The sequence below is a fragment of the Trichomycterus rosablanca genome, chromosome 18 (assembly GCF_030014385.1).
Source record: "Trichomycterus rosablanca isolate fTriRos1 chromosome 18, fTriRos1.hap1, whole genome shotgun sequence".
NCBI classification, from domain to species: Eukaryota; Metazoa; Chordata; class Actinopteri; order Siluriformes; family Trichomycteridae; genus Trichomycterus; species Trichomycterus rosablanca.
In genome coordinates this window covers 4,961,157-5,105,335 of record NC_086005.1, presented here as the reverse complement: position 1 = coordinate 5,105,335, position 144,179 = coordinate 4,961,157, and the positions used below count along the sequence as shown (strand labels likewise).

Here is a 144,179-nt window from a genome sequence, read left to right as displayed (position 1 = left end):
TGTCTGTCTGTCTAGCTGAGAAAGGGGGACAAACTCTAAGCGAGGGCAGAACAATTGTCTTAAAATACACTGTAAAATCGTAAATAAACTGCATCTCCTACAATGCATGCCGATTTCGTGACCTGCAAAGTGACCGCATCCCGCCAATAGATGATGTTGAGAAATATTTACAAATAATCCCAAAGTGTACAAGAAGAGAAAATTGGGCAGGATATGTTACAATCGGCCCTTTGAGGGCCAGCATAATGCTGATGTGGCCCTCTGTGAAAATGAGTTTGACACCCATGGTATAGACATTTGAGACTGCCTATTCAGCCTTTAGATGTTTATCGTACCTACACATGTTTTCTATCTTACCATGGAGTAAGATTAGTAGTCTGTGAGCAGAGGATCAGGATTGAAATAGCTTGATTACAAGTCCATATTAATATCCATGGTTTTAAAATAGGATGTTCCTCAAGCTCATGGTCAGATGTCCATATCCATGTCACTTTAAGGAATATACTGTAGTGTGCTTTATCCACCAGGATCCATTGCAATTAAAAACGTACACATAAGACCAGCTAAGACATAAAGCTGGTCTTGGCTGGTCGGATATATTTAGAGTAAACAGGAATCCTGATAATCATTCCATCAGATGAAAAATAGCAATAATTAAATAGATGTTTAAATTACATAACAGTTTAATACCTTCAGACTCCTTTTAAATGTAGTAATGTAGTATCGTTTTAACTTTAGGGGACATATTTTCCATTTAACGCAGAGCACACTGTTCTTCCTGCCTGTAGACACCTGGTTCATCCTCTCGCTTACATACACACACCTCCAGCGTCCACCTCCATGCCGTCTCTGTCCTCAGCTCATGTTTCAGTTAAGAACTCCCTCTCTTATCTGTCTTGGCTTTTTATCTGTCTCCTCATCTCCTAATGTTCAGCTCACCGGCTATTTTCTCTCTTTCTGTCTTCCTTTTTTCCCCTCGCTCATCCATTTCTACACAGATAAAGATGAAGTGCACTCACTTGAGCATGAAGTGACAGCTGAATCTTCTGGACGAATGGGGTGATTTCTTTTCTAAACCCATCCCCTCATCCCCATCGCTGCCACACAGTACAGGAGGTCTGGAGTGTGGGTGTTTTTCTTCATCACCTGGACAGTAAATTCTCTATTCTACCATTTACAGCTTGAGTTATGAGGACAGTTTGATGATTTCTACTTAGCTCATTGGTAGCCCAGGGAACGCCGAGGCCCTGCCGATACCTCCTTATTTCGCCTCCCCCAAGGGAAGTGATGCGTCACCTGATAACCTTGAGTGCCTTTGGCTGTGTCAGCGCTGGGGAAGAGAGCACAGAATCATCAAATATTTATGTTAAGGTCTAATAAGAGTGAGGAGGTTCACAGAGCCTCCACTGAGTGCTCAGAAAAAAATGCAACTCAGCATGAATGCCACCAATTTTTTTCTTACCAAACGCTTTCAATCAGTCCATTCATCAATCATCACGACTTTAGGAGACCAGGGCCCAAATTCATACTTCAGTAAACTAACACAGCTAAGACCAGACATTAAATAATTTTAAGAACCACTCCAATAATTCAAAACCTTTACATATACCAAATTGAAGTTTACAAAACCACTTCTTCTGCCATGCAGAACTTGCTAGCTCCTCATAGCTAGCTCCTGACCTGCACAAGGCTCTATTTCTGATGTCTGAAAGGCACAAGTCAATTTTTTAGCCACCATTGGCTCAATCTCATCCTGAAGTAAAAAGCTTCTACCTCTACTATCCCAAGGACCTCAACCCATTTCTCGTGCCATTTCAATTACACTTTTAATGCCAAGAAGCCCCTGCTTCCTTCAACATGGAACACTTTAGATATCTCAAGGTGCACAGACTCCAGTTCTTGCAGTTCTGAGGCCCACATGCTCTCTTTCCAACATGAAGGTCATAAGGCCCTACAAACTTGAGTTTTTAGGCATTGAGGTTTTTTGGTGAATTTAGGCCATTACGCTTCTAGTCTCGAGATCCTTTGGCTCAGACATTTTTTTCCCTGCAATCCTGATAACCTCAAGCAACTAATCCACCATTTAGAGGCTAGTGAGATCCTTGTCTTGCTATTCTATGATTCACAAGCTGCCAGTGATGACCATTAACACTTACTTATCTCTTTAATGGGATGGGCTAACGCTGCTAAGCTTTGGCTCTTTCAAGCATTTCCTATTCAATTTCTTTACAAGTTATTCCTCACACCTTTTACTTACTCATGGTTTAGTTAAAATTATCAATAAATGTACATTTCATTACTTAATAAAATACTAAGTAGTTTGTGTATACACACAAAAAATGAAGTGTTTTCGGACTTTAAATGAAACTGAATCCCAGTCAGTGAAGAGTCTTTTTGCTCCTCTGCCGGTCTGTAGCTTTGTTGTACCCAGTTGCTGCTTGATTTTGTTCTAATAACCTGTCATCTTTAAAACTTTAACGGAAGCAACCTGACGCTCACTTACCCCTTTTCCACCAAAAAAACCATGGTTCGTGAACCGGTTCTGTTCAGGTTTCTCTGAACTTTGGTGTTCTGTAGAGAACCGACGCGCGTTTCCACCAGTTTTTGAGAACTAAGCAGCGTCATCAACGGTGGGCGTTACTTAACCAAAGTTAAGAGCAGTAATATCATGGCGGAGTGTGTAGATTATGTGTGAGCATTTGTGCTGCTGTTACAGGTGTTTGTTTTTATGTAAAAAGCATCGATCTAACAATCGGTGATAAGAAGACGTGACGTGTTTGTCTCAGTTGTTGTTTTATTTAGTTCATTAACGTGAGAAGCGTTTTGCGCTTCGCTTTCACTGCGACTCTCGGCGCAAATAACCGATTTGCTCGGCGCTCGGCTTGAGTGGTGAAACATCACTAAAGTTCCACAACACATCTACTCTAAAATACAACATGTATCTGTGTTTAACTGGATTTACTTCATGTGTGGTGTTTATGCAGCTCGGGGAGTATTTTTCACGTTAAGCGTGTTTCGTTCTGTCCGGGTCACGTTTACCACGTTATATCACACAGTTCATCTTTTTAAAGGCGCTTTGAAAATATCAGCGGCAAACTGGCTCAAAATGTAATCAGGTGAACTGTAAAAGATAAAAATGCAGCATTAAGCTCCATACGAGACCCCAGCAGACGCCATTGTTGCTTTCGCTATGCTGTACAACATGACACGCCCACCGATGGATGTCATGGTTCGGGCTGAAAAACCAAGAATTCTGTGGTGCCAGATTGGCCCTCTAGTTCTCTGTCTGGAACCTCTTTTTTCCGGTGGAAACACACGGAACCGGTTCAAAGTCAAGTTCGGGAACCGGAACGGGCTCCGTGCCGCGTCGGTGGAAAAGGGGTAACTGTCTCCATCTGCCCATAATGCCAGAACTGGGCTTTTCTTATCCTCACTTAAACTTTGTCCACTCTTTTATACTCTGATTCAGGTGATCATTTATTGAGTACCTTGTTAAACAGAATGAGGTGTACCAGTGTTGCAATTTAACTGGAGTAAAATGTCTACCACACATACAGTATATAGATGATGATTTAAGGAAAATACATGAAGTTTTTTCTGTTAGACGTTCAGAAATTTGTCACTGGGTCGGAGTTCCAGGCTTCTATTTGAAGCATTCAGAAAATCAATACAGCAGCATAACCATCAGTCAACCTGTCGATATACGACACACAGTTGTTTTTATAAAAAAGGAACAAAGAATCAGTTTGTTCTTTTTAGACTGTACATACTATTGGCCTTAAATATACATGTGGCCTTAAATATACGGCCTGATAAAAATCATCAAATCCTTTATATTATGAAATGTTATGCCCTGGTCATACTGTGCACAAAACATTAGTGTAAGTTTTCGTTTTTGTAATATTTTATTTTTATGCTAATTTATCACACATTTTACTACTTCAAACAAAAAGACACTATATGGACTAAAAGTATTGGGACACTGCTTCTAATTATTTAATTAATGTGTTTCAGCCACAACAATTGCTAACAGGTGTAATAAACCAATTATATGAAGAAAATTATACATATAAAATTATACTCTTTTCATTTTCATTTTTCAGTGTAGGGAACGTTCTTTCTTGTTCCAGCAAGAAAGCAAGCTCTATAAAGTAAAGACACACACACACAAAAACTCCAGTGAGCCCTGACCTCAGCCCCACTGAACAGCTTTGGAATGAACTGGAACATCAACTGATGTTTTTTGACTAACATCAGTGCTCAGCCATACAAAATCTCTTTTGACTGAATGGGCACAAATTCCTACAGACATGCTTTAAAGTCTTGTGAGAAGTCTTCTCAGAATAGAGACTGTTATTATAGATAAAATCATCACATAGAGGTCACTCTTTTTTAATACCATTTGTTTTTAATAGGGGATGTCTAACAAGCTCATGGTCAGGTGTCCAAATTCTTTTGGCCATATAGTGTATCACTTCCCTAAAACATGTATGAACACATAGGAGCTGAAAAGGTGCCTGAAGTTTTTATTTTTTTTATACATCTAGTCAGGAATCGGTGTGTTGATTCTCCACTTTAAATATCCTGCAGTGTTCATCCTGACAGTGTAAAAACCCCTTTAATCTTTTATGTTTCGCCCCCTTTGATTTGGCTCTTGCTGAATCTATAATTTAAACGTTTCAGTTTGTGCTAGTGCTTGCTCTTTCTTTTGGTTTAAAAATGCATGTTCAGAGGCGTGTCAGGGCATGTGTGCGGGGAAAGGGCTTGGTGTGAGACCTGTGTGTTTTGAGTAAATCCACAGGGTACATCAGCCAGATACACCATTTTCTACTCATTTAACATAGTCTTCCACTACTGGGGACTTTGATCGTGTCTGAGGAAGGGATATTTGCCTGACACATGCTCCCTCCAATGTGTGCGCAGTCCATTGACCCTCTTTTATTTGCCCATACTTTGTTGAATTCGCACATGAGGCCAGTCTCGCACATGGAGAGTCACTCGCTGATCTCTACATTCCTCCACTTCTGTACAGGCACCTCGGGCTACTAACCTGGGTTCTTACACAGCGTCGAAGACCCACCTACTTTTTAGTCCAGTCTTTTCCCACACAGCAGACTAGTGGCTAATTTAAAAAAATTTTTAAATCCAAAACATAAAATTTTGATGTTTTCCTGTTTGTCCAGGGCAATGGCTAGAGCTGTCGCCTCAAAGCAAACAGGTCCTGCGTTTGATTCCCTGTCCAAATGACCAGGATCCTTTCTGTGTGGAGTTTGCATGTTCTCCCTGTGTCTGTGTGGGTTTCCTGCAGGTGCTTCGGTTTCCTTCCACAAGTCCAAAGACATGCAGTCAGGCCAATTGGAGCTACTGAAAATTGCACTAAATGTGTGTGTGCGCTACCGTATGAGTTGTTGGTACCAAAGCAAAGAGGTGACACCCCATTCCACCTACCCTCCCTTGGACACAGCCAGTTGTATCTTCTCAGTGCATCACAAGGTGAGATGCACCAGTGAAGCTTAAACTTGGAGCTGGTGTGTTATTCTTTACCAAGGATCAAACCCAGGACGCTGTAGCATTGTCTTGGTAGCACCCTCAGTATCTGCTTTGGCACATGCTGCCCAGCAGCCCCAATGCTAATCCAGTTGTTAAAGTAAATATAGTCTTTAATCTAATGCAGATATGATCTCCTGTCTCTCACTCTCTCAGTCTCCCCCACAGTTGGAATATACATCCATTCCATTGCATTATTGTTTAACTACATTTGCGTGTGATCTGGGACCACTCTGCACTTCAGCTGTGAGCTGTGAGTCAAAACCAATCAATATGCATTAACATGAGCCATTATTTTGGTATTCTTAAAGCAGTGCTTTAAAAGGCTTCGCTTTAGGATGAGTGCAGCTAGCAGCTTCTGCCAACGCTGACACACGTCTGTGAGTGTATGAGATGCTGCTTGTGACGCTTCCTGTTGATTCATAATTAAGCACCATGCAGACAGACGGCCATATTTACTCTGCTGCTCGAATGTCTCGTAGTGAGTGAAGCTTTCTAAACCCTGCGGATATCCCTCTGTGTATGTGTGTGTAAAAAATATTAATGCTGTACAAACATGTGCATTCCAATTCCTGATTTAAAGCCTGGAACACATTTAAAAAGCTGGCACAGGGCAAAATTATACTTTAAACTTACTTAAAAAACTACTTTTGGCAAATTCTCACAGGTTAACAGGTGAATAGACCACAGGCGATGCTATAACAGGCCCACCTGCCGTGGAGCTCTCCTGAGAGCACGGTTACAGAATTATGTTCCCCTGCCTTGCCAAATATGGCCTGCTGAGGGGGCATGGAGGCTCAGGTGATTGGCATGTCAGTTCCATTTAACTGACAGGGTTTATTTTTAATTCTTGTGCATACAGGTGCCTCAGTAAAGAGGCACTATTCACCCTGGTACAGATACTATCATGATCGGGTATAAAACAAGCAATGTAGTCATTTACAAGCATGAATGGATCAAGGTTTGATACTTGGGACAGTCTAACAGATAAATAGAAAACTATTCAGAGAATCCAATGCAATTTTTGGGCTTGCTCAGTGCATTGTTGAAGCCATGACCAACAAGACCATTTTCTACAAGATAATGTGGACAGCCGGGCATGTGTGCACTGTTTACCTGCGACAGAGATGGCACCAGGATGTAGGATGATCTCCCTTGCAATGTCCTGAACTAAAGGACCTGCTAGTAATGTGCTGGTACCAGATACTACACAACACGTCCAGAGGCCTTGTGGAGTCCATTTCTTGGCAGGTCAGATGTTTTGACGGCATATTAGTTGGGTGGTCCTAATGTTTTGACTCATTAATATACGAGGGATCTTCAAGAAGTTTCCACACTTTTATATTTTGGTGAGGATGTGAGGAGGAGTAATCGGTCGTGTCTGAGAGACTGAGAGACGCTTATTGATTAAACTTTTTGATGAACCCTCGTATATAGAGATAAAATTGATGTAGACTGGCAGTTAAAGCTGCTGTTTTTAAACAGTCACACAATTAAAACAGTGTATAATACAAGGATGTTTAATCTGTAATTATAACTAATATGAGCAGTAAGCCGTGTATATTTAGGCAACCCAATAACTGTGATTAGCAGAGTACAGCCATGAGAGGCCATCACCCACACTTACACACTCACACACAAACAAAAGCTATAGTACACCCATGGCTTGCTGCTGGACTTGTAATGTGAACCAGCCTGCATTAACATTTCAGACCTTTGTTTACGTGTGTGTGTGTGTGTGCTGTGAGGAGTGAAGCATCCAGATGACAAATAATGTATACCGTCTTGATTTACCAGGATCTGCCTCCTCACTCTGCTCGAGTGTCCTCGATCTGATATTAGTTTACATGGTCAGAGCCAAAGGTCAGACAGGAGGATTTATAACTCTTGGGTTTTGGGATGGACGGCTGGGTCGATTCTAATACTTTAATAAAGTTTCTGCACAAGTGATACTCATGTCTGGCTCGGAGGTACACTCAAGTCTAAACACTATTTAACTGTTTACATCGTTTGGTGTCATGCATACTTGCTTTATTTAGTATTAAGGTGATGTTAGTACCAGACAAGTCAAAGATTTCTTCCTCTGAAATACATGTGTGATGCCCAAGAATGTATTACCATCCCATGGTGTATTCAAACCTTGTGCCCACCTTGTTCCCAGAGCTATAAATCCACCATAATCTGGTTACTAAATATAAACAAATGTATGAACAAAATCCTGGAAATAAACCACCTGATGGCATATCAGGTAGATGGAAATGAATTGCAGCAGACTTGGTGATAAATTAATAACAGATTTTAGGTGGCATGTTTGATCTTTTTTTTACCAGCCATGTTTGTTTATTTATCTGTTGCATTTGTTTACAAAAAATTTTAGGTCTCAGGAGTCAATCGGGTTTGATTCATGAGCTGAATCTAAAGTATATGGTATGGGCGCCCAGTTGGTGCAGCGGGATATTCCACTAGCGCCGAGATTCTGAACTTCTCAGCTGAAACTCGGCGTTGCCATCGGTCAGCTGGGCGCCATCCAGCGGGCATAATTGCCAGTGCCTGCAGCAGACACAGTTATGCTAGGGCGGGACGACCAGACTATAAGGGCGGGGTCTTCAAACGCTGTGTAAGGACCCTAACTGGCAGATAGAGGCGCCTGTGCAGAGTGTATGGGTGGAAAAGGGTTCCATTAAGGGCTGCACATGGGTCAGAGGAGGCGTGAGCAGCAATATATCCACCTTGACTGCAAACAGGGATCCCCAGCAGTGGAAGACAAATTGACTACGCTAAATTGGGAGAAAAAGGGAGAAAATGCATAAATAAAATAGAAAATAAATAAATAAATAAAGTATATGGTATATAGTTCTGAGTAAATCTTGTAATGACGTAAGGATGATTCCTAGTGAAAAATGTGTGAAATCTGTCTATATGTGGGGTATCTCAATTATTTTTCAATTATTTTAAATCTTGCAGATAGAATGCCTTTATTTGTTATATTTACTCATGTACAGTGCAATTCTTTTTTTCACATATCCCAGCTTGTTTGGAAGCAGGGCTCAGAGCATAGAGGTCAGCTGTTGTACGGCATTCCTGAAGCTGAAGGGTAAAGGGTCTTGCTCAAGGGCCCAAGCCTTACAAATCAAGCCTAACAAAAGCCTGTAACAATTCAAAGAAAACTTAGATACCTATCACAAAAACAAGATTTATATTTGTGACAGTCTATTCAAATTAAAATGTAATTTTCTAATGTTCATCTTCCCACCTAAAGCATCATGTTCCTAAAAATGCAGTCACTCACAGATTCTTCTTCTTTTGGATGCTCCTGTTAGGGGTCCTGTTAGGGGTTTGCAACTCCTCACGTCACTTCCGGTGGTACGCACGCTGAGACGCTAGCCTAGTAGTTTGTTTGTAGCCTTTAGCTAAATAACTTTTTATATACGTATGTTTTAAACATATAATTTATACGTTAATCTTCCGTGTGTTGTTGATTTAGTTTTATTTTGTTTATCGTAAAAAAGCGCTTGTGTTTACTAACGTAAATTCGTGCTGTGTTGGAAACTAGGAAACTTCTGCTACCGGCATCCGAACGAAGCCCGGTTTTGTTTGTTTTTGTACTTCAGCGCATAAACATCATAATTATCCAGAATTAAAACCGTTTTCGGTCCGCACGAAGCGCGTTTGTGTTTGGTTGTGTTCTGTATTTCAGCTCTTAAAACACCTCTGTTTTGTGAGGAGTTATAACCGTTTCTGTTCGTAGGAAGCGCGTTTATTTGTTTTGTACACCAGCGCATAACACCGTTTTCCTTTAGAATTACAGCCGCTTTTGTCCGAACGAAGCACGTTTGTGTTGGTTTGGTTGGTGGTTTTTGTATTCCAGCTCATCATCGCCTGTTTCATCCGGAATTAAAGCCGTTCTTCTGTGACTACCAGCAGAAGCGCCGGTGAATCCAACATAAACATCATCTCCAACTCATCTTGTAAAGCTAAGTATATTTCTTTGTTGTTATGGCCCCAGCAGGAGCGCTGTATCCATGTTCCGAGTGTAATATGTTCAGTTATTCCTTCTCCGTGTTTAGTGATAACTTTACATGTGATAAGTGTAGATTAGTGGTTAGTCTAACGGAGAAGATCTCAGTGTTAGAAGGGCGCATTCGGGCGTTAGAACAGACTACTACTAGTGAGGGCTTAGATTCAGCTGTAGCAGTCCCGAATGCCAGCAGTTCAGGTACAGAACCCCAGACTCCGGCATTAGAGCCCTCACAGCGGGGCGACTGGGTGACGTCTCGGCGACATAGTCGTAGGGAAAAGCACCGACCATCTCAGTTGCACGTGTCCAACAGGTTTTCCCCACTCAGTGAGCCACCCGCTGAGAAGCCTGTTAATGTAAGTGCTCTGGTTATAGGAGATTCTCAGCTCCGACACGTGCGTATTGCAACCCCCATAGAGACACCAGCAACCATAGTCACCTGTATTCCGGGGGCCAGGGCGCCTGACATCAGAGCAAACCTGAAAGTGCTGGCTAATGCTAATCGTAGATTTTCGAAGATTGTTATCCACGTCGGCACTAATGATGTTCGTTTACGGCAGTCTGAGGTTACTAAGAGTAATGTTAAAGAGGTGTGTGAGTTAGCTAGGTCGATGTCTGAGGCAGTAGTGTGCTCTGGCCCCTTACCGATTCGACCCAGTGGCGAAACCTACAGCAGGTTGTTGTCGCTGAACCGCTGGATGTCTAAATGGTGCTCAGAAAACTGCATCGATTTTGTAGATAACTGGTCCACCTTTGAGGGAAGGCCTGGTCTTTTGAAGCGGGATGGTGTCCACCCCACGTGGGAGGGTGCTGCTCGCATTTCTTGCAGCATAGGTGACAGGCTTTACCACCGCGTTAGTGTAGCGGCAGATAGTGTTAAATGACTATCCAGAGCCAAGACCAGGCAGCAGACTAACAGGCCTAACCGACTGTCTGCGAGTCGCCATCGGACGTCACCCGGAATCCTTAGGTCACAAACCATTGAGACTGTGTCTGTTTACCGTGGCAGGTGTAAGCCAAAACAAAATCAAAAAGTATGTCATAATAACTTAATTAAAATTAATCTAAATGAGCATCATGAAAACCCTAGTAAAGTTAAACTAAAGTTAGGACTTCTAAACATCAGGTCACTTGCATGCAAAACAGTAATTGTAAATGAAATAATTACAGATAATTGTCTTAGTGCCCTGTGTTTAACCGAGACCTGGGCTAGACCTGATGAGTATCTAGGTTTAAATGAAGCATCTCCTCCGGGTTACAGTTATGAACATAAGCCACGTCTTAGCGGTCGTGGTGGAGGAATAGCCGCAATTTATGATAAAGACATAGGTCTTACTGTAAAATCATCTCCCATAACAAACTCGTTTGAAGTTCTTATCTCTGACATAACCAATAAATGTTCATCTGATAAAAATAGTATGTTTAAACTGGTTACTGTTTATCGACCCCCTGGTCCTTACTCAGAATTTCTTAACGAATTTGCCGATTTTCTTTCTAAATTAGTCTTATCAACTAAGAAAGCTTTAATTGTTGGTGACTTTAATATTCATTATGAGGATAAGTGTAATCCACTCAAAATTGCGTTTGATTCTATTTTAGAATCCTTAGGCATCACCCAAAATGTAACAGGACCCACTCACCGCTGTAAACATACCTTAGATTTAATACTTACTTATGGTATAAACATAGACAACCTGGAAATTATACCACAGAATGACTTAATCTCTGATCACTCCCTACTAATATATGAAGTGTCCCTGTCCAATAATATACAGCAACCAAATCGTTTTAAATGTAAGCGCACTATTACATCTGCAACTGCAGCAGCGTTCATAAACTGCCTACCAGAATTACCAAATATATCAGCATCAGAACCTAAAGAACTAGATCAGGCAACTCAAAACCTAGAGACCGTACTGCGCACAACCTTAGATAACGTAGCCCCACTCAAAACTAAACTGATTAGGGAGAAAAAACTTGCTCCTTGGTACAATGACCACACATGCGCACTTAAACAAGCAGCACGGAAATTAGAACGTAAGTGGCGTCACACTACACTGGAGGTGTATAAGATTGCTTGGAAAGATGCTCTAACTGAGTATAAACATGCACTTATAAAAGCTAAATCTTTATATTATTCATCCCTAATAGAGAAAAATAAAAACAATCCTAGATTCCTTTTTGAGACAGTGTCCAAATTAACTAAAAACGTCAATGAAACTGAATCTAATATACCGCCCGACTGTACCAGTGATGATTTTTTAAAATTCTTTAATGACAAGATAGAAAAAATACGACTTCAGAGTCAGAGTGTGTCACTTGCCAATGTTAAGTATGGACTCACTCCGAGCAGCATTGGTGATAATAGTAACGAGTTAATCCAACTAAATTCCTTTAATCCAATCTCCCAAAATGAACTAACTGTGTTGATTAAATCATCGAAGTCATCATCGTGTATACTCGATCCTGTTCCAACTCGTTTACTTAAAGATTTACTCCCAGCTATTGTAGAGCCCCTGCTTACATTAATCAATGCATCCCTTAGCCTTGGGTATGTACCTAAATTGTTTAAAAGTGCTGTTATTAAACCCCTGATTAAAAAACCTAATCTTGATCCACATGTTTTATCTAATTATAGGCCAATTTCAAACCTTCCTTTTGTCTCAAAGATATTAGAAAAAGTCGTTTCCAAACAGCTATGTTCTTATTTGAATGAAAATTGTATTCATGAAAAATTTCAATCAGGATTTAGACCCAACCATAGTACCGAAACCGCATTAATTAGAGTAGTTAACGAGTTGTTAATGTCTTCTGATAATGGATGTGTCTCTTTTCTTGTTCTATTAGATCTTAGTGCAGCGTTTGATACGGTCGATCATAACATTTTACTGGAGAGGCTAGAAAATACAGTAGGTGTTAAAGGACTCGCACTCTCTTGGTTTCAATCATATTTGACTGACCGCTCTCAATTCGTTTATGTAAATAATAAATGCTCAGAAACTACAAAAGTAAAGTGTGGTGTTCCACAGGGGTCGGTACTTGGACCGCTATTATTTACACTCTATATGCTTCCACTAGGTGAAATTATTCATAAACATGGCATAAACTTTCACTGCTATGCAGATGACACACAGCTGTATATATCAGCCAAACCAAATGATACTGACACAATCAGTAAGATAGAAGATTGTGTAAACGACATAAAAAACTGGATGTCGTGTAATTTTCTTTTACTTAATTCAGATAAAACTGAGGTTTTACTTGTTGGCTCTAAAGCTGCAAGAGACAAGTTGTCTAACCTGGTGCTAAACTTAAACACGTTCTCTGTTACTCCCAGCCCAGATGTAAAAAACTTAGGTGTCACAATAGATTCAGATCTCTCCTTTGATACACACATTAATAATATTACTAGAGTTGCTTTCTATCATTTGCGTAATATCTCTAAAATAAGAAATATACTATCTGTTAATGACGCCGAAAAACTGATCCATGCGTTTATAACTTCTCGGTTAGATTATTGTAATGCTCTTCTAACTGGATGCTCTGGTAGATCCTTAAACAAACTCCAGTTAGTTCAAAATGCAGCAGCTCGAGTGCTAACTAGAACTAAAAAATTTGATCATATCACTCCTGTTCTATCATCTCTACACTGGCTGCCAGTTAAATTTCGCATTGATTACAAAATACTTTTACTAACCTATAAAGCGCTACATGGTCTGGCTCCACAGTATCTGAGTGAGCTTATTAATTACTACAACCCAGCACGTCCACTTCGTTCACAAGATGCAGGGTTACTTATAGTTCCTAAAATTAAAAAGACCAAAGCTGGTGGAAGAGCATTTTCTTACAAAGCTCCACAACTCTGGAATAATCTTCCTGCCTCTGTTCGGTATTCGGACACAGTCTCAATGTTTAAGTCTAAACTGAAAACATATTTATTTTCTCAGGCTTTTGATTAGTATAGACAAAGGCGCAGAGCTTGGGGGTTCTTGGTCATAGAAACTTGTGGTGATCAGGGATGTTGGGTCGCTGTCGTTCTGCCTCTCTTGTCCAATCACTCTGGTTTGGGTAGGAGAGGTGGGCGCTGATGTCCTGTGAAAGCCTTCATGACCTTGTTACCTGCTCGCTCTCCCTTTTAGTTATGCTGTAATAATTAGGGCTGCCGGAGTCTAAAACTCTCTGTAAAACTGTTTGTCAACTAGCATTGTACATTATTAACTACATTCTCTGTTGTTTTACCCCGAGGGCATTCTGATGGAAACCTGTTTACCCGCCGAGGTTAAGGATTAAAGTCGAGACTGCCGGGACAACGATGCTGCTCCTGTCAGATGTGACGGGTCTGGAGTAATTGCAACGACAAGAAATCACTACAGACTTTATTGAAGACTAGAGCGGATAACAACTCTATTATTATTTAATTGTTTATTTATCTATTTATTACCACTGTATGACTTTTAGATCATTCAATTCTGTGTTTGTATGATTTGTGTAAATCGTGTATTTATTTAAAGTATCCTCCAGACCACCCAAGAAGGATGGGCCCTGTTGAGTCTGGTTCCTCTCAAGGTTTCTTCCTGTAATTTTCAGGGAGTTTTTCCTTGCCACAGTCGCCCTCGGCTTGCTCAACAGGGGTTTTTGTATCTGTTGGTCCTGGATTTTGTAAAGTTGCTTTGAGACAATGTATATTGTAAAAAGCGCTATATAAATAAAGTTGACTTGACTTGACTTGACCACAGCAATAATTTGTCTCCATCTTGACATGTCCCGAACATCCTTCTCTGTCACACCAACCACATGCATGCCCTCCCTCACCTCATCCATAAACATCCTCTGTGCCCTCCTCCTCCTCCTCCTCCTTCTTCTCCTGCAGTAATATCAGCAGCTAAACTACCAGGCTTTTTATAGAAGAAAGATGTTTGTCTAAAAGTTTTAGGTATTAACCATTAACACATTTTCACAGCAAAAGAAAAAAAAAACAACAAATCATAATTGATGTTAATTATTGACCACTGGAACGACTATTTTTACCATGGCGTATTGTGTCTTTGCTAGTTATGGTGGATTTTGCACCGGGTTCTGACTGGGAATTCATAGTTGGGTAATGTAGCACAACCAAGAAGTGCGTCTGATTAAAAAATTGTGTTTGATTAATTGTGCATAAGGCAGGAAACATCCCAGACACAAGAAGAACATGCAAACTCCACACAGAAAAGACCCTGGCTTCATGATCAGGAAATCAAACCCAGGCACTTCTTGCTGTGCAGTGACAGCGCTACCCACTGCGCCACCTTGCCGCCTATTTCAGAGTTAATATCAATAAAAAGTACTCTGCATTATGACAGGTATTGACATATTAAACCTTTGCTTTGCAATATCACTGCACTCTTATTTGTCAATACAGCTGACCAAATTAAACTGACCGGGAGACAGACCGAGACACAGAGGCTCACCGTGGTCTCCTGTGTGTTCAGAATTCGCTGATATTGTCTGTCTGGATGGTGCCAATATTTGACCATCCTGCCTAGTTTGGATTTGTGCTCTGAGGGGATATCAACCACATATATGCTGCGACTCCCCTACACAACTGAGGTCAAGAGAAGGATGCTCTTAAGGGATAGCAATATAACTGACATATCAGAGAGACCGAAGTCAACAAAATACAGATGAAGTTGTGCAGCGCTCTGTGTTAATGATGCACCCACGGTTCTAGTAAAGACTGGTGCAAATGTGGGCCGGTTCTCTGAATAGCACCAAGTTTCTAAAAAGCCTGAACAGAACCAGTTCAAGATCCAGATTTATTTTGGTTAAAAGGACTAATTAAGATTTGTTCCTACAAGCTGGCATTCTGCAAAGATTACACCAAGAGCGAGTAAAAAAGAAAAGAGGGACTAACAGCAAGTTCTAAGTGTGCAGCTGAGGAGAAGAAGCTTACATAAGCAAGGTTTTTATTTAGCACTGTGCCTTGGCAAGAAGAAAAGACCTTGAGAATGTGGCTGAAGGTCACCGCCTGACACAACTGTCTAATGCCGTAATGAAGATGTATGTGAGGAGAGAATGAAAAAAAAAGTGTTAATGTTAAAATGTACATAAATGAAACATGGGATGGAGTGCAGAGGAAAAAAACACTGCATTCTGGGAAGGTAAAAATAGATGTATGTGTTAATATCATTCTTCTCTCTACCTCGCCCCCTCTGTCTGACTAAAGGTATTGTTGTGAAAGCATTGTTCCTCTGTTTAATCCCCCCACCTCTCTTTCTCTGTCTATACACCCAAGGCTTCTCTCTGCTCCAAGTGAGTCGATCAATACTCATATAGAACGAAGCAAAACTCTCTCATCGAATGAAGCCAGTAATATAAGGAGATGAAAACCAGGGCAGAACCCAGACAAACTGCAGCACAAGGTGAGAATGAGAATGAGGAGAAGGTGTGAGAGCGTCCAGGCATGAAGCTCAGGCGGGGCGAGCACGGTGAGGAATCTGCTGCACTGTTTTAACAGGCTGAATAATGAGCTGTGTGGGTCTTTAATTGGTGCTGCGTCTCCAGAGAGAGATGGAAGAAACAGCCAGACATTGTAATGTCATTTCATTGTCATATTTACCACCGCTAATCCTGGTCAGTGTCGCAGTGGGTACGATTTCCCTGGAATCACTGGACACAGTGCAACTGTGCAAGGGCCAACTCACAGACAAAGCGGCTGAAAGCACCGCTGGGGATTCCAACCCTTACCGTTGTGCCACCTGAGCACCCAACAACAAGACATAAAGGAATAGGAAAGAAAATAAGCTAAAAATAAATGATTAGCAAATGGAGATGAAAAGAGAAAGACTGAAAGCTACTGTGGTCAACTCCAACTGACCAGAGATGCCAAAGGAGGACCGTTGCGTGTACAGTCTAGCCTGGCTGAGTCGATTAAAGCCAAAATTTAAAATGAGAATACACACACAGGTGAATAATAGAAGAAAAGAACTAAAATAAGTGGAGAAACGTCAGTTTGGATAATTACAGACAGGAGTACTGCATGTTAAAATGATGTAGTTTTTAGGGACAGTTGTAGCCTAGTGGTTAAGGTACTGGACTAGTAATCAAAAGGTCGCAAGGTCCCTTGAGCAAGGCCCTTTACCCACAATTGCTTAGACAGTATACTGTCACAGTATTGTAAAGGCCTCCACATACTTTCTGCAGAACTAAGTTTGCGAGCGTTGCACGAAGCCGAACGTGCCTTCGCGAGCTTACAAGCTGCCATACTTCCAGCGTGTCTGCTCCACACCTGCAGGTGACACTGTGACATTTATGATGTTAAGTTCCATGACTACCGAAAAATGATGGCTGCGTCCCGAATCGCATACTGAAACAGTCCGTACTAAATTAGAAGTAGTGCACACTGCTCGACTGCTACAGAAGTAAGCTCTTACAGTACGCAAGTGTGCTGTGTTTGCATACACAAAAATGGCTGCCCAAGCAGTAGATTAACCGAGTACTTTTTGCATACTGTTTAATGAATACTACGTATTTGGACACACTACCCACTCCTGCGTACTGTTTAGTACAGAAGTATGATCACAGTTAAGACGCTCCTCAAAATCGTCCATGTTTGTTTTCATGGCATGCCTCATTTTTACCGACCAATCACAGGCGTTGTCACGGAGTGTCGTCGCCGTTTTTTGCCTTTTTTTTTTTTGAGTCCCTGGTGGTGGACTGACATGCTGGTGCTCTCTACAATCATCTCTCTGCCCTTCAGGCTGTGGGTTTTTGAGTTGATTTCTTTTGATACTTGTATTACTTTGATCTTATTTCTTTAGTATTGCTTTTGTTTGTGGCTCTTTAGCCATAGTACTGTTCTGCCTTGATTAGGCTTAATGCAACTGGGTTCATTTTCTAATTCTTACAGGTGCGGGGGTTCATGTAAGGGCAGGGCTGTTAATCCTCAGTTGTTCAGATTGTGTACTGTCACAGTTGTAAGTTGCAATTCAAAAAGGATTTGCTTATCGGCCGCTCAGGTGGAGCAGTGGTAAAAACACACGCTGGAACCAGAGCTTGGATCTCGAATACATCGTATCGAGTCTCAGCTCTGCCTGCCGTCTGGGCTGAGCAGCCACATGAACAACGATTGGCCTGCTTGTTCAGATAGGGGTGGGATATTAAAAAGCCGGATAGGGACTCTCTCATAACTGATGCAATTACGACCTCTGCTGGTTGATTGATGGTGACTGCACAGAGATGAGGGAAAAGTGCTGTCAGGGTGTGTCCCTCCGTACACAGTGCTAATCCACATGGATTTGCTTATCGTTGCTGTTTGATTTTATTTACATTTTTTACTATATTTTTGGAATTAGGTTTGTAGATAGTATCTTGTTGTATAGATTTCTATAGCTTCTAGCATTTGGGATGATTTTATTTAATATAATTTCATTTTCATCAACCGTAGAGGGTTGTAGCTGGTCCGGTTTCACTGGAAAACACTGGACACAGGGCAGGATTACCCTGAACAGAGCACCAATCCATCTCAGGGCTTAGCCTCCCCCTGCCCCCCAGACATAGCCAAACCTGGCTGGCCAAAAGCACAGCTGAGATTCAAACCCAGATCTCAGCAGTGGTGGGCTAAAATACTAGACTGCTGCGCCACCCAAGCACTCGCATTTGGGATTTTTCGGTATTAGCTGATAGTCTACAGACGTGGCTTCAGTCATTTGGGATACAGCGCCTGTCCTTTTTTTAAAGCAGTTTTATCCTGTTTACCTCCCACATAAACACAGAGGCACCCAAATATAAACTCCCAGATGGTGAAGTGCAATCACACCTACACAAGCTCGGCACTCTGCCTGGTCCAGCTTGCTGACCATCGTGTATTAGTGTGAATATACAGCAAACATTTGTCCATCACCAGCACACTCTGTCACAACACACAATTTACGACATGTGCAGATCTTAGAACAGGTGCAAGTTACAACATGTGCAGATCTGTGTGCAGAAAGTATGAACGTTAACTGTGTTTATTATTTATAAATTTATGTGATAAATGTGAAACATGATGCTTTAATACACTGGGTTTCATACATTATACTGGCATTAAACTTTAATAATCAGTTTATTGTGATCAGGGTTGTGGTGAGTCCAGCATTACCCTGGACCTGGATACAAATCAGGAATATACCCTGATCAGGGTGCCACTTCATTGCAAGGCACCACAAACTCATCCAATTTTCACTCTCTTTTAGGTTAATTTAGTCCACCAAATAAACTGTCTTTTTGCTTTTTAGAGATAGAAACCAAGAATAACTAAAAGAAACCCATAATGACTCAGAAAGAACATGCCAAACTCCTTACAGATAGTTACTGACCTGTAATAAAATGAGCGCAAGGCACACAGTAACACCCTGGATGGGGCACCAGTCCGTTGCAGGGCAGACACACACACAAACACACCCATTCACCTATAAGGCAATTTAGTGTCTCCAATTAACCTGACTGCATGTTTTTGAACTGTGGGAAGCACAGGGAGAACATGCAAACTCCGCACAGAAAGGACCCGGACCGACCCGCCTGGGGATCGAACCCAGGACCTTCTTGCTGTGAGGCGACAGTACCCACCGTGCCGCCCCAAAAGAGGTTCATTTTTACATAAATCAACAGGGGTCTGATAGACTGGATCCAACTGATCCAGATATAAACATTCAAATGTAAGTATTCAAACCCAGTGTGAAATTAACCTGAGTCTGCTGGAGAGGAAATCAAGTTCTGGTGCTTTTAATGGTTTGGACTGGACCTTAAGCTTCTACAAAGATGAATTTTGATGCAAGTGTACAATATCAGATGAGAAACTGTTCATGTTTCTACCTCAGTGCTGTAGAGAGCCACTGTGTGAGCGACACAGTATCTTATATATGAAGGTGTCGTTTATACTGTCTGTAAATCGCTGAGATTCCAACAGACGGAAATAAATTCCTTGTGTGTGTAAACATACTTGTTTACAGCAAGAGCTGATTCTGATTCTGAAAGTCATATTACAAAAAGAGCACAGATTTAAAGAGTAATTCTGGTATATATTATCATTCTTATATAAATCCTGTGGAGCGGCTGTGTTCCATTACCTGTTGTAAACAATGCCATCTGCTTTAAATCCTTCTTGTCTTTTGGCACCTTTCATAAAAGTGTTATAAATGGCTGTAAGCAGTGATTCTGGGTTGCTTTTGAGCTGGTTTCTCCCCAAACTTTTCTGGGTAAATATGTAAAACTTCAGCTGCAGTTAGGTCAAGAAGACTTTATACACAGGGAAATTAAAAATGCTTTACAAGTAGGGGAAGAAACTCTGGGTACCACTAGTTTACTAGACTCCAATCAATTTTGTAGTAACTATCAGCCCTAACAGTCCCTGCTCACCACGTCATCTGACCATCCCTGTATCACATCTTTTATTCCAGTTACTTCTTAGTATTTCCTAGATCTTGTCATTTTGATGTTTGCAGAGCTTGTTTTCTATGTTCTTTTGTTCAGAACCTGTAAAGCCTTAAGCTTGGTGAGTTAGCAGTTAGCATAGTATTTAGTCTTGAGTTTCATTTAACCTGTTTCTACTGTTCCTCCTTGTTACAGTTTTACATAACTGTTGAATGCATAGATTCGTTTTTCTACCACTAAAACTCAGATTTGTATCCATTATCCAGTGTGGCAGGATTTAGTATTTTATTCATGCTATACTAAGCCTTAGGTCTGACGTAGGCATTAACCCTTAGGCATCTTGTTTTGAGCATGTGTTTAACCTGTGACTTGGTTGGAACAATTCTGGGAGGAGAAGAACTGGTTTGATTTGTTGAGCTTCCTCAAAGATCACCGATAATCTCTTTAGATAAAGTTACTAAAGTGGAAAAAATGAACATGTATGATTGAGATAGCAAGAATCTGGTCATCTGAGATAGTAAATATAGATACATGGGTGTAATAGCACCTCCTTTAGCATTTTTATATCTCTTTTCTGCATTGTTATCATAAATCTAACCAGCTAGAAAAAGGTCAGGGTGTAACTTAACATACTTGTGTGTCAGAGATTCTCAGTTGGATGAACCAAACGTTATGAAAAATGTTTAATCAATATTTCTAAAACTTTGAATTCATGTTTGTTTTATATATAGGACCCTAACGTGAACAGGCTCTTTAAAACCCAGAAAACAAGAGATAAAATGTCTAATGCAACAAAATTCTACGATTATTATTTTTAGTGGCCCTTCTAACCAAAAACTGATCTGGAGGTTTGGAGGTTTGAACCCCTGGGTTGCTGTGTGGCTCTGACTCTACCAGCAGCACCACTGTGCAACCAGTAACTTACAGACAACAGCAATGTTTTAGAAGTAAATTACAATTCAAATTAATTTACACTTTCACTCACATATTAGTGAGTTCAGGTCTTTTAGATACAGCTCATGCTGTTATGAAGGTGAAGGTCCTTCTCTGCTCCAGCATGACTGGTCCCTGTAAACTAAACAAGGTCTTTAAAAGCCTTGTGTAATGATTTTGGAAAGAAACTACATTGAGTTTAGAGCCCTGACCTTAATCCCACTAAACACATTCGGAGTTCATTGGAATGGTGACTGCAAACCAGTCCCTCCTGCCCAACAGCAGTGCCTGACCTCGTTAATGCTCTTTTGACAGAATTTGTATACATTTCTTCTAATGTCTTCTAACATCTAATGAAAATCATCAGTAAAGATTAGAGGCTGTTATTGATGTAAGGTAAGGTTAACTCCATATAAATGGCCCTGGTTAAGGAAGAAAAAGGATGTGTAAAAATCTCACGGTCGGGTGTTCACATTTGGTTTTACAGTAGAAGGTTATCAAAATCCGGATATGCATGGAGACAAAGCAAAAAATTGTGGTGCTCTTCCATATTAATAAACAACACATTTTCTGCTGTTCCCTGGTCTGATAAATCACGTTTTCTTTTACATCACGTGGATGGCCGGGTGTGTGTGTGCGTTGATTACCTGGGAAACACATGGCACCAGGATGCACTATGGGAAGAAGGCAAGCCGGCGGAGGTAGTGTGATTGGGCAATGTTCTGCTGTGAAACCTTGGGTCCTGCCATCCATGTGGTTGTTACTTTGACATGTACCACCTACCTAAGCATTGTTGCAGACCATGTTCACCCTTTCATGGAAACGCTATTCCCTGATGGCTGTGGCCTCTTTCAGCAGGATGATGCGCCCACCCACACAGCAAAAATGCTTCAGGAACGGTTTGAGGAGCACAACAACGAGTTTGAGGTGTTGACTTGGCCTCCAAATTCCCCAGATCTCAATCCAATCGAGCATCTGTGGGATGTGCTGGACAAACAAGTCCGATCCATGGAGGCCCCACCTCACAACTTACAGGAGTTACAGGATCTGCTGCTAACATCTTGGTGCCAGATACCACAGCACACCTTCAGGGGTCCAGTGGAGTCCATGCCTCGATGGGTCAGGGCTGTTTTGGCAGCAAAGGGGGACCAACACAGTATTAGGAAGGTGGTCATAATGTTATGCCTGTGTTATAATTGGTATAGTGTTGAGTGTATGGTAAGTGTTGTGCTCTTAAAATTTAAATTTCATGGTGTTTCTACTGTGGTATTAATATATTATATATATATTATGTAATTATGTAATATATTATTATTAATATAAATCATTAGTAAAGATTGAAGGCTGTTATAGATGTAAGGTTAACTCTATATTAATGCCCCTGGTTATAGAAAAAGGACAAGGATGTGTAAAAATCTCATGGTCGGGTGTTTAAATTTTTTTTATAAGGCCATTAAAATCTGGATATGCATGAAAACAAACTAAAATTGTGGTGCTTCTCCATTATTAATAAACAACACATTTTCTTCTGTTTTCCTATTGACTGAACCCTTCACTGTCTGGAGACCGGACTCTCCCCTCAGCCAGACTTCCCGGAGAAAAAACTTTCCAACACTTAGCGTTCTGTCTCTGACCTCTGTCCTTGTTTGCATGGCTCGCACAGACTATAGTGCTTTTAGCAAATTAATCCCTGCACCAAGACACAAAGGAACCAGGGGTGTAACATTGCTCACTGCTAATTACTGTCAGACAGCGTCTGATAGCCGTCTCCTATTAAAACGAACTCAATACGGTCGTCTCGCAGCTGCATCTGAAGATCAGTTATGATACAATAGACTGTAATTATTCAGCAGATTGTTGATTTTTTTGGTGCGCGTTTTAAGACATGAATATCACGCTCAGTGTGTTTCCCGTGGAGCCTGCAGTGCTGTTATTACACCAGCCTTTGTTTCCATATAAAGTTCAGCACCCTGCGTAGTAAAGATGGACAGAGGAATAATAACCCAATGTCAGTGTAATGTCAATACTTAAGTTATGAATTCACATAAATTATACCCCTGCTCTCTTTGTTTTGGCAAGTGTGTCTATATTCCTGAAATTCAAACATTTCAGGTGGCTGAAAATGCTTCCGCATTGATCTTGAATTATTAATCTGCTGCTTTATTTCCCCAGGTTCACCACACTCAGCACAAACAAACAAGATGCAACATTAAAGCTTTTAAAGCACAGATCAGGAACTGTGCCAACGGGCAGGTCAGCTTTTAGCGCTGCTACGAACGGCGGAGGTTTTTAAATAACAATAACACAGCCTGTAAAATGTACAACTGCTGTGTTTAGCGTAGTCTGTGTTTGTAATCCGTCGCTTAGTCCTGGCACTGTGCCAGCTACAATTGTACTACGAATTTTTACAATGAAGTCAATCGTAACAAATACAGACTGTAAGAGTGTGAAAGTAAATGCTGCCCTGTCCGGGGTGTATTCCTGGCTCATGCCCAACATTTCTGGGTTGTGCCAGACCAGACTAGACCAGAGTACAGATACTTGCAGTCTGATTTACTGCTTCATAAAATTCTTGCTTCCATATCTGGAGCATCCACAAACCCAATTCCAAAATTCAGGAGAAAAAGGTAAAAATGACAATAAAAAGAGACGAATGTAATGTGGCAGCAGCTGCTGAATGAGTTCGGCAGTGAGCCACTTTAGGAGTCGTGTCCTTCTGTGTTGCCATTTTGGCTGGCAGAGGGGGCACAGAGGTGCAGAAGATTGATGTGACAGTCGCTCTTAGTCCATGATCACCTTCACCTTATGAGTGTTAATTCGCTCCAGGTGGAAGTTTTCCTATCACGGTTACTCACTCTCACTCTTGCCAGCTTCTGTGTTGGCAAATCTGTTCTTTTTTGAAATTATGATTTCAAAGCTGCTCGGTCTGGTCCAGTTTTCTTACCTACCTCTATCTGGGAACTCACCTGGGAGTTTTTAGGCTTCATGATGGAACCTGGGAGAGCAGATGTCCCGTTTCAGGAGACGATCCCATCCATAAATCCATGTTATGTTCGGCCAGTGCCTTTTATTTTTGTTTATTGTGTACTGTGTCGTTTGAGTGCATTTCTCATTTTATTTAATTTCATGCTGGTCATGGTGGGTCTAGTTTCCCTTAAATCACTGGGCGCAATGCAGTAAAATACCCCAGACATGATGCCAATCCACCACGGGGCATCGGCCACCCCTCCTTCAGATATAGCCAGTCATGTCTGTATGTAGATGCCCGACCGGCAGATAGCACTGCTGGGCATTTACAGCTTATAAAACGAATTTTTAAATGTACTTTAATTCAGATGGAGTTCTGCTTTCCACTAACGTATATACTATCATATCTACTAATAACAATCTACAGTCTTGAGGTTTAAATAGTATGACTTATAAAGGTAAACTTTAATATCATAAATGAATGTTATTTTTAACTCGGGAGCCTCACTGTTGCACGATATACAGCGGCACCAGCTTTCTGAGTGACTGTACAGAAGGCAAGCGTCGGGCTGCTCAGAGATGAGCGTGGGCTTTCAAATATGCAGTGACTCTACCTTTGAAGCTGTCTGATTTTTACCAAAAACACACCCTAAATAAGAGTCTTATTTGGAGAATTGTTTGAAACTTGCCACCGGTCATCACCGGGCATAATTGGCAGTGCCTGCAACAGACACGTCTCTGTTGGGGGGGATGACCGGACTATGTGAGTGGGGTCTTTAAACGCTGTGCAAGGACTTCCATCACTATCTGATTAGCAGATAGAGAGGCGCCTGTGCAGAGTGCATGAGTGAAAAAGGGTTCTGCTCAGGGCTGTGCGCAGGTCGGAGGAGGCGTGAGCAGCAATATACTGCCTCGACAAAAAGCCTTGACAGCAATCGGGGATCCCCCAGCTGTGGAAGACAAATTGACAACGCTAAACTGGGAGAAAATGCATATTTAAAATAGAAAAACTAGTCTGATTTGAAGCAGATGGAGGTTCATGTGCATTCTCACTCATTGTTTGCTTGTATGCACTACTCACTAATTCCTATAACTCATATTGCTGTGGTTTTCATGGTCACTACAGATAGGCAACGTAACTTCTTGTACATAACAATGTTTTACTTCCTGTGCACTGTTTTGCAGATCGAAAGCAGAAGTCTTCTGTTTCACACCAGTTTACTGGGAATTAAAAACCACACTGATCCAGTTTAGCCAATTTGTTCTTTTGCAGCTACAGTGAGAGTTCTGTTTATTCTCATGCACAAAAAATACTACTTACACTCCCTCTGACCTACACATTCTGATTACGGGCGGAGTTAGTCCTGAGCTTTACCTGCTAACACTAAACACAAGGCATCAGACTGGCAATCCATTGCAGCTCACAACTCACCCATTCAATTACTAAATGACACCCAGTAAAATATAAGAGTAGAAAATTCACCTACTGGGATGTATCTGGAATGCTGTATGTTGGGGGGTGTGTGGCTGAAACAGCCTAGCCATTGGAGGTTCATTTGTCAGGGCGCTCTCTGTGCCAGCCTCATGCCCAAGTGATAAATAAGACGATTGGATCAGGAAGGGCATCCAGTGTAAAACTGTGCCAATTCTGGTTTGCAGACCAGATCCACTGTGGTGACCCCTAAATATGGGAGCAGCCTAAAGAAAACAAACAAAAAATACATCTTACAGACACTGGGTCTGTCTGAAAACCTAATGAGCTGCCCTGCTGCCTACTTCCTACCTGGGCAGCTGCCTAAATAGAGAGGATTCTAATAAGACATCAAACTCATAAGACAGATTATTTAGACGCACTACTTAGACAGAGATTATGGTGATTACATTTTTACTGACAAGCCCAAACTTGCAAATAAATGACACTTTTATACACCTTTACACCTTTACACCTTTATACAAACCAATGAGGAATTTATTTACATTTGCAAATGTAACCGCACTGCATTTTCCTGCCACATTTGTAATTTTTCATATTGTGTTGTGTCGCACTGAATGCTGGGATTGCCTTCACTGCTAAGCAAACATCTGAATTAAGACTTTAGAGCTCCCTAGGTTTTCAGGCAGACCCAGTGACTGATTTCACTACCATGTGGTTCACACACTTTTCTTTTTTATTTTATATGTACAGTATATATAAACTGATCAGCCATAACATCCTTGTTTCTACACTCACTGTCCATTTTATCAGCATCACTTATCATATAGAAGCACTTTGTAGTTCTACAATTACTGACTGTAGTCCATCTGTTTCTCTACATACTTTTTTAACCTCCTTTTACTCTGTTCTTCAATGGTCAGGACCCCCACAGAGCAGGTATTATTTAGGTGGTGGATCATTCTCAGCACTGCAGTGACACTGACATGGTGGTGGTGTGTTAGTGTGTGTTGTGCTGGTATGAGTGGATCAGACACAGCAGCACTGGAGTTTTTAAATACAGTGTCCACTCACTGTCCACTCTATTAGACACTCCTACCTGGTTGGTCCACCTTGTAGATGTAAAGTCACGATTGCTGATCTATTGCTGCTGTTTGAGTTGGTCATCTTCTAGACCTTCATCAGTGGTCACAGGACACTGCCCACAGGGCGCTGTTGACTGGATGTTTTTTTGGTTGGTGGACTATTCTCAGTCCAGCAGTGACAGTGAGGTTCATCAGCGCTGCTGTATGTCTATGTGTAGGATTTTCTTTGCATGCCCTTATGGATTGTTCTCCAAATTGATCGGTAAGTGGCTACGTTGCTACTAGTTGTGACTGTATTTAATTTATTAATTAATGCAGTTTTTTTATTCATTTTTTAGTGGTAACACAATGTCTTTAATTTACTTGCTGGCATGTTTTTGAATATAAAACAGAGTAACTGTACAAACCCAAACCTTAAACATAAAGTAACCAAAAGCAGAAATTAAATCTGGGTCCTTGGAACTGAGAGACACCAACATGTAGCTGTTGAGTCCATGTGCTTCCTATGTCACTATACTGAATTACTGGCATCATATTGTTTTCACATAGGGGGTGAATCAGGGTCAAGTTCTTATTCATTTATCTTTAATTATCACATCATTCTGGTCAGGGTTGTGATAAGTGCTTTCATTCACTCTGTCCCGTCCAGCCATTCTCACCCTCTCACTAATCCCATCTCTCACTCTCTATATCTGGTTCAGACACTGTCGAGGTGTGTGTGTGTGTGTGTGTGTGTGTGTGTGTGTGTGTGTGTGTGTGTGTGTGTGTGTGTGTGTGTGTGTGTGTGTGTGTGTGTGTGTGTGTGTGTGTGTGAAAGCGAGTGTGTGTGAGAGGACGGCAGGAGGGTGAGTTGTGTCTTTTCTTATAGTGCATCCATGGATGTGAGTAGGAAGATTTCTGTGTCTATATGGAGGTTCCTTTGATGAGCAAAGCTTTGATTTCCATTGATTTCCCCTTCTTCACACACACACACACACACGGTTCTGACCTGGATATCAGAAGAACATGCACAAAGCTGGTGATTTTGCTGGCAGATTCAGATACTACAGTGCATGTTGATATGATGTCAAATCACTGGTACTGTCCACTATTAACTGCATATTACTGCTTCCTGTCTATGTTCACATCTTTGAAAGAAAAGAAAGAATGAAATTATGATGAAATACAAAGACAAAAGAAATCAACAGAAAAGGTCAGGACACCCCTTCTAATGACTGAATTCATGTGTTTTAACCACTGGAATTAATAATGTGTAATAAATCAATTATATATAGGAAATTATATGCTTTCAACTTTGTAGCAATAGTTTGGGGAAGCCTTTTACTGTTCCAGCATGACTGCGCTCCTGTGCACAAAGCAAGCTCACAAAGACACAAAGAAAAGCTCAGTTTAAAGAAACTCCTGTAGTGTCCTGTAGTGCACAGAACTTTGACCTCAGTCTCACCGAACAGCTCTGGAATGAACTGGAACATCAACCAACATCATAGCTGCCATACAAATATTCTTTTCTCTTTCTGAATGTGCACGAATTCCCACATAAATATCTTAAAGTCTTGTGAGAAGCCTTCCAAGGAGATTGGCTGTTGCTGTAGCTAAAAAAATCTCATATTGTCAGTGTATTTTAATAGCATTTCTTTTAGAAATGGGACATCCAACAAACTAATGGTCAGGTGTCCAAATGCTTTTGGCCATATAGTGTGTTCTATGAACAAATTGTAATTTAACTCATATTCTATGTAATAATAATAATTGTAGTCAAAAATTACCAACTGACCAGTAAGACCTCTTACCATAGTGGTGTTTACATTTTTTAATCCAAAGCTTCCAGTCCTCTGCATTGGCTGTTAACATCTGTCAGCATGCAGCACTCCAATGCTTGACCACATGGTGCAATTCAGACAGCTCATGCCTTGGTGATACTATTATATTAAGGCTGAAGATTGTCAGGTAAATAATAATAAACATTTAACCTTCATCTATCCAATACAAAATGTAAGCCTGCCAACAGAAATCCCAATAAATCACTTAAAGACAGTCTATAAATAGCTACAGAAAGGACACTTTCATGGACGTCATTTGTGTTATTGATTGGTGAGCCAGCAGCAATGACATATGGATAAATATGTAGGAAGTTCCCACATGGACCAGTCAGGTTGAAAGATTGCAATGACATTCTGGTACGGGCCAGTGGGGCTGGCAGTAAGATATGACAAAGTTAAATGTGTTTCCAGATGAATTTATTTCACCACCTAGTATACTTTATACTTTATACAGCACAGCTAGACTACTTTAAAATGGTTAATGCAGTCACACAAAACATTTCGCTGAAATGTTTTTAAGGAAATAAATCACTAACAACAGCTTAAAAGTCAAAGATTTATAGGTCTAGATTGGAAATAGTGAGCGTGAGCAGAAACCCTTGGTTTCTGGATTGGATCTTTCTTTCTTTTTAACCTCAGGGCCAAAACCTCATTTTAATCCCTAATTAGAACATCTCCCAGTGGTTTAACCGATCGATAGCATTTCATTTCCACCAATCGTATTATTGTACGTTTTTGAACTTCAATTTACTGAAAGCCCACGGCGTTTAACTTGGGTCAGTTCTTCTGATGATATGTTAATTGTATTTTGTAATTAATAATGGTCTTCAGTCCCACCAGGATGCATGCTTCGTGATTGTTGCAGTAAAAAATGCTCGATTTAGCTTCTGTTTGAAATTTAGCCACCCAAACATAGTTTTAAATTACAAATCTATTCAAATCTGAGTGAATGATTTTGAACTTGTTGATTGATGTAAAAGAAGTTACAGCTGAAAATGAACCAGAAACAAGGTGGGGTTTTTTTTCAGTCCTATGTTTCATTCTGTGTGTCACTCAGTTGGGCTGTTTTGTTCATGAATAGGGTTCTAGTTTTTCTTTAAAGTGACACATGGTTTTAAATGGATGTATATATTCAACAATTTCTCCCGGGCATTAACCTGCTCCTTTGATAAACGTATCCTGAATCTATAAGGACGCATTTACATGGGAAGTGGCAAAACCGCAAGCCTCGGCTCAAACCACCGCATTGCTCTACCTTTGGCTTGAGCGGTGTGGTAAAACGTCATCAAAGTGCGAATATGAGACGAATCTGCATGTGTGTGAAATAACCGTCAAATCCAGTCTGAAAACTCCACATGTATCTATCTGTGTTTGGCTGAATTTTCCTCACTGTTTCACTTTTAAACTTGTGTTACAGCTCAAGGTTCTGAGAAATTGTGAAAATCAGCTTTTAGATAGATTAGATAGATAATTTAATACTGCTCATAAGTTCTCTCTAGTAGTGAAACTCCTCGCTCATTGTTTTAATACAATAAGTCACATTAAGCTTTGCTCACATTATGTGTTGTTTGTACAGCCTGCGTCAAATTAAACAGTTTGTCTCATTGGAGGAGCTTTGAAAGGTCAGCAGCAAACTTGGTCAAGGTTCAATCAGGTGAACTTTGAGCACCGTGGTAAGCACAGCTGGCGCAAAAGCAGTTTTGCCGCTTCTCATGTGAATGCACCCTAAAGCTATCTGCTACTATGGAGTTAGTCAGTCTTTGGCAATAATGCAGGGTTTTGACATGGAATCAAGAGGGTTAGGGATCTTGCTCAAGTGCCTAACAGTGGCTGCACGACAGAGCTGGGATTTGAACCCACACCTTCTTTTTGATAGCCCAAAGCTGTTCCCCCAGCTACCTCTCTCACAGTTATGATATGTGGTCATGACTGGAGATCGCTTTGGATAAAAGCATCTGCTAAATGCCATTAAAGTCTTATCACCAGTGTACCTATTTCATACACTATTTATTACAATAATGTGGTGTTTAAGATGCAGCCCATTTCAATCACAACAAAGTGATCTTGCATTTATCAAACAAGAATTTAATCCCAGTAAAATCTGACATTTTTCCAGTTGCTGGGTTTTGTTACAAGATTATGTGTAGCCCCGCAGAACTAGATAATAGTACATGCAGTAATGGGTTAAACTGCTCATCAAAATGCTGCAGGAGGAAAAAAGAGACAAGCCACAAATCCTCTGCAGAATGAGGAAAGTGCGGTGCTTCAGAGGAAAAAGAGCCGGCTTCAGACCATCTGTAAAAGCGTTTGACTAAAATAAAGGACGCTGAATTTAATCTCGTAGATGCTTTGACCCTCCTATTAGTCAGACGAATCTATAGACCTGTCTCTGTCTGAGTGGCTGTATCTTTCTCACTGTGTTTTTCTCAGTGCTTCTCATTCTTTACCTCCATTAAAGCTTATATTTCCTCCTGTGTTTAGCTCTGTGTTGGTGGGAGTCTGTGTTTGTGATTGTTTATGCATTCTTCTGAATATTTCCCACTGAGTTTGTATCTATAAAGTCCCTGCTCCTACATCACTTCTCGGGATTTCAACCTAATGTGTGCTCTGTTTAGTACGTGCTCTGTTCTGTGTGTCCTCACACTGTTAACATTCTCCTAATGCTTGTGCATCTGTGTGATTGAATACAAGTCGACTAGAGGACCAGGTTATGTTCAAGTCATGCTGGTTGAACATGTGCATTAATATGTAGTCAGTCTCACTTAAGAACTGATATAAAGAGAGATATGACTCTATTTTCTTGGGTATTACGCACTTCTGAAAGGTACTTGGAACTTGACTGCATGGATTTAGCCACAAGAGTAATAATGAGCTTGGTTACACTCCAGTTCATTCCAAAGTAAAATAAAAGTATCTTGTAATGGCAGACAAGATAAGATAATATTCCTTTATTGATCCCCACTGATTAGAGTGTTATCACAGCAGTGAGTAAATACATATCATGATATAGTAAATAAAATAGGTAGAATTAAAATAAAAACAAGGACTATATAAGGGCAATTATTATTCTACAGTAGAAGGACAAATCCTAACTATATAATACCAGCAAGAAGATTGCAAAAGTGGCACCTCATCCACTAGTGATGTGTGTTAATCGGTGATTTAGTGCCAGATGTGGTAGCAGTAGGAATACTGCACCAGGTGGGTTCATACAGAGATCCGTATCGCGCATAGAGAGTCATTATCAGTGCAGGTGCCATTGACCAGCAATATATGGAGTCCCTTCAGCCTTCCCTCCCCCCGACAAGCTAGTTATGTCCGTGTGGATGCCCGATAGTAGAGCTGAGATTCGAACTTGCTACCAGAGCACCCCTAGCGTGTTTCACCGCTGTGTTCACAGAACGCTCCAAAGCATTGCTAATGTTCATCAAAACATGTTTGTTCCCACAGATCCCTGATGCACCGCACACAACATCATGTTTGTTCCTCTCTTTCTTTCTTCTCTCAGCACACGGCAGTCACATCAGCAGATTTTTTTCTTTCTGTTATGTTTATTCTTTATCCAGCTGTATTTATAGTTAGCTTATAATGCAGGCATTGACAGGGTATGTTTATAATAACATATGATCATGTGTACGTAAGTAATCTGTCCCTACCCTCACCCGCTTCATTCAGCATCTCTTTATATCCTAAAGCATATAGAGAGAAACGGGGTTGACAGAGAGAGGACATTAAAGGAAAGGATTGAAAGGGTTAAGAAAGGCATCAAGAAATAAAGATAAACTAATGGATCTATAGAAAGACGTAGAAAAGGACAGAAATACAAAAATCAAAGAAGATAGGACAAAAAAAACTAAGATAGAGAGAGACAGAAGGATGCAAAAAAGACAAAGAAGAGAGAGATGGAAAAACAGAAAGAAAACAGAAAGAAGTGCTCAGTGTTGCTGCTGTTGGGCCCTTGAGCAAGGCCCTTAACCCTCAATTGCTCTGACTGTATACTGTCACGGTACTGTAAGTCGCTTTGGATAAAAGCGTCTGCTAAATGCCGAAAATGTACATGTAATCTAAAATGTGCCAACCGAACGCCCCAGGTAGATCTCATGAATCAAAATGCAAAAAGTAACCAGACACAATTTTGCAGACCAGTCAAGTTCTCAAAACTTCATCATGAACTCAAAAGCTGCTTAAATAACTTAATACACTAAGTTTCTGAACTCCTCGGGTTAAAACTCGGTGTTGCCACCAGTCATCTGGCGGGCATAATTGGCAGTGCCTGCAGCAGATACTAATTGGCCACCGTATCTGCAGGGTGGGGGCCGGACTATGTGTGGGTGGGTGGGTCTTCACACGCTGTGTAAGGACCCTGATTGGTGGAAGAGACGCCTGTGCAGAGTGCAGGGGCGAGAAGAGGACAGGACAAAATCGTGGCATTTATCCAATGACCGGTGAGTTTCAAAGCAATGAAAAAAACCCTTCCATGCAGCCCCATAGAAGTGAATAGATGCTCAGCTTCTACCGGCAAATGCATTGACGATACGGGAATGTATGAGAAGTTCGAGTCACTCGATTTGTGATAAGTAGCTCTGAACGAACTCGTCTTCGAGATGAACGTGTTCTAACGCGTTTGTAGTCAATGAAATGTTAACACAACTGTACATATTTGACCATTTAATTTTTTACATTTTAGGGGAAGCTGAGCTTCCCTTGCAGTCTTAGAGAAATCGCCACTGCCTCGGATGCAATCTGGTATCTCTCAGCAGCGGAAGACAAAACTGAGTGAGCTAAATCAGGAGGAAAATGGGGAGAAAATGCTTAAAAAAACAATAAACAATAATAATTCTAATACACACACAACACATGTATGCAAATTATTCAAACTTTTTCTCAAGTTTGAATGTTATAGAAGGTTATAGAACTTTAGTTAGTCAAAGAAAATCAGACAGAGCTTTACAACTGGTCTCTCAAACAGCATGAAGTTATGAAGTCACGATGCACAGCACAGAGTGGTTAACCTGACTTAATGCTAAGAGTACTACTAAAGTCAAGCAGATTACAGTACAGCTAATAAAGGGCAGCTGTAGTCTAGTGGTTAAGGTCCTGGACGAGTAATCAGAAGGTTGCTGGTTGCCACTGTTGGGCACTTGAACAATGAAAAGCAGCTGCTAAATGCAGAAAATGTAAATCTGATGAGACTGAGTGGATGAATTGGATGTTAATGCAGAAGCCAAACCACTGCTGCATATCTTCAGTCTACAATTCACAGAAGCTCTGATGTAAAATTATCCTTTATCACTTTGTCAGGTTAATGGTGTGTCCGGTTTTCCTGGAATCACTGGACGCAATGCAGTAACACACACTGGACAGCTCCCCCCTTCCCCTCCAGACGTAGTCAATCAAGCCAGTATGTAAATGTCTGACTGGTTATTAGCACCTGTATTGGGATATAACAGACACTGGAATGGAATTGCTGCCAGAATAAAGGAAGTAAGATGAAGAAAGAAGGACACTGAAATAGAGAAAAAAAGACACATCACTATAAATTAGATAAAGGCTTTGAGAACAGGTTGAAATATTGAGAGAGGTAAAAAATCTCAGGAGAAAAAAGGGAACAGAATGAGGGAGCCACAGATGGGACATTTGACGATGGGAAATTTGACAAGATATGAGTATGATACAAATATTTGATGCAAAAAATAGGATTACAGAGCGTGACAAAAAGACAATAACAGTAAAATGGTAGAGAATAAGAAGGAGAAACCCGAACCAGAGAGAGAAAACAGAGACTAAATGTGAGTAAAAGAGAGAAAGCTGATGCAATGACACATCGTTCTATTAGTAGCTGTTAGAATCTTCACCAGCAGGTGTGAATTGAGATTCATCAAGTCTGTCTAACAATCACACGAGTCCACACCTCCACATATGGAGTTTCTCCACCTCCCTTTATTCCCTTTCTCTTCCTTACGCTTTAATATATCTGTGTTTTCTTTACTGCTCCTGCATTGCAGCTTTACTCTTATCGATACAAGTTAAAATCAAAAGGATCCATTTTTCACATTTATATGTTGGACACCACTAGTGTCTAATTAGGTGTATTGTTTGGTCCTCTTCTGTTTTCCCTTTGTTGTGATTCTTTTGGTGATGTAAAATCTTCGCAAGGCTTCTCTTATAACAGTTACACTAATGGCCATGAATCCGTTTTCTATTTTTAAAAGTTAACTTTTGGGGGCTGATTCTGATTATATATATTGGCGGTCAAACTGTTACAAAGGCTTATATGTGGCTTTCTATGGCAGTCCTGGAATTTCATAAAAGAAAACACAAACTAAATTAGCTGTAATTTATTTTGAGTATCTAAAAAAGGACACGGCTGAAACTCTTATAACTGACTTATAATATACACCGATCAGCCATAACATTAAAACCACCTCCTTGTTTCTACACTCACTGTCCATTTTATCAGCTCCACCTACCATATAGAAGCACTTTGTAGTTCTACAATTACTGACTGTAGTCCATCTGTTTCTCTACATACTTTGTTAGCCCCCTTTCACCCTGTTCTTCAATGATCAGGACCCCCACAGGACCACCACAGAGCAGGTATTATTTGGGTGGTGGATCATTCTCAGCACTGCAGTGACACTGACATGGTGGTGGTGTGTTAGTGTGTGTTGTGCTGGTATGAGTGAATAAGACACAGCAGCGCTGCTGGAGTTTTTAAACATCTCACTGTCACTGCTGGACTGAGAATAGTCCACCAACCAAAAATATCCAGCCAACAGTGTCCTGTGACCACTGATGAAGGTCTAGAAGATGACCAACTCAAACAGCAGCAATAGATGAGCGATCGTCTCTGACTTTACATCTACAAGGTGGACCAACTAGGTAGGAGTGTCTAATAGAGTGGACAGTGCGTGGACACGGTATTTAAAATTAACTCCAGCAGTGCTGCTGTGTCTGATCCACTTATACCAGCACAACACACACTAACACACCACCACCATGTCAGTGTCACTGCAGTGCTGAGAATCATCCACCACCTAAATAATACCTACTCTGTGGTGGTCCTGTGGGGGTCCTGACCACTGATGGACAGATGAACTACAGTCAGTAATTGTAGAACTACAAAGTGCTTCTATATGGTAAGTGAAGCTGATAAAATGGACAGTGAGTGTAGAAACAAGGAAGTGGTTTTAATGTTATGGCTGATCGGTGTATATATATATATATGACAAATTAAGGTGTTCTAATTGACTGTTTACTGATTCATCCACGCACAAGCAGAACCCCTACCTCACATACTGGTATAACAAGGAGGAAAAGGGAAAAGGGACGTCACATTGCTGCTGGGGCCATCTGCTCACCCAGAGCTTTTCCATATTGAGGCCCAAAACATCACAACACCAACGCCGCAAAGAAAATTTGAACCTGGATCTCAGTGGTTGTGGGTTAGCGTATTAGACCACTGTGCCACCCCTGTGCCCCAGTCTATAATGTCACAGTGGTAATTTGTTGGGTTGTGACTGTGAAAGCCAGAGCATATGATTTATAATAAACTATCCATTCACGTCTTGTGCTCAGGAGTATAGATGCATTATCATTCTGAAAGAAGTACATCAGGATAAATTATTTTATTGTATTGATCAAGTAATCAGACGGCATAACTTGTATCGACTTGCCAGCTAAATGCCTCCCTGTGGCATCAGCCGTCCTCATGATTCTTGGTTTTCTTTTTTTTTCTTTTTAATTCCCTCCTTTTGTAACTTGTCTTGTAGCGTGATGTAGGTCTTTAGGGTCAGGTTTGAATATTTATGCTCCATAAAGTATCTCAGAATGTCTTTTCTGTGTAGCAATCACTGATCACATATTGAACTAATCTCAGTTTTTAGTTTCATTATAGCTTCTGCCAGCATGCCAATTTTCAGTCTGATTAGAACGGTGCAGGCACGTCAGACTGTTTAATGATGATGATCATGGAATTACCCGTCATTGTTCCCAGCACAGACCTAAGCAGCTCAGACTATCCAGATAAAAATGATCGAAGTTCTGAGCTCATAATAAAACTAATCATTCAAAACCTAGAAAATTTAAACACAGTGTCTTCTGCAGTTAATAGTATGCTGGAAAATGCCTGTGATGGTGTTTGACATTGAACTGATGAATCAGGTATAACCTGTAATACCACATATCAGAATCAGTAGCGATACTGCTGTAGTACTTTATCATGTTTAGCGTGCCTTGGGAGGTTAATGAATAAGCTAGCATAGCCACCATTTGTCATGACTGTGAATGCTTACATTTTATTTCTCCCACCCACTGGCTGGATCCCCACCGCTACCAGTTTGGAAGGCTTAACACATGTTGTATGGATATCACCCATGAGCCAGCAGTACACTGATAGGACCACACTGTCTTAAATTCCACTGTGTCTTATTTCTCTGTTATAGACTTTCAAAAAAGGACTGAAAAACATCAATAAAGTGTGTTAAGCCATAAGAAAACAGAATGTTAGGGTGAATGGTAAGGTAGGTCGGATAGAAGCATGGCAGGGAATTGTGAGGATGGTATTGAGACATACATTTGCAGAGCAGCTAAATGATCCTAATGCCTAGTTCACACTACACGATTTTTGCCCTGATTTTCGCTCGCCGACTGGTCGGCACTTGCCGGCTAGGGAGCAACTTGGCGTTTGCTCGGCGATCGAAACTCGGCTCTCAATCGCTATGTGTGAACTACTCAATGACTCGATACAAGCGGAGATATCTAGCTTGTCAAATATCTGGATCTGAGTTGCACGACAGGCAATGAGTGCTATGTCGAACAGCCAATGAGATTTATTTAACCCTTGTATTATGTTACGGGTCAATTTGACCCATTTCAATTTTTGAGTTGACCAAAGTGCAGGTTATCCTTACTTTTTTTCCAAGATATTTTATGAGTTTTTCTCATCTAGGGTCATGAACTGCTGTGTAAAATCTGGACACTTTGATGTGTCGTGGAGTGTCTGCACAGAGTTTGTATACAAAGATGATGTTGTGGGTCATTTTGACCCAGACAAAAACAAGCTGTTTAAATCCAAAATAAACATGTCTCTTTGATATTTTTTATTTTGACTGCCTCTGAATAGCCATTCAGAACCAGGTGTGTGTGTGTGTGTGTGTGGAAGAGGGACTTAATCTCCTCTGTCATTGTCACTGTTTCCATGCCCTTTCTTTGAGAAATACACCAAAATGAGCTCCAAACAATTTACAGCTGAAGAAGTTTTATCGCAGCTTATGAACTGGGATAGTGATGTAGAGGAAGAGATTTCAGAGTCGGAGGATCCTTCAGAGCCAGAGGACAATGCTATTGATGATCCAGATTGTCAATTTTCCCACAATGAGGAAGATTCAGAGGACGAGTCTGCCGGTGTCCCTTCATCAGATGAAAACCAAGACACGCAACAATCGTCATCCACAGAGGGGACATGGACATCTAAAGATGGTAAAATAAAATGGTCAACATCACCACACCAAAGCCGAGGCAGATTGTCATCTTCTAATGTCATCAAAATGACGCCTGGTCCGACAAGATTTGCTGTCACAAGAATTGATGATATTGAATCAGCATTTCAGCTCTTCATATCCCCACCCATAGAAAAGATAATCCTTGACATGACCAACTTGGAGGGGAGGCGTGTCTTTCAAGAAAAATGGAAGCCACTGGATCCAACTGACTTGCATGCTTACATTGGAATTCTGGTATTAGCTGGAGTATACAGGTCAAAGGGTGAAGCAACTGCAAGTTTATGGAATGAAGAGAATGGAAGGCCAATATTCCGAGCAACAATGTCTTTGGAGATGTTTCACATGATCTCTCGTGTGATCCGATTTGACAATCGTGACACCAGAGCTGGTCGTCGCGAGAGAGACAAACTTGCAGCGATCAGAGATGTTTGGGATAAATGGGTCGAAATCCTGCCTTTATTGTATAATCCTGGCCCCCATGTTACTGTGGATGAGCGCCTCGTACCATTCAGAGGACGCTGTCCTTTCCGACAGTATATGCCAAACAAGCCTGCGAAAAATGGCATTAAAATATGGGCAGCCTGTGATGCAAAATCCAGTTATGCATGGAACCTGCAAGTATATACTGGAAAGTCACCTGGAGGAGCACCTGAAAAGAATCAGGGAATGTGTGTGGTATTGGAGATGACTGAAGGGCTGCAAGGTCATAACATCACATGTGACAACTTCTTTACATCCTACCGTCTTGGAGATGAACTTCAGGAAAGAAAGCTGACTATGTTGGGAACAGTCAGAAAAAATAAGCCAGAACTTCCCAGTGAGATTCTGAAGATGCAAGGAAGACCTCTGCATTCCTCAAAATTTGTTTTCACAGAGAAAACAACACTTGTTTCTTACTGCCCAAAGAGAAACAAGAATGTTCTTGTGATGAGCACAATGCACAAAGATGCATCTCTGAGCACGAGAGAGGACATGAAGCCACAAATGATCCTGGATTACAACTCCACCAAAGGAGGAGTTGACAATCTTGACAAAGTCATAGCAACATATAGCTGCCAGCGCAAGACTGCCCGTTGGCCCTTGGTGGTTTTCTACAACATTGTGGACGTGTCTGCTTACAATGCCTATGTGCTGTGGATTGAGATCAACCAGCAGTGGAATGCCAGCAAACTGTACCGACGTCGACTTTTCCTGGAAGAACTAGGCAAAGCACTCGTCACTCCCAAGATCCAGAACCGGGCCAGGCCAGCTCGATCCCCAGCAGCTGCAGCTGTCATCGCAAAAGTCCAGGGCAGGGCATCTGACCAACCAACAATGGATCCTTTGGATATAGGTGCAAAGAAACGCAAAAGATGTCAAGTCTGTCCCTCCCGAGATGACAGTAAAACAAGTACCTGCTGTGTGAGGTGTAAGAAATACATCTGCAGAAAGCACACAGTCACATTCTGTCCATCATGTGGGGAACACTGAAAATGTTGAACATTGAAAACCCAAAAAAAGGGTTCGTGAAGAGGGAAAAATTTAAATCAGTTCTTTTCAGTTTGTGTCTTCTTAAATTGAAATTGAGTTATTTAATATAGAGTTAAAATTATATATCTCTTCTTCTCGTTTCTTCTAAATGTTTGTATAATTTAAAATAAAGTTCTTATTGGTTTAACTTCATTTTTGACTGTGTTGAGTGGATTTACACAATACGGGTAAAAATGACCCGCAACATAATCAATGTATTTTTTTCTCACCATAATACAAGGGTTAAAAGAGGAAGAAAAATCATATCCCTTATCTATGCTCGCTAGGAGTCTTGACCTCAGATGACTGTAGTATCATTAGGGATCTTCACGGCAATCTAATAATGATAGTGTGAGTACTTTTTCATTTCATTTTCCATTCCATTTTTTCTGGGCAGGGTTGCAGTGAGGCTGGTTCAACCACCCAGAGACACTGGGCAGGAATACCCTTGAAGGGCCGCTAATTCATCAGACTTAGCCAATCTTGTCTGTGTAGATTCCCAGCCAGCCAACAGGACCTCTGAGATGACAGTGATGGTCTCGTAACCGGATTGCAGCAGTGGTGGGATAGCATATCGCCCCAGTAAATACTTTTTGTAACTAAAGTTGTTTGATTCTATTACTCTGGTCAATTCTTGTCTTTCATTCATAATCAAAACTGGTTATACATCATGCTTTTTCGGTGCTGACCAGTGCCAACGTGCCAACACAGAGCACAACCAACAGATGGGGTTCTTCCAAACTAAGTGTTTTGAGAGTGTAAACACTGTGGATAAAGACTGACAGAAAGCACATGGTTGGAGAGATGCATGGTTTAACCTCCAGAACTGTAAAAATCCTGTGGGCACTAAAGGTGATTGTGCTCTTCTGAGTCTTCCTCTAGCTCATTAATGGGGATGTGAATGTGTTGGGAATGCTGCAGAGATTCAGATGCGAGAGGCTCCTCGGTTTCTTAATTTAGCTCACACGCATTGGTACACATCGGTACTCGTACACATTCTCTCAGCCATGAGCAGCAGATTGAATTCAATTTCTTTTTTTCCTTTGCACAGATTTCTTAATGGGGCTAAAGAGGCGAAAGAGGAGAAGACAGAAAATGAAGGGTTGAAAATGAAGGTTTTACTAAACATCTGACGAAACGAACACAATCAGGCTGTAGTACTGAAGTAAACACAGACTGCACTGAGGTTTTGACATGGGTTTGTACATGTTCCTGTCTTTGTTAATGTGTGTTTGTGTAAGTGTATTTGCAAACACCCACACACACCTGGCCCTGGGTGCATTAGTATGAAAATGTACCTACAGCTTGATGTGTGTGTGTATTCATCCTTTTCAGTCCGTAGGGCAATCGTACATGACGTTTGAAAAGCAGTTGTAATTAACACATTGAAAAGTCATTTATTTAGAATAACATTTACACTTCCAGTTACAACATTTAGCAGACACTGTGTTCAAAGCAACTTACATAGAAGAGTATAGAATATGGAATGCCTTTATTTGTCATTAATACATATACACGTGTTTGGAAGCTGGGGTCAGAGCGCAGGGTCAGTCATTGTACGGCGCCCCGGAGCAGAAAGGGTTAAGGACCTTGCTCAAGGGCCCAAAAGTGGCTGCATGGCAGAGCTGGGATTCGAACTCTGGGATTCGACCTAGTTGAAAGTCCAAAGCTCTACCTACTAGGCTACCACTGTCCCTATCAGTGGTAGCCTAGTGATACCCAGGCTATCACTGTACATCTGTGAATGAATACAGTCCAAACAATTAAGGGTTAAAGGTCAAGCTTAAGGGACCAACAGTGGTGACCTGACAGTGTTGGTGCTTCAACCAGCAACTTTTCAATTACTAGTCCAGTACCTTAACCGCTAACTACCGCTGCCCTCTACTAGTGAATAAAACAGTTAGGACATTGTTAGCCTAGTGGGTAGAGCTTTGGGCTATCAACTGAAAGGTTTAGAGTTTGAATCCCAGCTCTGCCATGCAGCCACTGTTGGGCCCTTGAACAAGGCCCTTAACCCTCACTGCTCCAGGGGCACCGTACAATGACTGTCCCTGTGCTCTGACCCCAGATTCCAAAGAAGCTAGGATATGTAAAGAAAGAATTTTGGTGTACTGTACAGCTGTATATGTATAGATGACGAATAAAGGCATTCTATTCTATCTATTAAAAATAAATAAATGAATCAATATGAAATGTGCATAAATACAAACAACATACTAGTTCATTGCAGGGTAACACACAAGGACTGGAGCACCCAGAGGAAACCCCTGCAGTCAAAAGAAGGACATAAAACCAATTTTCACCAGTGTGAGTCACTGTAGATCATCATGGGAAAAAGTGGTTTTGGTGCATGTGAGTCAAACATGGGGGAAACCAAAACACAAGCATAACTTATTCAGTCTAAAACTGGACAAACTAATCACTTCTGGGCTTTGGCTAAGATCATGTGCAGTATCTATTCTTATCAGTTTAATATCTGATACGCCTGCATCTGAGGATTAGATATTAAATGGATTTTTAGGCCTAGGAGTCGGAAGAGGAGCTCGCTCAGTCCGCTGCATGCATCGACCTGGTATTGCATTACTTCAGGACGGTGGTAGCTTAGTGGGTGAAGCTTTGGGCTATCGATCAGAAGTTTGTGGTTTCAAATCCCGGCTCTGCTGAGCAGACATTGCTCCTAACCTTCTCTGCTCCAGGGGTGTGCTGTACAAACAGGGATATGCGAAAGAAACTTTTCTTTGTTCTGTACTCATGTACATGTAAAGAACAGATTTGGAATCTCAGTTCTGCTAACAGATGGGCCAGGCGTCTACGTGGACAATGGTTGGCTTGTCTACGGGAGGAAGGGCTGTATAATTCTTCATTACTTCTGCAATTACGGCCTCTGGTGGCTGGTTGATGGCGCCTGAAAAGAAGTGGTCGTCTAGGATGTTGGCTTCGACTCTTTTAGGTCAGGTGTGGAGGAATGCAGCAATAGAGGTTAAATATAAATCAGATAATTGGTTCTGACTAGATTGAGAGGAAAATTGGGGAGAAAATGCATAAATAAAAGACAGTTGTAGCTTTGCGGTTAAGGTACTGGACTAGTAATTGAAAGGTCACTGGTAAAAGCCACACCACTGCCAGGTTGCCACTGTTGGGCCCTTAAACAACTCCCTTAACACCCAATGGCTTAGACAACATACTATCACAGTATATATACAGTCACTTTGGATGAAAGCATCTACTAAATGCAGAAAATGTAAATGTAAAATGCATAAAAATAATAATAAAATAATAATAAAGTAATATTTTGTCACTGTAATAAATTTTGTGTGCAATAAGACCAGCAACACTGGTGCTCTACATAAATAACCTTGTTTTAATATTGCTGGTTCATGGGTCCTATACTACAGGCACTCAGGTTTGATTGCATATCCTCTTCCTCTCCAAATTATGTTTCCTGTAGTTTCCATTTTACAAACAGCCACCCCCCCCCCCCCCCAACCTCCCTGATTAACTTCTCATTTGTTAGGCCTCAGAAAATACCAACAGTGCTTAAACAGGAACAGCAGCATTCAGAGAAACTAGGAAATGAAAAACAGCACAAATAAGCAACATTAAAACCTGCAGAAAGTCACAAATCACAGGAGATTTATAGAATCGTCTCGATATCCAGAGCCTGAAGCACAAGAACGGATGATGTATGTGCAAACACGGTCCTCACATACATCACACATATGACGATGAGATGATTCAATAGTGTGATTTCTGTATTTAGAGACATATGCATTCATTCTTCAGACTGTTAGCAGAACAAATCTGCAAAGAAGTTAACACTGACCGACTGAAAGCTGATATGAATCATTGGTCATCAGTTCAGTAAGTTAGACCCATACTACATGCACAAAAAAATGCAGAATAGCTAAATAGATAAGATCAAAAATGAGGAAATAAATCTCCAAAAACAAAACAAAATGAGGAAGTACAGCATTAACTACACATGCGGGTAACTGTACACTGGGTGTTTCCAAAACGCCAACTGTCATGTAGTTCAGGACGAACACATTGTAATTATCACCCTTTCCCACATATACACTGAGTATTCACTGTCTAAGGTATACCTGCTCAATCCTTTATTATTAGATTAGCCACGCCTAGTATAAAGCTGCACTGTGTATGTATGTACTTATAAACTGTAGTCCTACAGTCATTGGCCACTGGCCACATGCTTTAAATTGAGGAGGTCATGTAACAGCATTAAAGCTGGTGACGTCTCTGTGTTCAGCTTGGTCAGCTAGATGTCCCTTCTTGGTAGTTATTCAGTTAAAAAGGTTAAAAAGGAAGAAAAACCAAATCACAGATTCTTGTTTTTATTGAATTTTTTTAACGAATGTCCCAAATTTTCCACAAACTGGGTTTATAATTTGCATATACACTTAAATAAAAATGTTTAGACACTATCAAATGAAATAACTTTACATAATAACCATTACATTTGAATTAGGCAGTTACTTCAGTTTCAGTTGTAATCCACAATTAGCTTATAGCAGAGTCTTATAACCCTGGATTAGAGAAAGCATGAGGTGGCTAAGTGGGTAGCACTGTCGCCTCACAGCAAGAAGGTCCTGGGTTCGATCCCCAGGTGGGGAGGTACGGGTCCTTTCTGTGTGGAGTTGGCATGTTCTCCCCGTGTCTGCGTGGATTTTTCTCCGGGTGCTCCGGTTTCCTCCCACAGTCCAAAGACGTGGAAGTGAGGTGAATTGGAGACACTAAATTGTCCAGGACTGTGTGTGAGCTGATGAACCTTGTGTAACGAGTAACTACCGTTCCTGTTGTGGAAGTAACAAAAGGGTATAAAACATGACGGTAAAAATCCAAACAAACAAACAAAAATATAAATGTTCAGAACAATGAAATTCTCTACTCACATATACCAGCTTCTTTGGAATCTGAGGTCAGAACGCAGGGGAAGCATGGCACACAATCTTCCAGTTGGTCCATAAAGCTACCAGCATCCTAGTTAAGCATTAAAGATACTGTATATGAAAAGGCAACAGCTTTCAAAGAGTCAGACAAGAAGTGTGATGTCAGCAGCTCATCACTGTCAATTTCAAAAGCACTGACAAAATTGTATCATCTAGTCTATTAGAACGTACCCAAACCAAATAACTCAGTATAGCCTTATAGCTCTATTGCTAAATAAGCAATTATCTGACTTGTCTTATCAAATAAAAGCTTTAACATTTTATTTTATTTTATTTACTGACCTACTCCCCATAGGAAACTGCAAAAGACGCTGTAAACTATTTGCATTACAACACTGTACATCCACACTCATGACTGTATACACTGATGTTGTATTAGATACTGAATAGAAATTGTTTCTGTCTAATTAAAATGCTAATGTGTGGTTCTAATGAGATTTTCTATATGGTATATTTCATATCTAGAGACAGATAGTGTGTCCTAGAGAGGGCTAATAAATTGAGCAGAGAGCAGCTAGCAGCGCTAGGACAGGATGATCTGATCTCTCTCACCTTGCTGTCATCCATTAACAACAACAGATGTTCATTACTGAGGTTTACACAGCTACAGGACCATATAGAAGGTAGATGACAGGTGTGTGTGTGTGTGTGTGTGTGTGTGTGTGTGTGTGTGTGTGTGTGTGCGTGTGCGTGTGCGTGTGCGTGTGTGTGTGTGTGACAGAAAGGTAGTGAAGGACACAGAATGGGGGAAGAACAGAAACGGCCTGTATGGCTCTGGCTCTGACTCACAGACAGATACACAAGTACACAGAACGGTGAAGCTCTTTTCCAAACATTTATTCTATCTTCTTCATTTCCGAACAGTAAACCCAACATTCATCCATCACGCTAAACCAACACGCCGTCCCAGATTCTACCACGCATTATCCCTACTGAAAACTGGCATTGTCCACACCCTCCATCTGCTCAAAGATGAGCGTCACCATCTTTCTTCTTATTTTCCCTCCTGTCGGAGACTAGCGAATGCCACCTCGTCTCTGTCACCACAGTACCTGACAGACCGGTGCGCTGCTACATGGTTGGCAGTGCCCGCTGAGTGTACCATGCTGACGGTGCCATCTGGTGAATGCCATCCCCTTCAGTGGGACAGCAGCCAGACGGCACTAACCCAAACCTCCCTCTGAGACCCGCTATACATACTGGCACAAAGGGTTGACAATGACACTGGTAATGTGACCCAGAATTCAAAGTCATCGAAGATGCACAGTACTACATATTATTACCAGAATATTGGTGGTTAGGAAAATACCTAAAAGTTTAAACTATCTGTGGATAAATTTATCAATTATGTGTAAAAAAAAAAGAGCATGGGGATGCACCAGTTGTGCACCAGGGGTGCCAACTAATGCTGTCCAATCACCCAGTTGAATCTTGCTTTCTCTACTGCTGCTCATACGGAGATTGGAAGGTCCTGGGTTTGATTCCCAGGTGGAGGGGTTCAGGTCCTGGGTTTGATTCCCAGGTGGACCGGTTCAGGTCCTTTCTGTTTGGAGTTTGCATGTTCTCCCCGTGTCTGTGTGGGTTTCCTCCGGGAGCTCTGGTTTCCTCCCACAGTCCAAAGACGTGCAAGTGAGGTGAATTGGAGATACAAAATTGTTCATGACTGTGTTTGACATAAAACTTGAACTGATGAATCTTGTGTAAACAGTAACTACCTGTCCTGTCATGAATGTAACCAAAGTGTGTTGCAAAACGTGACGTTCCTCATGAAAAATCCTAATAAATAAATAAACATATGGAGATCTGTATTATGCACAGTCACGCACCAATCTCTGTTATCCCCCATCACTGTTCAGGTGCCATCAACCAGCCAGCAGAGGTCATCACTGCAGCAGTTACGAGGAATCCGCTCCGGCATTCCGACCCAGTCGTTCATATAAACACCCGGCCTGCCGGTAGCAGAGCTAAGATTCGACCTTGCAAGTTTAAAATGTCAGCAAGCACTGAGACATGGATTTTCTGTGCCTGCTTTAGCCACTCATTGTCTTCTGGAGAACTAAGCTTAACTGCTTCAGCTTAAAGTCGTTGGTCGCCCTTCTCTACATCACTATCTATTGGCAAGAGACTATAATACAGTAACCTTGACAAAGCAGACTGCACAAAAGGTCAGGAGACCTGTGTATGCTGTCTCATTAAAGAGACAATGTTGGATCTTCAAGAAAGGACCGGAGTTTTAGTGTGAACACAGATTTGTTGTGCTGAATAGTGCTGCATTTATTCTACTCATAACCTACTAGGGTTAGAATTGTCCCTAAATTGTACACTGAGTGGTTTTAAATGAAAAGAAGAGTAAGTTAAAGTACCAGGGTGTAACATTAGACCCTCAACATTTTACCAATTGTGACAAAAGTATTCCAACTCGTCAGTTTATTTCCTGTCAATCATGTAAGTTTTACTGGAAAACTGTAAGTTTGATCCTCAGTGATATCTGGGAGTCCAAAGCACCGAGTTCCTCCTGCCTTCTGGAGGAGAAGAATGACATTTCTCTGTCCTTTATTGATCAAGGCACCACCCACCAATCTTGGGTGTAAATAAGCTAATGAAGTTAGAAACCTCCTCAGGCGTGTTACACTGCTGTGTGATGCTGTGTGGGCAGCAGCCTGGACATGCTGGCTGGGTTTATATTTCTTGAAGAAAGCGTATATTATCACTTATTCTTCCAGATTCGTAGGTGTTGTGCATCATATGTGCATCCGAATGATTACATTTAAAGCAGAGGTAGTTTTTATTGCTTAAGAGAGCATTAGAAGATCAATTTACCAAAACAGGAGCTGTTGTAGTTAATAGGACTGAGCAATATGATGATATAGACAATAGAAATGTGACAGAGTAAAGTGTGCGCACAGTCCAAGGGTCTGAATTCTTTTTGAATACCTGCACCAGGAGGAAACACATTCAGGATTATTAGATTCCTTGAAAGACTGAAGTCTGGGCACCAGGGGATGCCACCAGTAATGCTGTAAAGCCTCTGGATGTGGCATGGGCCTTTTGGACTGCTGCTGTCACTCACTGTCGCATTGCAGGTGGAATCTTTAATGGAACAACTGAGCTTCAGCGTCAAAGCTTACAGCCTGTAGGAGTTTATGTGAGAAACTGTAATACAGTAACCCTAACAAAGCACAATTTGTGCTAGATATAGGCAGGATCCAATGAGGAAACAACACTGGGTCTTCATTGTCACAAGGGTGACAACAGGGTGCACCAGAAAGGCCCCTGGGCTTTAACCCACTAAGACTGGTAGCTATTGTTTAAGATGAGAAGTATAAACAGGTGGGAACTGGTGTAACTGAAATAGTATTGATCTTCTCAAATATTCACTGCAGCATTTTTAATCTCTGGTAATTAAAATCTAATTAATCTAGTTTGCTCTATAAAACTACACTTTGCGTAGAAGAGCTCTTATTTTTTACTCACAGTTTTTAAACAACCAAAGGCTGTATAGGACCTCACACAGGGGTTCCCATTGGACAGCTGTCACTTCTCTCTACTCTTTTCTGTATTCATCTCTCTCCCTCAGGGGGTAGCAGCATGCTATGTCATGGTTACGCCAAAAAAGCTACTGTAAACTTACTGTATCAAAGACTTCACAATGTGATTATTGCTTCATAGTGTGATTACAATAGACATTGTATTAAATAAGAAGTGCATTATGGGGCCCCTGATGCTCATGGCTAAAGATTATACAGTATTTAGTATTTAGAGTAACATGATTGTTTGTTTGTTTTTCATTCTAAGTACTTCACACACAAAAACACACACATATCTAGATTGTCTGTAAGTGGACGTGATCGCAGCACACAGTAAATCATGTCATTGGTTAAAGAGCTTGTTTGTGTATTGCAGCTTGCTAACATATCAGTACCATCCCCCCTTCCTTAAGGATTCAAACCTTGGATACCACCGCTGTTCCACCCAAGCTCCACCATATCAATATAAAATACCCAATAATTATTAACAAACAATATGCAGTATGAATTAATGTCACACTGCCATTGTTTATTAATTCACTTTTACCAATTACACGATCCTGATGACTGTTGCACCCAGAACTGGGCGACAATCCTTTAATACATGCAAGTATGTGTATATCAGTACTTCTCACAGACTGTAATGAGATGTAGATAGATAGATAGATAGATAGATAGATAGATAGATAGATAGATAGATAGATAGATAGATAGATAGATAGATAGATAGATAGATAGATAGATAGATAGATAGATAGATAGATAGATAGATAGATACTGGAGCAGCCAGATGAAATCCTCACTGACACAGGGAGAACAGGCAAACTCTACACAGAGAGGACCCTGTTGTTCTAGATCAAAGGGTTTTCTGAAACAGCACAGTCAGGATGGGTGAATTTTCCCTTCTCACTGTTTACTGGCTACATTTTGTACTAGTATCCCTCAGAAAGGCTGTTTAAAGGCAACTCTCCTGGGGAGTATTGGATTGCAAGCTCTTTGTGATACCACTAAGACCAGCAGGATTTGGAGAAATGGTGAGAACGGGAGACACATCTGTGCTGGTTTTGTTCTGCAGGGTCTCAGGTGAAGAGAAGGACTGTGAGCCTCCAGGTCAGTAGAGACAGATGTTTACTGGGAAAGGTGACCTGAATGCTAAACACCCAGAATAAAGCGGGTTAGACTGGAACCTACAACATTCAGGTTTACCAGTTATAATTTCGTCAGCAGGTTTTAACCCAGTTTTAGTCTCAGTCCTTTGTTAAAAATACATAACAAATATAGTCTTATTTTTTTGTTTCAGTAGTTTTATACAATACATTAAAGACTGCAGCTTTTCATAGATTTAATGTTACTAGAGCAAGACAATTTTTTATAGTGCATAAATCTATTGAATAAATTATAATAAATGTCACTATTTTCATTCAAACTGAATAAATATTGCTAAGAATGTTTACTGTAGTGTACAAGGCATGAATAAAAATAATTGGCCTTTTTCTGATTGCCTGTCTCTGCATTTTGTCACACTAAATGATTTTAGCTCATTAAACAAAATATCACCAAAAGAACATTTTGTAATACATAATTGGATTTGTAGAAGAAATAATTTATTAAACATCCATCTAAAAGCATAATTGCCCCCTGGATTAAAACAATTGTTTTATTATCTTTATAGGCAACACTGCAAAGAGGCATTTTTTGGGACTCAGTTGATGCCATGTTATCAAACAAGCACACTGAGATCTGGGTTCGGATCTCAGCAGATTCACAGACATGATTGGTTCTGTCTTATGGAGGTTGCAGAAGTGCCATGATTGATTTTTCCTGCCTTGTGTCCAGTGTTTCCTGTTAAAACTGGACCTGCTGTGACCCTGGCCATGATAAATCAATTAAGTAAAATGAAATTATATCTTATTTTTTATGCCTACTCTTTTTTACAAAGATGCTTTAACTAACCACACACACACACACACACACACTCTGCTCCTTTTAGGTCTCACCACGGCATCTCTACTGTGGTCAATCAAGTAAGTTTAGTGTAGGCTTTTTTAAATTATGGAGTTCTTTTATTGTATTTAGATGTGAACTTCACTCACTCACTCACTTTCTAAACCGCTTATCCTAATCAAGGTGGGGGTGGGGGGGTGGCACCTATTCCAGCTCTCAATGGGCTCAAAGCACACAGAAACACCATCACAGGGCAGACATACACCCACACACATTTACACCTTAATACACACACCAAAGGGCAGTTTTTAGTTAAGTTAATTTAGTTAGGTTCAGGTTTTTTTTAATTAACCAAACTGCATGTCTTTGTACTGTGGGAGGAAACTGGAGCACCCAGAGGAAACCCATACCGACACTGCAAACTCTAGGACCCAGATCATTCCACCTGGGAATCAAACCCAGGACTTTTTTGCTGTGAGGGGACAGTGCTACCCACCGAGCCACTGTGCCACCTTAGATGTGAACTTGTTTTTAAATTTTGGATTATAATTCTGATATAAAGTGGAGGTCTTTAATATAACAGCAAGTCACCATGGTGTATTTTTGGCAGACATATACACCCATGTTAAAATAAAGTTCCTCGTAGAACATATAAAACTGGAGATAATACATGCAGGGGATTTTCTGAAAATTTCAAATGAGCATTAACATTTCTGAGTTGTTTCTCCAATTATTCTAGGAGTAATTTCCTTCTTGCTACTTTCTAATACAGCCAATTTTGCTAAGTCTGTTGTGTTGTGTTGTATTGTATAACTGTGGTACAGTGTCTATGCCATGTGTATAATATATTGTAGACAGACCCTTGTACTCAACTTTGATCTCAAATTATATTATGCAATTAAATCAAAGCAAGACCCAACATAAGACAATATACAGAAATTATACTAAAAATTTCATCATGCAGCAGTACAGATGGAAGAGTCTGATAACAGGAGGTGGAGTTAATCTAATCAGTGTATGCTGCTGTAGGTCAAGGCCCATTCATTCATGCATTTATGCAAAAACATGCTCCATATTATTAAATTATGTCACACATAATAGAGATAGCAACTGACTTATTAGTTCCTCCAGGGGGTGTTAACCTGACTGATAGAAATGGATCTGATTATTTGTTTAATTTTAAAGCAATCTGTGTGTGTGTGTGTGTGTGTGTGTGTGTGTGTGTGTGTGTGTGTGTGTGTGAAACAATGATAGATTGAGATGGATTTAACCTTGGAAGCAGACGCAGTGTTTTGGTTTCCTCCACCTCAGCACTTCCCACCAGTGAAACAGTTCACTGTTGTAGCATTTCGACAATGCCAGAGCTTGTGTGATGTTACTGGTATGTAGTTCTACAGGACTGACTGGCTTACTTACTTGCTCGATGGGTCTAAAGCATTCCAAACTTTGGAGTCATTCTTTAGAATCTGGAAAAATGTGTAGTAATAACAGGCATAAAATACGTACCTGTGGACCCCTGGTTTTCACTTAGACACCTGGCTTTTGGAATTGCTATTTTAAAAGAAAAACTAGTACAGTTTCTGTCATGATTTCTGGGAAATCCTAGGACTGCAACCCTAATCAGGATAAAGGAGGTCAAACATGAAAATGAAATAAAAAATACATAAAACTGTGTTGTCTTTTTTTCTTAACTTGTCTTTGTATAGAATCATGTTTTGTTTATTGATCTAAAATCATTAGTGTGACAAATATGCAACAACAGAGGCAAAGATCTATTACTTTTTTACCACACTGTATTAAGTTTAGCTGTGTGTTTCAGATTGATAGACAATGTGCCATGATTGGTGTTTAAGGTCTTTCTTATGCAGTTGCCAGGCCAAATAAAAAGCTAAATTGTACATAGGAAATATCTAAATAAATAAATATCAGTCTCGTTTTTTTCACAACTCAGTGTGAAGCTGCTTATTTAATTCTAAAGAGAGATGATAAGTAAATCTACACTGCAATTTAGATCACAGTAAATCTAATGTGTCTGTGAGTACTGCTTGAATATTGATAGCCAATTTAGCTAAGGTATTTTCCGCAAGACTGATAAGTTTATTTCAGGAAAAAAGATTTGCACATTACTAATCATCTTGTCTCAAACCATGTTAGCCATTTACAGCATTTGCCAGATGATTTATCCAAATCGACTTACAATTGTGACCAAATACAATGCAGGCAGTTGAGGGTTAAGGGCCTTGCTCAGTGGCCCAACAGTGACGACTCGGCAGTGGTGGGGATTGAACCAATTCTTAGGATTACTGATCCATAGCTTTAACCCTCATGTTCTGTTAGTAGGGCAGTTGTAGCTTAGTGGTTAAGGTACTGGACCAGTAATCAAAAGGTCACTGATTCAAGCCCGACCACTGCCAGGTTGCCACTGTTGGGCCCTTGAGCAAGGCCCTTAGGGTTCAATTGCTTAGACAATATACTGTTACAGTACTGTAAGTCACTTTGGATAAAAGTGTCTGCTAAATGCTGTAAATGTAATGTAAATGTTTGGGGTCCCTGAGACCCCAGAGCCTCTTTAACAGCTCACACAATATCCTGAACGTTTTTAATCATCTTGATACTTTGTGACGTCCTAATTTTATGAAAACAGCTAATAATCATTATTTTATATTGATATTGTGTTCCAAACACACCTCACACACTGCCGTTTATGGTCTCAGAGACTTTAGTTAAAATACATGATTCAAGACAATAGATTTTATATGTTTTAGTGGGCGGCACAGTGGCTAAGTGGGTAGCACTGTCGCCTCACAGCAAGAAGGTCCCGGGTTCGATCCCCAGGTGGGGTGGTCCGGGTCCTTTCTGTGTGGAGTTTGTATGTTTTCCTGTCTCCGGGTGCTCCGGTTTCTTCCCACAGTCCAAAAACGTGCAGGTGAGGTGAATTGGAGACACAAAATTATCCAAGACTGTGTTGGATATATTCTTGTGTGAACTGATGAATCTTGTGTAACGAGTAACTACTGTTCCTGCCACGGATGTAGCCAAAGTGTAAAACATGACGTTAAAATCCTAATAAACAAACAATATATGCGTTAGTAATCTTTTTAAATAACCTAAATGTTTGCTTTCTTTGTCAATAAACATATTAAAGTTATATTGTTTTACTGTGATAAGAACATTTAGCATATTGGTCAATGTTTTGATTTTGAGGAACACGGTAAGTCGCTAATTGCGCTGATCCTGCAATCGAGCAGGTGCGTCACATCAGCCAATCAGGTACGTCGGATACGAGCACGTGACCAGCACCGTGGTCGAAACCCAGGCAGCGGACAGAGCGCAGTAGACCGAGCTACAGAGAGGAGTTGGAGGATATAGCAGCACTCCGGCGTTTAAACTGCTCGTTTAAGGTAAATGTTGCTTTTTTCTTAATGTTATTTAGAGTCTGGACTGCTGGACAGAATAGATCCGGTGTGAGTTACCAGCGTGGCTTTGTTTAGGAATGATTTTTGGTGGGATAATCGGGTCGGTATCGCTGTGTGTGCTGGTGTGCTGGTGCTTGTGGTGCCAGTTATTAAAGAGCGTGTGGCTTATTCAGTAATAAAACACACACATTAGAACCATATTGCGGTAAATAAAAGCAGTTTTGTGCAGTGCAATTCCAGGAGATTTTAAATAAAGCGAAACAAACCAGCACAGCCTGACTTCAGTGATCGCTTTCTCCCTAATCTCCGGTTGTTGCACTGCAGAAGCCTGGAGTCCTCCTGAATTATTTATCACTGAGCTGCTGTGGCGTAATACAGGGACCAGTTCAAATCCACAATACAGACTGTTTAATACTAGAACAGAGTTCATTCTACTCATCACAGATCAGAAAGTTGTTGATTTATTAATGCACGTCCATGCACCCGAGACCTAAAATCTGCAATGGAGCTCTAGCCTAAAAACATTCACATTACATTCACATTTTCAGCAGATGCTTTTACCCAAAGTGACTTACAGTACTGGGACAGTAAACAGTCTAAGCTAATGAGGGTTAAGGTCCTTGCTCAAGGGTCCAACAGTGGGAACCTGGCAGTGGTGGGGCTTAAACCAGCGACCTTTTGATTACTAGTCCAGTATCTCATTCACTAGGCTACAACTGCCCCACAGCAACTGAATAAAAAATGACATAATACTTACATTTTTTTGTACATATATAAACTTACATTTATTGAGAATACTTTTCATTTCTACAAGCAGAGCCTGAATTGACCCGTGTTATTAAGAATCCCCAAGTGTACAACTGTGGTACAGTGTCTATGCCATGTGTATAATATATACAGACCCTTGTACTCAACTTTGATCCCAAATTATAATGCAATTAAATCAAAGCAAGACTCAACATAAGACAATATACAGAAATTATAATAAAAATGGAGGTGACCCTTCAGGGCCTCCTTAAGTTTACTATAGATTACTTACAAGATATGTAAACTGTGACCACGGATAACCCATTGCTCATTTTAAAACGAGATAACACGTGGTTTATTGTAAAAAAAATAAAAATAAAAAAAATAGCACAAATAATAGCTATGAGCCCTAAATACAGACATCAAGAAACTTTCAAGATCCCCTTCATTATGAGCAATGCTCACAAAAGATGTACACATGTAAGGTGTTTACCCATGTAACCCAGATGCCTTAACATTGCTGTACGCTAAATAAAAGAATGTAATAATGAAATACGTGGAAGATAGATGTAATACAAGGCTGAAAGTAATCATTAAGACTCATTTGTTCATTAATTAATTTATTATTGACTAACTGCTTCATCCTTGTTAGATGTAAACACTTGGCACAAGACTCGTTTACAACCATTTATGAGCAACCATTTATGACTGCCAGGAGTTTCAATCAACTTGACAGCAAATAATATAGTTTTAATAATATGCATATTTTATAAATACACTTAGTACTGTAGATAAGCAGACATGCACTGCAGTTTAATTTGTACAGCATGGGGCAGTTTTAGCTCAGTGGTAAAAGTACTGGACTGTTGACCAGGTTGCTGGTTAATGTCCCACTATTGGCAAGTTACCACAGGTTGGCCCTTAACCCTCAATTGTCTGAATTGTATTTGGTCACAACTGTATTAGTTTTGGATATAAGTGCCGTAAATTTGAACATTAATGCAAATAAAAGAAGGGCTGCTTGAGGATGCACATGTATGCTGTGATATTTAATCAGACTGGTTCACTTGATCTGTAATTCATCCATTTGGGATTTTTTTTATATCAGACATTAATCAGAGAAGAATAAATAACTCAGATGTGCTGTATTAGTCTATATAATTCATGGTATAATGTAAATGCCGTGTGGTGTGTTTGTTTTTCTTAAAATTGAGACCTAAAACGAGTCCTCACAGGGAGTCGGCTCCGAGTCGACTCGTTCACGAAGAGCACAACACTAACACGCTTGTGTTGCTTTTGCTTTCGTTAATGAGTCTGGTTCACTTATTTGACTCATATTTTCGGTAACACGGTTCTGTTGTCATACAGATGTGTTCCTGTCCTAATAAATCATGTACTGGCTTGTTAACATGTCGCGGTTGGTCGGTTGTTTTGTTAGCGTTCTTGCTCCTGGTCTCTGGCTGACTGAGACGGTTGAATTCAGGCGGATGATCCGGCAGGTGTCCGCTGCTCCACTTCCGTACTCTCACTTTGTAAACACTGAGTCGGTTAGGTGAACTTACTGTACTTTTGGAAAATAAAAAATGGAAATAAAAGCCAGTTTGTCTCGTGTGCTTGGTTTATGGGAGTTGGTTTGTGTATCTTGTGTTTGGGCTTCATCAGGCTTTTGTTCCAGCTCACTGTGCTGCTCTGTTTCTCCTGTCAGTCTCACAATGCTTGTGTTTCACCTCCAGAGTTTAATAGTGAATTACAGCAGGTCAGACTGTTTCATCTCAGAGTTCTCACTGTACTTCTCTCCCTTTCTTGTGTGTGTGTGTGTGTGTGTGTGTGTGTGTGTGTGTGTGTGTGTGTGTGTGTGTGTGTGTGTGTGTGTGTGTGTGTGTGTGTGTGTGTGTGTGTGTGTGTGTGTGTGTGTGTGTGTGTGTGAGAGATGCCTTTGTGCATGTAGCATTGCACCAAAACATGTTTTGATGGACCACAACATGTTTCTTTTGTTGCAATTGGTTACATTTACTTTTTTCGGCATTTAGCAGACGCTTTTATCCAATACGATTTACAGTCCTGTGACAGTACATATTGTCTAAGCAATTTGAAGGTTAAGGGCCTTGCTCAAGGGCCCAACAGTGGCAGCCTGGCAGTGGTGGGGCTTGAACCAGGTACCTTTTAATTACTAGTCCAGCACCTTAATCACTAGGCTACAACTGACCTACCAACAGACCTGGTTAAAAACAGTCGTGTAATATTGAACAGGAATGATTAACCAGTTCTCTTCACATGTATCAAGGAAATATAAGGCTTAAAGCAAGGCTGGCAATGGTTGGCAAAATACTTTAATTTTGTTTGTTTATTAGGATTTTAACATCATGTTTTACACTGTGGTTACATTCATGACAGGAACGGTAGTTACTCATTACACAAGGTTCATCAGTTCACAAGTTTATATCGAACACAGTCATGGACAATTTTGTATCTCCAATTCACCTCACTTGCATGTCTTTGGACTGTGGGAGGAAACTGGAGCACACAGAGTAAACCCACGCAGACACAGGGAGAACATGCTAACTCCACACAGAAAGGACCCGGACCGCCCCCACCTGGGGATCGAACCCAGGACCTTCTTGCTGTGAGGCGACAGTGCTACCCACTTAGCCACCGTGCCGCCCCCAAAATACTTTAATAAATACACACTATATATAAAAACATGTATACACACCTTATCTATCTGTGGACTTCTTAATCAAATTATGGAATTAAACTAATGTGAAGTACAATGTTAAAAGGTGACTAGGTGACATTAATCCCTTGAAATGTATAAATTTAGTTTTACAATTAATAATTTACAATTTCTGGCGTGTGTGTGTGTAGTGTGTGTGCGTACTTTGGAACAATAAGTTTCAATTGCTAATTACACAGTTCAGTTTCTCTTTCTATAGCCGGCGTTTGACATCTTTTGGAAGTTGTTTGGCATGTTTACTGGAAATACTTGCTTGTTGGATGTTTGAAGGTTTTATGGCATGTTTAGGAGGCTGTTGCTAAATGTTCCAGTTTATCCCTGCGATCTTAATTACTTTAAATACCTTCTTTGTGGGTAAACTACCAAGGTCAGATGGCAGTAGTAAAAGGTGGTACACAAACCCTGCTCTTTATTTAATTTATATTTATTCTTTTATGGTTCCCCTTTTCTCCCAGTTTGGAAACGTTTTACTGGTAGCTTTACCATGGAACAAAAAGGTGCTGATCAGACTTTGTTTTGTTTAATGAATGCTTCGATATAAATAATTTTAAATATTAAATAATTTTTATGTTTTCTTTTGGGATTTTTGGCACAATGAAATACACTGAAGCCTACTGTAGATTGTACTGGAGATTATGGTGATAAGTAGAACGTTGGAACTCCAGTTTATGAACAGAAGAGTATCACATACTGCAGAATGTGCTGGTGAAGTAAGGTCAAAAATGGAAACGGGCATGGTGTTGATGGTCAGATTGACATAGATATGGAAAAACAAGTTAACATCATCACCAAGCAACGACTGATTGAAGCTGTGGTCTGGCCAGTAGCCACATATGGATATGAAGCCTGGACACTAAAGAAAGACTTATTTTGGTTGTGTGATGAGGCACCCAGATGACAACATTGAAGGCAGTGTTATGACAGGACTTGTGAAAGGACTGAAAAGACAAGGTAGACCAAGAATAAGGTGGATTAACATCACAATGTGGGTTGAATTATCGGGGGCTGGTCTACTACAGGTAATATGAGATGGAGGGCATTGAAGAAAGCTGGACCCACCTGGGCAGCCAACCGTTGCACCACGATTATGCAAATTTTGTCAAATTCTTTTAACTGATAATCAGTTGCAGTTTCTGGAAAAACATCAATATATTAAAGCTGTAGACTTTGTTGGTATGTGTTTCAAGAATTTATTTCTTACCTCACCACCGGTGGCTAAACATCGTAATTGTTTCACATACGTTCATCAACACAAGCATATACACCGATCAGCCATAACATTAAAACCACCTCCTTGTTTCTACACTCACTGTCCATTTTATCAGCTCCACTTACCATATAGAAGTACTTTGTACACCACAGGTGTTGTTGGCTGGATATTTTTGGTTGGTGGACTATTCTCAGTCCAGCAGTGACAGTGAGGTGTTTAAAAACGTCTGCTGTGTCTGATCCACTCATACCAGCACAACACACACTAACACACCACCACCATGTCCGTGTCACTGCAGTGCTGAGAATGATCCACCACCTAAATAATACCTGCTCTGTAGTGGTCCTGTGGGGGTCCTGACCATTGAAGAACAGGATGAAAAGGGGCTAACAAAGTATGTAGAGAAACAGATGGACTACAGTCAGTAATTGTAGAACCACAAAGTGCTTCTGTATGGTAAGTGGAGCTGATAAAAAGGGCACTGTTAGCTTTTTTTTACCTGATGCTGACGTGAGATATCTGTAGTCCCAGCTCTGCTATGGGACCTGACAGATGTTAAAATGACCTGACAGCATTGATTAACTGATAATTTAAAAATAAATAACTGTTTAATTATTGACATCCTTATTTACAAGATGATGTAAGACCAAGCTGTCTCTCTGAACCAGCAAATCTGTTGATTATCTACAGTGTTCAGTTCATGTGTCATATATTAAAAATGGTATTCATTTGTAGCAGTTGCATAATAACTTCCAGCTATAACTTGTTTTTGCTGCTTTATTTTTAGTCGAGTAGCAGCACCTACTTTTGTTTTATTTTAAACTGAGAGGATCTGAAGAGGTCACTCTGTTTCCCAACTCTCGCTTCGTCTACCTTGTTTTTTTTTTTTTTTTTACTGGCACTCTGTAGCTCTCTCCCTGCTGATCAGAGCTATTCCCGGCCCTCTCCTGGAGCTCATGAGAAAAGAAAAGCAAAGCCAGACAGCAGCAGCAGAAATGAGCTTAAGTACAGCATTGTGCTGCAGAACCCACAACCCTTAATCACCAACACGGTGCTGAAGCTGGTCCTGATTCAGGAAACCAAAAGGACTTGGTTATTCCTTTTAGAATGAGCTTGCATTAAATAACCATTAACACAGTGTTTTTTTCTTTTTACCCAAATTTTCTCATTGTACGACCTCCACACTTGCTGAAAAGGCTGGCATCTACTTGGCACGTGTGAAGCTGCTGATTTTTTTCACCAGTCAGCAGCAGATTTCTGCAGAAAGCTTTAATATGTATGGATGAACAGGCTTTGACCTCTATTTTTCTGCTACAGCTCCCGCTGGCACATGACCAGAATGTAGGATCCACTGTTGCAGTGACAACATAGTACAAATATTCCATCAACCGTTCACTCCTATTTTGTTTATAGTTACAAAATACAGATTTGGCTTCAGGTATGAACACAATACGAACCAAAGGTATCTAACCAAACACAAGCACGTGATGTCACAAGATGCAACACTAAACGTACCACAAGAGAACAGGATGACTTAAAAGTATTTAATTATTATATAAGGTAAATGTGCAGCATTATTGTGGGGGGCACTGTGGTTCAGTGGGTAGCACTGTCGCCTCACAGCAAAAGGCTCCTGGGTTCGATTCCCAGGTGGAGCAATCCTGGTTCTTTCTGTTTGGAGTTTGCATGTTCTCCCCCTGTCCATGTGGGTTTCCTCCGGGTGCTCCGGTTTCCTCCCACAGTACAAAGACATGCAGTCAGGTTAATTTAAGATACAAAATCGCCCTGTGTGTGTGTGTGTGTGTGTGTGTGTTTGTCTGTCCTGTGATGACGTGGCGACCTGTCCAGGGTGTATCCTACTTTTCGCCAAGGGAATTGCACCCACTGTGACCCTGACCAGGATAAAGTGGTGATAAAACAGACAATGAATGAATGAATGAAAAATGTGTTGACTTCTTTATTCATTGATGGGTAGCACTGTCGCCTCACAGCAAGAAGGTCCTGATCTGGGTCTTTTCTGTGTGGAGTTTGCATGTTCTCCCCCTGTCTGTGAGGGTTTCCTCTAGGAGCTCCGGTTTCCTCCCACAGTACAAAGACGTGCAGTCAGGTTAATTTGAGATACAAAATTGGCCTGACTGTGACTGTGTGTGTGTGACTGTGTGTGTGTGACTGTGTGTGTGTGACTGTGTGTGTGACTGTGTGTGTGTGTGTGTGACTGTGTGTGTGTGACTGTGTGTGTGTGACTGTGTGTGTGTGACTGTGTGTGTGTGACTGTGTGTGTGTGTGTGTGTGTGACTGTGTGTGTGTGTGTGTGTGACTGTGTGTGTGTGTGTGACTGTGTGTGTGTGACCGTGTGTGTGTGTGACTGTGTGTGTGTGACTGTCTGTGTGTGTGTGTGTGTCCAACCTCTCCAGGGTGTATGCTGCATTCTTCTGACAACTGGCTCGCAAAATATACGACATGCGTGCATCCTACCCATATTTATTTATTTATTTTGGTTTTATTGTAAATTTGAGAGTATTAACACTAAGCAAACCAGTATAAACCAGTATAAAAATATAAACTTGACCTTAGAATACTTTAGACTCTTGAATTTAGGGCAGGGAAAAAAGGCCCATGTCAAAAATGGCCTGCAGGAAGCTGACTGGCGTTTAGCACCCAGCTAAAATGTTGTCTGTTAAACCAGCCACTGTGCTCATAAAGAAGCAGTGTTGTGCATTTATTCTGACTCAAACACACATCGACGCTGAAGTCACAGAGACGGGCTAAATATAAAGAACCCAGTTAAGTTGCTAATGGGAGAGAAACTGAGAAGCATCTGGACTGGTTTGAGCTAGATTCATTCGCTCTACCAACAAGAGCGGCTTTGTTCCTGAGAAGGAAAGACCCCGACTTGTTTAACAGCTCTGCAGTCGTGTTTGAATATACGGGGAATAGAGGAAACGACGGTGCAGGGTTCAAGCGCGTTCTCTTATCGGTGCGTGCGTGAGGGTTTGCTCAGAGGGCGAGTTGTTTGGGATTCTCGGAGGGTACGGCAGCAGAAACCTGCCCTGCACTTTATCAGCGCTGAGCTTGTGTGTGCATGTATAAAGCAGCTGACAGCGGAGTCAAAGCAGAGGAAACGGATCCAGAGATGAGAAACTAGATCTAGACAAGGCACGGGGCACAAATGGCCATGTAAGGTATCTGAGTTCTAAACGGGGCCGGAGCAGATCACCATACAGGCACAGAAATGCAGGCTGTACGGAAACGGTAGCAGGTCTAAACATGAGAAGCAGAACCGCCTGCCTCGTGCATGAAGGAAACGGACTGTACGTGCGCTCTCATGGACGGATGACGGATGTAATTGTGGGAAAAATTAGTCCTAAGTTTGAAATGGAATTTTATAATCTTCCAGTTTAGCTTTTACATTGACAGCATTTACCAGATTAACTTAATAAGACTAAAACATTTACACCGATCAGCCATAACATTAAAACCACGTCCTTGTTTCTACGCTCACTGTCCATTTTATCAGCTCCACTTACCATTTAGAAGCACTTTGTAGTTCTACAATTACTGACTGTAGTCCACCTGTTTCTCTGCATGCTTTGTTAACCCCCTTTCATGCTGTTCTTCAATAGTCAGGACAATAGAGTGGACAGTGAGTGGACACGGTATTTAAAAACTCCATCAGAGCTGCTGTGTCTGATCCACTCATACCAGCACAACACACACTAACACACCACCACCATGTCAGTGTCACTGCAGTGCTGAGAATGATCCACAACCTAAATAATACCTGCTCTGTGGTGGTCCTGTGGGGGTCCTGACCATTGAAGAACAGCATGAAAGGGGGTTAACAAAGTATGCAGAGAAACAGATGGACTACAGTCAGTAATTGTAGAACTACAAAGTGCTTCTATATGGTGTGTGTGTGTGTGTGTGTATATATATATATATATATATATATATATATATATATATATATATATATATATATACACACACATACAAGACCAATAAAACTTGCATAAAACACAGATTCTTGCTGTGAATAGCATAAATATGACAATATAGTGTTATAAAGACAAACATTTAGCAGATGCTTTTATCTAAAGCGACTTGAAGGCTCAAGGATCCAACACTGGCAGCTTGACCATTGTGGGGCTTAAATTGGCAACTTTCTGATCAGTAGTCCAGTATCTTAACCACGAAGCTACCACGGCTCAATTTGAACGGAAAATTTAAGACTTTTCACAATGAATGATTGCCATGTATAAATGTTTCCTGTTGGGTTTTTTGGGCACCTTTAGAACAGGGATGGGCGTATAACTACTTTGTTTAACAAATTTGATTTAAATATCCTCGTCGGAAAAAAGTTTCAATTGTCAAGAATCAGTGAGTGAAAACGTGCAGCTGGTGCAACTAGGTGATGGATTTATTCTTCAGACGCCAGTAATAATAGGTGTGTTTTATTTTGGGGTGGGTGATAGAAAATGATCACTTAATATGTAATTTATGGGTCTGTCTGAATACCTAGTGAGCTGCCTACTGCCTACATGATCAGCTGCCTCAGTAGAGAGGATTCTAAGAAGACAGGAAACTCATCATTCAGATTATTTAGACGCACTACTTACACAGAGATTACGGCGATTATGTCCTCAGTTTTCACGTACTGAGCTAACACAGTTAGTTTCAGGCCATTCAAACCGATGGGATGAGGTGGCACAACCAGCTAGCATGCCGGCTAACATCTCCATCCGTGTACCGTTGTCACTGACCAACCTGAATTTCAAAAGAACTCCATTGGTTGCTCAGCATTCGTTCTCCATATTTGTCATTTTAAGTGAGAAAAGTTGTGCCGCACTGAATGCTGGGATAGTCTTCATTGCTAAGGAAGCCTTTGATGATTCATTGTTATTCAGTCAGATTATCACTCAGAATTAAGGCGCCTCAGTAGGAGCATTTTAAGGCATCTTGGAATTTAGGCATGCCCTCTTCTCAGGTGAGTGTAGGATGATGTAAAATGCGTCTATGTAGAGAGACCACTAGGTTGTCAGACGGACCCTTTATTATATAGTTATTATCTATAGTTATTTCTGTGTGCTATTTAAAAACCTTATGTTAACTAATAAATATTGCTCCTTGCATCTAGTCTAACCATGGTTTACTTAAACCCTGAGCAGGACAACGTGCGTCCTGAATATATCTGAATAAATGAATTAAAAATATAATAATAATACATAATAATGTAACATGTAAAAGATGTTTAAAGAAGCTTCACTTTTGCTTCACTTTTTGAAGTACATTATATGGTCGAAAGTATACGGACGCTTATTCTTCTTGTTAAGTTAAATTTGTTCAGCCATATTGCTAACAGGTGTTTTACTACCACTTGTATGGAACACATTGTATGACGGTTTGTAAAAGAAGCTTGTTTGTATTTGCATGACTGCACGTCTGTTCACATGGTGAGGTCTGTAAAGACAAGTTCTGACTAGTTTGGTGTGAAGGAACCACAGTAACCGGTACAGATCACTGACCTCAACTTTTAACCCCAAACAGCTTCTTTCACAGAAGACTGGAGGCTGTTCTAGAGGGAATCTAACTCCTCATGAGTCAAGGGTCAGGAGAGGTTTATTGTCATTTCAGCTATATACAGGTACATATTGAAACGAAACAACGTTCCTCCAGGACCAGGGTGCAACATAGAACAAAAAGTGCGAGACAGTACAGTACAGTGCAGGTAGACAACATTACAATAATACGAGAATGCTTAAAATAAATAAAGGAAGACAAGACTAGAGACAAGTGTTGGTTAGTACATGGTACTGAGTAAATAATGTTGAGGTAGATTATACACAAGTTATGAGTATCAGTCAAGTTAAGTCAGACTCATTTATATAACGCTTCTTACTATGAACATTGTCTCACATCAACTTTACACCTGCAGAGCAAGCCTAGGGTGACAGTGGCAAGGAAAAACTCTCTTAAAATTACAGGAAGGAACTTTGAGAGGAACCAGACTCAGCAGGAACCCATCCTTCGTGGGTGGCCTGGAGGAGTTCTTTATTTTTAATCCAGTCTTTGAAGAAGACCTGGACATTATAAGTTCTGGACATTTTTATTGCAACATGCCAGATTCCCGTCCCATCTAATAGGGGCACGCCAGATTTTTTGTTGCGCCCTGCCAGGTTCCCGTCCCATCTAGTAGGGGTACTCCAGGTTCCCGTCGCATGTAGGAGCACACCAGGTTCCTGTCTCATCTAATAGGAGCAGCACCGTTGGCCCTGCAGTCTCGATCCGCAGTCATCAACCTCGGGAGGGTAAACAGGTTTCCATCAGAACCACTTAGCTTTAGATGAACGCTTGTGCCCTGCTGAACATGCTGGTGTTTTTTTCGTGTAAAATTTTTACTGCAGGTTTGCTGCTACAATAGAAGCCACACAACCATCAAGAGGCCCAGTTACGTCTTTATTAAGATTATACACCAACTGTGCTAAAACACACATGGATTAACCAACAGCCTTCCTAAAATGAACCACTGTTTTCTACGTCTTGTAGAAGTCGACTTTCCCATTGATTCAGTTTCTCAGAGGAGTTTTACTCCAGTGCTTTTCCTTTTGCATCCTTGTCACTGCTTTAAAATGAGCTCTGTTTATTCGGTTAGCACTGGGGGCTTTTTTAACAAGATTGCATTGTTATTAAAGAAAAAGCACAATCTATCTCTTTTACACACGTGGAGGCAGGAACCAGGATGTGAATGCTGTTTATGAAAACAATCACAGTTTGCATTGATGCTTATTCATATTTTTTCTAGGAATTAAATGTAGGTATTAAATACGTCACTGTAAAGCAATACAAATGCAGACATGATTCCAACTGTGTCGTATAGAATGATTTATTTAAAATTACTCACAAATTGTGTACCTACATACAGATTATTACCACGGGAGAAAATGTCTCTTTAGGGTTAGTGTGAAACATGAGGAGGTTGATTTGTTTATGTAAAATTGTGCACAGAACTGAGCTTACAGTATATTTACATTGATGAATGTTTGTGGCTTTAGATATTCAGTCTTAATATAGCACCATAACACATAATTATCTCCACAATTCTTCTAGTCTGCTGCTTGTTTAATGGCTGTTTATTCAAGTCATATTTTAACATTCATTCAATTATTCATTGTCTGTTTTACCACCACTTAATCCTGGTCATATATTGGGCAAAAGGCAGGAAACACCACAGACTGGTTGCCAGTCTATCTTTGGGGGCACACGCAGGGCAGTTTTTATTAGTTCCAATTAGCCTGACTGCAGCTCTTTCGACTGTGGGAGGAAACCGGTGCATCCGGAGGACCCTGGCCACCTGGTTGGGGAATCGAACCCAAGCCCTTCTTGCTGTGAGGTGACCCTGCTACCCACTGCACTTACATGTCATTAGCAGGGTTTTTATTGGCTGCTGCAGAAGGGGTCTGGTTTTCTGGTTGTATAATAAAAAATAAAAGTAAAATATTATAATAATTATTTTTGCTCCTTTCCTGTGTGCAAGTTTGTGCTTACAAGGTTTTTTCCCTCTTTGCCAGTTTACTGTAAATCTTTTGATTAAACATCTGAATTACAGTCGTTGATGATGAGCAGGGTTAACGGTGGCTCGTGGGTATCAGTCACCTCACATCAAGAAGGTTCTGGGTTCGATTCCCAGGTGGAACGGTTCTGGTCTGTGTGAAGCATGTTCTCCTCGTGTCTCTGAGGCTTTCCTCCCACAGTACAATGACCAAGTGCAAGTGAGGTGAATTGGAGATACAAAATCGGCCGTGACACTGTTTGACATTAAACTTGAACATGGGTAACCTGTAACTACGTGTCCTGTCATGAATGTAACCAAAGTGTGTAAAAGATCAAGTTTAATCCTATTAAATGAATAAATAAACAACCGTCACTGGTAAGAATTGGCTGTGTGTTTAAAGCCCTGCCGTTCTGGTCGTACCTGATAAGATCTAAACAGGGATGCTAAAGTGTTTCTGCTCTGACTCGTCAATAGTGCATTTATCTCGTGTGCCTGTGCCTCCCATCAATTCACTTACGTTGTGTGTAGCAATTAATCCCTATTTGCCATCCACATTAAAAGTCTTTGCAATTGCTAATATAGATAAAATATTCAATTAAAGCCTGTGAGACCAAGTGCATCCCTATCAGATTAAGTGGATAATGTAATAACGGAGGTTTCCAGCGCTGTGCCAGTACCAGAGCTGGTTTGTAAATGTAGCTTGTTGGGGGTGAGTGAACTAAAGTACAGAAGATAAAGAAAGACACAGGGTAGCATGTAACGCTTCGTTATGCTTTGCTGCTTGTCGCCTCTTTGCCTCTCGGGATAGATAATGAATCACAGCAGGTCTGGGCAGTTATGTGAGGAATCAAGATGAAAGGAGTGCTGGCTTTTACCCATACTTGAGGATTGATGAAGACAGATCAGGTGGACGCTGATGCCTTCATGATGCAGTGTGTGTCTGGACTGTGTTTTTTGGGGGTCCTGACATTGTAGAACATTCTTGCCATATCAACAGCTCATTTATTCGATTGTGAAAGCTGATACTTGTTTCTTGCTAGCAAATATCTGCTTTAGCAATGCTTTGACGATGTCAGGTGTGTTAGTCGTGATGTTTTCCTTTTATACCACCTCTTCAATCCTTGAATATATCCATTAAGTTTAGCCATTTCTCTGTGCCTGCCCCGAAACTATGGCTTGCCACTTTTTATTAAGGCTTCCTATACGATTAATCATTTTAAATCCAACTTAAAGACCTATTTACTCTCACAGGCTTTTGGCTTTATTCTGTGCCAACTGTTTTATTTACCATTGATTTTTATTTTGCTATATGTCTTTTACTGTATGTTATGTAATTGATTTGCTTTATTATTGTCCTGATTTTATTGTGCAGCGCTTTGGGTGACACTGGAGGTCTTTGAAGGTGCTTTATAAATAAACCTGACTTGACTTGACTCGATTACCTTTTGTAGGGGGCAAAACTCACCAAGCCGTCACTGAGCAGTCTGTATCCCTCACGTCTCATAACATCTATTCAGTTATTTACACTGTGTAGGAAGTGTAGCGGGGCGGCACGGTGGCTAAGTGGGTAACACTGTTGCCTCACAGCAAGAAGGTCCTGGGTTCGATCCCCCACTGGGGCGGTCCGGGTCCTTTCTGTGTGGAGTTTGCATGTTCTCCCCGTGTCTGTGTGGGTTTCCTCCGGGGGTCCAATTGTCCACGATTGAGTTTGATATAACCTTGTGAACTGATGAATCTTGTGTAATGAGTGACTGGTTACATTCATGACAGGAATGGTAAAGTGTAAAACATGACATTAAAATCCTAATAAACAAACAAACAAGAAGTGTAGCACACTGTATCTGCATACAGATTATTACCATGGAAGAAAACGTCTCTTTAGGGGGAGGTTAATTTGTTTAGGTAAAACATTCTCACCATATAAACAACTAACGTAAACACTGTTGGATGCTAGAATAATTCAAAGCTAGTGAGTGGAATGTGTTTATTTATAATTAGTGATGGGCCGATCCACAGTTTTTCAGTTCCGATCCGATTCCGATACACAACTGCTGATACCGATACTGATACCGATGCTGCATCATGGTGTTTTCCTGTCCCGCTAGCATGAACTCCTGGTACTCTTTTTAATGTGAAACTTCTGCAGGTGCTCGATTAAATTATTGTGTTATACGACGAAACCTTACTTCCACCCCTTGACACACTAGCTTTGCACACATTGCAAGTAGCTGTTTTGCTTTTCTGCATTTCCAGATTAAAATATTTCCATACAAAAGGACATTTTAGTAAAATAAGCAGCTAATGTTATTTTTCCCCGTTACTGACTGAAGTTGTCACGGGTTCATGGTAAGATGTGTAATGGAACTTGGATCGGTGACGTGCCTCATGTTACATTATGTTAAACAGGACAAGTTGTGTCTGTGTGGATGCCTGGCCAGGTCGGTGGCTCTGCTAAGTATCAAACTTGAGAGTTTAAACACTAGACTGCTCCACCACCCACACGCCCCATTCTTGGATGGATAAGCAATGTCCTTTAGCACTATGGTGAATTCAGCTAATTGCTTCAACATTCAACAAGTTACGGTGGGTTTATGGTCCAGTACAAGATGCGAACTGGAATTTGGATCGGTAAGTAGACCGGCCCGTCCGTCAGATATCTGATCTGTATATGACGTCAATATCGGACCCGGGACAGGATCAGGCCCATCTCTATTTATAATTTTTGCATCAGTGCAGTTGGGATACATTTTGAGCATATCTAAATATTAATGCCTATGTCCTACCTGGGCAGCTGCCCCAATAGAGAGGATTCTAATAAGGCATCAAACTCATAAGGCAGATTATTTAGACACACTACTTAGACAGAGATTACAGTGATTACCACAGTTTAGCCTGAGGCCATTCAAACCAACGGGCTGAGGCGGCACAACCCGCTAGCATGCCAGCTAACGTCTCCCTCCGTGTACCGAAAACGGTTAAACTGTCCCTAATGTCTGAATTTGCAAAAAATCACACTTGTGCACCTTTATATACATTAAAAATCAATAAGAATCTATTTACATTTAAAATAACTCTGTTGGTTGCTCTGCAATGAGTTGTCTGACATATTTGTAATTTTTTATGAGAAGTCGTGCTGCACTGAATGCTGGGATTGCCTTCAGCGCTAAGGAAGCTTTTTATGCTCCCCGTTATTCAGTCAGATTATTACTTAGAATTAAGGTGCCTCAATAAAAGCATTTTAAGGTATTTAAGAATTTAGACATGCCCTCTTCTCGAGAGTGTAGGATGACGTGATTATGGCCTTGCAGTAAATCTTTCCCCAGCAACGTGTGTGTGTGTGTGTGTGTGTGTGTAACACACCATATGTTATTGTCTACTTAACCGTTATCACTTCCACCATCCAGCTTTCCTAAAAGAAAAAAAACTAGGACCAGCATATTATCAGTCATTTAAACGTTATCCCTCAAACACCTCCTCTTTATCTGGTAAATTGCTTATGAACCTGCATGTCTGGAGTTGCTGAGGCTGAAGGTTGCTAATTAATCTGTTTTTTAATCTATCTGGTGTCACATTTCACAAATAGCTGTTTTAGACCTGGTGCAGACTAGAGTGGAACTAAACGCTCCTTCACTTGTGGTCAGCATGAGCATCATGTGTGTCCTTTTACCAGGGATGTAACGATGCACCACAAGACAGTTAATAACCGATTCAAAAATTCCACGATTCAAATGTAAAATGAATCGATATTCACTTTAAACAGCAGAGGGCGCTGGCGCTATACACCTCACCTGGTTGACGTCACTAGCGCTATACTTCTGGTTGCCAGATTCAGGGTTTGTTTTTTTTAAGCCAAATTGGGCTTAATTTAAAATTGTTTTGCATAGTTTGTACCTACCTCAGAAATAAAAGGGCATTTATTATTTAGATAAAGAAACTTTGTCATGATTTGTCTTCAATTTCAGCTCAAAAATCGTATGGTGAAGCCAGTATCGTGAATCGCATCACATCATGGGTAGAGTGTATCGTTACATCCCTACCTTTTACATTCTTTATTTATATCTGATTTTATTAATGTTGAAGCAATTAGCTGAATTCATCATAGTGCTAAAGGACATTGCTTATCCATCCAAGAATGGGGCGTGTGGGTGGTGGAGCAGTCTAGTGTTTAAACTCTCAAGTTTGATAATTAGCAGAGCCACCGACCTGGCCAGGCATCCACACAGACACAATTTGTCCTGTTTAAGAGAGAGAAGATTGGACGGTGTGTCTTCCTGCTGGGATAGAGATATGATGGTGCTCACATGGGTTCCACAACAATGCTGAGTACGATTACATTTACACGCTAATACATCTGCACATTACATTTTCCAGAAGTAGTGATGTTCTAATCTCTATCAGTTTCCAAACTGCACCACGGATCTCTGGCTCACCGATCACTATGTTAAGCTGTAAATATGCTGCAGAGCAGAAGTTTCTCTCCAGCTTTGTCCTCTGTGCTGCCATCGGTGTGTCCTCTGTGTCAGTCTAACCAGATCATACCAGATGGGCTGGGCGAGGGGGGTGTAAGGTCTCGACTCGTACTCATTTCCCAGGTGGATAGAGATACACGTGAACGAGAGAGAGAGAGAGAGAGGAGATAGAGGACGAGAGAAAAAACATGACTGGAAGATTGTAGAAAAATATTAGGGTCGAGTTTATTTAAGGGACAGCAGGGGTTGAATGTTTTGAAGTTAAAGAGGTGAGATAGTTTGAGCGTGTGCAGAGAAGAGATGCAAGTGGAGAGGATGAAAACGCCAGAGGAGGTTCATGGATGTGAGGGAGGACGTGTCGATGGTTGGGGCGACAGAGGAGGATGATCAGGACGGGACGAGATGGAAACAAATGCTTCAAGTTGAGTCAATTGTATTTGTATAGCGCTTTTTATAATACACATCGTCTCAAAGCAACTTTACAGAATCTAGGACCGACAGACCGAAAACCCCCTGTTGACCCAAGGGCGACAGTGACAAGATAAAACTCCTTCCTCCTTGGGTGGCCTGGAGAGTAATTTAAATGAATTAGACCAACACAAATCATACATACAACAATCAATTTAAACTAAAAGTTGTAATTAGCAAAAAGAATAAACAAGCAATTGGAGTTCTTCATTATTCAGTCCAGTCGGTGATAAAGGCTGCGTCTGAAATGGCATACTTCCATACTGAACAGTACATAAAAGCAGTACGTGAGAGCGGTTAGTATGTCCTTATACGTAGTATTCATTAAACAGTACGTGAATAGTACCCGGATGACCTACTGCCTGGGTAGCCATTTTTGACTATGCGAACAATGCACATTTACGGTCCAATAATCTATCCCATAATTTAACTGGAGCTGCAATAGCGTTTGTAGTGAAGAAGGAAGATGGTGGAAAGAGAAGTAAGACAAACATTAAACATGTTTTGATTAAGTACGACCCTGAATTCTTTCCGGATGCAGTCAGACTGCTAAATTGCTTCACCCCTCATATACTAACTATGCACCAATCACTTTAACCACCTGTGACCTGGTGCTGCCATTTTCTGCTGCTATACACTTTGAGCTGCTGCTATATTTTGAAATCATGCACTTTAGATCCACATAAAGCTGCTGTAGTTCTTGTGCAATAATTGTAAATGTAAATATTTAAAATACCTTATCTTAGTTATTTCTTCCAGTTTTTTAAGTCTTAAGTTTTATTTTATACTTAACATAGTTATTTATTATTTATATTTCATTATGTTGCACACACCGAGACCTAAGTAACTGCATTTTGTTCTAATCATGTACATGGTTTGAATGACAATAAAGCTGAGTCTGAGTCTGAATAACGTTATCAGTAGCTTTGTGGAGAACGACAGAATTCATTTTGCATCATGCATCACGCGATGTTGGTAAGATGGCGAACGTAGGTACGAGGTTGCGTGCATACTGCACACTTGCATACTGAAAGAGCTGAAACTGCTTTACCGACTGATCTACTATGTACTGTTTAAGTATGCGAAGTCTGTAGTGAGTTCTGGACATTTTCTTTTCTTTTTTGCATTTTCCCCCAATTTTTCTCCCAATCTAGTCATATCCAATTACCTGTCTACTGATGCAGATCTCCACTCTGACTGAGGAGAGCCGAGACTAACAAACTTGCATGTTTTACTGCTGCTCCACCTGAGCACCTTAGTTCTGGATATTTTCTTGGATGATCTACTGTGGCTACCTTTAACGGGAGCTGTACAAAGAGGAAGAAGGTGATTAGATAGAAGTGTTTGTGTGTCTTCAGTGTAATTCCTGTAGCCACATTTTTGTAGATCTTGAAGTCCAGCTATTCTCCTACCAGTATGACAGATGACAGATAATGACTATCAAACACAGTTTATCTCTTTCTGGTTTCACTTTCTGTTTTATTTGAATGTTTTCCAAATCTTTGCTTCTAGCTCCTGAAAAACACACCACTGATTTTTTTTTACTTGTTGCTTTGAAGTTTTACCATTTTCTACAAAAGCACAAAAGAAAGTCAGAGAACTCGGATGCACAAAAGCGCCTTCTGGATTCATCTGTGCTGATTCCGGTTCAGATTCTGCTTATCGATTCAAAAAGTTCAAATGTTTAGTTACCAAAAGTATCCCAAAGCAAATAGATGAAAAATAAAGGTTTAAATAAACTTCCCCTTTTTTTCCCCATCTGCAGCACTTTCCCTTTAATCGTTTAGAATTCACCCTCGCTCTCTAACAGCACTTTCAATGGGCAATTATTGCATAATTACTTTTGAGTCACAGAGATTAGAGCATATGTGGGAGTCAGAGACAGACAGGACAGAGTGAGTTGTTCAAGTGGACGTTATGTAAGCTATAAATTGACCTCATTAAAGACTTTTCTGACTTTGTGTTTGATGTTAATATTGTTTATTGAGTTAGTATTGTCGGTAGTTTACAGAAATTGGTCCCATTTAACCTTAGCATGGGATTGATCAACTTGTTAACCTATAACAGACAAAGACGTTGTTTTAGCTCATTTCCAGCAGCTGAAGCTCGATCTGAACCGGGACCGGAGCTTCAGACTGATGGAGACTTACCCTTACACCAAGCGTTGAAACCATATCGAGAAATCAAACTGCTGTTCCAATCCGAAAACTATTTAATGCATTTATGTTATTTAAATCATGAACCAGCTTAAATGGAACACAAACAATAAACTACACAAGATTCATCCCAGCATCAGAAATAAACCAAAAATACATTATAGAAACCGTACAGACCAAGTTATCTGCACTAGATGCAGAATAGGCCGTTCCAGATTGACACACCAACACTTAATACTAGGAGAGGAACCCAGACATTGCGAAGAATATCAGCAACCAATCACCATAAAACATTTCCTGAATGAACGCCCAAAGTACAACAGAGAAAGGCAAAGACTTCACACGCCCAATACATTAAATGAAACTCTCATACACGATTATATAGAAATAGTCATCACATTCCTGAATAATATAAGTCTGAAAACATATATACACTGACCAGGCATAACGTTATGACCACCTTCCTATTATTGTCTTGGTCCCCTCTTTTGCTGCCCCATACACAACAAACTGTGATGCACTGTGTATTCTGACACCTTTCTATCAGAACCAGCATTAACTTCAACAATTTGAGCTACAGTAGCTCGTCTGTTTGATCGGACCACACGGGCCAGCCTTCGCTCCCCACGTGCATCAATGCCGTGGCCACCCATGACCCTCTCGCCGGTTTACCACTGTTCCTTCCTTGGACCACTTTTGATAGATACTGACCACTGCAGACCAGGAACACCCCACAAGAGCTGCAGATTTGGAGATGCTCTGACCCAGTCGTCTAGCCATCACGATTTGGCCCTCATAATGGTCATAATGGCTGGTATATATACATAATATGTATATACATAACATGCCTGGTCAGTGTATATATAGATATATATAAAACACAAGACAATTATAACAAGCATAAAACACAGATTTCTGCTGTAAATATAAATGTGATAATATTGTGTTATAAATACAAACAAACCAACAAAATCATGATCAATGTGACTATCAGATATTAAAATCACAAACAGAAGCTGTTTAGTGTCAGTATGGAGTCTGACTGCATGGTAAAACTGATCATCTTATTTATGTGTGTTTGCTCTGCTTTATCATTTATTTCTGAATGAACTGCCTCTGGTGTGTTGAATTGTTCTGAACACCCGTCCGACTCGCCCAGGCCACGTCCTCCCCCTCCCTGCTCAAACATCCCAGAAATGCTGCCGTGCACCTTACTAACTAGTTCTGCCCTGCTACCTCCTAGATACTAGCTCTGCCCTACACCTCCCACGTACGCCTGCCGCCGCTCCTCTCACTTCTCTCGCTCCTCTCGCTCCTCTCCGTCCCCAGAGCAGGATATCGCTAAGCCCTCTGGTCACGGCATGTAATTAGAAATCTCCGCCGTAAAGCCCTCCCTTGAATATCACTCCCCTCATTTTACAGCTCTGGTAACTCTGGGGGGATTTCTCTGCGTACACACAGTTTGATTGGTGAGAGAAAAGTGTGATGTTTCTGGGCCAAGGTGAACCGTGGAGGATGGGGGGCTTTTACTAACTGTGTGTGCGTGTGTGTGTGTATGAATGTGTCTGTGTGTGTGTGTCTGTGTGTGTGTGTGTGTGTGTGTGTGTGTGTGCGTGTGTGTGTGCATGAATGTGTCTGTGTGTGTGTGCATGAATGTGTCTGTGTGTGTGTGTATGAATGTGTCTGTGTGTGTGTGTGTGTCTGTGTGTGTGTGCGTATGAATGTGTGTGTGTGTGTGTGTGTGTCTGTCTGTGTGTGTGTGTGTGTGTGTCTGTGTGTGTGTGTATGTGTCTGTGTGTGTGTGTATGTGTGTGTCTGTGTGTGTGCGTGTGTGTATGAATGTGTGTATGTGTCTGTGTGTGTGTGTCTGTGTGTGTGTCTGTCTGTGTGTGTCTGTCTGTGTGTATGTATGTGTGTGTGTGTGTCTGTGTGTGTGTCTGTGTGTGTGTGTGTGTGTGTGTGCGTCTGTGTGTGTGTGTATGAATGTGTGTATGTGTATGAGTGTCTGTGTGTGTCTGTGTGTGTCTGTGTGTGTGTCTGTCTGTGTGTCTGTGTGTCTGTGTGTGTGTGTGTGTGTGTGTGTGTGTGTGTGTGTGTGTTAAAGACCCTAAATGAAATAGAACTGTAGAAAGACTCTGATGCACAAAAGCGCCTTCCTGATTTATTTGTGCTGTTTATACTTAGCATTTCTCTTTAGTGCTGGCGTTAGTGCTGGATAAGGTTCGGTATCATTTGTATTTGATTGATTCCAAATCTGATTCCAGTTTTTACTGATTCCCCGTTTTGATTAAAATTAACTTAACATTTATGTCAACTTTAAGATTTGAGGAGCACAATGACGAGTTTGAGGTGTTGACTTGGCCTCCAAATTCCCCAGATCTCAATTTAATCGAGCATCTGTGGGATGTGCTGGACAAACAAATCCGATCCATGGAGGCCCCACCTCACAACTTACAGGAGTTACAGGATCTGCTGCTAACATCTTGGTGCCAGATACCACAGCACACCTTCAAGGGTCTAGTGGAGTCCATGCCTCGACGGGTCAGGGCTGTTTTGTGGAGGATCTATGCTCCTTCAACCCCGCTGTGGGTTCCAGGTCTTGATCTGAACCCAACACTGGACCAGTAAGCAAACCCTCTTTACAGAGACAGGTGAAACCAGAGCTGCTAGAGAACCGTTAGCTTCTCAGAACCTGCTATTAAAGGAGCTGCATTCATGTGACGTTAAAGGAATAATAACACATGATCATATTTATTTATTTATTTATTCTGCAGACTTATTTACATCAAGTGAGATCGACAGAAAGTGACCAGCAGTTGAAGGTTAAATGTTTCAGCTCTGAGCTTTCGAGTCGCTCGGGTGTAAACTTAGATTTACACCTTGCAAAAATGGCTGTAGAACAGAACGATTTACAGGATGTGGGTAGAATCTGTGAATGAAGTAACCAAATTAAAATAAAGCTTAAAATATACACTGTATAGACAAAAGTATTGGGACACTTCTTCTAATCAGTTCAGTGTTTCAGCCACAATAATGCTAACAGGTGTATTAAATCAATGATATAAAAGTACTTGTATACTTCCAGTTTATATATATATATATATATATATACAGTATATATAATTAAAAATAAGATGCAGTTGGTATATTAAAGCTTTTCTCTCAACATTATTGTCGTTATATAAGATGAGGGCAGCATGGGGGCTTGGTGGGCAGCACTGTCGCCTCACTGCAAGAAGTTCCTGGGTTTGATTTCCAGCTGGAGCGGTCTGGGTCCTTTCTGTGTTGAGTTTGCATGTTCTCCCTGTGTCTGTGTGGGTTTCCTCTGGGAGCTCCGGTTTCCTCCCACAGTACAAAGTGTACATTCAAGTGAGGTGAATTGGGGATACACAATTATCCAGGACTGTTTCTGACATTAAACTTGAACTGATGAATCTTGTGTAACGACCAAAGTGTGTAAAACATGACATTAAAATCCTAATAAATAGTCATATAGTACAATAACAAGTAATAAAGTATAAAATGATCATAAATTTCAAATGTGGATGTACACATCTGGAACATGTGCACCGAGGGTGGGACAGCGTGTGTTTCTAACCAGCGTTTGTACTGTGTATAGACTTCAACTGCACTCTCTGTTAGAATCTCAGCTGTTGGAACTTTTTATGGTTTTATGGTTATTTATTGATTAACTGGTTAATCACAGACATCACTACTCCGTAACAATTTAATACCACTGTGAACATTAAATTCAATAAATATGAGGGATCTTCAAAAAGTTTCTGCACTTTTATATTTTGGTTATAAGTGGTGAGGGTGGGAGGAGTAGTAATCGGTCGTGTCTGAGAGACGCTTATAGTCCGGATTTAGCTCCATCTGATTTCCACCTTTTTGGACGCTCAAAGAAGCTTTAAGGGGAAGAAGATTTTCATGTGATGATGATGTGAAAGCAGCGCTGCATCAGTGGCTACGAGCTCAAACAAAAACATTATTTGCTGATGGTATTTAAAAGTTGGTACGACGCTGGAAAAATGCATCAGAAGGCGACGATGTAGAAAAGTGATGTAGTAGAGTTAAAAAGAACCCTCGTATTATCAATAAAAGCAACTCTGGCTCGTAGTCTTCAAGTATTTGGGCAGTAAAGAGCAGATTCACCGTCAGAACCCGATCATGTCTGTAATCCTGTATTGAACGCTGCTGATCTCCTTCCAGGCAGCAGTGAATAAAAAGAGGAAGGAACGGGAGCTCGCAGTCTGTGTGAAAGTATGTGGGTCGTTTCCTTTAGCAGAGATGAGATGCACTGTGCTCTTGCCACTGTGCCGATACGACTGGCTGCCTCTCGGTGCCACTCTGGGAATTGGCTGACCCACTTAGCTTCCAGCTGGAGTTATTTTTGCATATTAGCACGACGACGAGGCTGCAAGTGGCCGTGTGTGCTCTCCTACTTCTCAGAGGCCTGTGTGTGTGTGTGTGTGTGTGTGTGTTAGGGGGGGGGTAAACGGAAGCTTCTGGTTCTGTTTGTAAGCTTGAGCGTTGATATTTGCATGTGTGGATTCAAAGCACAAGACAAACTCAGTAGAGCATCTCTGACTGGAATCTGTTGGTGAGAGCGGCTTTACAGAAGCACAGAGCGTGGACACGTACACGTACACCTTCGTTTTTTTTTTTTTTTTAGCCTCGCTCACACACGCAAACATACCGTCCATCTTTCACACTGAAAGATTGTACTGTACGGCTGTACGATTCATTGATTCATTGTATTTTTCTGAAGGTTGAGTTTTGCTTTCCCTTATTTCTTCAGAATAGTTGCTGTGATCATTGGCTCACATTTGATTCACTTACAGATTCAAAACATTAAATCATGAACTCATCATAAAAGAACTCACAGACGAAAAGTTTGATATTAGACTGGCCATTGCGGAATATCGGCAAATGAAAAGCTGACCAGTTGAGTTGACGAGAAGGAACTCTACAAAAAATAATTAACCTCAAACGTCCACCAACAGACATCAAACCCCTTATGTTTATAAGTACACGTTTATAACTACATTCAAAATAAATGGTAACTTGAATGGAACAAACAAACAAACAAAACTACTACATGAGACTTACCCAAACGTCAGGAACAAACCAAAAATACATTATGGAGAACGTACAGACCAAGTTATCTACATTAGATTGCCACACCAACACCTAAAATGAGTGGAAGACCCCACACTTTGCGAAGGATGAGACACCTATCACTATAAAACACATCCTGAATGTACAACAGAGAAAGATAAAGATTGCATAGGCCCAATACATTAACAAAAAACTCACATACAGATTATTTATACAGAAACAATCCTCAAATTTCTCAATAATATAAGACTGAAAACATATATATAAAACAAAACCAATAAAACACAGATTCCTGCCGTGAATATCACAAATGTGATGACATGGCGTTATAAAAAATCAAACAAACAAAATCATGAGCTCTGTGGGTTTCTGACCAGTCGCACTACATTCTGACACTTTTCTCTGTTTCCCCAACACTACAGATGCAAAGCGACCAACAAAATACATCACATATTTAATAATAATAATAATATACGAGGGTTCTTCAAAAAGTTTCTGCACTTTTTTAAAATTCTATTTATTAAGCATTTGAAAAACAAATGGCATTACTTTTCTACACTGTCACCTTCCGATGCACCTTCAGCGTAGCCACTGATGCAGCGCTGCTTTCACATCATCATCGCATGAAAATCTTCTTCCCCTTAAAGCTTCTTTAAGCGTCCAAAAAGGCGGAAATCAGATGGAGCTAAATCCGGACTATAAGCGTTTCTCAGACACGACAGATTACTCCTCCTCCCACCCTCACTGCTTATAACCAGAATATAAAAGTGCAGAAACGTTTTGAAGATCCCTTGTATAATACTAATTCGTGTGGACGTCAGTAGCAGAACATGATAAGTTCAATCTGGAATCCACTGATCAGACCCCAATAGCATCCAAGTACACAGCACCACACATTCCAATAAGAAGAAAAATAATTTATTCTTGACAAGTTGACACAAACAAAACATGTTCAGTTTAACTCAGCTCTATATTTATCACCCTCCCAAATGCACATATAGATTGTAACTGTGCTCTGTGTAGCAGAAAGAGTGTGGTTATAAATAAAGTCAGTGTGTGGTTTAAAGTAAACATGCTTGGCAAATAAATCTCTAAATCATTATATGTTGGCTACACGCCAGGTGGGTACATGTGGATTCAGCATATTAATAACCTTCCCAGAATCAACAAGGAGAACTTTGTCCTGATGAGTCTGTTTGGTCTCCTAAACTGCATTTTGTCACAAGAGAAGTGACACAAGAGAAGTGATGAGGGGTTTAGTGACACCACGTCCAAAAATGCTCGTCAGAACGAAGCAAGTGACCAAAGTGGAGAATGAAGTAGGAAAAACAAATGAATCTGGCTAAAGAAGTGAACTGGGCTATGCTGCCAGCACGGATTGTTCTGTAGTGAGTTAGAAGTCAAATATTTTTTGCAGAGCAGCGTTGGTATGATGGTTTGGTCACAATTACTGTAAAGCTTGTGTGTGCCGATGTATTCTGACAGAAACTATATTATGCCCCACACATTTACACTCCTTCCCCCAGGGTTTCCCATCTCTATCTTGCATTTACAACAATCACAACCTGATCGCAACACCATTCACACTACATGATCATGAGTCGCAGACTGGTCCAGATATTTAAGATGCTAGATATTTTTCTTCAGCGCTCGGTGAGCCGCTCGGTTCGAGTCGTTAAACAGTTCACACATAGCGATTGAGAGCCGATTTTTGATCCCCGAGCGAACGCCGAGTTGCTTCCGAGCTGCCACATCTAGCGGGCGAGCGTAAATCAGGGCAGTGTGAGTGTGAACTAGGCATAAGTGTAGGATACACAGTGCTATTTCTGAACAGTTTACAGCTCAGCTCTTCCTCAGGCCACCTCACTGACTGGCTCGTTATAAGCTCATAATTAAAAGCCTATTACAAGCCTGGGTATCTCTGTGCTCTTTGCTGCTTTGCTCTGTGTGTGTGTGCGTGTGTGTGTGTGCGTGCGTGCATGTGTGTGTTTCCCAAGCTCTCACACACTGCAGCACTTTACATGATGTCCTCTGCTCTCTGCGGCTTCAAATTTTTTAGTGACCGTGGCGACTGATTAGCTGTAGCTGAAAGTTTCCTCATGGGACCATCCAGGGAGCTCAGCTGCGCACACACACACACACACACACACACACACACACACACACACGCACACACACACACACCACCAACACATCGCTGCCATGCCACCATGTTTTCACTCTTACCATCCCCTTAAGACTCGTCTCCATGGTAACCACAGGAACAAGGGGGAAATGGGCACGTCCTGGATTGGGCTGCGAGCGCCGCTTTGGGGAGAAGAGGGCGGCTGTTTTCCCAACAGTCCGGTGATGCTGTTGAAAGCTGTGTGTATCACAGAGGACGATCAGGGCTGGGTGAGGATGAGGAGGAGACAGGATGCTGTACGCTGATGAATCACTCGCACGACTCCAAGCGGTCCTGTCCTACATTCAGGGATTAAAGTCTTTTAAGCTGTTTCAACCCAAATCAGGTCAAATGTTCCAGTTTAAGAATCACAATTATTATTATTAAAATTATTTAAAGCAGATGTTTATATAACTATTAATGCAAAATCATTTTATCCTAATTAAAAAAATTGTACTATATGATCTTATATTTTACTGAATGGTGTAATGGAACGTAGCACTAGTCATTTAGGAGTCTTCCACCCCCATTTTTGTAATTATTTAATAATTTAATTATTTATTTTTTGCATCCTGCATCCATTTGGTTTACGCTGCTTACAGCACAATACTTACATGCTTACAATGTTTACAATACTTAATCAGTAACCAGTACTCACACTTTTCTATTTTCCATTATTTACTTCTTTTTTTTTGTCGGGTGGCTTAGTGGGTAGCACTGTCGCCTCACAGCAAGAAGGTCCTGGGTTTGATTCTCAGGTGGAGCGGTTCGAGTCATTTCTGTGTGGAGTTTTTGTGTTCTCCCCGTGTCTGTGTGGGTTTCCTCTGGGAGCTCTGATTTCCTTCCACAGTCCAAAGACATGCAAGTGAGGAGAATTGGAGATAGAAAATTGTCCATGACTGTGTTTGACATTAAAAAAAGATTGTTTACATTCATGACAGGACAGGTAGTTACTAGCTACACAAAGTGTGTTGAACATTTACGTTAAAATTCTAATGAATAATAATAAATAGGTGGCGCAGCAGTAAAACACATGCTGAACACCAGAGCTGGGATCTCGAATACATTGTATCGAGTCTCAGCGATTGACCTGTTCAGATAGGGGTGGCATATTAAAGCCGGATGGGGTCTCTCTCTCTCATGACTGTAACTACGACCTCTTCTTGCTGATTGATGGCGCCTGCACAGAGATGAGCAAAGAGTGTGCTTATCAGGGTGTGTCTCTCCGTACACAGTGCTGATCCGCATTGCACTCGTCAAGTGTAGGTGACGATGCATACGGCTGCTGCCCACGTGTCGGAGGGGGTGTGGGTTAGCTTCGTTCTCCTCAATCAGAGCCGGGGTCAGCATTAGTGGAGAGGAACCATGACGCGATCGGGCAGTTGGACGCGCTAAAAGGGAGAAAGTGCATAAAGTAAATATATATAAATATGTAAATAAGTATATTGTCAGGAATCCCACAGTGAACCTATGAACAGACTGGCGGTGTTGGTGTTTACAGGAGACTAGCAGAAGACTCTGTGTAGGAACGCAGTCAGAACTTGCTCTCTGACCACTGTTATATCTTTATATAGCATTATCTATTAGCATTATTTGCATTATGTATGTTGAAACATGAGAAGTTGTGGAGACTATAGAATCTTTGTAGAATCAGACTGACGACACACTTCAGCTCTCTCACACATTAATCTCTTACATCTAAAACCTCACTTTACATGTGAACCAGTGAAACCAGGTAAACGTGCTGAAGTTTTACCCAACGCTCACAGACTAAATGCTTTTAGGCAGGTCCATTATAATCCTGTCATTTACTCCATCACTTACGTGAGTGAAAACACAACCGCTTTTGCCTTTTAAAGCTTGACAAAAGTTCTTATCCCAATCTAATGGTGTAAAAAGCTTTTCCCAAAATGTTCAGCAGCCCCCCGGTAACCTGAACGCTGCTGTTCTGTGATGGATACAGACTGTTCCTCTTTCTGATTAAGCTCTTGTACTTCTACACACTGTGTACAATTGAAGTCAGACTGTCAACCTTTCATAAAAGGTTGACAGAATTTTCCCTGTCTGATCGCCTCTTGAAGACGGATAGAAGCTAACCCTGCATTTACTAATATACAGTCGACCCTTGACTTACGAATGTAATTGGTTCCGAAGGGCTGTTCTTAAGTCAAAATGTTCGTAAGTTAAACCTATTTTTCCCATAAGAAATGATGTAAACAGAATTAATCCGTGCCAGACCTCCCAAACCCCCCCTTACCTAACCTTTCTAATGTCTTAAATAGTCTTTTCTCTTATAAATACAAGTACATTTTCCCTTAAATCTTAAATTATAGAATAGACATTACTGTAATAAACAATAGTAAACAACAATACATACAACTGTACATAAACACGCACGTGTGCAGTACTATACACCATAATAAATTTCTGTCTTTTTTTTTTTAATAAAATGTATCTACCAGAAACAACAATAACTCTCATGTTTCTCATGTTACTTTACTCAGCTGAATTCCTTCTCTCTCACTCACTGTCCCCTCTGTCTGATACACAGTGACACCTACTGGCAGGAGTAATTATACAGCACAACAACGCTTTCTCTGCAGCTTCTTTTTGGCCATTTTAAAATAGAAAACACCGAAAAAAAACACCATCTGCTGTCCGAATGTTCACTCACTGTATATATAGAGAGACAGTTGGAGTCAACTTGTTTGTGACGTCACGTGTTTCGAGAATTTCGTAATCCGAAATTTGTTTGTACGTTAAGTTGAAAAAGATCGTTTGTAACCCGAAATGTTTGTATGGTAAACTGTCCGTAACTCAAGGGTCTACTGTATTGTTTTTAAAAGGAAAAAAATCTGTTCTGACTATACTGTTGTTCTAACAGGGTTTCAGCAGATGTGTGTTCTTAGATCGTCATCTGTTTGTACCAGAGTAAAGAAATATTTACAGAGGAAGCTCTGGATATGAGTGTCTGTTAAATTCTCTATGTAAATATTTTATTTTGGTCACATAAGCAGCATCATTTGAGTTTGAGTCTAATATTCAGACTGTTTCTCATGAATGCCTCCGTCATGGCAGCTTTGTTTTCACACTCGTGTCCTCACCAGACAGTTTGACACAGACATTAGGAGGAAATAAGAGTATCGGCCTGTTTACTCAAATGACTTCCCAGCACAGAGACAGCCAGTCGATGCTCAGACCGAGTCGGGGTCAAAAGCCCCTGATAACCGTGATGAGACCTGAACACTCAAACTGTTCATTCAATAAAACTGATTGTGTGTGCAGCCTGAGACGGCGAGTGTGTCAGACGAGTGTTTGATGTTTTAAAGCGTCTGGATGTTTGATAGTGAGATGGCGTGTAATGAATAGCAAGGTAGCTAGAAATGAGCGGTTTGGATTGTGATCTCAGCTCTAACTGCCATGTTCACTGCATTAACCTGTTTTTTAATTTACTTTAAGCTTTACGAGTTGTTGATATGAAGCTTGGTGACGTGTTTTATATTTTATTGGAACGTTAATAGGTTATTTACACTGATCAGGCATAACGTTATGACCGCCTTCCTAATATTGTTTTGGTCCCCCTTTTGTTGCCAAAACAGCCCTGCAACTGTGAAGCTCTGTGTATTCTGAAACCTTTCTATCAGAATCAGCATTAACTTCTTCAGCAATTTTTAGCTACAGTAGCTCCTTTTTGGATCGGACCACACGGGCCAGCCTTTACTTCCCCACATGCATCATTGAGTCTTGGCCACCCATGACCCTCTCGCCGGTTTACCACTGTTCCTTCCTTGGACCACTTTTGATAGAAACTGACCACTGCAGACCGGGAACACCCCACAAGAGCTGCAGTTCTGGAGATGCTTCTATCCAGTCGTCCAGCCATCACAATTTGGCCCTTGTCAAACTCGCTCAAATCCTCATGCTTGCCCATTTTTCCTGCTTCTAACATCAACTTTGGTGCCGTGATGAAGTCAGTGGTCATAATGTTTTGCACAGGACCTAGACCTAGTCGATAATGTCCAAACATCACATCAAAATAGAACAATGGCACTGAAACATCCCTAATTCTTAATTATAATATTATGAACTGTAATAAAATCTTACGTACAGTATCTATAGGAATCATTTTGGTAATTGTATTGTACTGTTTTACAGAAGTAGCAGGACAGCCACTCAGGTGGCGCAGCGGTAAAAAACACTAGCACACCAGAGCTGGGATTTTAAATACATCATATCGAATCTCAGCTCTGCCATCCGGCTGGGCTGGGCGGCTACATGAACAACGTTTGGTTGTTCATCCAGGGAGGGAGATGGATAGGGACCTCATAACTGATTCTATTACGGTCTCTGCTGGCTGATTGATGGTGTCTGCACAGAGTTGAGAAATAATGCATTGATCAGGGTGTGACTCTCCATGCACAAGGTTGATCCGCATATGAACTCACCTCTTGCAGGTGAAAAGATGCAGTCAGCTACTGCTCACATGTCGGAGGGTGCGTGTGTCAGTTCGCTCTCCACAATCAGGGTGGAGGTCAGCACCAGTAGAGAGGAAACCTAATGCAATTGGGCAAAAATTGGACGCACAAAAAATTGGGAGAAAATGCATTAAAAAAAAAAAAGAAGTAGCAGGAGGAAACTGGTTATTGGTGTAAAGAAACAGGGCTTCAGTGCTCAGAGTGCTAATGGCTAAGCTGACCTTTGTACATGCTGATGGCTGAAAAGTGTCTCAAGCAGCAGATTTTATTCAAGCAGATTAAAATGATGAATAAATGATGCTGCAGTATCCAGCTGGACTGGTTTGCTGCTTCCTAGATGCTTGCACACTTACTCTGAACAATCTGTCAGACTGATTTCCTGACAGGTTTAAGTCAGTGTGAGTTTGTTTCTTTTTACAGCATCATTTTTGCATCATAAATCCAGCAGATTTTCCACCTTTTTACCTTCTTGTTGCTAAATGATCGTTTCATTGTTTTGATGTGAGGACGGGAGAAACGCCCACCTTGTCTAGACATCATCAGCGAAGAGATCAGATCTAATTCAGGTCATTATGAGCGGCGACTCGAAGTCCAGAAACGGCCGTTTGTTAGGCACGCAGTCTACTGTAAAGCTATTCTCAGCTGCATAATGAACCATCTTCCTCTGTTCACAGCAGAGAGCAGCGTGTGAGGGATCGTCTGAGAGCCGTAATTAAATTTCACTCTGGATGAGCTGCACACCTTCTTTTCTTTTTTTTTTTTTTACAGGACAATACTGCAGAGCTCAGAGCTTTCTAACTGGGGCGATGAGCTAGCTTTGTCTGCTAAACGAGTGGGACTTATTTCTTATTAATGACTTATCCGTGTATGACATTGTTCACGTGGTGAAATAACCTAATTTAAGTGTAATGATTTTAAAAGCAGCTTGCATAGCAGGTACAGCTGCAGAATCTGCTAATGTCTGCATTATGTAACTGATGTTTCTTAAAAAATTACAGTAGTTGAGATGTGCACACTACACTTCTAGGCTAAGATGAGGTGATGTACTAGTGTTTTGTTGGACAATAAAGGCATCCAGCAGCTAACGAAGGCCACTCCTTTTGGCCGAGGCCCAGGCATGAGCTTCTGGACAGTACGAACAGAGTGGCTAGTCTTCAGTACAAGGTCAGGAGGTCGTACGGCTGGCAGAGGTCACTAGAGTGAAATTGGGAGAATGCAAAAATGGGGAAATGAAAAATGAGTAAAAATGTTCCAACTCTTGAAGTCGGTGCAGCCCTGTTATTAGGTAACACAAACAGAGATGAAACTTCTTGTTCTGCATCTGTAAAAGCTAAGGCTACAGTCACATGACCCGCTTTGCCATGGCTGTGCCATTTTGTTTGCAAGAACGTTTTAGCATTTTTGCAGAGGCTTCTATTCAGTGACTTACAGTACTGTGCCAGTATATTGTCTAAGCAATTTAAGATTAAGGGCCCAACAGTGGCAACCTGGCAGTGATGGGGCTTGAACGAGCGACCTTTCGATTACTAGTCCAATAACTTAATCACTAGGTTACAACTGCCCACACTAGAGTGATGGAGTGCCTCTCATCCAGTCATGTCCCAGTTAATGTGGTTATATCTCTCCTCCACTGCTGCAGACCCCTTGCAGAAGCCTTACATAACACGTGCAGTTCCCAACCACTTCTTTTTACCTGCATTAGGCAGATCTACACAGGTATCAGTATAGCGCACAGAGAATCACAAACCGATCTCTATTGTTCCCAGTCTCTGTGTGGGCAGCAGCGGCCGTAATTGCAGCAGCGATAAGGAACCTCTACGGCCCTCCCACCTGACAGACGTTGGCCAATCACGTCTGTGTGTAGGCGCCCAGCCGGCCAGTAGCAGACCTGAGATTCGACCTTGCAATCTCAAGGTCTCGGCACTAATGGGCTAGTGTTTTACCGCTGTTTTACCTGAGCGCCCCCAGAAAAGGATCGTTTTAAGATTGTTTGCATGTGAAATTGGCTTTAAAATCGTTTGCTGTGCACTGAGAGTAAAACCATCCAACTTTTTTTGCAGCTGGATTGAATTGAAATGGACAACACGGTTAGAAGTTTGATTTGTGTTGTATAGAATAACTCTCATAAAAGCATAGATATTGATCAATGTACTATTTTATTGATCAGAGAGCAGATAATGGTGCTTTAGTGCTTAGGGATCAATGTATGGCTTGAGGACATGGAAGGTCAGCTCAATAGCGGGATGCTTTCACAGCATTATTTCAGTCTCGCGTGCGTTTTATTAATAATGTTTATGATATTTTGTATATCTAGATTTTCTTACCGTGCATGGCTTTGTTTCTTGGGATGTGCACAGGAGGCTAAATTTGTTGTTTTCTTTTTACCGTTAATTGAACGTCATTGGTTGACGGTTAACTGACAAGCTTAAAGCGTCCCATTGTAATATAAAACACATCAGTGAGTTTCAGATACACATGTGTTCATGCTTTATTTCATGTAATAAGCATGGCAGTGATGTAAAACATTAAGATTAACTTAAACACCATGAGTGGAGCCAGTTCAACCTTCACAATGTCAGTAGTGAACAGTTCATTATTGTTTGTTCTTTATTAGGATTTAACGTCATGTTTTACACACTGGTTACATTAATTACTACACAAGATTTATCAGTTCACAAGTTTAATGTTAAACACAGTCATGGACAATTTTGTATCTCCAATTCTCCTCACTTGCGTGTCTTTGGACTGTGGGAGGAAACCGGAGCTCCCGAAGGAAACCCACTCAGAAAAGACCCAGACCGCTCCACCTGGGAATCGAACCCAGGACCTTCTTGCTGTGAGGCGACAGTGCTACCCACCGAGCCACCATGCCACAGTTCATTTAAAATGTACTAACATGCTAAGTATAATTAAATAAAGATGCACGGGCAGCACAGTGGCTCACTGTCTCCTCACAGCAAGAAGGTCCTGGGTTCGATTCCCAGGTGTAGCGATCTGGGTCTTTTCTATGTGGAGTTTACATGCTCTCCCCGTGTCCGAGTGGGTTTCCTCCGGGAGCTCCGGTTTCCTCCCAAAGACGTGCAAGTGAGGTGAATTGGAGACACTAAATTGTCTGTCACTGTGTTTGACATTAAAACTTGAACTGATGAATCTTGTGTAATGAGTAACTACCGTTTCTGTCGTGAATGTAACCAAAGTGTAAAACATGACATTAAAATACTATTTTAATAAATAAATAAAATAAAAATGACATTAGTGTTGTTGAGATTATTATTGGGTGGGTTGAGGTATGTTTCAAATCGGCGCTCATTCTTTGTAGCAACGCTCTTAATTGAAATTAAGCTCCACCTGTTAAAAATGAACTTAAATGACATTTTTACTCTACAGCATTAATATATCAATGACTTCTATGTTATCTGTTAACCAGTTACTCATCGATATCTGTAGATGTGCATGTTAGAGCTTTATACATTATACAGAACTTTAGGCATAGGGTGTCTTAAGTTTTTCCTCACAATAAATTTCCATTTTCCATTTTGTTTATTACATTTTACAACTTAAGTTTAAAAGTATTTTTTTTTTCAGTTTTATGTGTTTAGTTATATAAGCTTCATCTTTCAATACTGTTTAAATGAAGCTCAAATGTCCATATGTTTAAATATGTTCAAAAAGACAAAGGTTCTAATGGGGTGTCCTAACTTTTTCACATGACTAAGTCAATCTAGTGCACATGCCTATTTTTATTGCTCGCCATGCTTTCTAAAAGTCACCAGGCTTAGATCTTCATTTTTGCTCTCTTTGTAATGCTCTCTTTCTCTGAGGATGAAACATGTCCTGTGCTGCATCGATGCAGGTGCTGCAGTGCTCATTAATTTTCATACCACAGAGATCAGAAACATACCGCTGCAGAAATCAATTCTCAGCTTTATTTATCATCGTATAATCATGTTGTGCTGTCACTAGCAGGGCAGTGGAATCTTTAATCTCTCTATTCTAGTCAATTCCACCAATTAAGTAAATAGACCAGAGAAATGAATGATTTAGTGGTTAAATCTGGTTAGTACTGTGTGTGTGTGAATGGTAATGCTGTTAGTTGTGACTGATCTGATCTACTGGTTTGGAATCTGCTGAAATATGTATCTGCTAATCACAGTTGTTCAGCTATGGCTTCAAACACCGCTAGTTATCTAATTAAGGTTTTTTTAACCTGTGAAGCATGGTTATGGTTATGGTTAGGGTATGATGATTGCATATAAAGGACAATCCACCAAGCTAAAACAGGTTATGGCTCACCACCTTGGACCAAACTTTTAGTGAATTGTCAGTTTAAAAAGAACATTTCTCAATGCAGGATTGCACATCATTTAGGCCTCTCACCATCTACCGTGTATAGTAGTGTGAAAAGGATTCAGGGAATCAGAAGGAATCTTAGTCCATGTAGGGCATTGCTGGGAACCACAATTAAATGTGCGTGACCTTTAAGCTCTCAGATTGCTTGAGGTACCACCATGCTAGTGTGAAAAATATGGTCACATGGTCTTGCAACAAAGAATGTCACACATTGTATTAAGGAGGAAAAAACCATCAGTATTTACAGCATGCTGGTGTGATGAGATGGTTTATTTCTATTTTAGTCATGTGTCTTTGTAGATTAATCCTTCATTATAAACACACATGTAAGTTTTCGTTTGAGGACAGTGGCCCTTTGGTACTCGAACAGCCTCTATTTCAAACAGTTTTGTTCTCAGCCATATTGTTTGAGAAAATGATCTTGGTTGGTTGAGAACTGGGGATACGGTCAACAAACCAACTTCACCGAATGGCGATTGGGTCAGTTCGCCCATGTCTGTTGGTCAGTGCACACCTCTACCAAAATTTGCAGAATTTTAATCATATGGAATCATATCGAATTTAAATTAAATAAGCCACCTGGGGCCAAAAAAAGGTGATTGCAGCTAAATAAAAAATGAATGAAATAATTTTCAGTTATTTAATGTCATGTATTTGTTGTTTAATTTTTTTATGATTTTCTGCATGGAAGTATTATTATACAGGTAAAAATACTTTATAATGAGTAATCTTTGGGGGTCTGGAACAGATCAATCTAATTTTAATGAACTCTTATCAGAATCTTTATTATTCACCAAGTACCAGATGTACAAGGAATTTCTTCTGGTGTAGGTGTCAACATATAAACTAATTAAATAATAGAAAAAGAAACACTATATATAAACACAGAATAAACAATACTATAAACAATACAGCAGTGACAAAAAACAGTACAGTATCAGACGAAGAGTAAAAAAAATAGATAGGTAAGTAGATAAGGTGCATGTGTGCATTGAGTGTATAAGGGAAAAATGTGGGAGGCATGTGTGATATGTAGCATGTATGATAAGATTCAGGTTTAGTCTGTTAAAGTGGAGGGATGTGGGAATAGTTCTTGTTTAGTATGGTGATGGCCCGGGGAAAGAAGCTGTGGAGGTGGCGGTTGGTCCGAGTCTTTAAGGCTCTCACTCTCGGTCTCCACTGGGATGAAAACCGCTGGAAAACGAGTGACCGGTGTGTAAGGAACACTTGATTTATGGGAATTGATGAATTGATGTAACAATTGATGTATAGGAACAATTGATTCGGTTTTTGACCAAATTTATTTATTTATTTTTTATTTTTTTTAATTTAGCACGTCCAATTTCGTCCCATCTATCATCCTCTCATTAGTGCGGATTCCTGCTCCTGATTGTCGGGCTGACGAGGCCGTTCCATGCCTCCTCCGAAACGTGCACAGCCAATCGACCATCTTATCACCCACACTTGACGAGTGCAGCGTGGCAGAGTACTGTGTACGGAGGATCACACACTCCGCCACACCCCCTCCCGTCTCCATACAGGCGCCACCAACCAGCCAGCAGAGGGCGCAACCGCCCCGTTCCTGAGAGAGCATCCCCTACGGTCTCAAGTCCCGCCCCCCCACCCGGACAACAGGCCAATCGTTGTCCATAGCCGCCCAGCCTCGACCGTGAAGGCAGAGCTGGATTCGAAACGACGCTCCTTCGAAATCCAGCCCTGGTTGCAGCGCGTGTCTTTTACCGCTGCGCCACCTGAGCGGCTGACCAAATTTGTTTTTGACCAGACGTGTAAAATGGATTAAGATAAAGAACAGGTTCTAGTGTAAGTGTAATTTTGTGTGTTTGTTACCTAAAGTTCTTTGGTAACAGACTTGTTGCTTGTCGATGTTTGAAACACTCAGGATCACATCCAGACTGTGTTTACTGGTTACCAGATTCCTTATACGATTCCTTCCTGATTCCTTGTAGTTTTGTGAAGCTGCGTCGTATCTTGTGTGGGCTTGTTTTCTAACTACCGTTATTGATCGTTGTGCAGCAGTAATTGCATTTTAACAGTCGGGTTGGTTTCTTTCCCGCTGCGGACCGCAGACGCTTTAATGCTCGGCTTTGTGGGCTGCAGGCTGTGAAAGGTCGGGAGAGTCTAACAGAGCACAAGAATTCCTCAGAAAGGAAGTGCACAAGAGATCTGTGGGTAAAACTCTAACTGTGGGACTGGTTCATGTGTACGAGCGTCTCTGAGCATCAGGGTTTAGGTGTTTTTAGGGCCGTGCTGTTGTAGATAAGGAATAAACAGCTGTTTGTGAGGCAGCAGGAGGTGACAGCGCATAAACCAGCATGTAGCTTATACACACTTATACACACTTAAACACACTCCAGTGAGTCTCAGTCAGTCTCCAGCCAACAGTGGAACATAAATGGTTCCAACGTCTTCACCCAGTCTGTGTCCTCACTGTCATTTACAAACATTTTAAAGTCAATGATTAAAGTACCAGTTTGTCACATTGATGAAACTGTTCACAGCAATTATGGTATCTTGTTAATTGGTCTATTGTGTATGTATTTGGGCATAAACTCACTGACAAGCAAGTGGAATAATTTTTCTTAAGGCTGACCTTTATTTATAATAATTATTATAGTTAATTATTATTTTTATTATTTCAGTGTCTTTAAAAGGGCTACACGGTGACTTGGTTGGTAGCACTGTCGCCTCACAGCAAGAAGGTCCTGGGTTCGATCCCCAGGCGGGGGTCCGGGTTCTCCCCGTGTCTGCATGGGTTTCCTCCGGGAGCTCCGGTTTCCTCCCACAGTCCAAAAAACATGCAGTCAGGTTAATTGGAGACACTGAATTGCCCTTTAAGTGAATGAGTGTGTGTGTGAGTGTGTGTGTGTGTGTGTGTGTGTGTGTGTGCCCTGCGATGGACTGACGCCCCGTCCAGAGTGTTACTGTGTGCCTTGCCGCCATTGAAAAGCTGGGATAGGCTTCAGCACCCCCCCAGCGGTTAAGAAAGTGAGTGAGGTGTCTTTAAAAACAGCGACTCTTCCTAAGTTTCTATTAATGACAGAATTAAAAGCACACATATACCCCCCGCCCCCTCTTCTGCCAATGATGCAGTTCAACTTTTAACCATCTCTGGTATGAAAATAACCTAAAAGTTGGCATGGTGTTAAACCCATATCATACCCAGATGTATTAAGAAAACATTCTGCTTTGTCCAACTATCAGCGTCACATTTCCCTCTGTTGAGAACATGAACATTAAAAATAACACAATTACATGTGCAGCATTAAGCAGGCGCTTTTATTATGATCAGTTATGACTAAATATACTTTGCAATGTATTGAGGGTAAAGGGCGTTGATCAGGGGGACAACAGTGGCAGGTAGTGGTGGGGCTTGAACTGGCAGCCTTCTGATTACGAGTCCAGTATCTGAAGCACTGAACTACCATTGCCCTGGGGTTAAACATGGGGCTAAAACAAATTTGCATATGAAGACACGACTTTATTCTGACGCGGCTGTGATTGTTAATGCCGTAACTGCTCATGACTAACGTCTCCATCATTCTTGTTTCTTTCAGGTCTGTAGCACATTGTGCTTCTCCAAAGAGCTGTGGGACCAGAAGATAAAGCCAGCAGCTGAAAGTGTAGGTGTGAGATCTCTTGTTTTCTCTGCTCTTTTTTGTTGACTGTTTGAATATCAGGCTACTCTGATGCAACCCTTCTATTTATTTGGGCTTGGGACTGGCAGTAATGGGGCACTAATGTGTCCCCCCCCAACAGCTAGGTTTGTGTAACGCACCATGACTTCTGTATTTATGAGCCGAGCCCAGGTTTGAACCACCAGAACTCGGGCACTGCTGCTACCACCTTGTGTGACTCTTAGCATTACGCCACACCAGCTCACTGTTATCTTAATGATGTAATAGCAGAAATGATCAGACAGTTCATTATTAGGGTGCTTTCACATGAGAAGCTGTGCTGTTGTTTCCCATGAAACTGTCCTTTGGCACATTTGCTGTGTTGGGCTCGCAAATTTTGTGCTTGCTGCGGCACTCAAAGTTCACCTGATTGAACTTTGACTCAGTTTGCCGCCGACCTTTTCAAAGCTCCTCCAATGAGACGAACTGTTTGATATGGCGCAGTAAAAGTGACTCGGTCAGTACATGAACACTTAACATGAACAAAACGTAACATGACTTATTGCACTAAAACAGCGAGTGAGGAATTTCATTAGTGGAAAGAACTTATGAGCAGTAATAATTAAGAGAGGTTTAGTGCTCCTATCTCGTTCTTTTAGTACATTAAACCACGTTAAGCTTTTTTTTATTATTATTAATGATCAGCATTTTAGACTCTCAGAAAAGCTGATGCTCACAATTTCTCAGAACCTCAAGCTGTAAGACAAGTTTAAAAGTGAAACAGTGAGGAAAATCTGGCTAAACACAGATACATGTGGACGCTTTCAAAGTGGATTTGGCGATTATTTCAGACAAATGCAGATTCGTCTCATATTCGCACTTTGATGATGTTTACTGCACCGCTCAAGCCGAGCGCTGAGCAAATCAGTGAATTGTGCCCTTAGTGTTTGATTATTTTAAGGACAAAAGATTAAGGGTCGTGATTTCAGCTTATGTTTGAAACCTGAAACCCCAGGACCCGTAGATTATACTGACACCACCTGCAGAGCTCAGTAATGACACTCGGTATCCTTTAATTTCCTCTCCAGACCTGAATCGGCGTGTATAATTTATCTCTGGTGGCTTAAAGTACAAGAAGGACGTGAACTAGAGAAGCTAGCATGTCCCTGCTGCAGCGTCCTCTTCTCAGTGATTTTCTGACAGGCTGCAACGTATAGAACCGAGCTCAGTGCGAGTGTGTGTTCAGGCTGCTAAGCAGGCTAGACGACTACACATCCTTCCATCCATCACACACACACACACACACACACACACACGCACACAATAGCATGCATCGGTGTGTTCCCACACGGCTTCTCATATTCCTCGCTGCTCGTTTCCCTCGCTGCTCGTTTCCCTCCCTGTCGAACACACACGTGCAGATCCAGACGCTCACCGCAGTGTCCTTGAAAAGCCCGGTGACTTTGAGTGGCAGTGGGTTTTTCTTTTCTTTCTTGCTCTCGGTTTGCTCCTTCCATACGTTCACGTGAAGAAATGATTGTTTAGCTTCAGTAAGCATTAATCATGCATGCTAGTTTACTGCAGACTGCTCACAGTTCTGGCTAATTGCAGATCTGTAAAATATTCATGTAGATGATCTCAGCTATAGTGATTCTAAGCGATTCATATAGCGTCCCTCTTACGGTCAGTATTCATTTTCCTATACTGCATTTCCATACATTACAGGGCTATTGTTTGCCTGCACTGTATATAAGTGGGGACGGGGAGTGTTTAGAATAAGACGATGCACCTTTTGGGACTTAAAGCCATTTTATCTCAATTTAAAATGTCATCAAATGCATTTTACCCTTTCTGTTATTGTCTTGTGTGTGTTATCTAAACACGCCACATCATGTGTGTGTATAGCTACCACCGGCCGCTATACATATATACACCGATGAGGCATAACATTAAAACCACCTCCTTGTTTCTACACTCACTGTCCATTTTATTAGCTCCACTTACCATATAGAAGCACTTTGTAGTTCTACAATTACTGACTGTAGTTCATCCAACAGAGCAGGTATTACTTGGGTGGTGGATCATTCTCAGCACTGCAGTGACACTGACATGGTGGTGGTGTGTTAGTGTGTGTTGTGCTGGTATGAGTGGATCAGACACAGCAGCACTGCTGGAGTTTTTAAATACCACTCAATGTCCACTCTATTAGACACTCCTACCTAGTTGGTCCACCTTGTAAAGTCAGAGACGATCGCTCATCTACTGCTGCTGTTTGAGTTGGTCATCTTCTAGACCTTCATCAGTGGTCACAGGACGCTGCCCACGGGGTGCTGTTGGCTGAATATTTTTGGTTGGTGGACTATTCTCAGTCCAGCAGTGACAGTGAGGTGTTTTAAAACTCCATCAGCGCTGCTGTGTCTGATCCACTCATACCAGCACAACACACACTAACACACCACCACCATGTCAGTGTCACTGCAGTGCTGAGAATGATCCAACACCCAAATAATACCTGCTCTGTGGTGGTCCTGTGGGGGTCCTGACCATTGAAGAACAGCATGAAAGGGGGCTAACAAAGCATGCATAGAAACAGATGGACTACAGTCAGTAATTGTAGAATTACAAAGTACTTCTATATGGTAAGTGGAGCTGATAAAATGGACAGTGAGTGTAGAAACAAGAGGATGGTTTTATTGTTATGGCTGATCGGTGTATATAAATATATAATGTACACTTTATGGGCAAATCTCACATTAATGCCATTTTACATTAAGCAATATGTGTGACGCTGCATTCAGATTCATTCGGTCTCCATCGTTTTTCAGCTTCACCTTTATTTGTCCTTGACTTGTCGTATTTCTTCCTGCATCCTGCTGAGGTTCTGGATGCTGCTGAAAGAATGTAGCCCTGATGAAAATTCTCACAGGCCAGCCAAACACATTCTGTCTGTTTTCTCTCTCCCTTCTGATTTTTACAGATGATCTTTTTTTTCTTTAAAATTATTCAATTTAAATGTTTTTCCCTGTTTTGTGTGGGATGTATAACACAGTTCTGCTCACAGGCAGGAGCTGACATGTTGACTTAATGCTGTTATTTCATCGTCCTGTAATTGTATTTAGCGTCTCACAAACAGAATTTTCAAAAACTGAACAAGAAAGACTGTGCTTTCACAGACCTTTTAAAGAAAAGTGACACATTTAGTCATTAAATAGTCATCATAAATTGAATGATAGAATAAATAGAAGCTACAATACACCACACAGCTACCTTAATACTTAGTTGAATGTAAAACTGGAACATTTAGCGACAGTGCGAGGCTCCGTCTCAAACACAAATTCTCATTCCTGTTTTGCCAGAATTGAATTGTTACCCGAGTTGTGTTTTTAGCTGCTTTACACTTCTTGGACATTTTGACAAATTTTTACGCACCTTGGACATTTTGACTAACCGATTGCTAACTGAATTGCCGTAGGATTGCTGGGATGCCTCATAGTGCAAATTAACCAGTAAACGTGAGGCACTTGAAGGCTACACACAAACCACTGAACACAGTCGCTGAACACAATCACTAAACACAAACCATTTTGAATTTCACAGCAAATTGCATATTTCATGGAAAGAGTAATAAGAGTAATACGTGCGTGTGAAAGTTACATGTGCAGTAAGAATTAAACGGCGATGGCAGTTCAACCTCAGTCAGAACGGAAATTTCACAAACCACCCAAAGCCCAGAGGTTCTAAACCATTTAATCAGCATTAATGGTCGAACAGGCTGCATACATGAATTAATCTTGTGTAAACATCAAGGCTGTAGCCATGTATTGAACTGCAAGGGGGGGGGGGGGGGGGGGTTCTTATATTCTAAAATATTCCTGTCATATCTACTTGTAGGAAGACTGACAGATCCTAACATTACACAAGGACAGTGAGTGGAATATGTATATGAATCATTTTATATTAGTATTATGTTGGGGGGGCTTTTGAGCATATCTGAATTTTGGTTGGGGTGGTCGTGTCCCCCACAATATATACTGTAAATATTTTATATTAAGAGCTTGATGAATATTACTGAAGTGTTGACCTCATGTTTGTGTCTCATTAGCCAAGTCGAAGCTTTTATCACAGTGTTTTATGTTATAGCTACATGTTTCACATGGACACAATAAAAATGATGCTTGGTCGACATTAGAAACACACTTAAACACGTGTCCTTTCTGTGTGGAGTTTGCATGTTCTCCCTGTATCTGTGTGGGTTTCCTCCGGGAGTTCCGGTTTCCTCCCACAGTACAAAGACGTGCAAGTGAGGTGAAGTGAAGATACTAAATCAGACGTACGTGTGTAACCAGTAACTACCTGTCCAGTCCTAAATGTGACCAAAGGTGTAAACCATAATTATTATATATAATTATCTAGATTAGTGTAATTATTATATAGAATAATTATAATACATGTCATGATTATTGTACCTAGGGACCACACACACTTGATTACAATTTAGATTTTACTATGTTTACTTGGTTTTTCTTCTTTTGTCCACTTCCTCTACATACACTCCCCCCCTCGTGCACACACACACACATGCGCACACACACACACACAGCGGCGGTGAGGCCGGTGAGAGGTCAGTGGGGAGCTCATTACGGATTCTCTCACTCTATGCGCAGACTTACTGTAATTCTTTCCAGAAAAACAGCCGTGACGAGCGGTGACATTCAGTTTATATTCGCCCACAGGATTTGATTCCCTGTTTCTTTCGCTTCCTCCTGCACACACACACACACACACACACACACACACACACACACACACACCTACACACACACACACACCTACACACACACACCTACACTCAGCACACTGTCCAATTTACACAGTGTCATGCTGCCTTAGAAGCATTTGGCACAAATGACAATGTAAGACAGCTGCCATCAAGCATGCGTCAGTGTTCACGGTGTATTTGCCTAGCTCTGTGTGTGTGTGTGTGCGTGTGCGTGTGCGTGTGCGTGTGGGTGTGGGTGTGGGTGTGGGTGTTGTCGCAGGTATGCAACACCTGCTTATCTGACCTCTGTAGTTGTGCAGTTCCACTTTACACTTTTTTTCGCTCTCATTTCCCCTGTGATTAGATCACAGACAGTCCTGAGATTAGACTGACCCCCCCCCCCCCCCCCCCAGGCACGGTGCATCATTAAGTGAGATGAAAGCAGGCGTATATCTAAAAATGAATTCCTAATTGGGCAAAATTCATTCATAAGCTATTTAATTAAAATGTTCTAAATATTTCTCCAAATTTTTTAACTGCCCCAACTTTGTTTTTAATAATTACTTTTTACACTGTCCTCTGTCCTCCTGAGAGGCACAGTGTCCATCTCACTACATGCCTGACATGTAAACAGTGACCGGACGCTTGTGCGTCAGTGTCACACGTAACATGCCGGGTTTTATCACACAATGCTTTTAAATTTTGCCCTAAAACTGACGCAACCAGCTCAGTACAGCCAGTCCTCAGTGCTGAAGGATGTACGGTGTACCACACTGGCTTTGTGTTATTAGAGTCAAACAGCGTTCTTCATTTCTCTCTGACCTTCACTGTCTGTTCTGCTCTCTCTCTCCGTCTCTCTCTCTCTCTCTTTCTTTCTCTCTTCTCTCTCTCTCTTTTTTTCAGGAAGCTTTATTGGCCTGGCAGTGAGACGTGTGTTGCCAAAGCAGTGCAGTTTATATTGTGTAATTATTACAGCTCTTCATGTAAATCAATAACAGTTGAGAAACAAACATTACAAAACTATTAAATAACAGTAAATAATAATAATATAATTATAATAGTAATAAAAAATAATAGAATACATTTCTGACTCTCACCTTTCTGTCTGCTTTTTTCTTTTATTCTATCTATCTCGCTCTCTATGAGTCTCTCTCTTGGTTGCTGTTTTGTATGTGTCTCGGTCTCTGTCTTGTATGCGTCTCTCTGCCTTGTATGTGTCTCTGTGTCTCATGTGTCTCTCTTGGTCACTGTCTTGTATGTGTCTTTCTTTTCTATGTGTCTTTCTGTCTCGTATGTGTAGCTCTTGGTCTCTCTCTCGTATGTGTCTCTTTTGGTCACTGTCTTTTATGTCTCTCTTTTCTATGTGTCTCTCTGTCTTGTATGTGTCTCTCTGTCTCGTATGTGTATCTGTCTTGTATGTGTATCTCTTGGTTTCTGTCTCGTATGTGTCTCTCTCTTGGTCTCTCTCTTGTATGTGTCTCTTTTGGTCACTGTCTTGTATGTGTCTCTCTTCTATGTGTCTCTCTGCTTTGTATGTCTCTCTGTTTTGCATGTGTCTCTTTGTCTCGTATGTGTATCTCTGTCTTGTATGTGTATCTCTGTCTTGTATGTGTATCTCTTGGTTTCTGTCTCGTATGTGTCTCTCTCTTGGTCTCTCTCTCATATGTGTCTCTTGATCACTGTCTCGTATTTGTCTCTCTGTCTTGTATTTGTCTCTCTGTCTTGTATGTGTCTCTCTCTTGGTCTCTGTCTCGTATGTGTCTCTCTTGGTCTCTGTCTCATATGTGTCTCTCTCTTGGTCACTGTCTCATATTTGTCTCTCTGTCTTGTATGTGTCTCTGTCTTGAATGTGTCTCTCTGTCTTGTATGTGTCTCTCTCTTGGTCTCTGTCTTGTATGTGTCTCTGTCTTGAATGTGTCTCTCTGTCTTGTATGTGTCTCTCTCTTGATCTCTGTCTTGTATGTGTCTCTATCTTCTTTGTGTGCCTCTCTTGGTCTGTCTCTCTCTTTCTCCTCACTCGGTTCCCTTTCTTCTGTCTGCATGTCTCGGTGTCTCATTTCTGTGAGCTTTTGTGTTTGCAGATTGTGTGTGTGTGTGTGTGTGTGTGTGTGTGATAGAGGCCCAGCACTTATTTTAGTCCCGAAATGTCTGTTTTTAACCACAGCATACATTGGCTTGTCTGTGTTTTATAGTGCGATAAGGGATCACAGTTCATTTCTGTCACCTGTGTGTGTGTGTGTGTGTGTGTGCGTGTGTGTGTGTGTGCATGCGAAGATCTATGGAGCTGAGAAATATAACAGATGGAAAACTGTAAAGCAGAGAACATGTTGTGAGAAGTGAATAACATGAGAGAGGAAGTGGATGAAAAGAAAGTGTGAGGAACTCATCAGTTTCTCTTTCACACAGACTGTAGGCGTGGCTCGCTCCTCTTTCCCAGCTTTTCTTTTATCTTTTTATCAATTCTCTCCTCTCTCACCCCAAAAGAGCTGATCTGTAGTTTTCTAGCCAGCAGCTTCTTCCATCTTAATTATCGACAACACGGTTAGACGCATATTGATGGTCGGGTTTTTCCCGGTCAGCGTTTCTCCGGAGCTCTGCAGGATCATCAGGATGCACGTTAAGCTGCACCTCAGCTATGAGCTGCAAACCTGCTTTACCTTAATAAGGTGAATCTGAGCAGTTCAGCTCATTCTAATTCTGACCATCGAGTGAAAAATAAAAAGCCAGGATTAGCATTCCTGAGCCGTTTTAAAATAGACTTTGCTTATAAGTAACGGCATTTCATAAATTATAGGTTAGAATATTTAAAAACGGACCAACCATGAAGATTATATTATAAATCATTCATGCTGAAGTGCTTTCAAATTTACATGGGTCGGGACTTTGCATTTTTGCTCGTAGCTGTTTTGATGTGAGATGTAAATGCATAAAACATTTAAGTGGGGGGGGGTGCTTACTAAGTAGAAGAATAGGGGATTTAAACCTTGTAGCCCTAAGTGTGACCTATTTTTTAACGATCATCACCAAATAACAGACAAGGACTGTTAATTAAACTGATAACCAAGAAAGAAGTTGTTGATTGACTTAACATTGGCCATTTATAGGAATTTTAATTGGCTAACTGTTAAAATTAAGAGTGACGCAGCGGTAAAACACACTAACACACCAGAGCTGATTTGAGTTCGAATCTCGCCTCTGCTGGCTGGGCGCCTGCATGAACAGCAAGTGGCTCGTCCGTTGGGTCGGATGTCATAGGGGAACTGATCCAATTATAAGAGCGATCCCCATTTGAACCAGTATTGTGCAGGTGAAAAGATGCAGTCGGCTGTTGCACACGTGTCGGAGGGGGGCGTGTGTTAGTCACGGCTCTCCTCAGTCAGGGTGGAGGTCCGCAGCAGTAGAGAGGAAGCGAAATGCAATCGGGTAATTGGATACAACTAGATTGAGAGGAAAATTGGGCAGGGTAATGCAAAACAAGAGTAAAGAGACTGTGTTGAAATTTCAACAGAACTCTACTGAACTTTGACCCCCTTAGCGTACATTTATGGGTTAACAACAGTTTCTTACCCACAACAGTCGAGCTATTACGAATTTTGCACCACTGCTATTCAGGAGAGCTTTCTATCAAACTTTTAGAGGACTTAGGACTAGCATGCACTTACATCAAACGTAAAGTAATAATATGTACTGACTCAAAGTTGTGCCTTAAAGCAATTGAAGCATGCAAAGCAGAACATCCAATTATTTACAATATACTAAAATATGGTCGGTGGGGCGGTCCGGGTCCTTTCTGTGTGAAGTTTGCATGTTCTCCCCATGTCTGTGTGGATTTCCCCTGGGAGCTCCAGTTTCCTCCCACAGTCCAAAGACGTGCAAACTTGTGAGGTGCATTGAAGATACCAAATTGTCCATGACTGTTCGATATTAAATTTGTGAAATGATTAATCTTGTGTAACCAGGAATTAATTTCTGTCATGAATGTAACCAAAGTGTAAAACATGACGTTAAAGCCCTAATAAATAAATAAATAAATAAATATACGAAGATATACTATACCATAGACTAACTGAGATGAATCACAACATAAAACTCTGCTGGGTTCCGTGACACAGTGGAATAAAGGGAAATGAAAGATGGATAAAAGATAATAATGCAAAATATAACAAACACAAAAATCCTTGCTACAGATATCAATATATAACTACATTAAGGAAAAATTACAAACTGAATGGGACACGCAGACAACAAACAAACTCCATGAGATACATCCAAATATTAGCAATAAGCCAAGAATGCACCAAGGAAGACGAGTGGACCAAGTTATACACACAAGATGTAGAATAGGTCATACAAAAAGCCCTTAGGTTAACAGATTATCTGTGGCCCGTTACACCACTAGCCAGCAGCCACTGTATTCTCAGTAAGTACACATGTGGGGAACACCAAGGCTCAGTGCTATGGTATTAAAATTATAACCACAATAACTAATAGATCGTAGTCTTTCCATCTAAACACCTGAATGAGATTTTGACTGATGTGTAAAAATCCTGTAATGCAGACCAGTCACTTGTAGGATTGATGACGAGGAGCTGTAGCGCTTAGAGTCGAGTTTGCGATTCATTCATCACCCGTCTGCACCTTAAAACACAGTGAAGTCACGTTTCACTTCTAACTTCCATCTTTACTACCACGTATGCCAGGGTTGATAAACAGCAGTGAGCAGCTGGCGCCTGTCTGTAATAGCTGGTGGCTTTATGCTTAATGCAGCGTAGCATAAGGATGAGGAGACGCACAAACAAGGTGCTTATTTACATCCCAAGGAAAAGTGACACGCACCGTTTCTCCTGTGGGGCTTTGCTCTTTCTCCTAAATGTCTTTTAAACCTCTCTCAGTATCTCTCTCTTATTTAAACACACAGACACACACACACAGCCATGAATTGGGTTTGATTTAAGAGGAGTCACCGCATGCTACAATGACAACACAGAGGGATAAATGCAGGGTTTGCTTTCTTCACGCCCCCCTCGCCCTCCTCTTTAGATCGTCTCTTTCTCTCTGCTTTGTGCTTGTCGAGCACTTGGACGTGTTTTATTTGACTGTTGTAGCTGTTCCTGCCCTGGTCCTGGTCTTGTCCTGGTCTTGTCCTGGTCTTGTCCTAGCCCTGTTCTGGTCCTGTCCTGGTCCTGTATTGGTTCTGTCCTGGTTTTGTCCTTGTTATGGTTCTAACCTTGTCCTGGCTGGGTCCTGGTCCTGTATCTGCCCTGTCCTGGCCCTGGTCCTGTCCTGGCCCTCTCCTGGCCCTGTATTGGTCCTGTCCTGGCCCTCTCCTGGCCCTGTCCTGTTTTGATTCTGTCCTGGTCCTGGTCCTGTCCTGGCCCTCTCCTGGCCCTGTCCTGTTTTGATTCTATCCTGGATTCTAACCTTGTCCTGGCCCTGTCCTGGCCCTGTCCTGACCCTGTTCTGGTCCTGTTCTGGCCCTGTATTGGTCCTGTTCTGGCCCTGTATTGGTCCGGTCCTGGCCCTGTCCTGTTTTGGTTCTGTCCTGGTTCTGTCCTTGTCCTGGTTCTCTAACCTTGTCCTGGCCCTGTCCTGGTCCTGTATCGGTCCTGTCCTTGTCCTGGTCCCGTCCTGTTTCAGAGCAGCTGCTGAGTACTCTGAGGAAGATTTATTCATGTAGGACTGGCAACCAACACTTGATGCAGAAGCAAAACAAAAACAAGAAGTTACTGGCACCAAAGCTCTTAAGAAAATACACACTTATTTCCTGTTCTAATTATACATTAGTGTTTGTTTACTCTGTAAAAAAATCCTGAGTGTAGGACTGTGTTTGCCTGAGAAATGAAGTCTAGAGCAACAGACTCGTTTCTGGAGGACTCACAGAGTCACTGTGTCCAGCACTGATGACAGTAGATTACGGGATCTTAATGTCTTTTGGCTCGGGGCCCCATTTAAAGGGCTAAAATGTTAATGAGCCTCTGCCATAACCCTGTTTTTTAATAGCTAATGAATGAATAATTACTTCTGTTTGCTCTTGTTAGGGTTGCTACAGCAGATCATTCATATGCATGTTTTATTCTGGACAGTTTTTACAATGGATGCCATCCTGATGCAACCATCCTATTTGTCTGGGCTTGAGACCAGCACTGGGGGTGCACTGATGTGTGTCCCCCAATTCCAGGTTACGTGTCCTACAAAAAATAAATGTGTGTGTGTATACACCGATAAGCTATAACATTAAAACCACCTCCTTGTTTGTACACTCTGACTGTAGTCCATCTGTTTCTCTGCATGCTTTGTTACCCCCCCCCCCCCCCCCCAGGACCACTACAGAGCAGGTGTTATTTGGGTGGTGGATCATTCTCAGCACAGTAGTGGCACTGACATGGTGGTGGTGTGTTAGTGTGTGTTGTGCTGGTATGAGTGAGAACTACAAAGTGCTCCTATATGGTGAGTGGAGTTGATAAATGAACAGGGAGTGTAGAAACAAGGAGGTGGTTTTAATGTTATGGCTGGTCGGTATATATATGTACAGTATGTGTGTGTGTGTATATATATATATATATATATATATATATATATATATATATATATATATATATATATATATACAGTGTATCACAAAAGTGAGTACACCCCTCACATTTCTGCAGATATTTAAGTATATCTTTTCATGGAACAACACTGACAAAATGACACTTTGACACAATGAAAAGTAGTCTGTGTGCAGCTTATATAACAGTGTAAATTTATTCTTCCCTCAAAATAACTCAATATACAGCCATTAATGTCAAAACCACCGGCAACAAAAGTGAGTACACCCTCTTAGTGAAAGTTCCTGAAGTGTCAATATTTTGTGTGGCCACCATTATTTCCCAGAACTGCCTTAACTCTCCTGGGCATGGAGTTTACCAGAGCTTCACAGGTTGCCACTGGAATGCTTTTCCACTCCTCCATGACGACATCACGGAGCTGGTGGATATTCGAGACTTTGCGCTCCTCCACCTTCCGCTTGAGGATGCCCCAAAGATGTTCTATTGGGTTTAGGTCTGGAGACATGCTTGGTCAGTCCATCACCTTTACCCTCAGCCTCTTCAATAAAGCAGTGGTCGTCTTAGAGGTGTGTTTGGGGTCATTATCATGCTGGAACACTGCCCTGCGACCCAGTTTCCGGAGGGAGGGGATCATGCTCTGCTTCAGTATTTCACAGTACATATTGGAGTTCATGTGTCCCTCAATGAAATGTAACTCCCCAACACCTGCTGCACTCATGCAGCCCCAGACCATGGCATTCCCACCACCATGCTTGACTGTAGGCATGACACACTTATCTTTGTACTCCTCACCTGATTGCCGCCACACATGTTTGAGACCATCTGAACCAAACAAATTAATCTTGGTCTCATCAGACCATAGGACATGGTTCCAGTAATCCATGTCCTTTGTTGACATGTCTTCAGCAAACTGTTTGCGGGCTTTCTTGTGTAGAGACTTCAGAAGAGGCTTCCTTCTGGGGTGACAGCCATGCAGACCAATTTGATGTAGTGTGCGGCGTATGGTCTGAGCACTGACAGGCTGACCCCCCACCTTTTCAATCTCTGCAGCAATGCTGACAGCACTCCTGCGCCTATCTTTCAAAGACAGCAGTTGGATGTGACGCTGAGCACGTGCACTCAGCTTCTTTGGACGACCAACGCGAGGTCTGTTCTGAGTGGACCCTGCTCTTTTAAAACGCTGGATGATCTTGGCCACTGTGCTGCAGCTCAGTTTCAGGGTGTTGGCAATCTTCTTGTAGCCTTGGCCATCTTCATGTAGCGCAACAATTCATCTTTTAAGATCCTCAGAGAGTTCTTTGCCATGAGGTGCCATGTTTCAGTGACCAGTATGAGAGAGTGTGAGAGCTGTACTACTAAATTGAACACACCTGCTCCCTATGCACACCTGAGACCTAGTAACACTAACGAGTCACATGACATTTTGGAGGGAAAATGACAAGCAGTGCTCAATTTGGACATTTAGGGGTGTAGTCTCTTAGGGGTGTACTCACTTTTGTTGCCGGTGGTTTAGACATTAATGGCTGTATATTGAGTTATTTTGAGGGAAGAATAAATTTACACTGTTATATAAGCTGCACACAGACTACTTTTCATTGTGTCAAAGTGTCATTTTGTCAGTGTTGTCCCATGAAAAGATATACTTAAATATCTGCAGAAATGTGAGGGATGTACTCACTTTTGTGATACACTGTATATATATATATATACTGTGTGTGTGTATATATATATATATATATATATATATATATATATATATATACTGTATATATATATATATATATATATATACAGTGTATCACAAAAGTGAGTACACCCCTCACATTTCTGCAAATATTTCATTATATCTTTTCATGGGACAACACTATAGACATGAAACTTGGATATAACTTAGAGTAGTCAGTGTACAACTTGTATAGCAGTGTAGATTTACTGTCTTCTGAAAATAACTCAACACACAGCCATTAATGTCTAAATGGCTGGCAACATAAGTGAGTACACCCCACAGTGAACATGTCCAAATTGTGCCCAAAGTGTCAATATTTTGTGTTACCACCATTATTATCCAGCACTGCCTTAACCCTCCTGGGCATGGAATTCACCAGAGCTGCACAGGTTGCTACTGGAATCCTCTTCCACTCCTCCATGATGACATCACGGAGCTGGTGGATGTTAGACACCTTGAACTCCTCCACCTTTCACTTGAGGATGCGCCACAGGTGCTCAATTGGGTTTAGTCCATCACCTTTACCTTCAGCTTCCTCAGCAAGGCAGTTGTCATCTTAGAGGTTGTGTTTGGGGTCGTTATCCTGTTGGAAAACTGCCATGAGGCCCAGTTTTCGAAGGGAGGGGATCATGCTCTGTTTCAGAATGTCACAGTACATGTTGGAATTCATGTTTCCCTCAATGAACTGCAGCTCCCCAGTGCCAGCAACACTCATGCAGCCCAAGACCATGATGCTACCACCACCATGTTTGACTGTAGGCAAGATACAGTTGTCTTGGTACTTCTCACCAGGGCACCGCCACACATGCTGGACACCATCTGAGCCAAACGAGTTTATCTTGGTCTCGTCAGACCACAGGGCATTCCAGTAATCCATGTTCTTGGACTGCTTGTCTTCAGCAAACTGTTTGCTGGCTTTCTTGTGCGTCAGCTTCCTTCTGGGATGACGACCATGCAGACCGAGTTGATGCAGTGTGCGGCGTATGGTCTGAGCACTGACAGGCTGACCTCCCACGTCTTCAACCTCTGCAGCAATGCTGGCAGCACTCATGTGTCTATTTTTTAAAGCCAACCTCTGGATATGACGCCGAACACGTGGACTCAACTTCTTTGGTCGACCCTGGCGAAGCCTGTTCCGAGTGGAACCTGTCCTGGAAAACCACTGTATGACCTTGGCCACCATGCTAAAGCTCAGTTTCAGGGTGTTAGCAATCTTCTTATAGCCCAGGCCATCTTTGTGGAGAGCAACAATTCTATTTCTCACATCCTCAGAGAGTTCTTTGCCATGAGGTGCCATGTTGAATATCCAGTGGCCAGTATGAGAGAATTGTACCCAAAACACCAAATTTAAAAGCCCTGCTCCCCATTTACACCTGGGACCTTGACACATGACACCAGGGAGGGACAACGACACATTTGGGCACAATTTGGACATGTTCACTGTGGGGTGTACTCACTTATGTTGCAGCTATTTAGACATTAATGGCTGTGTGTTGAGTTATTTTCAGAAGACAGTAAATCTACACTGCTATACAAGTTGTACACTGACTACTCTAAGTTATATCCAAGTTTCATGTCTATAGTGTTGTCCCATGAAAAGATATAATGAAATATTTGCAGAAATGTGAGGGGTGTACTCACTTTTGTGATACACTGTATATTACACACACACATTATATATATATATATAGCATCCAACTGTACTAATTACAGCCATACAAATGCTCTTTTAACCAAATAGGCACAAATTCTCACAGACATATTTTCAAATCTTGTGAGAAGCCTTCACAGAAGAGCAGGTGTTGATGTAGCTGAAAGGATCACAGAGGTCACTCTATTTTAACATCACTTGTTTTTGGAACGGGGTGTCAAACAAGCTCATAGTCAGGTGTCCAGATACTTTTGGCTGTATAGTGTTTTATTATAAATCTTGACTTGCCTTTATCTAGAGGAAGAATATGAAATGACTGCTACTGTTGTGTTTACTCCGTACAATCGTCAGAGATGGCTGGTTGGCAGCAGTTTTCTTTAAAGAGAAAAGTCCTTAGACGTTGTTTTTGGATGGACACAGACGAGCTGTGTTTGAGTGTTACTGTGTTACTGTGTGAACGTCTCTTCAGGTTAGAAGCAGCGGTCAGCCTCAGTGTTTTGCTGAGGGGAGGTCGAGCTGTAATTGTTAGCCGGTCAGCGGTGTCGCCTCAGGCTCTGTTAAGCAGAACTGCATCACTCGAGTGTTAGAACCTCAATTAAACCCCCCCGGTGTCTGACACACACACACACAGACGTATTGTTTCTTAGCGGTAAGTCCATCTGTAAAAAAAAAAAACTCAATGCCTGTAAATGGGATTTTCTGCTGGTTGCTCTATTAAAGCGCTTTAAAATTTGCTGTGGTTTGTTGTTTTAAGGTGTCAAATTGTAAAAACTCTATTAGAATGAATGATCCAAACATTTATATTTGCATAATCTGATGTTTAGTTGAAGTCCTCTGTGTATGAATGAAATCCTGCGTCATCATTCCTCTCACGTTATATAAAGCAGTAAAGTGAACATAAGCAGTGCGGTCTTGTAAAACAGCACAGCGCAGCATCATGATCTATACCGCATCATAAACACAAGAGCTGAATCTGTACGGTGAGGCACATTTCTGTCATCAGACTTTATAATTCAGACCTAAAGTACACGAGACGCAACGAGACAAACAGGATCTGTGGGGACCCAAAATATACAAAGTTAAAATTGGTTAAAATTTGTATTAACCGTGATGGAGATGGACATAATGATGGTGTCAGTGGTGCTATTAGCCGGTCGAACGTCTGCACAGACACGATTGGCTAATGCCCGAGGGGAGTGGGGATGGTTGAAACAGCCTGGCTGTTAGGAGGCGGGCTTGTCCGTGCGCTCTTAGTGCTGGTACCAAGCCGGGATAGAAATAGGAGGGTTGCATCAGGAAGGGCATCTGATGTAAAACCATGCCAGGTATGGTGTTTGGAACAGATCTACTTTGGTCACTCCTGAAAATGGGAGCATTAGAAGGAAGGAAGGACAGGAAGGAAGGACAGGAAAGAAGGAAAGACAAGAGAGAAAGAGGAGAGATAGAAAGATAAATCAGAAGGTTGCTGGTTCAAGCCCCACATTTGCCAGGTTGCCACTGTTGGGCCCTTAACCCTGTCTGCTATAATAGCTGACCCTGCACTCTGACCTCAGCTTCCAAATAAGCTCAGATATGCTGGACAAAAGCACTGAATGTACCTTACATGTGTGAATGTATATATGACAAATAAAGGCATTCTGTTCACTCTGTCATGACATAATTATAGAAAATAATTCTACAATAATTCTCATCTCATCTTTCTCCCTCTGTCCTAGGTCTCGGTTTAGGGTGCACCGGGGGGGCAAAGAGGCAGGCGCATGAGGAGGGGGTGTCTGGAGACCCCTGTCCCTACATAAAGCGCTTGCACGCGCACACGCACTGGACATTGCTAAAGGAAGAGGCACCCAGGAACCCGCCCGCAGCCATGGTAAGTTATGGTGGTGTTCTTCTTAATTGAAAAGTACTTGGTCTGTCTAGGGTAATAGGTCCGTACACATGTCATTATCCACCTGTCATTATCATGTCATTATAAAGGAGTTTAATGCAAAGGTTAATAAACAGAGAACTGATCAAACTATTAATGTGCAGCATGTGCACTATGTGGCCCAAAGTATTTGGATACCTTTTTATTACCGTGTTGGACACCCTATATCAAAAATAAAGTGACCTCTATTATGTCTGTGGGAATTTGTGCCCATTCAGTCAAAAAAAGCATTTCTATGGCTGGGCACTGATGTTCAGCTAGAACACCAGACACTCGTCTTCTATTATAGTTTTAATTTATGTGTTTCAGCCACAACAGTTGCTAACAGGTGTAATAAATCTATTATATAAAGGAAATTATATGCTCTCAACTTGCAGCAACAGTTTAAGGAAGGCCCTTTCCTGTTTCAGCATGACTGTGTCCCTGTGAAAAAGCAAGCTCTATAAAAACATGACACAGAGCCCCACTGAACAGCTTTGGAATGAACTGGAACATCAACTGAGGCTTTCTTGACCAACATCACTGCCCAGCCATACAAATGCTCTTTTGACTGTATGGGCACCCACCGACAAACTGCAAAGTCTAACTGCTGTTATAGCTGTGAAGATCACATAGAGGTCACTCTATTTTAATAGCATTTGTTTTTTAAATGGGACGTCCGACAAGCTCATGGTCAGGTGTCATGGTCCTCCTCAGGTGTACAGTTACTGGGTTACAGTTCTAGTTACTGATTGACTGGCTGCAAACAAGATCTGCTTAAAAACTTAATTAGGATCGGTCCGAGTCCTTTCTTTATGGAGTTTGCATGTTCTCCCTCTGTCTGTGTGGGTTTCCTCCGGGAGCTCCGGTTTCCTCCCACAGTCCAAAGACATGCAAGTGAGGTGAATTAGAGATACAAAGTTGTCCATGACTGTGTTTGACATTAAAAACTTGAACTTGAACATAAAAACTTAATTGCCAGGGCGGTGCAGTTTGAATTATTAATGCTCCTATGTTCTGTGAGAAGGCCGCATAAATAAACCAGAGCAATCAGCACGCTGCGAGTACCTGTGCTAATCCAGAAATGCTTCAGCACAGGTGACCTTGGGATCATCTGCATCCCGTATCAGCCCCCTCCCTCAGTCTTCCTCCTTCATCTCGCATCCACTTCTTTATCAATTTATTGCTGAGAGAAGGCTGCGACCTTACTGGCTTTACTATCACACACACAAACACACACGGTTTTGGCTTGGCTTCAACCTTTATTCATTTGCATAGACGTTAAACATAAAAATACTACAGCAGGAATTGTAAGGATGTGATTTTACATAGAACAGTGCATGCTGGCTATTGTAGGAATGCCTGCTCGCTGTGCCACGCTGGCAGGCGCTCTGGATCTGAACGTTTGTGTTGCGTGTGTATTGTGGGCTCACAGTGTGTTGACAGTGTCAGACCTTGGATACTCTGAATTGCAGGCATATCTGTCTCTGTGTGTTCGTGTGTGTGTGTGTGTGTGTGTGTGTGTGTGTGTGTGTGTGTGTGTGTGTGTGTGTGTGTGTGTGTGTGTTCGTGTGTGTGTGTGTGTGTGTGTTCGTGTGTGTGTGTGTGTGTGTGTGTGTGTGTGTGTGTGTGTGTGTGTGTGTGTGTGTGTTCGTGTGTGAATGATTGATGCAGTGTCCGACACACTTGGTCACTTGACTACTCAGCCCCATACACAGAGGGATTTGGTGCGCTGTGTGTTGTGACACCCTCACCTCATCACCAGTGTTAATATTAGTAGCTCTTCTGTTATCTGAAGCCCTGTGGACTGGAACCCTGTACCTGCTGGGTATTCTTTCTGTTTATTTAATATTTAAGTATTGTACAATTACCCATTACCCTTTACTCTCCCTTTAACAAATAAAACAACGTTTGCAAACTCCACTGTTCAACTTGTCTTTAAATATCTCTGATTCCAGTTCACTTACACCGATCAGCCATAACATTAAAACCACCTCCTTGTTTCTACACTCACTGTCCATTTTATCAGCTCCACTTACCATATGGAGGCACTTTGTAGTTCTACAATAACTGACTGTAGTCCATCTGTTTCTCTGCATACTTTGTTAGCCCCCTTTCATGCTTTTCCTCAATGGTCAGGACCCCCACAGGACCACCACAGAGCAGGTATTATTTAGGTGGTGGATCATTCTCAGCACTGCAGTGACACTGACATATTGGTGGTGTGTTAGTGTGTGTTGTGCTGGTATGAGTGGATCAGACACAGCAGCGCTGCTGGAGTTTTTAAATACCGTGTCCACGCACTGTCCACTCTATTAGACACTCCTACCTAGTTGGTCCACCTTGTAGATGTAAAGTCAGAGACGATCGCTCATCTATTGCTGCTGTTTGAGTTGGTCATCTTCTAGACCTTCATCAGTGGTCACAGGACGCTGCCCATGGGGTGCTGTTGGCTGGATATTTTTGGTTGGTGGACTATTCTCAGTCCAGCAATGACAGTAAAGGTGTTTAAAAACTCCAGCAGCGCTGCTGTTATCTGATCCACTTATACCAGCACAACACACACTAACACACCACCACCATGTCCGTGTCACTGCAGTGCTGAGAATGATCCAACACCCAAATAATACCTGCTCTGTGGTGGTCCTGTCTTAGAAACCCTTTTTATTTCTGGTAATGATAAACAGAATGTGTGAAGAGTCGCTGTTGAAACACGTCTCTTGTCTTCCTCTCTCTCAGAGGTCCATCCGCTCGTTCGGAAACGATGATCGGCACGTCATGGCGAAACACTCCACCATCTACCCGTCTTCCGAGGAGCTAGAAGCCGTACAGAGCCTCGTCTCCACCGTGGAGTGCGCCCTGAAACAGGTCTCCGATTGGATGGATCATCCTCAAGGTGTTGAGCCGAATCCCGCCAACAGTCCAGAGGAGGAGGCTGAAGCCAGTGCTGAAGAATCGGCAGAAGACGCGACCAAGTGAGTGGCTCTGTACAGTAATGTTCTACACACATTTTTAGCATTAGATTAGCTATATATATATTTGTATATGTTGTCCACCCAACACTGATTAACTAATAACTGATATTTTGATCATTATGGCAACAAGTCATAGCTGTAACATAGCATTTATTACACTGTGTGTCCTTCCTGTATTGTCTAACAATCACTGCTTTTAAAAACACCTACAGGGGGTGTAATATCTTCTACACACACAGGAGTTTTTAATTACGTTTATATTTCATTTATTTCATTTCAGTTTTATGTTCATACCACTGCTTTATCTCCATCAGTGTCGCTGTGGGTCCAGCTTTCCAGAAATAGCTGGATGCAGTGCAGTAAAACACCCCAGACAGGATGCCAATCCATCATGAGGCCTTTGCCATGCCAACCCCCTCCCAGACAAAATCATGTCTGTATGTACAACAGACCCTTAGCACCGCTGGGGATTTAACACTGCATCCCGGGGGTAGTAGGCTAGCGTAATTTACTGCTGAGCCATCTGAGCGCCTCTACCATTATGTTAACTAAAGTAAAAACCAGCTTAAGTGTTACATGACCAATGGACTACTGAAGATAAAGACGAGTACAGACAACTGAAACGTAATTTATAAATGTATATGAGTTAAAATCTCTCTCTCTCTCTCTCTCTCTCTCTCTCTCCCTCTCTCGCTCTCTCTCTCTCTCAGTGAGGGCGGCAGCAGCAGCAGCAGCAGCAGTAGTGGTGGTGGTGATGCAAGTAACGGGAAGGTGCTGTGCGGCGTGTTTCGCATCGGCCTGGTGGCTAAAGGGCTCCTCATTAAAGGCGACATGGATCTGGAGCTGGTGCTCATGTGTCGAGAGAAACCCACACACACACTGCTGAGCACTGTCTGTGACAACCTGCCAGTGCAGATACAGGTACACCCACCCACACACACACACACACACACACACACACACACACACACACACACACACACACACACACACACACACACACACCGCTGCACACTGTCTGTGATAACCTGCCACTGCAGATGCAGGTACACACACACACACTCACTGCTGAGCACTGTCTGCGACAACCTGCCACTGCAGATGCAGGTACACACACACACACTCACTGCTGAGCACTGTCTGCGACAACCTGCCACTGCAGATACAGGTACACACACACACACACATACCCACACACTCTCACTCACACACTGCTGAGCACTGTCTGTGACAACCTGCAACTGCAGATACAGGTACACTCACACACACACACACACTTACTCTCTCTCTCACACACACACACTTACTCTCTCTCTCTCACACACACACTTACTCTCTCTCTCTCTCACACACACACTCTCACTCTCACACTGCTGAGCACTGTCTGCGACAACCTGCCACTGCAGATACAGGTACACACACACTCACACACACACACACACACACACTTACTCTCTCTCTCACACACACACACACACTTACTCTCTCTCTCTCACACACACACCCACACTCACACACTGCTGAGCACTGTCTGCGACAACCTGCCACTGCAGATACAGGAACACACACACACACACACACACACTGCTGTGCACTCTCTGTGACAACCTGCCACTGCAGTTACAGGTACACACACACACACACCCTTACACTGATGATACAGAGACCATCGTCTCACATTCTACAGATTAAAAAATCAGAAATCCAACAGAATAACCATCTAGTCACCCCGATCTCACAGACTGGTCTGATAATTCACCAAATGGGGACATATTTTTTACACAGTTAATAGCACATAGCAGTTCTTGTTTATTAGATGTACTGTAGGATTAATAGTCACATGACAAGCCTATGGCAACACAACAACAAACATCACTGAGTTCTGTGTCAGCAGGGCTTTGTTTAATCAAGTAAAAAACACAAAAGTGGCTGCAGCAGTAACATAGAACAGCATATACATGATCTCAAAAGGCTTATTTTAAACAAATAAAGTTGCTGCTTTAATATGTACATTCATTTTTCACCCAGAAACACAGGGTGCAGGACAGGAACACCCCTGTCAGGTTACCGAACCATCGCAGGGCTTTGGCCTTTCCCACCTCAAACATAGCCGTAGTTTGTGTGTGTGTATGTGAGAGAGAGTGTTCGAGTATGTCTGTGTGTGTGTGTGAGAGAGAGAAAGAGAGAGAATAAATACTGGCACTAACAAGCAGAGTCTGTTTTTATTAATGATGTGTAATTAATCTAAATCTGCCTGTCAAAACCTTCTTAATGAGACAACAGTGAGGCTGGAGGGTGCAGTCACTGTTCACCCAGTCAGTGCCAACTACACACACATCTGCACCCACACACCACACACACACACTCCAGACAGAGATCCCATTAAACGTGAGCCTGCAGTTGCTGGTCAGGTCTCGATGTAATAGATCAGCTTTTAATCCAATAGCAGCCTTCTCTTTACAGCTCTGAGTGTCTGGTGTTCAGTTCCTCTGATTCTCCGTCTGCCCGCCTGCCTGCCTGTCTGTCTGTCTGCCCACCTGCCTGTCTGTCTGGCTCTCCTCACTGCCAGTCAGTGATTGAAAGGGATATATATCTCCTGCCCATGAGACATGAGCTGTTGTGTGTCTTTTCAGTTGCACACACACACACTTGATTAAGGAATGACAGACATCAAAAGAACAATGTAAATAAAGATGTACATGACTGGAATTTATTGGGGTGGCTCGGTGGGTAGCACTAGCCTCACAGCGAGAAGGTTCGATTTCCAGGTGAAGCAGTCTAGGTCTTTTGTGTGCAGAGTTTTACATGTTCTCCCCATGTTTCCTCCTACAGTACAGAGACGTTTAAGTAAGGTGACATTTAACTTGAACTGAAAAATGATAAATAAACAAAGAAATAAAATAAAGTATGCATCTCTAATCTGGTGAGCTTGTATGGCTAATAGTAAAAGCCACCACCAGTGTGGTATCAGTGCTTGAGCTCTAGGGTTCGAATCCCGGGCCGGGCTCACAAATACAGAAGGTGCATGGTGATACATGAACCTTGCTTTTTGGGGGAAAGGCACATATCGGTGCACCCTTAGTGCTGGTCCCAGGCCCAGATCAAGAGGAGGGTTGCTTTAGGAAGGGCATTTGGCATAAAAACTATGTGGACGAATGATCCACTGTGGTGATGCCTAACAGCAGCAGACAAAAGAAAGCATCATCATGCTTATTCGTCGCTTATCTGTTATAATCTTTATAAGTAATTCATATTTTATAGATAATAATAATTCAGCTGAAGTCTTTGTGCTTCCTAAAAATCACTGATCAGAGTTTATTACAGGACCCACTGTAAACCAGACTAGGTCATAAATTTTAAACAATCAAAATCATCAGTGAGGTATTTTATAATCACTGAAAATAATCAACTATAATGTGCTTAAACCTTTGCCTGCCTCTTACAATGTTGTTTTCTAGGGTGGTGCTGAGATCTTGTGCTTTCAAGTTTAAGTCTCAGCTGAACTCTATACGTTTTGTGCTCTGTATAAAAAGTTAAATATCTATATGTAGCTAAACACTTTCCTCATCTTCTTTACCCTTTATTATTTCATTAAGCTGCAGTATTTACAAGTGTTTATATTTCTGTGTCTGCTCTAACAGAAGCTCACAGAGGAGAAGTATGAAGTGGTGTGCTCTGTCCCTGACGCTGCCATTCTGATTAGCAACACAACGGAGCCCAAACTAAGATTGAAGGTCACACTCACATCCCCAAAGGTCAAAGACGACAGCGAAACTGAGGAACAAGGTGCCCGTGTGTGTGTGTGTGTGTGTGTGTGTGTGTGTGTGTGTGTGTGTGTGTGTGTGTGTGTGTGTGTGTGTGTGTGTGTGTGGATGGTGATCAGTAAAATAAGAAGATGGACTGAAGCAGAGGTGTTGGGTGTGCACGTGTTCAGCTTTATGTTCTATAAGTATACTTAAATTCCACTTCGGGGAAGCACAAACGTATACATATAGTATACACACAGGTATACACTTATTGCATATACTTCATAAAACACTTGCATTTTCAGTAACACACACACACACTCACACACCCTCCAAGGAACGTGAGAGAGAAGAAACATGGGAGGAAAGGAGGACGGAGAGAAAGAGTAAACGCTTTATTTTTGACGTGCGCTCTCTTTATTAACACGTGTAACTCATTTGTGTTCTAACTCAGTCTAATTGATAGCATGATGTTTGGCTTCCTTCATTAATGAAATCTAATTAGCTTTAATATTTATTAGATTAGCTTGGTTTATAATCACTGGTGCAGTAAATCCTCTGATCCCTCAGATGTTCGTATGCATTTCTAATATTTATATTTATTTAGCAGACACTTCTCTCTAAAGTAATTGAGGGTTATGAGCTTTTTGCTCAAAGGTCCAGCAGTTGCAGTCTGGCAGTAGTGAGACTTGAACCAGTGATCTTCCGATTACTAGCCCAGTACCTTCACTGCTGACCTAATGGTTTTTATTTGAATGTGTTTTAGCCTCAGTTCCTGTGACCAAGGATTAATTTATTTATTCATTTATTGTCTGTTTTACCATTGGATCATCCTGATTAGGGTCACGATGAGTCTGATTCATCACAGGGCACACACACATTTAGGGCAGTTTCTAGTAGCTTCAGTTGGTCTGACTAAATGTCTTTGGACTGTGGGAGGAAACTCACACAGAACCAGGGAGAACATGCAAACTCCATACAAAAAGTACCCTGCCTGCCTGGTCAGGGAATTGAATCCAGGCCCTTCTTGCTGTGGATACATTTTTTATTCAAATATTTTACCTGGTTGTTATACATGCTAATAATAAGCAGGATAGGGATCTCATAACTGATGCAATTACGACCTCTGCTCTCGAGGAATAATGTGGACAGGGTGTGGCTCTCCATACACAAAGCTGAACCGCATATGAACTCGCCTCGTGCAGGTGAAAGGGGGGGCCACGTGTCAGTCTCGCTCTCCTTAATCGGCAGTGGGGATCAGCATCAGTAGAGAGGAAGCGTAATGCAATCGGGTAATTGGATACGACTAGATTGGGAGGAAAACTGGGGGAAAAAAATTAAATGAGCTCGAAAAACCTAATTAACTCTAAGTTCAGTATTAATCGACATAATTGTGATTATTATTTTGTACATAATTTGTAGTATTGTGCAGCCCGACTGTCTCCTCCTCTCTCGTCTCTGTCTCTGGTTCGAGGTTTGAGATCATGTTGGAGGTTAGAGAAGGTGAAACGGGGCGTATCCATGTTTTAAGATTAATGGGTGTGTTCGAATACCTAGGAAGCTGCCTTTCTGTCTTACTGTCTACATAGGCAGCTGACTTAGTAGAGAGGATTCTAATAAGTTAGTGACTTAAAAGGCAGGTTATTCGAACGCACTACTTAGATAGCGATTCCATCGGGTTTAGCATTTCGCGTTTAGCATTTAGCATCTCGCCATTAAAACCAATAAACTGAGGTAGCACAGCACGCTAACGTCAATAACATCTCCCTTCATGTACCGATAACGGTTAAATTTCCTGACAAGCCCGAACTTGCAAATGCTTGAGCTGTACATTGAGCTGTTTCTCATAAAACACACAGACACACACACACACACACACTTCTCTCCCTATCTCCCTACCCTGAGCTATATTCACTCACACTGCGGATATTTTATATCCCACCTGCTGTCCACAAATCCATAATCCCTGTCCTAAATCTGCCTGCTAACAGGATGTCAGGGTGGAATTGATTTTGACGGCCATGTTTGTAAAAAGCCAAGAAAAATGAAAAACATCATCCAGATAATTGAAAACATTTTGTGATCTGTTTGCTGTCGGAGTGTCATCAGTTTTTTATTTTTAATCAAAGCTTAAAGCTTTTTTCCGGCAGGGAGGCCACATGCAGGCCATGGACAGATTTCATCTGGTCTATGACTTGTTTTACAGGAAAGATTTACACGATTTTTCCTCATTTTACACTTCATTTTAAGGTCGCAACAGTTCTGCAGTCCCCCAAGACAGGACACTGATCCATCACCCTCTCCCTCCCCATTTTCTAGACATAGCCAATCATGTTTGTATGTAGTTATCCGAATGGTCGATAGGCACTGCTGGAGGTTCAAACCCTGGACCCCAGTTGTAGTGGCTAGTGTAATTTACCACTGCTCCAAGATTGACACTTCTTCCCTTTATTTTTCATTTTCATGTTTTACCACCAGTTTATTCTGGTCAGTGTAGCGACTGGTCTTTGGTTTTTAACCAACCTAAACACTGCCACATCACCCCACTTCTGTGTTCTCTTCACTGGCTTCCTGTAGCTGCACACATTTAGTTTAAAACACTGATGCTCGCCTACAAAGCCAAAAATGGACCAGCCCCAAGCTACCTTCGAGGTCTAATCAAACCCCGCTCTGTACCACGCAACCTCCGAGCCACCAGTCTCACTCTATTTGATCCTACACCCAGAAATGGAGGAAGACGAGCATCAAGGCTCTTCTCTGTACTGGCACCCAAGTGGTGGAATGAGCTTCCTCTGTCTGTCCGAACATCTGAGTCTCTCGCCGTCTTCAAAAGATGTTTAAAAACCTTCATCACCTCAATCACATTCAGTGGGCAGATAAATCGATTGGAGCCTAGTGTGGCTCTCCATACATGATACGGGTTTTTTGTGGGACTTCAAAACTGGCAGGTGATAAGAAGCGGTCACAGATTGGTCAGAGGGGATGTGTGGTGATCCGACTCTCTGTGCTCAGATTGGAGATTGTGCAACCAGCAGTGGATTCACAATCAGAAATCAAATAACTAGATTAAAAAAATGCAGGAAAATTGCGATAACCTGATTTGAAATCAGTCATCAAAGTAAGTGTACTGAGACTTTAAAAAAGGACCTGAAAAGATGTAGTCTAGACATCTAAATGTTTACATTATAAATTTCATAACATTGAATATAAATGTGCTCCTATATGAGGTGTGAAACCTAATACAGATTGAACAGACAATGCATTTTTTTTGCATACCGATAGTTTCATGGGCCAGTTAATTTCAGGCCACACAAGCTTAATAACGATCATTCATAAACAGTCTGTGTTTATAGGAAACTGATTTAAAAAATATCTTCTGAAGGAATTTTCTCATTCAGATAACGTGATGTGGATTAAAGAGAGAGACAGACCTTAGCTGAAGTTTACAGAGGTTTCATTAAAGCCGGTCTCAGCTGTGCTGGTCTGATTAAAACCCATCAGGAAAAGCAAAACAAAGACTAACATTCTCATTATCAGCGCATGATCTCCATATAAGCCGCTGTGATTAATCTCCCGCGCTCCTTTCCTCCCTCTCCACCATTTCCTTGGAGCTTTAGCTCTTTTCTATTATTTCGTTGCATTCGTTACGCATGCAATGCACAAACGAGCGGCGTCCGTCCAGGCTGCCAAGGAAGAAACGAAACGATGCAAATATTCAAATTTTGTTTGGTGGGAGAAAAGAAGTTTATTTTTTTGTTTGCTTGAAAGTATAAAGGCGATGTGTATGTAAAAATCTATGTGTTGTGAAAAAGTGATCGCCCCCCTTTGTTTGCTGCTGTTAATTAATATTTATTAGGGATGTAACGATGCACCACAAGACAGTTAAAAATCGATTCACATGTGTAACGATTCAAATCGACTTACATGTATAATGAATCGATATTCACTTTAAACAGCAGAGGGCGCTGGCACTATTCACCTCGCCTGGTTGATGTCACTACAGGGTTGCCAGGTTCAGAATTTTCCAGCCAAGTTTATTTATGTGAGAATACTTTTTTTATTTGTATTCATTTATTTATTTGATGTGGGATTTATTTAATTTCAGGGGTTTTTTTTACACAAAAAGGGAAATGTGCAGCATTGTTTTGCATAGTTTGTACCTACCTCAAATATAAAAGGGCATTCATTATTTAGATAAATAAAAGATAAGCACAAATACAGTATTTTATTTATATATTTTAGAGAGAGATAATAAAAGGAAATAATTTGTCTTCAATTTCCTTTTGTTTAAAAGTACCGTGAACCCAGTATCGTGAATCATATCGCATTGTTGGTATAGTGTATCGCTACATCCCTAATATATTTATATTTATTTATTAGATCAATAAACAGTCCAGATTACACAAGGATAAACTTAAAATGTTTTATCTCTCAGGGTTTCTTTGTGTAATACCATGTCATGTTTAATAAGCATGTGCAGTAACATTGGCATGGATGAAGGGGGGCACTTACTTTTTAACACCACTGTATTTGTGTGTTTACTGTCTCTTTCCCTTACATGGACGTATCTGTTCTAACCGTGCCCACCGCATGTGAACATTTACTCCACTTTAGATACGAGCTGCGACTTGCTGAAGGTCTTAGAATGTGCGGATCTCTTCAGCTCTGAGCCCGATCCAGTCGTGCTCCTCACACCGCTTAGTCATAGCCAGTTTCATAGCGAAACTCAGCATGTGCATGTTAAGACCTTTCAGCAAATCCTGCCCACTTTCTCTGGCTCAGTTTCCAGCCGCTCGACGAGATGCCGCCAGGTCCGCATTTCGTCCGGATGCGCTGGACTCCGGCCGCTCGGCACTGCCCCTCACTGCCAAACCTTAACAGATCCTTCCTGGTTCATCATATGTGTGTGTGCGCGTATGTGTGTGTGTGATTTGATTTCTTGTCCCGTTCTTCTTGCCGATAGAGAGCGCTGAGGCGAGTGAGCCGGTAGACCTGCTGGATAGACAGAGGTGCCTGGTGGCGCTGGCCTCTCTGCGACATGCTAAATGGTTCCAGGTTGGCGCTCTCTTTCTCTCATTGTTATTGTAGCCTTATGACGCTCACTGAAAAACAAAGCAGAACCCGCGTTCTTGATAAACAAAGTCCCGACATTGTCATATTGTAAGGCTACAAAAGCAATTGTTACACTTTTTTGCCTTGGTTGATTTCTTTTTTTTTTTTGTAACCTGCTTGTTTGTCATTAAAAATAGTCAAGTGCTTTCCTGAACTCTCCTTCCACCCCTTCTCCCTCCCCACCCAATTCGGGTCCATGGCTTTATCACAGTAATGTGCTGATAAAAACAAAACAAAACACAGGTTGTCACACACTCTTCCGCAGACAGAACGCAGGCTCATGCAGAAGTTGTGTGTTGTGTTTTGAACGTGGCCGGCTCACGCTTAGATGCCTGTATTTCCTCAGGCGAGAGTAATCGGCCTAAAATCGGGAGTGATCGTTTTACGGATTCTAAGGGACATGTGCAAGCGAGTACCAGCCTGGGAGCCTCTCAGCGGATGGGTAAGTGTGCGGTTGATGCTTTTATGAGCTGCTAGCAAGGGATTGATTACCGCTGCTAAATGGGCTGAGCTAAACTTAGCTGATTGGTTTGTGTTGGCTATTTATAATCACTGAATAGATCACATTCCATGTAAATGATTTAACATTGATCGTTTATCCTTGAGAAAAACAACCAGAGTGGTATAATATATAAGATGAGATCTTAAATCACCTATAATTTAAACATGCTGGAAGATTCAGGGGGTTCAGTGACCGGACTGGCGCACACAGTAGGCTATAATCCACCCAGTCATTGTTGTACAGCGCTAGCTTTTCTCTTTTCTTCACACGTCTGTCTCTGTAATAACTGCTGTTTTTCTGTCGGTAGCCGCTGGAGCTGATCTGTGAGAAGGCAATCGCGACATGTAACCGGCCGCAGGGAGCTGGAGAGGCACTGCGCAGGGTCATGGAGTGCCTGGCTTCAGGGATCCTGCTCCCAGGTAAACAGAACTTCATAGTGAACAGGGACGTGCTAGAGCAGTGAAACAAAACAGCAGTGGGTCAGAGATCTGAGTACTGCAAATCCCTCCCGAGAGGTGTCCCCATGTCCACTATTAAACCCCTGCAATGAATTCAAGTCTGGTTTTCAATCCAAACACTGCCACATCACCCCAGTGCTGCCACTTCATCACCCCAGTGCTGCCACTTCATCACCCCAGTGCTGCCACATCATCACCCCACTGCTGTGTTTTCTTTAATGGCTTCCTGTAGATGCCCACATTCAGTTTAAAACTGTGATGCTCGCCTACAAGGCCAAAAACCAGCTCCGATCTACCTTAAAGAACTCAAACCCAATTATGTACCACGCTACCTCCAAGCCACTAGTCTTGCTCGTCTTTACTATGTACTTAGTGATCTTTTACACTATTGTGGTTGAAAAACCCTTAATGAAATAACCCAGAGTAAAGGATCACACCGACAGAGTCTCACACAGAGGCTCAGTGAATGCAATACAGAGGAAAGAAAAAAAAAATCATCCTTTATGCTCCTTTTAGTGACGATGTAGGACAGTAGAAGAGAGAGAATTCTGGATAATTCTTAGCTGGAACATAGAAACTGGTAGACCTCGAACCAGCTAGTTCAGCTAGAACTGGGTTTTGGAGGTCATACAATGTTACATCCAGTAACATTCCATTGTAGCAGTATTCTTAGAATATTGGAATATATTCCGCTAGCACACCAGCGCAGAGATTCTGAACTCCTCGGTTCGACACTCGGCGTTGCCACCGGTCGGCTGGGCACCATCTAGCGGGCATAATTGGCAGTGCCTGCAGCAGACACGTTGCTGCTAGGGCGGGATGACCGGACTATGTGGGTGTGGTCTTTAAACGCTGTGTAATCTATCTGATTGGCAGATAGAGAGGCGCCAGTGCAGAGTGCATAGGTGAAAAAGGGTTCCGCTAAGGGCTGTGCACGGGTTGGAGGAGGCGTGAGAAGCAGTATACCCACCACGACTGCAATCAGGGATCAGCCAGCAGTGGAATACATATTAACTACACTAAATTGATAAAAATGGGAGAAAATACATAAATAAATATGAAAAAATGACTACTGGCAATTATGCCCTAGGCATATCTTCATGTTCTAAGTGTCAATAATACTTCTAGTGTAAATCAACTGTTTTCTTCCACACTATTTATTTTAAGAAAAAACTATTCTTTGGTTCTAAAAGGGTTTCAGCAGATGTTAGTTCTTAGATTGCTGTCTGCTGGCACTAGAGTCGCTCTGGATAAGAGCATCTGCTAAATGCTCTGAATCTAAATGTAAATTTGAGAAAGCTATAAGAAGACTGTGAGCTGCAGGCAGACTTCAGCATGTTGTGCTGGCTGGCACGTGCTACATTTCACTGCTCCCATTTACGGTTCTGTAATGGTCCAAAGCTGCAATGTTCACGGTTACTTACCCCTGACAAACTGCCCAATAAAACCGGCTGCATGTCCATATAGATACTGAAATAAAAATGGCACTTATTAATGATTTCTGTAAGTCTTAATGTGAAGGAGAAAATTACCCCAACCCAGCTCCATCTACAGTGCAGAAGCCCATGCCATACTTGTGGCACTAAAATATGCAGAAGAAGAACAAAAACACAACATGCACTCTCACTCATGCACATCAGACCACCCTATAATTAACAATGTACAAAGGACAATCAACAAGCTAACAGAACTGGAATATGACAAAGCTAAGCTGGGTACCAGGACGCAGCAGAATAGAAGGGAACGAAAAAGCAGATCAGCTAAAGAAAAAACAAACCAAAATACGACAAACATCAAAATCCCATCAACATTTACATTTACATGACATTATGTATGTACATTTACATCAACAGACATAAAACCACTAATACAATCCTACATCAAGGAAAAATGGCAAAATGAATGGAACGCTCAGACCACCAACAAACTCCGAGAAATACAACCAAACATCAATGCTAAACCAAGAACTCACTAGGAACGACGCATAGACCAAGCCATATACACAAGCCATATACACAAGCCATATACACAAGATGCAGAATTGGCCACACTAGAATAACCCACCAATACCTGGTGAAAGGAGAAAACCCACCAACCTGTGAAACCTGCCAAACACTTATAACAATAAAACACATTTTGATAGAATGCCTTAAATACACAAAGGAAAGACAACAAGTGCACATGCCTGAAACCATAAAAGAAATCCTTACACAAGACAACATAAGAACAGTACTAACCTTTCTCGCAGCCATAAAAATAACATAAAAATATAAAATAGACCAAAGGATAAAGACAAGATAAAAAAGACAGATATATAATACCCAGTTCTGCCATTAAATGGCACACGTGTTTAACATGGCGTAAAAACCCAAATAAATAAATAATGTGAAGAAGACGGGCAACATGTGGGGAATAAATACATCTCTGAATAAAGTTTATCTAATAGTTTTAAATCCTGCTCTGCATTTCATTAATGTGACCTGATTTTTCAGTCCCAGACATGATAAAGATCTGGACTGTTGACTCTTTCTGCAGTGTTTTATATGATCATTATTAATTAACAGCAGTATTGAGGTTAATATTTAATTAGTAAGTGTGTGCTGCTATTGCAACACAGCAAATGAAGCACAGCTTACTGGAGTTAAGCGTAGGCAGCAGGATCAAACCGGCCGAGTCTAGACGCAGCTCAGTAAAGCAGGTCATGCACTTAATGATGCTTCATGTAAAGGATGGTGGTGCGTGTGGTCACATTCTCGCCTGCTTATGTGGTTAATTACACGTGACCCTACGATCAAATTTAATTGTCAATATTGACTAAAATATAAAGGCACTGATTTTTTTTATAGTGAATTTTTTTTAGATAGATATCCTTTATTTGTTATATATACATATACAGTTGTACAGTACAACGAAATTCTTTCTTCACATATCCCAGCTTGTTTGGTCGGAGCGCAGGGTCAGCCATTGTACGCCACCCTGGAGCAGATGGGGTTAAGGGCCTTGCTCAAGGACCCAACAGTGTCTGCATAGCAGAGCCTGGATTTGAACCGCCAATCTTCCGGTTGATAGCCCAGGTCACCACAGCAGATGTCACCACAGGGGTCACCACAGCAGATGTGGTCCACCTACCAGACTTGGTCCAGTTTTTACACCAGATGCCCGTCCTGCTGCATCCCTCCTTGTTGTTGTTCCCAGGCTTGAGACCAGCACTGAGAGTGCACTGACAAGCGCACCTCCCAAAGGCTAGACTGTTTGACCCCCCCAACAGACACTAGCCATTCATGTCTGCGCTGACACCCAACCGACCGATAGCACCGCTGAGATTTAAACCCCAGAACTCGGCTATAGTGAGATTGCGTACTTACTGTTTGGCATTGCATGCGAATATGGGGTCTAAACCCTGATCGTTAATTGTGTTCATCTCTGGTAACCATTACTGGGGCATCAGTAAGATGGTTCTGGGTTTGATTCCCAGGTGGAGTGGAAGAAATCTTTGGTAACCACAAATAATTGTGCCAGCCCTACTTCTGACACTGAACGATTAATGATGTGAATGATTTAGGCCTAACGACATTTTAATCTGAAGCTTTTTAATTTAACCTTTGTCTCATCATAACCATGGCGACCCAAGTGTGTCACAATTAATAGGACGGCGTGTTGTCGCTCATTTACGTTTTATGTCATGAATTATTAGCGTCATCTAATTGACCTTGAATTGTTTTTGTAAGATGGATTTTCTTTTGTCCTCAGGCGGACCGGGGCTGCATGACCCGTGTGAAAAAGAGCCCAAGGACACGCTGGCGGGCATGACGGACGAGCAGGCGGAGGCCGTTACTTACAGCGTGCAGGTGAGGCCGCGTTTTGCTGCTTGGGTGTACGGGCGGGGCTGGAGATTGATGAGGGTGGTGGGGGAGAATAAGAGGTGTCGGGTAAATGAGAGCTCTCTTCAGGCTTGTCACACACGCACACATATGCGCACACACACGCGCATGCGTGTGTGTGTACGTGTGTGTGTGTGTGAGCAGCATCATTAAGTGCATCTCTAGAGATGTTCCTATAGTAGGAAGGTGCTACGATGCTGGAATTATTAATCGCATTGCAGAGGTTTGGGAGCTCAGTGTATTTATTTATTTATTCTCTAGCTTTGATTCTGTTCGACCTAGAAACCTCCGGAACTCAAGCCCTCTTTTAGAGTCTATTTTTAAAACTTCTGTCCCTATTTTTACCGCCTTACCCCCTACACCAGGTCCAAACTACATCCCGTGGTCCATTTGCATCCCGTCTTCTTTCCCCCCCGACTCAAAACATTAACGTTCCCCAGTTTTTAGATAAACGCGGCGGCTCCACAGAGCAGGTATTATTTAGGTTGTGGATCATTCTCAGCACTGCAGTGACACTGACATGGTGGTGGTGTGTTAGTGTGTGTTGTGCTGGTATGAGTGGATAAGACAGCAATGCTGATGGAGTTTCTAAACACCTCACTGTCACTGCTGGACTGAGAATAGTCCACCAACCAAGAATATCCAGCCAACAGCGTCCCGTGTGCAGCGTCCTGTGACCACTGATGAAGGTCTAGAAGATGACCAACTCAAACATCTTTACATCTACAAGGTGGGCCAACTAGGTAGGAGTGCCTGATAGAGTGGACAGTGAGTGGACACGGTATTTAAAAACTCCAGCAGCGCTGCTGTGTCTGATCCACTCATACCAGCACAACACACACTAACACACCACCACCATGTCAGTGTCACTGCAGTGCCTGAGAATCATCCACCACCTAAATAATACCTGCTCTGTAGTGGTCTTGTGGGGGTCCTGACCATTGAAGAACAGAGTAAAAGCAGGTTTAAAAAGCATGTAGAGAAACGGATGGACTACAGTCAGTAATTGTAGAACTACAGTGTGCATACCATCAGTTGCTGTTTGGTTTCCCTGATGTACAGTACCTGGCAATCCCCCCTATCGAACAGCGTACACTACATTACTCTGTCTGTGTTGGGGGACCTGGTCCCTGAGGTGAACTCTTTTCTGGTGTAGTGTATTTTGAGGTTTGAAATTAATAACCGCCGTCATAAACGCTAATCAGCTTTAATTACTGTAGAAGGTTTTTAAAACAAAAATGTCTTTTATGAGAAAATGAACCACTCATTCAGAAAGTCTGAGGTTATTAAACCTAATGTAGCCGAGGCTCGTTTTAGTGTTGAATAATTTCTTATTGACTTCTTCTGAGGGTCAGTGAAAATCCTCTAATATGTCTTCTATTGCCTTTTAATTGCAATCTCTGATTGTGTTCATGGTTAATCCTGTTAGAATGAATTGTCTCTCACATTGAGCTTCATTTCTCAGTTCTGTATCATTTATTTAATTAAAAATGTCTGATTTTGCTCTAGTGATCTATCAACATGATGATATAAACTATAAAACCACGTCTCTACTGGTAGACTATATACACTCACCAAGCACTTTATTAGGTACACCTATCTGCTACATACATTCAATGATTATTTTATAAGCCATACCTACCACACAGATAAACATTCTGGGTATACGATTACTGACTGTAGCCTAGCTGTTGCCCTGTTTGCTTTGCCATCCCCATATACCCAATTTTAAAATCAGAACAGGCCGCTATAGGCACTGACCAGATTATGTTTGGGTGATGTACCATTGTCGGCATTGTAAGACATTAAAATAGTAATAACACGGTACTGTGTGTTGTTCTGGTATGAGTGTATCAGGTGCAGCAGTGTTGTTAGGATTTTTATATTGTTTAAGTTTATTGGCTGCTGGAGGTATAAACTTAGAGACCAGGACTATTTTTTTTCATGCGAAATTCCTTAAACGTCCCTTAGTCTTTTATTATAAATACTCTCTGATCACAGAACCTGACCCTGCTGGCTTTTTATTTTTGGTTGGAGCTTTAAAAATGTATTTAAAAATCCCAACAACACTGCTGCACCTGATACGCTGATTATAACACACAGTACCATGTTATTATTATCCTAGTGATGGTGCAGTGCTGAAAATGGTTCACCACCCAAAAAACATCTGGCCAGTGGTGGTCATATGGGGTTCATTTTTAATAGATAAATGGGCAGCAGTCCGTTATTGTATACCCACGAAGTTGCTCTACATAGTGGGTTTAACTTATAAAATAATCAGTGAGTGTATGTACCTGACAGGTGTATCTAATAAAGGGCTTGATGTGTTCAGTCACCTTACTTTACCCCCTTATGAACATCAGAATTCATGTTTCAGCTACAACAGTTGCTAACAGGTGTAATCAATAATTATATAAAGGAAATTATGTGCTTCTAACTTTGCATCAGCAGTTTAGGGAAGGTCCTTTCCTGTTCCTGTATGACTTTGCCCTTGATAAGGCCCTTATTGTGCAATGCTACATCTTACTTTTTCTGAATCTGATTAAGAAATGAGCATTGGAAGGAACAGAACCATACTCCTCACTAACAGTGGCACAGCGGTAAAATACGCTAGCACACCAGAGCTGGGATTTCGAATACATCGTATCGAACCTTAGCTCTGCCATCTGGCTGGGCTGTGTGGCTATATGAACAATGTTTGGCTGCTGTTCCTCTAGGGAGGGAGCCGGATAGGGGCAATTGTAACCTCTGCTGACTGATTGATGGCATCTGCACAGAGTTAAGGAGTAATGCTGATCAGGGTGTGGCTCTCCGTGCAAAAGGCTGATCCGCATATGAACTCGCCTCAAGCAGGTGAAAAGATTCAGTCGGCTACTTCACATGTGTCAGAGGGGGCGTGTGTCAGTTCGCTCTCCTCAATCTGGGGCGGGGGTCAGCACCAGTAGAGAGGAAGCATAACGCAGTTGGGTTAAAATTGGACGTGCTAAAAATCGGGAGAACAAGGGAGAAAATGCGTAAAAAACTAATAGTATCTCAGAAACAAAGACGTAACCTATAGAGAAACACCTGAATGTATACGCCTGCCCAATAAACACTGAATAAAACGAGCCAGATATAAACTTTTCCTCATAAATCATGACCTGCAATGCAAAAAAAGTGGCTGCTTGAGGACTGAAAGGAAAATCCTGCTAATAGGCACCATGCAGCGCATTGGTCTGGGGGGTGCGGGGTTTGGTGGCTGTGTCATTTCTCCTTTCTGAAAGGACTTGAACCCCCTGCCTTTGCTGTTAATGGGACTATTTGGCGGCAGTCCATCAAAGCTGTGTTTGATTTTTCCATAACCGCGGTGAACTGTGCGTCTCCAGACAAACACTGCTGCAGTCGGTGTGACCTCGGGGCCGTGGTTCAGCACTTAGCATTTCATCCAGGTGAAAGATAATGTGTGTTAGAGAAAGTGTCTGCTCAGACGGTTTTACAGTCTATCAGCTTCATCTGTAACCTCAATCATGTTAGACTAACAGTGTGTGTGTGTGTTTGTTACAGCATGCACTTCGACTTATGGCGTTTGGGCAAATCTACAAGGTCTTAGAGATGGATCCACTGCCCTCAAACAAACCCCTACAGAAGTATCCCTGGTCAGACAAAGAAGGTGAGCACTAGAAGGAGGGTGTGTTAGTGTGCATGCATGTTTTTATAAGGTGTGATTAAGATTTTACATACACTCGGAAGAGCTGTATATCATGGCATGATTTCTGTGGTAGTTCTTCCTCTGTGTTATTTGAACACAAGTTTTACAACAAGAAAAATATACATTATATTAACGATTTTATATAAAGCGGTTATATTATTTGGGTTATGTAGAAAGACATTAGATTCCCCTCCATAAGTGCCCACATAAGAGTTAGTTCTTCAGCCTTTATTTAAGTAGCACTGATACAGGCTGCATGGTCGCTCGGTGGGTAGCACTGTCGCCTCACAGCAAGATGGTCCTGGGCTCGATTCCTAGGTGGAAGGTCTGAGTCCTTTCTGTGTGTTTCCAAGTTTGCATGTTCTCCTTGTGTCTGTGTGGGTTCCTCCAAAGTACAAAGACTGTGTTCGATATAACCTTGTAATCTGATGAATCTTGTGTAACCAGTAACTACCGTTCCTGTCATTATTGTAACCAAAGTGTAAAACATGACGTTAAAATCCTAATAAAATAATTTATTTTATATTGAGAGATTAGATTATCATTTTGGTCGTGTAGGAAGGCATTTGATGGCACCCCTGTAAGTGCCCACCTAAGAGTTAGTTCTTCAGCCCCCATTAAAGGAGCACTAATCACTATTTAATTGTTCTTATTGTTGCGAGTAATGTGCAAATATTAAATAAACACATAACAGAATTGTAATAACAACCTAATCAAAGCCACAATAGTCGACGTCTGAAAACACAGAGCTAGATTGGTTTGATTATGTACGTCCTGCTAGTCACAGAGAAATGACAGAAGCTTCTTTTCTAAATTGCCTTAGTCAATTTGCAGCTCACCTGAAAGTGACACCGGTGCTGAAATTCATGGTGGCTTTGTCTTTTTATAGTAGTTTATGGGCTTTTGGACACTTTTCTTTTTGACTTCTGACAATTTGGATGCATTTTTCTGAACTTTGTAAAGTGACCACCATTACCAGCTGTAGATAATAATTATTTCCAGGATTAAATGATATTATATTATGATATTAAATGATATTATAGGTTTTTATACCATTAAATTGTTAATATAAGTTGTGTTGTATGTATATACATCCCAATTGAGTGGGTTTCATTTTCAGCAAACCGACAGTATTCTTATATACATATACAGTATGATTATTCATTTACAGTTGCAGGCATTACTGAAGTGCTGCACTGATCCCTGTACATTACAAGTGTGTGTACATGTTTACCTGAACTGCATTAAGCGTTAGGATTTTCTTTATTAGGTATGGGATTAAAAAGGCCTTATGATGACAGCCTGACGGACGACAAAGATCTTATTAAAAAGATGAAACGCAACCTGAGAAAAGGTAAGAACCTCCACCTTCACCTCGCCCCTGAAGTGCCCTATAATGCAGTTTTTTTTCTAATAAATGACGAAGCTTAACGTCAGGCAGTTTCATTTCTTCTTAATGTACTGTTTTAATTAGTCGCTTCTCTCTACTTGCATATAAATCTGAAAGCTATAAAAAAGAGGGAAAACAGATTTTTCATCTACTGAGAGATGAAGCTTTAGGGGAATTGCTTGTATTTTACAGATTAAGAATAAGCCGTTACATAATTTGTGAAGGGAAAATGTAAGTCTACTTACTTATGGCTCAAAAGTAATAATCATTTTACAAATTGTGATTCTGACTTTGAGGGCAGTCAAAAGTCAATTCCTTTAGCGCCTGTACACAGTGTAGAGATGTCATAAGACAGTGGAATAAAAAGAACTGATGGTAGTGGGCTAGTGTAATTGATTGTTGTCAGGTTAGAAATATTAAGAAATGGTGAAATCATTTATTTTTACAAAAAGTATTTTAATGTTTCTCACGTAAATTTTTATTCATAGTTGAAATATCATCCGAAAAACCTTTCTGGAAATTCTATAGATGGTGTCATATGGTCAAAACTATGACCCCAATCCCCATGGTCATTGGACTTTAGGACTAGTTTCTTTATAGAATTTAACGTGTGAAAGAATTGCAGACTCGGCTTGTTTTTGAATAAGAACTAATGAAGGCTGGTGCTGATGTAGCATTAATCTTAGACTGCAGTACAGGACAGACCAGAACTGTACAGACTCCCAAAACATGGGAGCCTCATTACACCACTCCTCCACCCTGCACGTCCTCCACTGGTTCTCCCTTTACTTAAACAAGTTTAATACACTACTGCTGAGGTCTGCTTACATACAGTCTCTTGGTGTATTTTAACCTCTATTTTAGTCTATTATTAATATGTGACCATACTACATGATGACTTAACCTCAGGAATTTTTGTATATTATTTTATTTACAGTACAACACTGAAATTTATTTTATTAAGATTTTTTTTTACAAAGTTTCCTGTCTTTCTTCCTTCCTTTGTTTCTTTCTCTTTTTTCTTTGTTTTTCTTTTTTCTTTCTGTTCTTTCTTTCTGTTCTTTCTTTTTTCTGTTTTCTTTCTTTTTCTTTTTCTTTCTGTTCTTTTCTTTCTTTTTTCTTTCTTTTTCTTTCTGTTCTTTCTTTTTTCTTTCTTTTTCTTTCTGTTCTTTTCTTTCTTTTTTTCTTTCTGTTCTTTTCTTTCTTTTTTCTTTCTTTTTCTTTCTGTTCTTTTCTTTCTGTTCTTTTCTTTCTTTTTTCTTTCCGTTCTTTTCTTTCTTTTTTTCTTTTTGTTCTTTTCTTTCTTTTTTCTTTCTTTTTCTTTCTGTTCTTTTCTTTCTTTTTCTTTGTTCTTTTCTTTCTTTTTTCTTTCTTTTTCTTTCTGTTCTTTTCTTTCTTTTTTCTTTCCGTTCTTTTCTTTCTTTTTTTTCTTTGTTCTTTTCTTTCTTTCTTTTATTCTTTCTGTTTTCTTTCTTTCGTTTCTTTTTTTTATTCTTTCTTTTTTTTTCTTTCTTTCTTTTATTTGTTTTGTTCTGTTCTTTCATTATGTTCTTTCTTTCTGTTCTGTTATTTCTTTCTGTTATTTTTTGATCTGTTATTTGCTTTAATAATGGCTCTCAGAGCCTCCACATTTCCCTCCCTCACGTCTGTATTTTCAATCACTCTCTTTAAGATTACACATGGGATGTTAATGCTATTGATTTCTAATTTCTTAATCGTGCAGCCGGCCACCCGGGTTAGTTTGGACAAATGGCTTTTACTGAAGAAGTATTTAGCAATTAGCCACAATAAGATTGATCTAGTCATGTGTAGCATCTGGCTGTTTAAACACATCTGACTCTCTCTTCTGTTTGTTTGTGTGCAGTTCTAGATAGTAAAGCAATAGACTCCAACCAGCCCATGAACGCTCTGATGCGGTTGAACCAGATCCGTCCAGGACTGCAGTATAAGCTGCTGTCACAGTCTGGTCCGGTTCACGCACCGGTCTTCACCATGTCCGTGGACGTAGACGGAACAGTCTACGAAGCCTCCGGCTCTTCCAAAAAGACGGCCAAGCTTCACGTGGCTGTTAAGGTAGAGTTTGAGTCAATCACAACTCTGTATAATGTATTTAAATGTACACTTACTTTCACTTTATAGGAACCCCTGTACACCTGCTGATTTGTGTAGTTTTACAATCAGAGAGTCATGTGCTAGCAGTGTTATGCATAATGTTCTACATACATACAGTAGCTCAGGAGCTTTGGTTAATGTTCACATCAAACGTCAGAATAGGATAAAAATATCAGGAGTAACGACGACCCTGGCTTGGTTATTGCTTCCAGACAGACCATTGTGTAAACATGGTGTGGAACCTGATGTGGCCTTTTGCAGATGTTGTGTTTTTCTGAGATTTCTTTTTTTTTTTTTTTTTCTCAAACCAGGCTGGTCACTGCACTCTGACCTCTATCATCTACAAGTTATTTTTGCCCTCATAACTGCTACTTACTGGGTGTTTTTCCTCACCATTCTCTATACTTATATACATGAAAACCCTAGATCAGTGGTTTCTGATGTACTTAAACCAGCAGCAATAACCACATCATGCTTAAAGTTGCTTGGATCACATTTTCCTCATTCTGATGTTTGATGTGATTAATTCCTGAAGCTCTTGACCAGGGTCTTCATGACTGTGCCGCTCCCACATAACTGGCTACTATACATAGTTATAGTAATGATAATTACATAAATGAGCAGGTGCACAAGTGTTCCTAGTAAAGTGATTAAAGAGTGTGTTTATATGTACACTGTATTGACAAAAGTATTGGGACACCCCTTTTAATTTTTGAATAAGTTTTTCAGCCACGACAATTGCTAACATCTGTAGTAAATCACTTATACAAAGGAAATGATATGCTTCCAACCATACAGCAACAGTTTAGGGAAGGCCCTTTCTTGTTCCAGCAGCATGATCCCAGCTCTACCGAACAGCTGGAATGAACGGGAACATCAACTGAGGCTTTATTGGCCATACAAATGCTTTGTTGACTGAATGAGCACAAGTTCCCACAGACATGCGCATACTTTAAAGTCTTGTGAGAAGCCTTCACAGAATAGAAGCTGTTGTTATAGCTAAAGAGATTAAATAGAGGTCACTGTTTTAATAGCATTCGATTTTTAAATGGGATGTCCAACAAGCTCATGGTCAGGTGTCTGAATACTTTTGGTCATATAGTGTGTGTGTGTGTGTGTGTGTGTGTGTGTGTGTATACTGTGTATAAATATGTAAGCATTAAAAACATTGGTTTTGGGCTTTTCTTACAAACAGATCAGTATATATTACTTACAATCTTAAATATTAAGTGTATTTAAGGACAGGATGACTATGTTAATAGTTTTAGAAAGTTAATGTATCTCACTCTGTTGTAATACACATAAAAGATTTGTGCTATGAGAAAAATATCACACACATTAATTTAACATTTTACACCAGACACATTCTACATGTGTTTGAACTGTAGGTGTAGACCGGAGAACCTAGCAGTGTTTGGCTCGTAGCTTTAACACTATCCAGACTTACAGTGTAGCAGAGCACCGCAGCATCTCCAACTGTTGCCAGTGTGTTTAACACTCACCTACACACACACACCACCGAAACACACACTGGGCACTGTAAACAAAGGTCGGAATCTTATATCATTCCAGAGCGGTTGTCAACAAAGCCACTTTGTAAGGTAGCGAGCTGGTCTAATCCTCTTTTCTCCAGAGCACAGCCTTAAAAGGCAGCAGCCCAGCTAGTAGCTCCCAATTAGAGGCAGACTGGCACACAGGCGGTGGTCCTAAATAAAAGTGCACCACACACACACACACACTTTATGCAGCTTGAATGGCTGTAAGAATCTAAATATTTGAGGAGATACTTTAACCGATATACATGTGCTACAGAAGTGTAGCAGAACGTGAGCTAAAAGCTCCGGGAATCGAAGCTATAAGTGAATAACAGATTTAATTAGATGGGTAGCACTGTCCCCTCACAGCGGGGTAGACTGTGCTGGATCCTTTCTGTGTGGAGTTTGCATGTTCTTCTCATGTCTGTGTGTATTTCCTTCAGGAGCTCCGGTTTCCTCCCACAGTCCAAAGAAGTGCAATTGAGGTGAACTAGAGATACAAAATTGGCAGTGACAGTGATTGATATTGAATTTGAACTGATGAATCATGGATAACCTGTAACTACCTGTCCTGTCATGAATGGAAGCAAAGTAAAACATAATCTTAAAATTCTAATAAATAAATAAATTGGCTTGGTCTGATACTGTTGAATCATTAATTCATGTGTAGCGGTTACGTGTGGAGTTTTATCAGCTTTAAAATAGATTTCTGGCAGAATAATAATGAGACTTTATGATTAATAAATTGTATTGTAAAACAGTATTGCAATTGCAATTATTTTATTGCATTTTGGGTTGTTTAGAAATGATTTGCACAGTTTGCGTCTTGGAATTTTAAGCTGTTGTGTGTAAATGTCGACCCAAACAAATGCAGTCTTAAGTTAAATTTTGAGAGAAAAAATGCAGAGTTAAATTTTCCTAAATACATATAATTGTTAATTAAAAAATAAAACGAGGCATTGCACAGTTTGACTGTTGTTTAATGAGTTATGTTTATGATAAATCATGTGTGGTATATGACCAGGTGCTGCAGGCGATGGGCTACCCCACGGGCTTCGACACGGACCTGGACTCTCTGAGTGCAGACGAGAAGTCCGACAGCGAGGGCAAGAGTGAGACGTCCACACACTCGAGCAATAACACGTCACACTGCATAGACAGCTCCAACACACTGGAGGTATAGACACGTTACCACGTTCTCATTACAAGACTCGTGCTTTGTTTACATGAATAACTCATGATGTGAATGAAATGCTGTTGTCAGTTATTCTGCTTAATCTGTTCTCTGGTCTGTTGTTCTGTCCATCCGTCCGTGTGTGTGTGTGTGTAGGTGCGAACTCAGGGTCCTATTCTGACGGCGAGCGGTAAGAACCCGGTGATGGAGCTCAATGAGAAACGACGGGGTCTCAAATATGAGCTGATCTCTGAGAGTGGCGGCAGCCATGACAAACGTTTTGTTATGGAGGCAAGACACACACACAAACACACACATACAAATTAAACATGATCACTATCATTTACACAGAATTTTGTATTATATTTTATTTTAAAAGTCAAGAAGTTCCTGGGTTCGATTCCCAGGTGGAGTGGTCTGGGTCCTTTCTGTGTAGTTTGCATGTTCTCCCTCTGTCTGTGTGAGTTTCCTCCAGGAGCTCCGGTTTCCTCCCACAGTCCAAAGACGTGCAAGTGAGGTGAATTAGAGATATAAAATTGTCCATTGACATTAAACTTGTAAACTGGTGAATCTTGTGTAACCAGTAACTAACTGTCCTGTCATGAATGTAAGTGTGTAAAACATGAGGTTAAAATCCTAATAAAATAAATAATGCTAAGGTTTATTACCAGTGAAATTCATATTTTAATTACATTTGGTAACCTAATTGATTAAGTAATCAGGGGGCAGTAATTATTTTACAGTAGTAATATGCATGTTGGTTTCTTAGCCAATGCACAGTTATTCCAAAACTCACATAAAACCAAACCGATCTGCTGTTAAGTTTAAATTTACTCTGTTTTCTCTGACAGGTGGAAGTTGATGGGCAGAAGTTTCGTGGTGCTGGACCCAATAAGAAAGTAGCCAAAGCTAGTGCTGCTCTCGCTGCTTTGGAGAAACTGTTCTCTGGACCCAATGCAGCCGGCAACAAGAAGAAAAAAATCATCCCTCAGGTGAGTTAGCACCATCAAACTCGACCGCAGTCCTCTAGAGACACGCGTCAGCGTTTCTGTTTCGCTCGAGTAACCTGATCAGCCATGAGCTGTGCATCCTAGAACACCTCGATATTGGTAATCAATACTTTAACCTTAACAAAGTGTCCAAATACCTGAGGTCATGGTCCATGTCCTGTTCATTGGCTCCAAATTGTTACCTGACTACAGTAGAATGTTTTTAATAGATGTCATAAATCCAAACATAATATTACAACAGTTTTGAGTTTACAAGCTTAATCATTGATGTGCATTATCTAATGACAGTGCAGATGGCTCAGTGGGTAGCACTGTTGCCTCACAGCAAGAAGGTCCTGGGTCCGATTCCCAGGTGAAGCCGTTAGGGTCCTTTCTGTGTGGAGTTTGCATGTTCTCCCCATGTTCACATGGGTTTCCTCCGGGTGCTCCGGTTTCCTCCCACAGTCCAAAGACGTGCAAGTGAGGTGAATTGGAGATACAAAATTGTCCATGACTGTGTTTGACATTAAACTTGTGAACTGATGAATCTTGTGTAATGAGTAACTACCGTTTCTGTCATGAATGTAACCAAAGTGTGTAAAACGTGACATTAAAATCCTAATAAATAAATAAATAACAGTGTAGGCGACGTTTCGGGTCAGTAAGTGTGTGTGCTTTGTAGAATAAAGGCGTCATTGCTGCCGCCGCCGCCGCTTCTGCTGTAGCTGCTCAGGCCGCTCGAGGTAGAGGAAGAGCTGCACTCGCACGAGGAGCCTTCATCAGTGCAGCTGCACCAGGCTACGTCACACCAGGTGGGAGTCTGATTTGTGTGTGTCTGTGTGTGTCTGTGTGTGTTTACGTGTGTGTCTGTGTGTGCTTATGTGTGTGTGTGTGTTTAAATCGTGTTCGGTTGTATTTGTGCTCTATAGGTAGAACGGAACCCCTGAAGGTAAAGACGGAACATGCTGCTTGTATAAGGGTTCCTGATTCTGGAAAAGCTGACAAAAGTCATAGATTATTTCAATTTTGCCTTCCAAATAATAAAATATGCATTAGTTTTGGAAAAAAAGATGTACTAATCTGACACTAATTAATGATATGAGGTACAATAATGTTTTAATGATCCACCTTTGACCATTTTTCAAAAAAAAAAAATTATAAAATACATTAAATAAAGACAGGTTTAATCCATCAAGTTATTTGAGAGGTTTAGAGGTAGCTAATGGTCCTCCTCCCTGTTTTAATGTGGAAAAACAAGTCACTTAGCACCATCTCCAAGCTACAATTGATGAAAGTTCTCGTCTGGCCAGTAGCCACATATAGATGTGAAGCCTGGACACTGAGAAAGAGGCTGAAGGATGGATTCAAGCTTTTGTGAACAAGTGCATCAGAAACTGCTGGAAATCTTATTGAGGAAGATGATCACCACTGAGCAGGTGTACAGGATGGCCAGAACAGTAAAAAGCTACTGAACCACATTAAGTCCTGCAAGTTATGTTACTTTGGAAATGTGATGAGGCCCCCACATTGAAGACAACATTAAAGACAGTATTAATATGCCGCTATCAGTGGCTTATTAACACACAATGTAGTAAAGCTGTATGCAGTTTCTGCACATGCACAGTTATTAAAATCAGAGATCTTATAAAGTGTATACACTTGCTTAATTATCCAGTTGCTGTGAAATCCACACATCTGTTTGGTTTCAGACCTCGTCTGATTTGCTTCTTACAAAAATCAGAGAAGAATCAGACCTTGACTTTGTGTGTAAACCCCTCTTCCCTCAGGGTTTGGAAGTCCGTACGGATACGGCGCCGCCGCTGCTGCTCCTGCATATGGTACGTACCCCCTCGAACCCCTCCCCTGTTCTTAATTTAGGCTCCAAATTTCCCTCTACCCCCTTTTCTGCCACTCAGCTCAGCACTCAATTGGGCCTTTCACATCAAAACCTAAAGCCAGCCATCAGTCTAAGAACCTACGATGGTGTATTCTTTTGGCCAATGGGAGGACAGGCTCATAACCTTTTGGTTCTTCCTGTGGTTGGAGCAAGCCTTGCTTCGCTTCGGCTGGGTGTGTCTGTGCTGCCTGTCTGAGTCTGCTTGCCTTTTTTCCTGGAGCCCATCTCATGTTCCTGAGAGATGTCTCGCTTTTGCAGTGTCAGAATGGCTCTGCTGTCTACAGCATTGAGATACCCCTTTCAAAACGGCTCCTGCTGCAGGCGTGAACGGAGAGAGAGAGGCAATGACCAAAGAGAGAGACCGATCAGGTTTAAACAGTAAACAGATCAGGAGATCAGTAGTGCAAAGACCATCTCATGGTTATTATACAGACTTGTATGTGTATACAGTGATAGAAATAATAATCAAATAGAATTCAATTAGAAGTCACTTTGGATAAAATCGTCTGCTAAATGCTGTGAAATGTTAGTTTCTACATCTCAAACTCATCATTTCGATATCTCAGCTCTGCTACCCGGTAGCCTGGGCACCTACATGAACACCGATTGGCTTGTTGTTCATACAGGAGGGTGCCGGAGGGGATTCCTCATAACTGGTGTAATTATGACCTCTGCTGGCTGATTGATGGCATTGCACAGAGGCTGCGGATAATAAGGATCAGGGTGTGGCCTCTGTACACAAAGCTGATCCTCATATAAACTCTCATCCCCTTGTGCAGGTGAAAAGGTGCAGTCGGCTACTGCACACGTGTCGGAGGGGGCGTGTGTCAGTCACGGCTCTTCTCAGTCAGAGTGGAGGTCAACATCAGTAGAGAGGAAGCGTAATGCAATCGGGTGATTGGATAAGCTAAAGTTAGAAGAAAAAGGGGAGAAAATGCATAAATCAAATAAAAAGAGCCACACTTGACAGGGACTATAAACTGAAATATATGAATTACCTACTTTTTCTGCCGTGATTTTAACCACTGTGTAAACACGGCGTAAAACATCTAAATAAATAAATAAACGTACAGCCAAAAACATGAATTATTATTAGCATATTAGTACATTCACTTGCTTGGTGTGCTAGCTGATAAACATAAAACTGTGCATACGTATGCATGTGCACCAGCTTAGCATAGCTTTATAAATATCTCAATGATAGACATACTGGTTTGTACACAGCCATATAACCATCCACACCTACTTGTAATAAATAGTATCTCTTATGACTCCTCTCTGGACAGCCTGCCAACTGTGCAGCACACTGAACCGTTTCATTCGATGAGCGATTAATCCCGGTCACGCCGTGCCGGGAATCGGATGGCTTTTAGTCACCGCCAAACTCGGTCGGCTGCTGAGTCCAGTTCATTTCGGTCTGCGCTGGGTGATTTAGCCACACAGAACTGGGATGTCTGTCTGTCATCACCACACACAGACCATAACTAAGCGTCCAGTGGAGCGGTGTCGTTTACATATTGGGTATAAAGACCGGTCAGGGAATCTTCAGGACTTCAAACACAAAATGCAGGTTTACATGGACAGAATTAAGGCTTCCACTTACCATACAGAAGCACTTTTACTATCTATTTCTCTGCATGCTTTGTTAATACACAGTGCGTTTGTGAGGTAGCATTGGGTCTCGCTCTCTGATCCAGCCTAGCATGAGCTGCTTTGAATGAGTCTTATGTGCAGGGAGTCCTGGGAGGGGAGGGGTGAGGAAAAAAGCACCCCGAAGACTTTACCCGATGGGTGGTTGTACAAGTTTGGGGCGAGTTGGTGTACCTTTAGGGTGGAAGGGTCTTTTTCTTTACCCTGGTCTCGTCCTGCTACATAAAGAACGTTCCTCTGGGTGAAGGAACGCCTGGTATGGTGCTGTAGGAGACTCTGCTGTCTCTGGTTCTGTCTGTCTGTCTCTCTGTCTTTTGTTCTGTCTCTCTGCTCTCAGAGAGCTGTGTGCATGCACTTCCTCTCACTCCAATCATCCAAATGCTGTCAGAACTTCTGCCTCCTGTTGCTGCTTTGTGATTTCTAAAATCGGGCTGGGAAACATGACGACAGTGAAACATGACACACACACACACACACACATACAGACTCATACTATACTCATAGATAAACACTTCGTAGAGTAAACACACTGTACCAAATCAAGCTTGCGTCCAGTCCTGTCCAGTCTCTTTAACAAGAATGTATAGATATCGATGGTGAGAAGCACCCAAGTTGTACGTGCAATTTAAAGAAATATATTTTCAACCCAATCTCTGTCTACTGCATTTGTCATGTGTGAGTGATTACCATGGACAATATTTAACACATTTCCCTGTACTGAGAAAAGTGCAGTGAGAAACGGACCTGTTTACTCAAAACCCAGTTTTGAACCCTAAGAGCATTTCTTTTATTTAACTACATAGAAGAGCATTTCACACAGGAAACGTAACTGTAAGTGTAACTGTAATTCACGCCAACACTAAATCTATTAGGATAAAGCTTGTGCTGTTCTAAAGTCATTTAACCAACTTCCAAAGACTGCAGCCATGCAGTATTACTACATCCGCTTCCTTATAACGTCTTGTAGTATTGTTTAATTTTTATTTATTTTTTTATTTTATGATTGCATTTTCTCCCAATTTAGCGTAGTCAATTTGTCTTCCGCTGCTGGGGGATCCCTGATTGCAGTCGAGGTGGGTATATTTTTCACCCATGCATTTTGCACAGGCGCCTCTCTATCTGTTAATCAGGGTCCTTACACAGCGTTTGAAGACCCCACCCACATAGTCCGGTCATCCTTCCCTGCAGGCACTGCCAATTATGCCCGCCAGATGGCGCCCAGCCGACTGGTAGCAACGCCGAGTTACGAACCGAGGAGTTCGGAATCTGGGCGCTGATGTGCTAGTGGAATATCCCGCTGTGCCACCTGGGCGCTCCTTTTCCTACCTTATGACCAGCGCCACTGACCTGGGCCTAAATGTCATTGCAATTATTTGGCCAGCACGACTGGTCTGTGTGGGAACTCCCTACATATTTATTCATAGGCCGTTGCTGCTGGATCATATTGATCAATAACGCAAATGACGTCTACGGAAGTGTATCCTATTTATAGACTCAGCTTTCTTTAATTTGTTGGGATTTCTGTGTGCAGGTGTACTTTTTTTTTGACGAAGAATTAAAGACAGATTGACAATAAACTAAATCAACAAAAGAGACCAAGAAAAGCAACCCTATAAAAAAAAGGGGGGGGGGGTTAAGGGACAACCCAATCTCCTTTTCCTACTCTGGAATAATTCAGCATTCCTTAATAGTGTTAATGTCTTATTTATTTATTTTTATTCAGTGGATAAAGGTTAATATGTGGAATCATTCTAATCCATAAATATTGCCTTACAAATCTTGTATCCTCTCTGAAAAGGGAAATGAAACAGAGCTGAAGAAATTTACATAGTGAAGTTTCTATCTTAAAAACATTGAGGCCATAATTTCTCTTAGAATAAAGTATCCGTTTATCTATCAGTCTATCGTACATTATAACTGAAGCTAACATTTATGTAGTTGTTTATTTAGTATTTAATTTTTATCTTTGTGTTGCGCAAATGTACTGTATATAAACATGGCCGCTCAGGTGGTGCAGCGGTAAAATACACTAGCACACCAGAGCTGGGCTTGCAAATACATTGTATTAAATCTCAGCTCTGCCATCCGACCAGGCTGGGCAGCTACATAAACAACAATTGGCTGTTGTTCAAAAGGTGGGATAAGCCGGACCAGGGTTCCTCATAACTGGTGCAGTTATGACCTCTGATGGCTGTTGGGGAATAATGCTAATCAGGGTGTGGCTCTCCGTGCCCAAGGCTGATCCGCATATGAACTCGCCTCGTGTAGGTGAAAAGATGCAGTTGGTACTGCAGAAGGGTCGGAGGGGGCGTGTGTCAGTTGCGAAGCTTCTCAGTCAGCAGTGGAAGGTTGTATCGGTAGAGGTGAAGCGTATCGCAATCAGGGTTTTTGGATATGACTAGATTAGGGGAGGAAATTAGGGGGGAAAAATCTGAGAAAAATAGAAAAAATATATGTGTGTGTGTGTAAACATCAGCTGCTCTTTTACTTGTGTTATAATTGAGTATTGAGTAAACAGGAACTGTTCTTGAAGAAATGTGTCGGCTCGTACTCATGGTTATAGAAGAGATTAGGTGGAAAATGCTTAAATATTTGTTTAATAGAAGAGATGTCTGCTCTAGGCCATTTAAACTGTTCATAAGTTACCCAAAAGCATACCTGTGAACTCCACATCTGCATCCGCTGGCTTATTTGGACTAACACCTTTATTTATTTCTCCCTGTTGCTTTTTACCGAGCTTACTGACTCTCCCTGCTCACCTTCACTCACTCTGATCTCTGATCTCTTGGGTACTTGAGCCTTTGGGTAGAATGAGACATGATTGGCTGTAAATTGAAGTAAGATCCTTTTCATTTATTCATTTTTTAACCCCCGCACTCATGTGGAGTACTTCTCTCATTCTTTTTCTAGGTTTGCCCAAGAGAATGCTTCTGTTGCCCGTCATGAAAGTGCCCGCCTACCCCATCCCTCACTACTCCTTCTTTTAGCTCAGGAGAGTCACCAGACACCCTGACACCTATCACCCACACACGAGCCATGTTTAATCCAGAAGGGAAGTTTAGCTAGCATGTATCCTCATGAACTGCTGTAAAAGTTTTACCTGGAGAATCATTTGTAAAGGACGTTCAGTTTTATTTTATTTTATTTTTAACTTAATGTTTTCCAGCCTGATGCAGGTTTTTAAGTTCTTAAAGAAGAAAAAAAAAATGACTTGAAGGATTTTTACTGTGAATTGTTACCTCATTCATGACATTTTAAATTATATTACTTTTCTTTGGCATTGTTTTCTATAGTGTGGATAAAGGCTTTCTGATTGGGCGATAGGCACTGTCTCTAAAGCTTAGGGATGTATAGCTCTTATTTAAATTACTGCTGATAAATAAACCTTCATCTTACTCACTTGTCCTGTATTCAGTAGCAGCTGGTTTATAATCTCACTATTTATTTTTATTTGTAGCTTTACACAGTTTAGGTCAAAAGTTTATAGACAGTTGTAAGCAACACATGTTAAATCAGTCTTGGAATCTTAATGATCTCGAAAGCTCTTTTTTTTTTGTAAGCGAATGATTAGAACACAAGCTTTATTATCCACATTTTAATTGATTTGCATTAACCAAAAAACTACGACACAATCTTACGACAAAACCATATAAACATCAACTGGCTGTGTAAAAATTCAATAATTTCATTTAATTGTAGCATGACCTCTTAATTCTTTTTAATCATTGTATTTAAGTGCTGGTGCTTCTTTGTGTCCGTATCAGTTGAGCTAGGTATACTGCACCAATTGGAGCCAGAAACATTATGGGAAACTTTTTTTAAGCTCTGTATGGAGTGGATATCTAAGCAGCGTCAGGTTCCGGGGTCATTTTTTTTATACAACAAACAGTTGTCCATGGGTACAAAGCTCATGGAACAGTGGTCTGTTCACCAAAGTCATAGGGCACGGTGGGTCGGTGGTCGTCTCACAGCAACCAGTCCTGGGTTCGATCCCCAGGTGGGGCAGTCCAGGTCCTTTCTGTGTGGAGTTTAACGTTAAAATCCAAACAAACAAACCAAAGTCATAAAGAAAAAGTCAATTGGTGACCATCAAATGCAGTTATTCAAGGTGCAAAGAGCCAAAGGTCATTAATCATATATCAAATATCCAAAGCATTTGTGAACAATTTAGTCCCAACAGTTGAGGATTGAGGGCCTTGCTCATGGGCCCAACAGTGGCAAATTTATGATTGGCGATCATGGGAATTTAACAAGTGACCTTTTACGATTACTAGTCCACCATAACTGCTGAGCTACCACTGCCATTAAGGGTGCTGTATGTATACATTTACATTTTCAC

General features: G+C 41.3%; 2 protein-coding genes and 1 non-coding gene across 5 annotated transcripts; all 3 read left to right on the top strand.

The window, feature by feature from the left end:
• The first annotated feature begins 37,421 nt into the window (after positions 1–37,421).
• Positions 37,422–39,167, top strand: LOC134332876 (piggyBac transposable element-derived protein 4-like). Its single transcript, XM_063014708.1, has one exon. It carries the CDS (start codon positions 37,422–37,424, stop codon positions 39,165–39,167), a length of 1,746 nt encoding a protein of 581 aa, XP_062870778.1.
• A 2,457-nt stretch (positions 39,168–41,624) lies between these two features.
• On the top strand, positions 41,625–41,810 carry LOC134332988 (U2 spliceosomal RNA). Its single transcript, XR_010015334.1, has one exon. It is a non-coding gene; the product is annotated as a U2 spliceosomal RNA (small nuclear RNA).
• Positions 41,811–52,975: 11,165 nt separating this feature from the next.
• strbp (spermatid perinuclear RNA binding protein) lies at positions 52,976–143,229 on the top strand. 3 transcript variants are annotated; one of them, XM_063013712.1, is made up of 19 exons: positions 52,976–53,045; positions 92,082–92,147; positions 108,544–108,695; positions 111,471–111,706; positions 112,417–112,627; positions 115,348–115,492; positions 120,416–120,507; positions 120,911–121,006; positions 121,374–121,485; positions 125,275–125,372; positions 128,949–129,054; positions 130,364–130,447; positions 132,348–132,556; positions 135,155–135,307; positions 135,461–135,595; positions 136,156–136,296; positions 136,976–137,105; positions 138,081–138,131; positions 142,751–143,229. In XM_063013712.1, the coding sequence occupies exons 3-19, from the start codon at positions 108,693–108,695 to the stop codon at positions 142,825–142,827; spliced, it is 2,079 nt and encodes a 692-aa protein (XP_062869782.1). In that variant the 5' UTR covers positions 52,976–53,045; positions 92,082–92,147; positions 108,544–108,692; the 3' UTR covers positions 142,828–143,229. The 3 variants fall into 3 exon arrangements, 2 of the variants coding, with proteins under 2 accessions (XP_062869782.1, XP_062869783.1); XM_063013713.1 differs by having other exon boundaries at positions 52,982–53,045; positions 92,082–92,151; XR_010015225.1 differs by lacking the exons at positions 136,976–137,105; positions 138,081–138,131; positions 142,751–143,229 and having other exon boundaries at positions 135,461–135,821.
• The last annotated feature ends 950 nt before the right edge of the window (positions 143,230–144,179 follow it).

What these genes read in the sequence shown, in the direction of transcription:
- LOC134332876 (XM_063014708.1), top strand. Translation starts at nt 37,422, where the DNA reads ATGAGCTCCAAACAATTTACAGCTGAAGAAGTTTTATCGCAGCTTATG.
- strbp (XM_063013712.1), top strand. An exon ending in CAGCGAAACTGAGGAACAAG is followed by an intron (nt 115,493 to 120,415) that starts GTGCCCGTGTGT and finishes TCTTGCCGATAG; the next exon opens with AGAGCGCTGAGGCGAGTGAG. An exon ending in AGCTTCACGTGGCTGTTAAG is followed by an intron (nt 132,557 to 135,154) that starts GTAGAGTTTGAG and finishes GTATATGACCAG; the next exon opens with GTGCTGCAGGCGATGGGCTA.